At 44.4% G+C, this 122,065-nt stretch overlaps 1 long non-coding RNA gene across 1 annotated transcript; it reads right to left on the minus strand.

Annotated features, from left to right (window-relative positions):
* Nucleotides 1-58,651: 58,651 nt before the first annotated feature.
* On the minus strand, nt 58,652-120,829 carry LOC144792441 (uncharacterized). The gene is made up of 3 exons (XR_013602558.1): nt 120,514-120,829; nt 66,432-66,507; nt 58,652-59,047 (listed from the first exon to the last, which is right to left on the minus strand). It is a non-coding gene; the product is annotated as an uncharacterized LOC144792441 (long non-coding RNA).
* Nucleotides 120,830-122,065: the final 1,236 nt, after the last annotated feature.

The raw sequence follows: 122,065 nt of genomic DNA on the forward strand, positions 1-122,065 counted from the left end.
GAGGTACCTGGTGGGCTAGTTGGCCCCCAGGGACCCTCAGGATTCAAGGGAATTTATCCCCCAACTTAAAACCCGCCAGGGGGCGTGTTTGCATAGGGGTGAAGGGAAGGGGCGGGGCCTGATGTGACATGTGTGTACTTATGCAATCACCCCGCCAAAACCCAAGCACTTATAAATTCACCATGCACTCTCCTTGCAGCACTCTAATCATCCAGTCACTACCCATGCACTCATGCAATGACCCGGGCACCAACTCATGCACTGCTATATTACCCTGAGCAGTACCCATGCAGTCCAGCCAATGCCCTGTCACTCCCCATCCACTCCTCCAATCACTCAGCGAGCACCATGTACTTATCCAATCACTCTGCAAAAACCCAGACACTTATAAATTCACCATGCACTGTCCTTGCAGTACTCTAATCATCCAATCAGTACCCATGTGCTTATGCAATGACCCAGGCACTAACACATACACTGCTACAATCCTATGACCACTACCCATGCAGTCCAGCTATCGCCCTGTCAGTACCCATGCACTCTATCAATCATTCAGCCAGTACCATGTACTTATCTAATCACTCCACCAAAACCCAAGCACTTGTAAATTCACCATGCACTCTCCTTGAGGTACTCTAATCTTCCAGTCAGTACCCATGTACTCATGGACTGACTCAGGCACTAACACATGCACTGCTACAATCCCCTGTGCACTACCCCTGCAGACCTCTGACAACCTATACCAGGACTGATTCATTCCTCCCATTACCCAGGTTGTACCCATGCAGTCCAGAAATCCCTCTGTCACTACCCATGCACTCCTCAAATCACCCATCCAGCATCATGTACTTATCCAATCACTCCACCAAAACCTAAGCAGTTATAAAATCACCATGCACTGTCCTTGTAGCACTCTAATCATCCAGTCACCACCCATGTACTCATGCAATGACCCAGACACTAACACATGCACTGCTACAAACCCCTGAGCACTACTGGTGCAGTCCAGCCATCTCCTTGTCAAACCCATGCACTCCTCCAGTCGCCCAGCCAGCACCATGTACTTATCTAATCACTCCGCCAAACCCCAAGCACTCATAAATTCACCACCCACTCTGCTTGCAGTACTCTAATCATCCACTCAGTACCCATGTACTCATGCAATTGCCCAGGCACTAACTCATGGCAAATACTTAGGAGGTCATGCTAATCACAGGGGTACCCCAACACATAGTGTTCCCTTGTATATGTAGGTGTTTTCACTGTATTCTAAGTGTCTTTTAGCATAGCACTGGCTCTGGTTCTGGTTAGACAGAGTCAGTTACCACCAGTACCTGTCAGTAAAAAGTTAGGGGCACAGGAGGACTTTTTGCTCCTCTGTTGGTTCTTTCTGCACATCTCTTGCTTCTTCCTGCACTTTTGTTCGTCTTTGTGGACTTCTGTTGACTCTTTCAGCATTTGTGTTGCTTCTTTCTGCGCTTTTCTTCCTCTTTCTTCACATATCCTACCTTTGTAGGCATAGTTAGAAATTAGCATTCATAAAACCATTGAAATTCACCAGTTCTTGGCATAACTTACCGGGACGCCATCGGGCGGTGCCGTGACGGGGAACGGCGGCAGTAATCTTGATCCCAGGACCACACTTCCCAGCAGCCTGTGGGACAGCGCGCCTGTGACGCGCTAGGAGCGCCAGGAGGCGCTACAAAAACGCTGACCCCCACGAGGCCAGGGGGGACACCAGTTCTTGGCATAACTTACCGGGACGCCATCGGGCGGTGCCGTGAGGGGAACGGCGGCAGTAATCTTGATCCCAGGACCACACTTCCCAGCAGCCTGTGGGACAGCGTGCCTGTGACGCGCTAGGAGCGCCAGGAGGCGCTACAAAAACGCTGACCCCCACGAGGCCAGGGGGGACACCAGTTCTTGGCATAACTTACCGGGACGCCATCGGGCGGTGCCGTGAGGGGAACGGCGGCAGTAATCTTGATCCCAGGACCACACTTCCCAGCAGCCTGTGGGACAGCGCGCCTGTGACGTGCTAGGAGCGCCAGGAGGCGCTACAAAAACGCTGACCCCCACGAGGCCAGGGGGGACACCAGTTCTTGGCATAACTTACCGGGACGCCATCGGGCGGTGCCGTGAGGGGAACGGCGGCAGTAATCTTGATCCCAGGACCACACTTCCCAGCAGCCTGTGGGACAGCGCGCCTGTGACGCGCTAGGAGCGCCAGGAGGCGCTACAAAAACGCTGACACCCCTCTCGCCACGCGAGTCGCGCGCAGGAGAAGCCCGGGACAAGGGCGGGCCCTCTGTTGCCCTCTGAGGCCGGAGGAGGACGGGACGGGCGCAGCTCTCTAACATCCCAACCCAAAGGTATTGACAGTTCTGATTCTGACATCGAGTTTGGGTAGCTGCTCCGAGGATTGAGGTGTACCGTCCCATTCAATTAACATTTGGCCTGGGTGTATGAATATATTGACTACTAGCCATCTTTTGTGACTTGATATAGATTTTGGGTGGTTATTTATTATTATTATGATACTGTGCCCCAGGTATCTGGGTAACTGTATATTTGTATATTGCAGTCCTTCATAAGTCTCTAACTGTGATTACACTTCGCGATAGGTGCAGCATACTACCACCCACTGCTATTATGTCTCCAAGGGGGAGTCGTAGTAGAACAGCTGCTGCCGGAGGTAGCTCTAAAACTGGCCCTATCGATAACTTTATCATCAAGGCCAATGATGCCATAAACCAGGGTATATCTCTTCTTGAACGTAGGGTTTCGCAAGATCTTGCCAATGCTAAACGTTCGTCCCTGGGACTCATTGCCTCTGCTACCACACCTGCCCAGGTTTTGCCAGCCAACATCAGACCCTTATTACACACGTGCGTCGATATTCACACTATCCCCAATGTAGTAAATCTCTCCGCCTCTATCCCCGTGATAGATTCTGACACAGATACTGACACGGATTTAGAGAAGACCCCGGATTTATATATGACCCCTACTCCCAAAATTACATCAGCAGAAAACACGAGGGAATTAAGGGGCAGACGTGAGGGCGCCATTCAAAAACAACACGCACCTAAACCCCAACCCTCGAAGGTTAGTAAACACAACCAAATTGGGAGTAATGTCAACTCTAAATCCAACCCAAATACAAGCAGGGCAAAGGAAAATACTAAGGATGGTGAGGATGTAGAAAGAGATGAGGAGCAGCAGGGTGGGATAGAAGCGAATGATGGTACAATAAATGACAACACTGTAGCAGTAACCGACTTTATGTTGGCTAAACTGGGTGAACTTCTCAGCATTTATCTATCCCCTATTGAAAGCAGACTCACTCGGATAGAAAAGCAAATAGCTGAACTAATTATTCCTATTAAGAGTTTATCCACAACAAATACTGCAAATAATATAACAAAATCCATCTCCACCAAAACAGTGGGTCCCGTACTTAATACCCCTCAAGTATTAACTACAAACATAGTTATTACACCCAAACCTCCACCAGCACCTCCGAAGGGGATAAGTGTTAGCCAACCAACAGCTAACTGTAATAATGTAGCCCCAGTTACAAGGAAGGATCAGAACACCAAACAGACTAGTGTGAATATGGTGGGTCACCCTTCAAACCCTGTAAATGCCCCAACCTCGGTCCAACCGTTGCGAAAAACAACTAGTCAGGTTCCCTCCCGCATCAACCTTCCACCAGAGTGCGGGGCCTATGTCCTTGTTCTAGTTAACGTTTCCAAATTAAGGAAGGACCAAGAGGAAACTCCTACATCCCTTAAAAACAAAACCTTACATTGGTTAATTGCAAACTGCAATTTTCCCATTGAAGGTGCTAGGGAGATTATGAATACCCAGAGAGTGGGTTGGATAGGCCCACTAAGAAAAAAGTTTGAGGGTGATTGTGTTACAATTAATTTTAAGAACCCACAATGGGCAGAGAAAACTCTAGCAAATGACCCATTACCCTCAACACATGAATTCAACACCACACTCCTTCCACTAGGCTATTTTTACAGACACTTAATACCTCCAAAACAAGTTATGATGATGAACAACCCCATTACCACTCATCAAGATCTGAATTTTGGTGCGAGGATCAAATCACCGCTTTTCTTACAAAAACAGGACTCCGGTCATTTTAATGGCTTTAATGGCCACAATTGGCGGAATCAGATCCCAATGTCAGCACCTTTTTCCCATTCCCCGCATCATCATTTTCAATTCTCAAACATGCACCAATATAACTGTAGAGATATGTCTTATCCTGCTCCTGACCTCCATGACCTCCATCAGTTCCAGCCATTAACTGAAGTAAGGTCAATGTTCAACATTCCTACACACAATCGATTTGAATACTTTTCTAACCTGGATGAACAGGACTGACTGGTCATAATGCCCAACATGGATATTCCTAGCCAAGCCACAGTCAGTATACAAAAGGAATATCCAGCATTAGTCATAGACCACCAGGTTTTGGATGGCACATTGGAAATTATGGAGCCGGTGCCTGCCAATTGTAATTTCCCTGTTGCTGTTAACACGATTTTTGAGGAAGCAGGGAGTGCTGGGGTAAGGCCAGGCAAATGTTGTAATATCCATGGATTATCAATCCTAAATTGGAATGTTGCAGGATTAGAACCTAAGCTCTTGGATCCCGCATGGATGGAGATAATTAATGACGCGGATATTCTTATGTTTCAAGAAACATGGGCTGTTGGAGATTTATATATTGAGGGCTACCACTGTTTCAGCCTAACTTCACCTAAACCGAGTTTTGGCCGAGCAGTGGGTGGCCTATTTGTTGGAATCAAGATCCTTGCAGGTGGTACAATCAGAAACCTGCAGAATGATGGTCCTGTTAATCCCAATATCCAGTTTCTCGAATATAAGTTGAAGTCAAAGACCACAGTTTATTTAATTAATTTTTATAATAATGATTTTTATAATGTACCGAATAAGAACTTTATGGCATTATCTAAGGTTTTAAGTACATTGGAATGCTCCCTTTCAGTAGATAACAAATCAGGTATTTTAATAGGGGGCGATTTCAATGCAAAATTAGCAGTGAGTGTTGGATCAGAAAATCAGATCTCTTCTGATCCAGCGGAGCGCAGGGGTTCAGAATTGTCCAAATTACTCACTGAATTTGACTTGGCTGATGCCCTGAGAATAGGACATAACTCTGATTCCCCTTATGTTCCAACGTATATTGGTAGGGACAGTAGCTCCACTATTGATTATGTATTTACGACACCATTGTTGACTGATTGTATAGTGAAAACTTCTGTGATACACACATCTTTTAGCGACCATAATCCTCTGGTTGTAATTCTGGATCTTGCCCCAAGTCCGATTTTTGCGAATTTGAATGGTGCAAGGGACATTACCCCATCGATTGATGGCCTTCGTTTAAAATGGAGGGGGATAGATTGTGGGGCTATCTTAGATAGCATACAAACACTACACCCACATCTGATTGACTCCTGTTTGTTCCCAAGGGATAACTGTGACCAACTAATTGCTGATTTTGAAGTTTTGTGCTCAACAATTAAAAAATTTCTGTCAGTCCCATTACCTAAGGAAGGCACAGAGCCAAGGTGGTTTGATTCATCTTGCTCCTTGGCAAACAGAGAATTAAGAAAGGCCCTCCTTACAAAACCAAGGTGTAAAGCTACCGTTCAATTAGCTAGGAAAAACTACAAAGCCAAAATACTTGAACGGAAGTCGAATTTGCTTTCTGAACAATGGGACTCTTTGGTAATTAGCGCAAACTTGGGTGGCAGTGGCCCGTTTTGGTCCGCCGTTAGAAAAACGAGGGAAATGGGAAAGAAGCTCACCCAAATTAGCTGCAATATAACAAGTGCAGCTTGGGAGACCCATTTTTCTAGAATTTATGCTGCCCCCCCAGAGGAGTATTCTCCTCTTATTCCTGATCAATCAAGTGGGTTACAAATTTTGGAACATGAAGTTAAATTAGCTATAAAAGAGAGCCTGGGAAATAAGGCGCCCGGACCTGATGGCCTGCCCATTGATATTATTAAATATGATGCCGATTTATGGACACCCATATTTCTTAATATCTTCAATAGCCTTCCAAAAACAAGTATGCCGTCTACATGGGCAACCAGCATTATTGTGCCTATTTATAAAAAGGGAGATAGGTCTGACCCTGCAAATTATCACCCTATCTCCCTTTTGGACAACACGCTAAAAGTGTTGGGTCGCATAATATACCACAGAGTACTGGAATGGGCAATTGATACTGACTTTTTAGACCCTTGTCAGATGGGGTTCCGTAGTGGGGTAGGAACTGTGGAGCAATGCTTAAATCTAAAATTGATAATCGACAAATATAGTATTGCTCGCTCATGCCCCACCTATCTCGCGTTTATGGATCTCTCATCCGCCTTCGATCTTGTGAATAGATCGAAGCTTTGGTCTATCCTTTCAATCAATGGTCTTGACAATACCCTTGTAAATTTTTTAGCCTATCTCCATACCGACCTGAAAGCACGGGTACGTATTGGGATGGGTGGAGAGGTATCAGGAGCCATTGATATAGGAAGGGGGGTGAGACAGGGGTGCGTTTTAGCACCCCTGTTGTTCATTATTTATATTAATGGATTATCCACCTGTCTGAAAAAAGTCACTACAGACGTCCCAGTTATTTTAGGGAAACCACTTCCAGCGCTTCTATACGCAGACGATGCGGTGCTCATGGCCCGCACCCCTAATGCTCTTCGTCTGCTTGTAAATAGTTTTGTAAATTTTATGGAGGATTTAGACCTGAGGGTAAATTTAAAAAAATCTTTTATCATGTCCTGCGGACCAGGCAAAAGGAAACTCAATACTATTCAGATAGGCACAGATAAATTGGAATCTGTTCCTAGATTTCCTTACTTAGGGTTGGTTTTCGCTGCGAACGGCTCGTGGAGTGGGCATTTGGCCCACGCCACGAGCAAGTTCTCGAAAGCCAACAACTCTGTCTTGAGTCTCCCTCGCCCAAAGAGAATAGGTGCCACTAAGGCTATTTTAAAGATTTTTAAATTACAGTGCTCACCTGTTGCCACGTACGGAGCAGAGGTCTGGGGATCAGGAAACAGCCTCTGCATCCAAAGGGAGGAAAATCGCTTCTGTAGAAAAGTGTTGGGTGCACCGATCTCCTCATCCAATTTTATTTGTCATAATGAATTAAATTTATCACACATAAGTGATTTTATTAGAGCAAGACCGGCACTGTTCTGGATTAGAATCTGGAGGAATGATGCCGCTGCTCTTACACAAAACATTATAAAAGATTGCTTAAGTTGTGCACAAGGAATGAAGATCCCATGGTTCTTGGAAGTATCCAGATCACTCAATGAAGTTGACAGAGGTACTCTGTTCAACAATCCTATGACAATAGAACCAAAGGACAAAGATGAGGTTAAACATGCACTATATGCACTTTATAATAGCGAAAGGATAAGAAGCGAATCACAAAAATCAAGTGTCAGTAAATATTTAGGAAATGGACTGTGTAGTCAAACTCTGCCACCCTATCTCTCCCTGCCTATGACTGGGTGGGAGCGATCATTATTGTTCCGTTTAAGGGCAGGCACTGTAAAATTTATGCTGTCTTTTCCATTGGGATATCGCCATAGTGCTGACTCTACCCTATGTCCATGTGATGGTGTAAGCACACAGGATGATTTGCACTTTTTATTCTTTTGTAAATTTTATCTTAAATTTATCAAATGGTTTTTAACTCCGTATTTTAAAAAATTCAGACCACTGTCACTTAAAGATTCACATTGTATGTTAATTGCTCTGGACAGTGATGAATTAACTTTTCGTACGACTTCTTTTTTAAGATTGGCTATACAAGCACGTAAAATGATGGAAAACCCCTGAATTTAGTAACTAGTTTGATCTGTGTCGCAATGGGAACGTAGTTTAATGAATTGAGGTATACTGTATTGTCACTGTATGTAATCTAATGTCATATGTTATATTTATTATTTGTATGTATATATATTATTACTGTGTGTTGTAACTTTGATCGGTACTTTTATGAATTTTAATGAATTTGAATAAAGGTCTTTTGAACTTGAACACCATGCACTGTCCTTGTAGCACTCTAATCATCCAGTCACCACCCATGTACTCATGCAATGACCCAGACACTAACACATGCACTGCTACAAACCCCTGAGCACTACTGGTGCAGTCCAGCCATCTCCTTGTCAAACCCATGCACTCCTCCAGTCGCCCAGCCAGCACCATGTACTTATCTAATCACTCCGCCAAACCCCAAGCACTCATAAATTCACCACCCACTCTCCTTGCAGTACTCTAATCATCCACTCAGTACCCATGTACTCATGCAATTGCCCAGGCACAAACTCATGGCAAATACTTAGGAGGTCATGCTAATCACAGGGGTACCCCAACACATAGTGTTCCCTTGTATATGTAGGTGTTTTCACTGTATTCTAAGTGTCTTTTAGCATAGCACTGGCTCTGGTTCTGGTTAGACAGAGTCAGTTACCACCAGTACCTGTCAGTAAAAAGTTAGGGGCACAGGAGGACTTTTTGCTCCTCTGTTGGTTCTTTCTGCACATCTCTTGCTTCTTCCTGCACTTTTGTTCGTCTTTGTGGACTTCTGTTGACTCTTTCAGCATTTGTGTTGCTTCTTTCTGCGCTTTTCTTCCTCTTTCTTCACATATCCTACCTTTGTAGGCATAGTTAGAAATTAGCATTCATAAAACCATTGAAATTCACTGAAAAAAACCATAGGTTTTAGTCACGTTATAGTTAGAAATTAGCATTTAAAAAAACATTGAAATTCACTGAAAAAACCATAGGTTTCAGGTACGTTATAGTTAGAAATTAATATTTAAAAAAACCTTAGAAATTCACCGAAAATACCATAGGTTTCAGGGACGTTATAGTTAGTTGGACATTTCACTTGTACAAAACCATAGAAATTCCCCCATTATAGTTAGTTTGGCTAACTATAACGCGCGCCCCCGCAATGCAGTGCTGATGACTTCACATATTACATCATTCATGACATGGTCAGTGACATCACTGATGACATCTCAAATGACATCACTGAAAACATCACTGATGACATCATCCATGTGATAATCTGATGCACGTCCTCCCACCCTAATATAACCTTTGATACACCCACTCTAAAATACAGAATACCATTTTTGAAACCATAGACACACCAATACCACTTACTACATAACTACTCACTGGTTCTTAGGACTACACACACATCTACTCATTCACCCATACAATCACTCATACATGCAGTCAGTCATCAATACAACACTATCATGTACGCTCATACACCTACACAGACACTCACACACCAGCACTCATCCAGAGTTACTCACACACCTAGTCGGTCATGCAAAGAATCAATCACACTTCCATTTACTGACCTATAGAGTTATACACACAACAGATCACTTATTCAAACAGAAACAACACATAATTATTCTCTTATACAATCACTGATACAAGTACACACTCATCTATACAGCCACTCCCACAATCATTGACTCTCACATATACTCAAGTATTTACTCCAACTCTCACATATACTGCCTTTTACATATGTAGTTACTTGGACATGTACCACTGAGACATCCATTCACTCAGTAATACACCTAAACACACAGACCCACCCAAACAGCTTTTTCCACATGCACTATTGAACCCATACAGCCAGTGAATCAATCACTCAAACATGTATGCACAGAGTCACACACCTCCCACGCACCCACACTCACACTCAGGCACCCATACAAATACTCTGGCAACCAATCAATAACCCATATAGACACTCATGTAGCTACTAACCAACCCATGGAGCAGCTTATACAACAGCGGACAGACTGATGCAGACATTCACACAGTTTAGTCACTAACCCATGCATTCAATAAGACACATGACATACCTCACTTAAACAGTCAGTGATGCACCTACTAAATCTTCAATCCAGACAATTATACACCCACCCATTCTTCAATACACCTTGGCATATATATATAATACATATTTAAACGTTATAGAAACACACATTCACTGGATGATGTCATCAGTGATGTCATTTGAGATGTCATCAGTGACATCATCAGTGATGTCACTGACCATGTCATGATGTAATATGTGACGTCATCAGCAGTGCATTGCGGGGGCGTGAGTTATAGTTAGCCAAACTAACTATAACGGGGGAGTTTCTACGGTTTTGTACGAGTGAAATGTCCAACTAACTATAACGTTCCTGAAACCTATGTTTTTTTCAGTGAATATATATATATATATACTGCAGCACAAAGTGATCTTTAGACCCCGCGCGCTCTGCTACCGGTGCTCTGCGTAGGGGTCGGATCATGACCCAAAGCAACAATTTTCCACCAAAGACGCGGCACTCCAGGCTTGGATTAATCAACTTGATTTATTTCATTTTAATGCTCGGACTAATGCGTTTCAGCCACAACTTGGCTTTTTTCACGGTAAGTTAGCCATCATTTGTGTTTTTCTTCAATCCCATTTCTGCCTTAAAGTGGCATTCTGGGATATGTAGTCCACAATTACTATATACATATTTACAATTAATTTTAAGCGCCAGGCCATCAAAGTCAACTTTTTATACCATTTGATCAGTAATTTAAATTCATTTCCTTGATAACGAAAAGTACCTGGGCAGAAAATTACGTCCGCATTTTTGGTCAACTTGTTATCATACAACATTCGATCTAGGCTCTCTCCGCATATAGGTAGCAGTTACTCTTTTTCATATAACTGGTCTAAGTAATCTAATTGGAAGGATATAGTATCTATATTCTATTGTCTGATCAGAGTTGACATATCGATTATCAGAGCCTATACAATACTTAGGTTTCTTTAAAAGGTATAGTACCTAAAAAAACACACAACAGAGAAGTAAAGTTCAAAGTTATCAAGCATGGGAATCATCCATTTTCGTTTTTAGCTCTTTTCTGTTATTCTAAATGTACATAAAAATAAATATATATATATATATATATATATATATATATATATATATATATATATTCACTGAAAAAACCATAGGTTATAGACCATATATAGTTAGGAATTAGCATTTAGAAAACCTTATTTTACTCACACAAAACCATTGAAATTCCATATATAGTTAGTTGCACTAACTATATATCGCGCACCCGCAATCCACTGCTGATGATGTCACATATTACATCATTCATGACATGGTCAGTGACATCACTGATGACATCACTGATGACATCTCAAATGACATCACTGATGATATCTCATTTGACATCAATGGTCACATCAATGATGATATCATTAATGTGACAATACAATGCATCTCCTCACACTTTAATATAACCTCTGTTACACCCAGTGTTAAATACAGAGTATAATTTTTGAAACCATTGACACACCAATACTAGTTACTACATACGCACTCACTGATTCCTACGTCTACACACACATTCACTCATTCACCCATACAATCATTCATACATACAATCACTCATCTTTACAACACTATCATATGCACTCATACACCTATACAGACACTCACACTCTGCCACTCATCCATGGAGTTACTCACACACCTAGTCAGTCCTGTAAAGAATCAATCACACTTCCATTTTCTAATCTACACAGTTAAACATAGAGTACCTTACATTTTCAAACATATACTAACACATACTTACTCTCTTATAGAATCACTGATACAAGTACACATTGATCTGCACAGAGTCACACACCTCCCAGCCAGCCATACACACACTCAGTCTCCCATACAAATACTTGTGCAACCAATCAATAACCCATATAGCTACTTATATAGCTACTGATCAACACATGCAGCAGCTTGCACAACAACAGACATACTGATGCACACTTTCAGACAGTTTAGTCACTAACCCGTGCATTTAGTAAGACGCATTTAATCACTCACTCATACAGTCAATCACGCACCTACTAAGACCTTCATTCAGACACTTATACATCCACTCATTCTTCAATATGTAAAACATATTTAAACTTTACAGAAACACATAATCACTGGATGTTGTCATCAGTGATGTCATCAGTGATGTCACTGACCATGTCATGAATGATGTAATATGTGACATCATCAGCAGTGGATTGCGGGTGCGCGATATATAGTTAGTGCAACTAACTATATATGGAATTTCAATGGTTTTGTGTGAGTAAAATAAGGTTTTCTAAATGCTAATTCCTAACTATATATGGTCTATAACCTATGGTTTTTTCAGTGAATTTTCAAGGTTTTGTAAATGCTAATTCCTAACTATATATGGTCTATAACCTATGGTTTTTTCAGTGAATTTCATTGGTTTTTTAACAGCTAATATCTGTAGCTGTAAAATGTATTCTTCTTTAAATCCAAAAATATATTTTATATGTTTATTAATAATTTTTTTTTTAATATTTTTTTTTCTTCGTTCCCGCTTCGCGAATCGGGAAACTTCCCGTTAGCTGACCTTGATGTCGCGAAATAGACCGCGAGCCGGTAAACGTTTCTTTACCGCAACTGCCGCGTTAGAAAACAACATCGTGACGCCTCCCGTCCACATGACGTTTCGCGTTGTCGCGTGATACGTCATATGACGTGCTACGTTAGCGAACTGGTACGCGAAGCGAGGCGCAAAGCGGAGGTTTCTGGAAGCAAACCGGGAGGCCCTGCAAAGCGCGTAACGTAAACACAGCAGGTCATGTGACTTGGTAATAACACTTTTCATTGGTTCATTTCACTTTTGGTTTCCTAATGATGTAAGACTAGGTCATATAATCTAAAATGAACACTTTTCATTGGTTGAGAACTATTGTTTTTCCCAAATGATGAAAATCCCTCCTTCTTTCCTCACTCTGACTTTCATCATTGTGAGAGAAAGACCCTTTGTTACCAGTGAGCAATGGCTTCTTTAGTAGCTTCAGCTGGTGCTTCCCCACCACCTCCACCACATCCAAGGAAGAGTGGACCACCTGCTGAAGTTATAATTCAGCAAGAAGAGGAAGAAGAGGAACAGGACGAAGAGCACGAAGAGAGGCACTTTTTGCCTGAGGAGCCCAGGACGTCTCACCGGAAAGAAAACTTCATTTGGCAATTTTTTTAAATTCCCAAAGGTCAGAAAAAAGTAAATGCAAGATACGTAACTTGCCTTATCTGTCAAGATAGACTGTCCAGAGGGACCGACAAAAAATACAGTTTCGGAAACTACACAATGCATCGCCATATGACTAGGTGGCATCCTAACAACTACAGTGCTGCACAGTTTCGTAACGACCTAGATAATCTCCCTATTATGGCCAGAAGATCTGTTGTACCGGAAGTAACGGGACCAGAGGGCAGGGAGATGGTGCCAAATATACAAACGAGATTTCGTGAAGTAAAACAAGTCTGCGTACATTGCAGTGGATTCATTTGCTACGGAGAAAGGAGCATCACTCTGATCAACAGAGCTATTGACAATCATGCTCATGTTTGTCCGAAACGCCACAAACAATAAATTCTTTTTTTTTTTTTTGCTCCTGTTGAGCCCTTTACAATGAATCGTTTTCGTTGCCCCCTCCAAAAAAAAAACAAAAAAAATATAAAACTTCAGAAAAATTCAAAAAATGTAAAAAAATGTTCAGAAAAATAATAAAAAAAATATAAAACAACAAAAACAATAAAAAAAAAAGTTCTTTTCAGAACTACCTCCCCGGTATTAAAAAATTGGTACAATATTTGGAACTGTGCCAACCTCTATTTCTCTTAGTTCGCTTCCCAGTTCGCTCGCCGGTACGCGAACCGGAAGCGAACCAAAAACAGTAAGTATAAGGGAAGGAAACAGACAGTTATGTTAAAAGAAAGACAGCTATAGGGGAGTAAACTAGAGATACTATTACCCGTAATCCACTGCTGATGATGTCACATATTACATCATTCATGACATGCTCAGTATGTATGGAAAGGGGCAGATTTTTATTAACTAGCACATCCCCAGAGATGCACCAGTTAACGTGCACCGCTGCTCTGCCACCCACGGTCTACCGCATTTACAATCAGATAGGACAAAGCTGCATCAAAACCCTGCGCCTGCTTGAAGCAGGCATAGATCTTGACGCAGGTAGGCTGAAAGCTAAAGCAACAACTAAGTGTTGTGTGCAGAAGTTGCAAAAAAGGAAAAATGGCGTTTAAACCAGTAATGAGCCCATGCTAACTTAACACAGTGTAAAGATATCCAGGATCTACATCAGTTTGGGGTTCACGAACCTGGCAGGTACAAGGCACTGAGGCTTTGCACCGTGCATATCTCATCCCAAATCATATGTTGTTTGTGAATGAAACAATTTCCCAGACCAAATGCTTTGGATTGGCTACTTCTAAAAAATTAAACACCCCTACTATCCCGGAGTTAGAGGAATATGATGGTTGGAGTAATTTTACTTGGTTGTCCATTAAAGATTTACAGGCCCTACTCCATAATTCTTCCTTTAACATTTCCAGTATAAATCCAAAAGGTTGGCTGCTTTGTCAACGTGCCTTATCCACGGTTTAATAACGCTGCCTTTTGCTTTATATAAGTTTTCAAATTGTATGAAATATATACCAATAGGTCGTTATGCACCTTTAGGTAGTGGTTTTCTTCATGAGGTCTGGTCGCTTCCATACACATACAGATGTTTCAAAGATGATCAAGAAGTTTATCTGAATGGAGAGGAATGCACTGAGACGCCAGATCATTCACTAATGTGTAGGCACATACAGTTACACGGTTCATGCAACAAACACCGACCAAATATGGCTTGCGTGTTGCAAGGCACGCCAGTTCCTGCTATCATCCCCACGTTCAAGTTGTTGGAAAATGGTAGTTATTTGATGCTCAATAATGAAGATTGTTCTGGGTTAATTAAAAGTATTCCTTTTATCGTAACAGTAAGTGAACGGGTTATTTGCTGCAGAAATGTTCTATTTCCTCCCACACATGAACATAGGGAGTTTTCAATCTGGCCACAAATACCAACCTTGGGAGCAGATTTCAACGGCATGGCAAGAATAAGAGCTCTTTTGTCTCAGAGAGAGGTGGCCTTGAGTTCGGCCCGTGAAACTTTCGTGCTTCACATAGCGAACACCCGTACAGAGGTGCAGACCCTTTTAAATACAGATTTGCCTTTCCATTTCAGCAAGATGGTTCGGACTATCTTTAACGCGTCCTCCACAAAGGGCCTGGCGCACTTTTTTAAAGTTGTTACCAGTGGTCTCGTGACTTCATTTGAGAAAATCTTTGGAGTCATCCCTGCTTTCTTTCATTCTATTTTTTCCACTGTGCTTGGTGGATTCCCATTTTTACTTGCATTACCAGCGGACGCTCTTGTGCTTTTTTACATTTTTAAATATGGATGTCCCTCCTGTGCAAGCTCCCGCCCTGCAGCTGCTGACGCTGTTCCGCAATCGCATGCTTGAATATTATGGCACAATGCCGTTGGGGATATTAAGCACGGCATATGGATTATCTTTTCGATTCTCCTACTTCACCTGTGTCCAGCCTGTATTTCACTGCCTGACCTGTGATTCCGATTGGGCCATTGATTTGTGTCTCTGCGGACCGGTTTCTCCTGACGTCGACTTTAATCAGCTGATGACTCCTATCATTACTCACGAGTTGGTTTGTCCTGGCGAAAGGATTATGGCTGTGGCATTGATGCATGGACTAATTGGTCCCTGGAATTTACTGGCGGCAACACAATCTTTCTTGGAACAGAGCTTTCTTGAAAACCCACCGAGCTGTCCTCTGATGGTGATAGAGGATCCGGTGCTGGGAGAGCACGTATGTTCTTTTCCGCTTTTAAATTGGATGGCTGAACTCTTTTCGGATGAAGACGGTGACTTCCTATTGGAGGCTGTTGCAGCTTATTTTGCATACACAGTTATGTCATAGACCTTTTTCATGTTTGATATGCTGAGTACTAGCATTTCATTGACAATTCATTGACTTATTTGTCAAGTTTTTATTATTTAGCTTGCCTATTGGCTTAAGCCTCGATAAAGTAGTTGGCTGTTTTATTTTTCTTTAGCATTAAATTTTCCTAGTTTTTAATGTTTTACCTTGCGGACCGTCCACATATAAAGTTGCAATCTGCTCTCATGAGATGCCACTTCTATTATCTTATTCAGTTCGTTTCCGGATCATGGGGAGGTGTCATCTAGATCCTGGATATCTTTACACCGTGTTAAGTTAGCATGGGCTCATTACCGGTTTAAACGCCATTTTTCCTTTTTTGCAACTTCTGCACACGACACTTAGTTGTTGCTTTAGCTTTCAACCTAGTAGTTCATCGTGGTTTACATGAGAATAATATGTTATTGCTCTACTATCTGCTTTGCTTGTTAAACTATATCTGTACAGCGACTGCTGAAGTTTCAAGAACAACACGATACAGAATTGTTATGAGGTCTGATCTCCACGACATGAGGCGGGTTTTATATTGCTTTGCCGAACACACATACACAACACTTGATGCGGTTCACATGAAGAGAGAGCTGGTGTATGCTGATGTGATTCCTTCAAATCTAAGACACTAAAGTATGGGCACGCCCTAAACCAACACAAAGAGACCTTCTTAGCAAATAATATAATATGTGTATTAGGGAGGGTCAGATATAAGCAGCCGCGGGCCGTGGAGGGAGTTACGGTGGGGCAGGGAGGCGGGGAGGGGGAGGGGCAGGGTGGAGCCCTCTCCACCCTGCCCCTCCCCCTCCCCGCCTCCCTGCCCCACCGTAACTCCCTCCACGGCCCGCGGGTGCTTATAAGTGTTGCTAACTCTTATTCATTTACAGCATGTTAACATACTGTCACCATTCGCTTTTTATGTACTAGTAACTATGCTGGTAATTTTGCTACTGATAATATGTGTACTTGTATTATCTAAGATACTACGCCTGAGAAGACGGCATTAGTAAATAAACATTTCAAATACACATGTGTTCTTCTTAACTCCATGTTCTGGTTTCTAAGAAATATATAACGACCGACTGTTCATGAGTTCCACGTATCCTGAGGTACTATAAGTTCATATTCTGGATTGTCTAAACATTGAGAGTTTGTTATATCCAATGTGACACTGTACCTAGCTTGCTAAGGGGTTTTTGATTACTAAGGTGAGTTTTGGGGCACCCTAATTCGCCGAGGTTCCAATCCTCTGTCCACAGTTCTGTGTGAGAACAGAAACCCTGCGACAGGGGCACCCCTGAGCCTTGCTGGAGCTTCATCACACTTGCGATACAACTCCAGCAATGCGCCACCTTTACGGCACAGATACGTCACGCATCTGTGCTGTTTTTGCCCCATGATGCGCCGCATTGTAAATGCAGCACACCATAGGTGATGGAACAGTGGCACAGAATGACTAACACATCCCTGGTGATGCGCCAGTCATCATAAATCTATCCCTATGCTTCTTATCTTGTTAGAGATGAACCGCCATATGTATCATCAAAGTTTTTTGAATTTCCTAAATAGCGAACTTTAAGGAATAAATAGCGATTCTTTACCATTCCTAGTTTGCGATGAGCTATTTGCTAATTACAAATTACCCATTCATTTCCATGCAGCAGGAGGCCCATAGGAAGGAAGGTGCAATTTGCGATTAGCAATTACCTCATCGCAAATTACGAATTTTTCCGAGGGTGCAGGGGTGTCTCAAGAACACCCTGCTGCACCCCTGAAAAAGAAATTTGGGGGCATATGGCGCACATAAATTTTGAAAACATTCCTTTACCTCAAAAACGATTTTCAACTCATAATTTGAAAACACTGCACATGGGGAAATGACTTAAAATGTCCTTAAGACACATAAAAGCGTTTTTTGATTGCCTTTGCAGCATGTTTCAGTCACCTTTAACATGCCTATGTAACGCAAACATTCAAAATGTAAATTTGCCATGCACAGGTGGGAGCATATTTACAAGCAATTTGCTCCACAGACAAACTTCTTACATTGAAATGGGAAAAATAACATCAGAGACTCTCAATTACCTTATAAAGAAGCAGACACCATTATGTCCTTGTCATCAATATTAAAACCATTGCTTTTTCTCAAAAACGATTTACAAGTCATAATTTGAAAACACTCCACAGCTCCTATGCACATAAAAACCCTGTCAGTACTAATACTTCACATTTTCTCCAATTACAATTTCTCAAAGAAACAAAATCTATTTGTAAAACACTTGAGACAAAGCAACATTTGAAAAACACAACTTTCTTCATAATTTTCTCCTTAAAGCACACTATATTCTATCTAAATTAAAGAAATCTTTTCTCACCTTAGCAAATACTTTGAGTTTCAAAACAGTCTCAGAAACACACCAATTTGTCTTCAGCAGAGCAAAAGGTATGCACTCCAGAGTCTGCAGCTATCAAAAGCACAGAAATGCTGTAATTCTTCACACATATCTCTCATGTCACCCAATCAAAACTCTTCCCTCACTTTTTTTCAAATCAAAACCCTTCCCCCCTCTGCCCCCTCTCTGCTTTTTCTGCGTAGCAACCACCTCTTGCAAGACCTCTGGTGTTTCCAAGTTCACACAACAATGTTGCAATTGAACTCTGAACTCTCAGTGCACCTGCATATCCAGTGCAATCTTTCATTTAATGATTTTTTCTTCGCCACTCAAAATACATCTTTCAACGAACTCATCCATGCACCCTAACTTTCTGTTTTCAGCAATCAAAATCCACCAATCACTCTTACTGCTTCATTAACACAGAAACTCCTCAGTTTTTTTCATTTTACACTCTCATTTTTTCAACTGCCATTTCATTGCCACACTTCATCTGACTGCAGGAGAACCTTCTCTCGCCATGTTTTCTGTCTGGATTGTTGGACATAGTTACATCTATTGGGCTCAGAGGTACGCTGAAAACAGGAATTTACCTAACCTCAATTTACAAGATGTGGAAATTAAGTGGTTTGGCCACAGAGGATTAAAATGTCACCAATTGATACCATTGGTGAAAACCTTTATGCATTTGCCAAAACCTGACCTGTTAATTGTGCACTGTGGAGGTAATGATTTGGGCACTTTGACTGGGGTAGGTCTGGAAATGCTTTTAAAGGACACCCTTGAGCAATTGATGGCACTTTTTCCTCAGACTGCCTTGGTATATTCAAATATATGCCAAAGACAAAAATGGAGGTGGTCGAACCAATTTTGTCCACAAATTGAGAAATCGAGGAAGCATGTAAACAAATCTGTTTCAGCTTACATGAGAGACCATGGAATGGGCTCCCTGTACAACAATAACTTGCGTTACTACATGCAAGATATCTACAGAGGAGATGGAGTTCACTTCTCAGATGAGGGCAACAGAATTTTCACTCTGAATTTAAGACTGTGCATTGGTACCTACTTATAAGTACCTAAATGTACCATAAACCCAAAAGCTCTTCTCAGAGCTACCCTACATCTGATCACTCACAATTATTATTTTACTCTAACTTTTTTCACTAATTTTCAAGAAAGTACGCTCCCCAGAACGCTTCCCGGTTCGCGAACCGGGCGCACTCCACGCAAAAAAACTAAAAAAACTATATATTTTTTTTTTGCCCTGCAAGACCCTTTTAAAGCCTCCACATCAAACCTAGGGGGTCAGGGAGGATCTACTATGCCCCCTTATGGTCATTTGCCCCTTCGCTTTGGCCTCCTCTTGTCTCTCGATCCTACCGAGAGACAAGATGGCGGCCGCTACGGACTGTTTGGAATGTTTACAGACGCCGAAGAACCAATCAGCTTCGCAAAGCTCCGTAACGCGAAAAGTACGCAAAGCGGAGCGCTGTTACAGATATATATCTTTTTTTGAACGTTAATTTCTCAAAATCCACTGGAGCACATATATTGAGACCTAGCAAAGGCACATCGGGCTACCAGTCCCTACAATTTTGCCAAGTTTCGTGCAAATCCATTCAGCCGTTCTATTATTATTATTTTTTTTTTTTTGCCCCGCGGGGCCCTTTTAAAACCTCCACCTCAAACCTAGGGGGTCAGCGAGAATCTACTATGCCCCCTTATGGTCATTTGCCCCTTCGCTTTGGCCTCCTCTTGTCTCTCGATCCTACCGAGAGACAAGATGGCGGCCGCTACGGACTGTTTGGAATGTTTACAGACGCCAGAGAACCAATCAGCTTCGCTTCACAAAGCTCCGTTGCGCGAAAAGTACGCGAACTGGAGCGCTGCCCGGTCCGCTGTTACAGATATATATCTTTTTTTGAACGTTAATTTCTCAAAATCCACCGAAGCACATATATTGAGACCTACAAAAGGCACATCGGGCTACCAGTCCCTACAATTTTGCCAAGTTTCGTGCAAATCCATTCAGCCCTTCGGGCTAAAAGTGAGGCCAACCGCCCTATGGAAAACTCAATGTTAAAAACACGTTTTGGGACCCCCCTTTTTTCTTGGCCCCCCCTTGACGAACCCCCCCCAAATTTTCAAGGGCTGCTCAGAAACAAAATGTGCCATTTTCCTGAAAATTTCAGCCAATTCCGTCCACAAATGCCAAAGTTATTAGACATAGAATTTTCAAAAATCCCATAGGGAAAAAATCCTAACTATATATACCTACTGGCGACCGCCAGTAGGTAATATATATACATTCATTGCTCCCTGCTCTTTTCTACGTGCTGCCTTTGGGAAAGGGATTGTTTAACTAAACGTTTCAGGCATTGGACTGCTTTTATGTAGCTCACCAAGACTGCTCTCTGAGAATAAATTACCTGTGAAGGAGTGCATTTCGCTTGGCGGCAACTCTGTTGGTTTATTTAGTGACAGCTGGTCTAGCAGTGAAGTGCACGACCCCGGACACTTCCGGGTCACAGCAGCTTCATTGAGGGCAGTGCCAGGCGGATTCATGGGGTCTCACTTGTTTGGGGGCAAAGCTTGGTGTTGGCTGCATGTGCAGAAGGATTTTTCATTGGCATGCAATGGTGGCGAACCCACATGAGTGATACTTGGACTACCTTTCCCATGATGCACAGCACTGGCTGATACTCACCTGAGTGTAATATTGTAACAACTGGGAATAAATTGGTAAGAAGTGGTCGCTGCTCTTTTCATTGTGCTGCTTTTGAGAAAGGGATTGTATCCCAAAACGGATCTGGCATTGGACTGCATTTATGTAGCTCACTAAGCCTGCCCTCTGAGAATAAATTACCTGTGAAGCTGCGCACTTCGCTTGAGGGCAATTCTGTTTGTTTATAGCCGGGGTCTCCAACCGGTCGATCGCGAGCTACCGGTAGCTCGCGGAGACCCGGGAGTAGCTCGTGTAGCCCTTCAGTAATATTTGGTGGTAAATTGGGCTATTAGCCTTTCCGGCTCCATTTGCCGCCCTCACCCAAACTAGCCGCTCGGATTCGAGCTAAGCTGGGGTGGGGGTGGGCGAAGAGGATGACGCTCCTCTCCTGGGGCTGCAGACTCCTCTCGTGAGAGTCTGACTCTTGTGACGTCATTGTGTACTGAAAACGTGCGGCATCGCACTGTCTGCCATTGTGCGATGGGTGCCAGCGCGGAGCAGTAGGAGAATTGACTCCCACCGCCAGAAGCAGCCAGGAGACATGCCTTCCAACGCCAGAAGACGTGCCTTCTACCGCAGGTAAGCTCAATGGTGGAATTAAGGATCCCGTGGGAGGGATGGCTGACAAGGCGTCAGAGAGCACTGGTGGAACAGAGGGCAGAAAGGCACAAAAAACGCGTGGAACAGAGGGCAGAAGGGCACAAAAACGAGTGTAACAGAGGGCAGAAGGGCACAAAAAACGAAGCAAAAACGAGTGGAACAGAGGGCAGAAAGGCACAAAAAACAAGGGGAAAACGAGTGTAACAGAGGGCAGAAGGGCACAAAAAACGAAGCAAAAACAAGTGGAACAGAGGGCAGAAAGGCACAAAAAACGAGTGGAAAAACGAGTGGAACAGAGGGCAGAAGGGCACAAAAAACAAAGGAAAAATGAGTGGAACAGAGGGCAGAAAGGCACAGAAATGAGTGGAACAGAGGGCAGAAAGGCACAAAAAACGAGTGGAACAGAGGGCAGAAGGGCACAAAAAACAAGTGGAAAACGAGGGGAACAGAGGGAAGAAAGGCACAAGAAACAAAGGAAAAACGAGTGGAACAGAGGGCAGAAAGGCACAAAAAACGAGTGGAACAGAGGGCAGAAAGGTACAAAAAACGAGGGAAAAACGAGTGGAACAGAGGGCAGAAAGGCACAAAAACAAGTGGAAGAGAGGGCAGAAAGGCACAAAAAACTAGGGAAAAACGAGTGGAACAGAAGGCAAAAGGGGCACAAAAACAAGGGAAAAAAACGAGTGGCGTTTTGGTGTTATAAGGTACTCTTAAGTCAGGCCTGTCTTGGGTATTTTGTTCAAACCACAGTATGGCTCTGATGAAATTAGGCTTAAAGTCAATGAAACTGGGCGTGGGGGGTCTCTCGGAAAAATGCACGAGTTGCTTCGGGTTCAGTAGCTCATGACGATTTTCACTGGCCAGAAGTAGCTCGGACTACACAAAAGGTTGGAGACCCCTGGTTTATAGAGTACGGCCGGCCTGGCAGTGAAGTGCATCACCCCGAGAAACTTGCCGGATGCAGCAGCTTCATTGAGGGCAGTGCCAGGCAAATTCACAGAGTCTTACTTGTTTGGGGGCAATGCTTGGTGTTAGCTGCATGCGCAGAAGGATTTTTAATTGGCACGCAATCTGGTGGCGAACCCACATGGGCGATACTTGGACTACCTTTCCCTTGATGCACAGCAATGACTGATACTCACCTGAGTGTAAGGATGTAACAACTGGGGATATATTGGTATGAAGTGCTTGCTGGTCTTTTCTACGTGCTGCCTTTTAGAAAGGGATTGCATCCCGAAATGCACCAGGCATTGGACTGCTTTTATGTAGCTCACCAAGACGGCTCTCTGGGGATAAATTACCTGTGAAGGTGTGCACTTCGATTGGGGGCAACTCTGTTGGTTTATAGTGTGACGGCCCGCCCGGCTGTGAAGTTCACAACTGTGGAACCCTTGCGGTCCTCAGCAGCTTCATTTAGGCCAGCGCAGCTTGGTGTTGGCTGCATGCGCAGAAGGATTTTTAATTGGCACTCAATCTGGTGACGAACCCACATGGGTGATACTTGGACTACCTTTCCCATGATGCACAGCAATGGCTGATACTCACCTGAGTGTAAAGATGTAACAGCTGGGGATAAGTTGGTAATAAGTGCTCGCTGCTCTTTTCTATGTGCTGCCTTTCAGAAAGGGATTGTATCCCGAAACGTGTCAGGCATTGGACTGCTTTTATGTAGCTCACTAAGACTGCCCTCTGAGAATAAATTACCTGTGAAGGAGTGCACTTCGCTTGGAAGCAACTCTGTTGGTTTATAGTGTGACGGCCAGCCCGGACGTGAAGTACACCACCGCTGGACCCTTGCGGGCCACAGCAGCTTCATGGAGGGCAGCACCAGGCGGATTCACGGAGTCTTACTTGTTTGGGGGCAACGCTTGGGGTTGGCTGCATGCGTAGAAGGATTTTTAATTTGCATGCAATCTGGTGGCGAACCCACATGGGTGATACTTGGACTACATTTCCCATGATGCACAGCGCTGGCTGATACTCACATTAGTGGAATGATGTAATAACTGGGGATAAATTGTTAGAAAGTGCTAGCTGCTCTTTTCTATGTGGTGCCTTTGAGAAAGGAGTTGTACCCGAAATGGGTCAGCCATTGGAGTGCTTTTATGGAGCTCACCAAGACTGCCCTCTGAGAATAAGTTACCTGTGAAGGCGTGCACTTCGCTTGGATGCACCTCTGTTTATTTATTTTGGAGATTTATAGAGCGCATGGCTGCCCGGGAGCGTCCCAGCGCTAACAGAAATCCACTATGATCTCCAGAGGAGGGGGCCAGAGGGGAAGGAAGAGATCAAGGAAACAGCCATGTCTTCAGGGATTTGCGGAATGCTAGGAGATTAGGTTGGGCCCGGATGTCCGGAGGAAGAGTATTCCACATCTTGGACGCCTGAAATGAGAATTGTCGACCTCCAAAACGTGATTTTTTGATTTTGGGTATTTTGGTCAGGTGGGCATTGGTAGAGCGTAGGGTTCTGGTTGTCGTGTGGGGAGTTACGAGGTCTTTCAGAACCGAGGGGGCTTTTCCATGCAGGATTTTGTGGGTTAGGCACATGGCCTTGAAATGCACCCTTTGTTCCACAGGGAGCCAATGGAGTTCTCTGAGTGCAGGTTTGGCAGAGCAGCGTTTTTTGGTGCCAGTGAGGATTCTGGCGGCCGCATTTTGCACCACCTGAAGCCTAGAGATGACTTTCTTTGGGGATCCAAGATATAAGGCATTGCCGTAGTCCAGTCTGGACAGTATGAGGCCCTGAATGACCAATTTTCTTGACTGGAATGGTAAGAGTGGGAGAATTTTGCGGATGGAGCGGAGCAGGCCAAAGCATGTTCCTGCAGTTTTTTGGGCCTGAGTGTTGAGAGTGAGTTTATCATCCAGCCAAATCCCTAGACTTTTGATATCCGTTTTGGGGGTTGGTGGAGGGCCCATACTGGGAGGCCATAGAGACTCCGGGCGGAAGAGGGACTGGTTGCCTAGTACCATTAGCTCGGTTTTTTCCCCATTGAGCTTTAAATGGGAGTCGCTCATCCAGCTGACTATATTCTCCAGGCAGGAATATAGATCGATGGTGGGGGGTTCTGACTGGCTCAAGGAAACGACCAGCTGTGTGTCGTCCGCGTAGGTCAGGAGTTTAATGCCATAGGGGACGACGATTTGTTCAAGAGGTGCCATATATACGTTGAAGAGTGTAGGGCTCAAAGAGGAGCCCTGAGGCACTCCGCAACGTATCGGGGTTTCCCTAGAGATGCAGTCTCTATTGGTATATATATATATATATATAGTCGAGTGAACAAACGGCGTGAAGCTGCGAAACGCATCTTTGACTTTGGGGAAATAAAGAACTGAAGCACGGATATTGGGTCTGTGTCCTGTTTGCTGGCGGCGGCGCGTGATTTAAGACGTGGCAGCTATCCTGACAGGATTACGCTATATATATATATATTCACTGAAAAAACCATAGGTTATAGACCATATATAGTTAGGAATTAGCATTTAAAAAACCTTATTTTACTCACACAAAACCATTGAAATTCCATATATAGTTAGTTGCACTAACTATATATCGCGCACCCGCAATCCACTGCTGATGATGTCACATATTACATCATTCATGACATGGTCAGTGACATCACTGATGACATCACTGATGACATCTCAAATGACATCACTGATGACATCACTGATGACATCTCAAATGACATCACTGATGACAACATCCAGTGATTATGTGTTTCTGTAAAGTTTAAATATGTTTTACATATTGAAGAATGAGTGGATGTATAAGTGTCTGAATGAAGGTTTTAGTAGGTGCGTGATTGACTGTATGAGTGAGTGATTAAATGCGTCTTACTAAATGCACGGGTTAGTGACTAAACTGTCTGAAAGTGTGCATCAGCATGTCTGTTGTTGTGCAAGCTGCTGCATGTGTTGATCAGTAGCTATATAAGTAGCTATATGGGTTATTGATTGGTTGCACAAGTATTTGTATGGGAGACTGAGTGTGTGTATGGCTGGCTGGGAGGTGTGTGACTCTGTGCAGATCAATGTGTACTTGTATCAGTGATTCTATAAGAGAGTAAGTATGTGTTAGTATATGTTTTAAAATGTAAGGTACTCTATGTTTAACTGTGTAGATTAGAAAATGGAACTGTGATTGATTCTTTACAGGACTGACTAGGTGTGTGAGTAACTCCATGGATGAGTGGCAGAGTGTGAGTGTCTGTATAGGTGTATGAGTGCATATGATAGTGTTGTAAAGATGAGTGATTGTATGTATGAATGATTGTATGGGTGAATGAGTGAATGTGTGTGTAGACGTAGGAATCAGTGAGTGCGTATGTAGTAACTAGTATTGGTGTGTCAATGGTTTCAAAAATTATACTCTGTATTTAACACTGGGTGTAACAGAGGTTATATTAAAGTGTGAGGAGATGCATTGTATTGTCACATTAATGATATCATCATTGATGTGACCATTGATGTCAAATGAGATATCATCAGTGATGTCATTTGAGATGTCATCAGTGATGTCATCAGTGATGTCACTGACCATGTCATGAATGATGTAATATGTGACATCATCAGCAGTGGATTGCGGGTGCGCGATATATAGTTAGTGCAACTAACTATATATGGAATTTCAATGGTTTTGTGTGAGTAAAATAAGGTTTTTTAAATGCTAATTCCTAACTATATATGGTCTATAACCTATGGTTTTTTCAGTGAATTTTCAAGGTTTTGTAAATGCTAATTCCTAACTATATATGGTCTATAACCTATGGTTTTTTCAGTGAATTTCAATGGTTTTTTAATAGCAAATATCATAAGCTGTCGAATGTCAAGTACGTGGTAAGTAAAAACATTTTCGTGTTTATGCACACTGATCTGCTTTGAATGCTACCCCCCACCCCTCATTTCTATTAGGAGTACTCTCTCTTTGCAGATAGTGAAGGGTAGTTAACGCAGCCCTTTGCCCCCTTTGTAATCCGTCGTGCCTGCTTCTCTCTCCATTTGATTGATTGTTCTCTTTGGTTCATTCTCTATTTACAAACAAGCACAGAGTCAAAATACTCTGTTTAGTCTTTGCAGATAGCGAAAAACCGTGTAAAAAAACAAAAGGAATCGAGCAAAATCAGTAGGCCACTAATGGGATCTCTTTTTGACCTCGCTAAAATAGAAACATTAGGAACAACCTGTTGAAAATAGCAATGCGTATGTACATAAGCGGCGTTCATTTGTGTTCACAGTACCCCTTGTTGATTGTTTGAATCGAGCATTGAATTGTTCGAAGTTGGTTCTCTTAAGGATCTTCTCTGCCTGCAAACGAGGAAGAATAGGAATATTCTCTCTCCCTTTGCAGATAGTGAAGGGTAGGTAACGCAAGCCTTTAACACGTCGTACCTATTTCATTCCTCATTGATTGATTGATTGTCCGAACATTGACTGTTTGGGAATTAGTTCTTTTTGGAGGTATTCCCTGTTTGCAAATAAACGTAGGAAAATCTTTGCAAGTAGTGAAAGGGTACGTAATGCGGACCTTTCTCCCCCGTTGTAATCTGTCATGCCTATCTACTCCCCACTGATTGATGCACCTGTTTCACCCGGACCATTTACTAGACATACGTCATCTGGCCCGACCAGAGAGCACCCCTAGTGAAAAAGACATATGCAATAATAACGAAGTGATCACTGTATCCTGTTAACAGAAACTTTAGCATGAAACAACCTGGAAAGAAAAGAATAGGAAATCGAAAATCAGTAGGCCACTGATGAACATGAACTTTTATTAAACAACGAACAAAGAAACGATAACATAACGTAATGATAAAACCTATTAATGTCCTAGAAACAAGAAAACGTTAGAAATATGCCAGTGGTGAGAGACCAGAAAAACAGTAAGAGAAACCAAATCACCCCTCGCTGTCCCACCGCCTGCCACGCCCAAAAAATCGATAGACTAGGGAAAATGCAAGTCAGTAGAACATCCGCCCCCACTCTGGAAACTTCCAAGGTGGGGCAGGGTTCCGGCTACGCCCAGCCGGGAGCAGCCCATATAAAGCAGGTCCTGCTGCCACGCCTCGGCCAGGAGATCCTAACGTAGGGTGTAGCCGGAGGAGAGGCCGAGACCAGCGGGACCCGGCCAGGGGATTGCCTTTACAACGCTGAACAGTTGCAGGGGGGGGGAATGTCTCCTCGACCCTCCCCTCTCTCTCCCAGTCCGGCCGCGGTGGCCCTTGAGAGTTGCAGGTAGTCCCGCCACATGCTCTTCCGGTCCGGCCACCAACGGTCGGGGGGCCGAGGCCGACGGGATCCGGCTGCAGCCAATAAACCAAGAAACCCGTTAATGGGGCCAGAGCCAGGGGCGTCCGGCCGACATCTACCGGAAGCCCGGCCCGAAGACGGACGGGACACTTCTTCTTCCTTGAAAAATGGCTGCGACAACACTGGGGGGGGGATGTCTTGCACATGCCTCCGACCCCCCCCCCCCTCGTCCTCATCGCCTGGTCCGGCCATAACAAATCTCAAGCGAGACGCCGTGGGGTGCACTGGGAGGGAGAGACGGTGCGAACAGGCCTCTCCCGCCTCCCCAGGTGGAGGCTTCCCAGCTGCACCCTCAGCGCTCCAGGCGCCCGGAAAAGGGTTCTTCCACTGTGGCTATGCTGCAACGTCTCGCCCGGCAGGGTGGAGCCCGTCCGCTCATTTGACCCCGCGATCGCCAGTAGCTACCGAACTCTCAAAATGGCGGTCGACCTGGCAAGAGCGGGCCCAGCATAAAGAAATGGCCCGGTCACTGGTTGACTCCACCACCGTAGTCCTCCACGACCTTGAAGATTCTAGAGGAGCCGCGGGAGTCTCCGACCCCCGATGGGGAATGACTGCCATGATCACCCGTGGAGTGACGAAACTGTATCCGCGGGACGTCGGCGCCAGCCTCACTTTGAATTACTAGAATCCTGCAGACCTCACTTCCGGTGAAAGCACAGTGTGACCCGGTAGGAAAAATTGTTGCACCCCCTCCCCTTTTTGACTGATAGTTCAAACCACCGATCCTTTCCTTTGCCCTTTTAACGGAACTTTGGACTGCCTCCCCCTCTTTTACATTTTCTAGAGAAAACAAAACATTAACCACTACAATAGCATAGCAGTTGACACCAGAACTGTTTTCAAATTGAAAACCAACAACATCTTCAACAGAATCCTTTTTGTTTCTGCTGTGACCCTGCTACAGCACAGGCATTGTCCCCAGCAGTAATTCTGCAATGCCGCTAAGAATAGCTGTGGTGCCTACTGGACTCACTCACCCCCGCGGCGCCCCACGCCGTTATTTGCTGGGCGGCAACTTGCTAGACATCACTTTCGTGCCATCTAGATTTCAGCGCGTTCTGCTGCCTTGGAACTATTCGCACAACAGACCGCTACTGACAACAATATTTCATTATTGGTGCTGTCAATTTCAATAAATCTATTGGATAATTCAAAAGAAATTGCCACGGTCTCTTCGTTGTTTAAATGTTTTTACTGTTTTTGTTTTGTTGTATATATTTATATGTTATTAAAGTTTTATATTCCTACTACTTTGTTGGAGTGCTATATATTTTTAATGTGACACATAATTGTAAAAACTTTGATGTACAAAGAGTCATTCCTGGAATCTTCCGCTTCAGGCTCTGTCCCCTCCCCAATCACAATACAGGATAGTTTTCAGATAGTAGGAACACGTGTGGTGTGACGGATCTCATCGGGTGTGGGCCTTGATCTACTATAACTCCTTTGAAGAGGAGTGATTCTTTACAGCTGGGGCCATAAACTACATCTGCAGGGCTAGCTGATAGCCTGGACAATCGGACACAGAGGAAGAGGAGTGTCAGAGGGTGCGGTAGTGAATAGGGCGAAAGGGAGGTGTCGGGCGGGCACAGTGTGATTCTCAGGGAAGAGCAGCGCAGATGGGGGGAGGTTTATTGCCCATGCATAAGACAGAGAGCGGGGGTGACCAGTGCCTGGGGAAGATGCTTGCGAGGGTGAGGAGCCATGCTACGAATCGACAGCGTGCAGAGAGTGGGTCTGGTCAAGACATCTAAAATGGCTGCCGTGCACGACAAAAGTGTGGCATTTCAAAAAAGGCAAGATGGCGCAGACAATGTTTTTCAACACTTCCTCATTTCCTTCAAATCGAACGTTAACAGACGTTGGGGCATATTACCAAAGTTAAGCGATATTTATCGCTAACGATGCTTACCAACGAATTTTTTACCGCTAAGCATCATCAGAAATTATCGAAGATAAACCTTGCTATTATCAAGGTTTATCACAAATGCGATAATAAACGGCCGCAATGCATGAATATCGCTAAAAACTCAGCGATATTCATACATTACCGAGCTAATGCTCTTAGCCATGTTATCCACCTCCCATTGGATAACATGGCTAAGAACTGCTCAGGGCAGGTGTTACTTTTTGGAGATATTCGCGCTTAGCGCGAATATCTCCAAAAGTTGGTAATAGGAGATAGATATCTTGCATGTTGTAATGCAAGTTATTGTGGTATATGGAACTCATACCATAATCTCTCAGGAAAGCAGAAACTGATCCTTTTGGGACCGCCTAAAAAGGCCTAGGGGGTGAGGAGTACTCTACTTTGCCCCCTTTTCACGTTCCGAACTATTTTATTTTACTCTCTTCTGTAATTACACAAAATAGCAGCGATAAGATGCATCGGAGACACACAGTGAGAGAAAGGAGGCCGGAGATGAAGAAGAGATGTCAAATACACATTGGAGATAATATAGTGGCAGAAGGGAAGTAAATATGAGTAAACTTACCATGTAACATAAAAATGTTGCACTCTATACTATAAGTCTCATTTTATACTACAATCACTTCGCTACAACCTCATAAATTAAAAATAAAAATGAATAATGTCTCAAACAATTTTTGATTTCTAAATATACATTTATTCTTCAGAATTTTCTAAATTTGAAAGAACTAGTAACATGTCCTCATCAGCAATGTCCTCATGAAAAGTCTCCAATAATGATTCTTGGAACTCTATGGTCTCCAAACACTCGATAAATTCGCCATCAAGAGATTGATCAAAAAAATCATTCAAGTCATCTCCTCCTTCTGACAATATTTCATTATTGGTGCTGTCAATTTCAATCAATGTAGTGGAATCATTCAAGTCATCTCCTCGTGACAATATTTCATTATTGGTGCTCTCAATTTCAATCAATGTAGTGGAATCATTCAAGTCATCTCCTCCTTGTGACAATATTTCATTATTGGTGCTGTCCATTTCAATCAATCTAATGGAATCATACAAGTCATCTCCTCCTTGTGACAATATTTCATTATTGCTGCTCTCAATTTCAATCAACGTAGTGGAATCATTCAAGTCATCTCCTTGTGACAATATTTCATTCTTGGTGCTGTCCATTTCAATCAATCTAATGGAATCATACAAGTCATGTCCTCCTTGTGACAATATTTCATTATTGGTGCTCTCAATTTCAATCAATGTAGTGGACAATTCAAAAGAAATTGCCACGGTCTCTTCATTGTGAGCCATTTTATTTTGAAATTGCTTGCTGTAAATTGCAGAAAAAAATAATCACTTTCATTTATCGTTTTTAGTAATACATAATATAAAACTAACGTTATCAAGTATTTAGTATAACAGAAGGACTGCAAATAAATAACAGAAAACATTTTTCAAATTATCTTCAAGTGTACAACATAGTTCCCCTTACAAATTAACAACTCACCTTTTTAAAAGTAGGAAAAGTGTTAGTACTGTGTAAATCAAACACCAGAAATTCACCACCAAAAATTCCTCACAAATGTACCTCAGACAGTAGTATCACAAAATGGCTGTGGTTTCCTCTCATTTGACATATATACATAACCAATTAACTTTCATCACACACAAATACAAACCAAAGTAACATTTTAATTGGTTCTAAATTTCAACACTTTCAAATGTGTTTTCCCCATGCAATTTTCCATAGGACATTTACATACGTCTACAGCCTGAATGGCTGAACGGAATTACACCAAACTTGGCAAAATGGTACATCAAACCTAAGAGGTCAGGAAGGATCTACTATGCCCCCTTATGGTCATTTCCCCCTTCGCTTTGACCTCCTCTTGTCTCTCAATCCTACCGAGAGACAAGATGGCGGCCGCTACGGACTGTTTGGAATGTTGACAGACGCCGGAGAACCAATCAGCTTCGCAAAGCTCCGTAACGCGAAAAGTACGCGAAGCGGAGCGCTGTTACAGATATATATCTTTTTTTGAACGTTAATTTCTCAAAATCCACTGGAGCACATATATTGAGACCTAGCAAAGGCACATCGGGCTACCAGTCCCTAATATTTTACCAAGTTTCGTGCAAATCCATTCAGCCGTTCGATTATTATTATAATTTTTTTTTTTTGCCCCGCGGGGCCCTTTTAAAACCTCCACATCAAACCTAGGGGGTCAGCGAGGATCTACTATGCCCCCTTATGGTCATTTGCCCCTTCGCTTTGGCCTCCTCTTGTCTCTCGATCCTACCGAGAGACAAGATGGCGGCCGCTACGGACTGTTTGGAATGTTGACAGACGCCAAAGAACCAATCAGCTTCGCTTCACAAAGCTCCGTTGCGCGAAAAGTACGCGTCCTGGGCCGCTGCCCGGTCCGCTGTTACAGATATATATCTTTTTTTAAACGTTAATTTCTCAAAATCCACTGGAGCACATATATTGAAACCTACAAAAGGCACATCGGGCTACCAGTCCCTACAATTTTGCCAAGTTTCGTGCAAATCCATTCAGCCGTTCGGGCTAAAAGTGAGGCCAACCGCCCTATGGAAAACTCAATGTTAAAAACACGTTTTGGGACCCCCCTTTTTTCTCGGCCCCCCCTTGACGAACCCCCCCCAAATTTTCAAGGGCTGCTCAGAAACAAAATGTGCCATTTTCCTGAAAATTTCAGCCAATTCCGTCCACAAACGCCAAAGTTATTAGACATAGAATTTTCAAAAATCCCATAGAGAAAAAATCCTAACTATATATACCTACTGGCGACCGCCAGTAGGTAATATATATATATATGTATATATATTCCAGTTTGGCTCCCAGTTTTGCAAGACCCCTGGCGCTTCTCTCTCCGGTGCAGTACTCCTTAGCCGAGCCAAGCCTTCATTTATTCTGCACACCTCTTCCCATGAAAGAATTAAGTACGCACTCACAAAGTTCTTTCGCTTTTCCCAGGTTTTATTTTGTCATAGTTTCCAGCATATCAGCAAATAAAACTGACGCGTTTCGCTGCACACACACAGCTTGCTCACGGTTAATACTTAGATATTTTTGAGCCCCTCCTATTTCTACGAGGGAAGCGCCAAAACATTCTCTTCTCCATACATCACTTCCAAAATCGGAAGTAACCTGGGAAATGTAGTTTTGTCTTCATATTTTAACTACAAATTGGAAATTCATCACAAAAAATACATTTTTATGATATCATTTAACACTGTAATCTTGTCAATCATATTCTATATTGTCAACTAATTTATAGGGGAAATGAGTTATTAAACTCCAGTATCAATGCTTATTGTGCATTACGATAGATCGTCATATTGTAGTATGTGCATACTATTTTCAAAAAACATTTTTGCCCGCCAGTGGGCTAGCTATATGGTCTTTTCCTCGATAAATCATCAATTTCTTTTCATTATATTTTTTTATATGGTAAACAAATTGCTTTTCTCAATCTCATCATTTGTTATGTAACAAACACATGCCCTCTGGTGGGCTTTATATATATATCAAGGATTAACCACAGATCTTCCAGACGCTATCTACAATTATAACCATTCATTTTGTATATATTTACATTTTTCGATATCCCCTTCATGTGAATGACACTTAATTCTTTTTGTTTACTGTTGTATATGCGTGTTATAAGAAGTCTCTTTTCAATTTCCCTCCTTGTTTATATTTCATTCCTTTTTATTCCTGCTGCCTCCTCTGTCCAATCCAATATATCAAAAGATCACCTTTATACCATTAATTCACATCAAAATCACAGATGTACATATAATTCCTCACTTTGATTCAGACCCATCGGAGTCATTGTCCTGAAATTTAATATTTGACGTGATTCTCTGCATCTCAAAGTTTTTTCTCTGTGTCCACCCCTTTCATGTGGGTGGATTGTTTCTAAGGCATAAAATTTTAACAGTGTTCAATCCCCGTTATGTGAGGTCTCCATATGTTTTGCAACAGCATTGTTTCTGTCTTTGTTCACTGTTGCTCTTACATGTTCTAAAATTCTTTTTTTTAGTTCATTCTTGGTACTTCCGATGTATTTGAGTGCACATGGACATTCTATCACATATACTACATGGGTACTTAAACAATTGATCAATTCCTTGATTTTCCATGTTTTGTAATTCGGCATCAGTATTTCCTTTTTGTTCACTGCTATTTGACACACCTTACAGTGCTGGCATTTAATAAACCCTTTTGTTTTCATCGACTGTATTCCTTTCTGTTTTTTAGTGTGATCTTTATGATGACTTTGTACTAGTCTATCTTTGAGGTTTTTAGCCCGTCTGTATGTTATCTGGGAATGTTTGCCCATTATTTTGCTGGTAGTTGGATCCAGTTGAAGCAGTTTCCAATTTTTTCTTATGATGCCCACAATTTGCTTGGATTCTCTTGTGTAGTCCAGAATCAATCTTACTTTTCTGTCCTCTGATTTATTTGTGGTTTCTGTGATTTCTCGTTTAGAGGTTAGGGCCTCTTTTCTTTCTTTTGCATTTGCCCTCTTCCACCAGCAGTTTAGGATTTGGAAGTATGCCTCAAATTCTTGACTAATCCCTTCCCATACAATCAGTAGGTCATCGATGTATCTGACCCATTTTGCAATTTTATTCACATAGATGTCATTATCCGGGTGCCATGCAATTTGCTGTTCCAACCAACCCATGGTAAGGCATGCATATGCCGGGCTGAATGAAAAACCCATCGCACATCCTTTGATTAGTCAAGAATTTGAGGCATACTTCCAAATCCTAAACTCATCAAGTACTAATTTAAGATTCACATATAACATCAGTAAAACCAAAGCAATCTTCCTTGATACTGAAATATACATTCGAAATGATCGAGTTGAAACGACATTACATGGGAAGGAAACTGCTACGAATTCAACATGGCATGCCAGCAGTTTCTATAAATCTACTGTAAAGGAAAATATTCCGTATGGTGAATTTTTAAGACTGAAACGGATTTGTTCAGAGTAGAATGAATGGAAAAAGACTAGTCATGCTATGGCACAAAGATTCAAAAATCGGGGCTACACCAAGAAAGTTATTGAAAAAGGGTGGAAGAGGGCAAATGCAAAAGAAAGAAAAGAGGCCCTAACCTCTAAACGAGAAATCACAGAAACCACAAATAAATCAGAGGACAGAAAAGTAAGATTGATTCTGGACTACACAAGAGAATCCAAGCAAATTGTCGGCATCATAAGAAAAAATTGGAAACTGCTTCAACTGGATCCAACTACAAGCAAAATAATGGGCAAACATCCCCAGATAACATACAGACGGGCTAAAAACCTCAAAGATAGACTAGTACAAAGTCATCATAAAGATCACACTAAAAAACAGAAAGGAATACAGTGGATGAAAACAAAAGGGTTTATTAAATGCCAGCACTGTAAGGTGTGTCAAATAGCAGTGAACAAAAAGGAAGTACTGATGCCGAATAACAAAACATGGAAAATCAAGGAATTGATCAATTGTTTAAGTACCCATGTAGTATATGTGATAGAATGTCCATGTGCACTTAAATACATCGGAAGTACCAAGAATGAACTAAAAAAAAGAAATTTAGAACATGTAAGAGCAACAGTGAACAAAGACAGAAACAATGCTGTTGCAAAACATATGGAGACCTTACATAACGGGGATTGGACACTGGTAAAATGTTATGCCTTAGAAACAATCCTCCCACATGAAAGGGGTGGAGACAGAGAAAAAACTTTGAGATGCAGAGAATCACGTCAAATATTAAATTTCAGGACAATGACCCCGATGGGTCTGAATCAAAGTGAGGAATTATATGTACATCAGTGATTTTGATGTGAATTAATGGTATAAAGGTGATCTTTTGATATATTGGATTGGACAGAGGAGGCAGCAGGAATAAAAAGGAATGAAATATAAACAAGGAGGGAAATTGAAAAGAGACTTCTTATAACACGCATATACAACAGTAAACAAAAAGAATTAAGTGTCATTCACATGAAGGAGATATCGAAAAATTTAAATATATACAAAATGAATGGTTATAATTGTAGACAGCGTCTGGAAGATCTGTGGTTAATCCTTGATATATATATAAAGCCCACCAGAGGGAATGTGTTTGTTACATAACAAATGATGAGATTGAGAAAAGCAATTTGTGTACCATATAAAAAAATATAATTAAAGAAATTGATGATTTATCGAGGAAAAGACCATATAGCTAGCCCACTGGCGGGCAAAAATGTTTTTTGAACATAGTATGCACATACTACAATATGACGATCTATCGTAATGCACAATAAGCATTGATACTGGAGTTTAATAACTCGTTTCGTTTCAAAAACTTTATTCGATACATAAAATGAATCATAAAAGTATTGAACATACAATTCATCTCGCCTCATAATATTTAAAAGGAATACACAGTTAAAATCACGATTATACCAATGAGGACATGATGATACAATAAAAGAATTCAGAAAAAGGATTTACAATTAAGAGATTCCCATGCATGTGGTGCTACCCATAATTCTTCCTGATTTTTAGAGAGATTCTAATAAAATTTAACATTGCACAGCAGATTTCCACAGAGGATAGTGATAACAAATAATCGTACCCTTCCTTATAAGTACAGGGTTGCCTCCTCTTCAAGATTGGTTTAATAAACCGGAGTCTTGGCTCCCTATACAGAGAACAAAAAAGAACCAAGTGTAAAGTACTTTGCTTATCCATGTTATTACACGGACAAGGGTCCAGTCTCTCACACCAACCCCCTTGTTTCGGAAATGCAAGTAAAAAATGAAGGATCTCCAGTCTAAACCTTGTTAAGAGGAATCGCCATTGCACATTAAGCGTGAATGTTAAATAAAACTGTGGTCGGGGTTTACAAACACTAACAATACTGTAATCAGTAACATTATCCATAGAGACCTGGTTCAATGACTTCAGATATTTTACCTTTATGTCCACCTTATAATTCCCCTCAATTTTTTCAGGGTTGTCAAAATAGGAGCTAAGTCCAATTTTATTCAACGTCTTACCAACATAAGACAACCAGGGGATCTGTTTTGAATTTTCTAGGGCCATGCAATCAGTGATGATATCCTTGGTTAATTTAAGGTCTTCAGATTGCCAAATTTTACCCCATAACAGTAAAGGGGACATGCGAATTGTGTCAGAAACACTAGCCATACCAATTTCTCTATGGCAAAAACTATTTGAGGAACTTTTTGGAACTGATAGGACCCTTTTTATAAAGTTGTTTTCCACCACTTATATCACGGCAGGCGTTTCGGTACCCCACACCCCTGCCCCGTAAGTAGCTACAGATAAACATTTTGAGGCATAAAGATTTCTGAGATGCATAATATGTTTTTGCCCCAATTTACTACAGAAGCGGAAAATACCATCTATTGCCCTTGTCATGTTCTGGGCTCTGACCTTCATTACCGGTGTCCAACTTAGTTTGCTATCAAACAGATTACCAAGGTAATTGAAATTTCCCACTTTCCCAATTATGCGGTTATTTACCATGAACTTCCTAATGGATGACCCCTTTGGGCCACAGGACATTACAAAGGATTTTTCAAAATGTACCTTTAAATCAAGATCAAGCATGAATTTGTTAAAAGCATCTAAACACACTTGCATGCTGTTTCCTGTCAGTGTCATTAGGACAGTGTCATCCGCATACGAAAGCATGGGAACGCTTTTACCATTAATTTTTGGGAAATCGCAACCCTGATTTAATAAAAACTGTTCTAATCCATTGGTATAAACCAAGAACAAAAAAGGTGCCAAGATACATCCTTGGCGGACACCTTCAGTAGAAGGTATTAGTTTAGTTATTTCCCCTCCCGTTCCAAATCTGATGGAAACATTTGTTGCTTCGTGTAACCTACGGAGCAGAGTGACTAAAGGTTCCTCAAAACCCATATTACTCATCATCCTCCACAGTTTATGCCTACAAACAGTATCAAAAGCACTTGTCAAATCCATGAAGGCCAAATGTACCGAAGATTTTTTGGCCTTCATGTATTTGCCCATAATCAATGCTAAGTTAAGGCATTGCTCATTTGTCCCCTTTCCACGTCTAAAACCATACTGAGAGTCAATTATCAATCCAGTAGAATCTGCCCAACTTTCTAATCTTGCCAAGATTACCCTGCCCAAAATTTTACATGAGGCATCTATTAAAGAAATCGGGCGGTAACAACGTGGATCAGACCTATAACCTATGTTATATGACATTCCGCAAAGGTATTAAGACTTGGCTTTTTAACATGTAACTGCCATGCCCATGGTTTTCTTCACTGTTCCATCCTCCGTTTGCTACAGCGCCGGGAAACCTTCGGGTAGCTGCGCGCTCAATAAATGCAATTATAATATTAATAATAATAATACCTTTCTTAAAAATTGGCACTACAGTTGCCTCCTTCCAAGTGCCAGGAATACGGCCAATCACAACAGCTTTAAAAACATTCAATAAAATGGGTGCCCACAGCCTAACGTTGGACTTAAAAAGATCCAGAGGGACAGCGTCCGGGCCTGGAGCTTTTAATGATGCACCTTTACCTAGGGCTTCCTCAATCTCAATCAATGTAAATGAAGAGCTGAGGGTCAAGGCCGAGGGAGACGACATCCAGTCCCCTGTCCCTTCACTGCTTGTCATTATTTCATGGGAATTGGGATTAAAAATCATGCTAAAATGTTGAACCCATTGTTCAGCAGTAACCTGCATAACTATGGATTCCTTATCATCACTCTTAAAAAGTGGACGATTAATAACCTCCCAAAAAAGCCTGCTATCTTTTAATTCTGCTGCCTTTTCGAGGTCGTCCCACGCCATGCTTTTTAGATCCTGTTTTCTTTTTTTGATAGCGTCCTTATAAGCCTTCCTGCTATTTCTTACAAGCTCTTTGTTCCTTGGCTTTTGGCACAGAGCTAGTTTCAATGATCTGTGTGTGGCAGAACATACGGGATCGAACCATCTCAAAGCCTTTTGGCCACCCTTCCCTTTGGGTTTTTTCAGGCACTGTCCTACATGGCAGCACAACTTCTCAAAGCTTTCTATAACCTTATTAGGGTCAGGTCCTAGTGCTAAACATGATTCTATTTCGGATTTACAAGTTATCATAATGTCTTCCTCCAGTTTCGACGCATTAACCTGCCCCCATTTCAAAGTAACACCCTGATTTTTGTTATACTTAATCGGCTGTTCCCAGGTCCTTGGTGGAGATTTTGTTGGCACCCACAATGATAACATTAAAGGGTTATGATCACTAATGGGATTTGCCACCACCTCCAACTTCTCCACATACTTAAGGAAACTGCTCGATACTAAAACAAAATCAATCATACTCATTTCCCCCCTCAAACCCTGAAAAGTTGGAATATGCAGAGTATCTGGTGGAGACCAGGGGTCTACTAAACACAAATCATTTATGATAATAATATTGTTCAAGGCATCCCCTTGTGGTGTATGCCTGAAATGGTTTAGGGGCTGGGCGTTCAGATCCTCAAGACCACATACATTAGACCCTCCATAGCTGCACAATGTACAATTAAAATCACCGACCCAAATAAGAGGTGAAGAAGGGTGGCTGCTGCGAACTTCACCCAGGGAGACCTCTAAACCTTGAATTATTGAGGTATCATATCCATTAAAAATGTTATAATACCAATTAATTAATAACACTGGTTCAGGGAAGAGTTGTTCCAATAAAAGCACTTGATACCAATTAGTCTCGACCAATGTCTGCATTTTAAGTTCTTGTAGTTTTGTTGACAATGCTGTCATTATTCCACCCTTTGCCCTCCCCGATGTAGATGGAACAGCTAGGGCAGAAAATGTTTGAAAACCCTCAATGTCACAGGCGGTCCTGGACCATGTCTCTTGTAAGCACGGAATTCCATGGGCTTCCACGAAATCTAACCATATCTCATCTTCTAGTTTATTTGTAATTCCGGAAATATTCCAGGACAGTAGAGAGATCAAAGATGATGATGAAAGCCCTTGTTTCCCATGGTTACATCCCAAGGTATCTCTTACAAGAGTAATATTTTGTTCAGGCAATGGTGACCCATTCGTTTCCTGGCCCTCAATGATGTTGACTGTTGACATGACAGTAGTCCCCATGTGCAGGTGTCCAGCATTTACATTTTTGCAGTCAAGGTTTACCTGCGCTGGATCATCATCATAATTATCTATCACTTGTTCTTGAATCATTCCCCCATTTAAAGAAGTTGATACAGTGTCATCAATCCTGGATGATGGTCAATCTACCTCTTCCAAGTTCATTAGAGGGTCAAAGCGATTCCTTAGTGGGATGTTGTTGTTGTAATTATTATTATTATTTGGGAACCAGCCAGGATAGTCTGAGCCCCTAAATCTTGCTCTTCGTGGGTTGTAAGGGACTTGTGTAAAGTTACCCATGCTTGTTGGCCCCATAAATTGAACTGTCTCATGCCAGGGGGTATAGTGATAATGCGGGTCTTGGTTCATATTCAGGTTCTGTGACCAACTCGTTTGATATCTGCCATTTGTGCTGTGTCTATGACGGAAGGGATTTTGGTCAGGGATGGTCTGATAGAGGTTGGGATAGAAATACTCAAGCCCCACACACTGAATATCCCCCATCCTCCCAAACCTAGCCTTACTGCAAATAATGTCCTTGACCCAATTATCAAAATACAATCACCCTCCAGGTCTTTTTTACTAGGTCCAACCCAGGGGACCCTCCGTACACTTAATATTTCTGTAACAGTATCCTCAGTCAATGGCCTATTTTTATTTAACCAGAATTTTGTTTTGTTCAAGAGGTCCTCGTTTTTCTCGTATTTATTCTCAAGGAGTAGCGGGACACCTGTAAGGATAGCCATGAAAGGGGCAGACTCCGGGGGTATGTTTACATAAATCTGTCTGCCCTGCGGTGGAATTTTACTAGGGACCTGTGATTTGCTCGACGGAGTTTCTTTCACTTCAGTGCTAATCGGGGCAGGCACAGATGCGTTGGCTGGTGTAATTAACCCCATCGAAATACTTGGTTTCTGGCCCAATGTATTCACTTGCTGGATTTTTATTAGAGGTGCTGGAGCTGCACAGGAGGTGGAACCAACAGTGGTACCACTAGAGCCTACAAATTTTACCACTGGAGGTTGAATTATTGGGTTGATCTTTGGCCCCTTTTCCTCTAAATTGGTAATATTACTATTATTACTGGTCTTACCAAAGGTAGTAACTGGTTGTTTTTTATCTCCTACCAAACTCTCCAATAGAACAGTATTTTTAGATGTTAGAAACTCCAGTTGATCTAATTTTGAATTTATTATTTGAGTTTTCAACATCAGGGGATTTAGTAGATTTTTTATTAGTTTCTCTAATCCAGCCATTAGATCTTTATCTTCTTTGCCAGGGGGTTCTCCCCCTGGGTGCGAGAAGTTCTTTTCAATACTGGAGAGTTGGGATCCTATCTGTGCTAATCTGTCCTCAAAGGGATTTAAGAGCTTTTTTAGCGTCTCCCAAACTACAGTCAGGAATTCAACATCAACCCCATTTATAACACAAAGTGGCCCCTCATTTTTCCCCTTCTCTATTCTCAGTTTATCCTTATCTTGAGTTATCGCCAGCGAATATACATCCACCTCAGATATGGGGTCAGAAGGATGTGTATTAATCGCTGGGGGCGGGGATGGCAGCTTGGTAAATAAATGAGACTTTGCGAGTTTCACTTTTTTCCTAGCGTACGATGTTTGTTTATCACGCTTCCTTTTGGTGTATGGCCCTCGCTGTGTAGTTTTGGGAATTACTCCGGTCTGTTCTGTGGGAGTCAGATTTGGACCAAGCGCCCGGACACCTTTTTTACACTCATTTGTTTCCTCTATTAGCTCAGAGATAGATGTTTTTAAAGGATTTGGGGATAAGGATGATGATGGTAAAACCTCCTTAAGTATAGATCTAGTGGGAGTAGCTGGCTGATGGATATCTGCAGTTATTTCAAGCAATACCAATGGCTGGCCGGTGGTACGGTTAGGAGATTTTGCGAAAGCAATGGCACCTAAGGAAGATCTTTTGGCTGCAGCTAAATCCTGTGACAACCTCCTTGCAGCGTCTAGCTCAGATGAAACTCGGCGTTGCATTTTGGCAATCTCATTATCTATTGCCGAATGAGTTTTGGTAATGAAGTCATCTAGGGTACCATTTTTTAATTTGGATTTTGCAGCCCTCTCCTTATACTCCCGGGATGACATGATATCTATGGTTTACCAAAGAGCCCGTGTATTGGGAACTAGTGGTCTGGCCCAGACCAGTCTCTCCCAGCCTCGAACGGCCTCAAACGGCCCGCTCTTTGCCCGGTCTTCGCCCCGGCCTTAGCCCCGCGCGCGTCCCGCGTGCGCGTTGCTGCCTCAGTTTATCAACGAGAGGAGACAGAGAAGGGGGCGGGAAGAGGACCAGCTGCGGCCGATGAGCGCCGCTCAGGACGCTGGTCCTCGCAGTCCCGCCTCTCGCCTGGGCTGTGCAAACAGTAGTGACTCTCGCCGCGTTGGTGCTCCAATGCACTACGACGGGACAGCAAACAACAAAGTTCCCACCTGTGTCTTCTGCCTGCGAGCGGCTCCCGCGAAGCGGGGGCCGCGAGGCGTGGTGTGACGAAGGGTCAAGAGCAGGTGAGGTAGAACAAGGACACAGCTCCCAACAGGGTCAGCAGTCAAAAGAGAAACCCAGGGAAATTACTTCTCCACAACAATTTATCCAGCGGAGGGGGCGGGAAGAGGACCAGCTGCGGCCGATGAGCGCCGCTCAGGACGCTGGTCCTCGCAGTCCCGCCTCTCGCCTGGGCTGTGCAAACAGTAGTGACTCTCGCCGCGTTGGTGCTCCAATGCACTACGACGGGACAGCAAACAACAAAGTTCCCACCTGTGTCTTCTGCCTGCGAGCGGCACCCGCGAAGCGGGGGCCGCGAGGCGTGGTGTGACGAAGGGTCAAGAGCAGGTGAGGTAGAACAAGGACACAGCTCCCAACAGGGTCAGCAGTCAAAAGAGAAACTCATTTCCCCTATAAATTAGTTGACAATATAGAATATGATTGAAAAGATTACAGTGTTAAATGATATCATAAAAATGTATTTTTTGTGATGAATTTCCAATTTGTAGTTAAAATATGAAGACAAAACTACATTTCCCAGGTTACTTCCGATTTTGCGAAACAGGAAGTGATGTATGGAGAAGAGAATGTTTTGGCGCTTCCCTCGTAGAAATAGGAGGGGCTCGAAAATATCTAAGTATTAACCGTGAGCAAGCTGTGTGTGTGCAGCGAAACGCGTCGGTTTTATTTGCTGATATGCTGGAAACTATGACAAAATAAAACCTGGGAAAAGCGAAAGAACTTTGTGAGTGCGTACTTAATTCTTCCATGGGAAGAGGTGTGCAGAATATATATATATATATATATTACCTACTGGCGGTCGCCAGTAGGTATATATAGTTAGGATTTTTTCCCTATGGGATTTTTGAAAATTCTATGTCTAATAACTTTGGCGTTTGTGGACGGAATTGGCTGAAATTTTCAGGAAAATGGCACATTTTGTTTCTGAGCAGCCCCTGAAAATTTTGGGGGGGTTCGTCAAGGGGGGCCCGAGAAAAAAGGGGGGTCCCAAAACGCGTTTTTCCCATGTTAATTTCCATAGGGCGGTTGGCCTCACTTTTAGCCCGAACGGCTGAATGGATTTGCACGAAACTTGGCAAAATTGTAGGGACTGGTAGCCCGATGTGCCTTTTGTAGGTCTCAATATATGTGCTCCAGTGGATTTTGAGAAATTAACGTTTAAAAAAAGATATATATCTGTAACAGCGGACTGGGCAGCGGCCCAGGACGCGTACTTTTCGCGCAACGGAGCTTTGTGAAGCGAAGCTGATTGGTTCTCCGGCGTCTGTCAACATTCCAAACAGTCCGTAGCGGCCGCCATCTTGTCTCTCGGTAGGATCGAGAGACAAGAGGAGGTCAAAACAAAGGGGGAAATAACTATAAGGGGGCATAGTAGATCCTCGCTGACCCCCTAGGTTTGATGTGGAGGTTTTAAAAGGGCCCCGCGGGGCAAAAAAAAATAATAATAATAATAATCGAACGGCTGAATGGATTTGCACGAAACTTGGCAAAATATTAGGGACTGGTAGCCCGATGTGCCTTTGCTAGGTCTCAATATATGTGCTCCAGTGGATTTTGAGAAATTAACGTTCAAAAAAAGATATATATCTGTAACAGCGCTCCGCTTCGCGTAACGGAGGTTTGCGAAGCTGATTGGTCATTCTGTCACTGGGCTATAGTTGGGCTACATCTGGCTGATATTTGGGCTACATTTGTTTTTTTGTGTGTCTGGCGGCCATCTTTGGGCTACATTGGGCAACATTGGGCTACATTTGGGCTCCAACATATATATAGGCCAATGTAGCCCAATATATATTTTTCAAAGTTAATTTTCGTAAAAACCACTGGAGCATATATCTTGAGACATAGCAAAGGCACATCGGGCTACCAGTCCCTACAATTTTGCCAAGTTTCGTGGAAATCCATTCAGCCGTTCGAGCTAAAAGTGAGTCCAACCGCCCTATGGAAATGAAGGAAATGAATGGGCAATTTGTAATTAGCAAATAGCTCATCGCAAACTAGGAATGGTAAAGAATCGCTATTTATTCCTTAAAGTTCGCTATTTAGGAAATGCAAAAAACTTTGATGATACATATGGCGGTTCATCTCTAACAAGATAAGAAGCATAGGGATACATTTATGATGACTGGCGCATCACCAGGGATGTGTTAGTCATTCTGTGCCGCTGTTCCGTCACCTATGGTGTGCTGCATTTACAATGCGGCGCATCATGGGGCAAAAACAGCACAGATGCGTGATGTATCTGTGCCGTAAAGGTGGCGCATTGCTGGAGTTGTATCGCAAGTGTGATGAAGCTCCAGCAAGGGTCGGGGGTGCCCCTGTCGCAGGGTTTCTGTTCTCACACAGAACTGTGGACAGAGGATTGGAACCTCGGCGAATTAGGGTGTCCCAAAACTCACGTTAGTAATCAAAAACTCCTTAGCAAGCTAGGTACAGTGTCACATTGGATATAACAAACTCTCAATGTTTAGACAATCCAGAATATGAACTTATAGTACCTCAGGATACGTGGAACTCATGAACAGTCGGTCGTTATATATTTCTTAGAAACCAGAACATGGAGTTAAGAAGAACACATGTGTATTTGAAATGTTTATTTACTAATGCCGTCTTCACAGGCGTAGTATCTTAGATAATACAAGTACACATATTATCAGTAGCAAAATTACCAGCATAGTTACTAGTACATAAAAAGCGAATGGTGATAGTATGTTAACATGCTGTAAATGAATAAGAGTTAGCAACACTTATAAGCAGCCGCGGGCCGTGGAGGGAGTTACGGTGGGGCAGGGAGGCGGGGAGGGGGAGGGGCAAGGTAGAGAGGGCTCCACCCTGCTTCTCCCCCTCCCCGCCTCCCTGCCTCACCGTAACTCCCTCCACGGCCCGCGGCTGCTTATATCTCACCCTCCCTAATACACATATTATATTATTTGCTAAGAAGGTCTCTTTGTGTTGGTTTAGGGCGTGCCCATACTTTAGTGTCTTAGATTTGAAGGAATCACATCAGCATACACCAGCTCTCTCTTCATGTGAACCGCATCAACTGTTGTGTATGTGTGTTCGGCAAAGCAATATAAAACCCGCCTCATGCCCAGAATTGGCAGAAGTTGCACTTATGTTATGAGTATGAAGTCGTGGAGATCAGACCTCATAACAATTCTGTATCGTGTTGTTCTTGAAACTTTAGCACTCGCTGTACAGATATAGTTTAACAAGCAAAGCAGATAGTAGCGCAATAACATATTATTCTCATGTAAACCACGATGAACTACTAGGTGGAAAGCTAAAGCAACAACTAAGTGTCGTGTGCAGAAGTTGCAAAAAAGGAAAAATGGCGTTTAAACCGGTAATGAGCCCATGCTAACTTAACACGGTGTAAAGATATCCAGGACCTAGATGACACCTCCCCATGATCCGGAAACGAACTGAATAAGATAATAGAAGTGCCATCTCATGAGAGCAGATTGCAAGTTTATATGTGGACGGTCCGCAAGGTAAAGCATTAAAAACTAGGAAAATTTAATGCTAAAGAAAAATAAAACAGCCAAGTACTTTATCGAGTCTTAAGCCAATAGGCAAGGTAAATAATAAAAACTTGACAAATAAGTCAATGAATTGTCAATGAAATGCTAGTACTCAGCATATCAAACATGAAAAAGGTCTATGACATAACTGTGTATGCAAAATAAGCTGCAACAGCCTCCAATAGGAAGTCACCGTCTTCATCCGAAAACAGTTCAGCCATCCAATTTAAAAGCGGAAAAGAACATACGTGCTCTCCCAGCACCGGATCCTCTATCACCATCAGAGGACAGCTCGGTGGGTTTTCAAGAAAGCTCTGTTCCAAGAAAGACTGTGCTGCCGCCAGTAAATTTCAGGGACCAAGTAGTCCATGCATCAATGCCACAGCCATAATCCTTTCGCCAGGACAAACCAACTCGTGAGTAATGATAGGAGTCATCAGCTGATTAAAGTCGACGTCAGGAGAAACCGGTCCGCAGAGACACAAATCAATGGCCCAATCGAAATCACAGGTCAGGCAGTGAAATACAGGCTGGACACAGGTGAAGTAGGAGAATCGAAAAGATAATCCATATGCCGTGCTTAATATCGCCAACGGCATTGTGCCATAATATTCTAGCATGCGATTGCGGAACAGTGTCAGCAGCTGCAGGGTGGGAGGTTGCATAGGAGGGACATCCATATTTAAAAATGTAAAAAAGCACAAGAGCGTCCGCTGGTAATGCAAGTAAAAATGCCAATCCACGAACCAGAGTGGAGAAAATAGAATGAAAGGAAGCAGGGATGAGTCCAAAGATTTTCTCAAATGAAGTCACGAGACCATTGGTAACAACTTTAAAAAAGTGCGCCAGGGACTTTGCGGAGGATGCGTTAAAGATAGTCGGAACCATCTTGCTGAATTTGAAAGGCAACTCTGAATTGAAAAGTGTGTGCACCTCTGTACGGGTGTTCGCTATGTGAAGCACGAAAGTTTCACGGGCCGAACTCAAGGCCACCTCTCTCTGAGACAAAAGAGCTCTTATTCTTGCCATGCCGTTGAAATCTGTCCCAAGGTTGGTATTTGTGGCCAGATTGAAAACTCCCTATGTTCATGTGTGGGAGGAAATAGAACATTTCTGCAGCAAATAACCCGTTCACTTACTGTTACGATAAAAGGAATACTTTTAATTAACTCAGAACAATCTTCATTATTGAGCATCAAATAACTACCATTTTCCAACAACTTGAACGTGGGGATGATAGCAGGAACTGGCGTGCCTTGCAACACGCAAGCCATATTTGGTCGGTGTTTGTTGCATGAACCGTGTAACTGTATGTGCCTACACATTAGTGAATGATCTGGCGTCTCAGTGCATTCCTCTCCATTCAGATAAACTTCTTGATCATCTTTGAAACATCTGTATGTGTATGGAAGCGACCAGACCTCATGAAGAAAAGCACTACCTAAAGGTTCATAACGACCTATTGGTATATATTTCATACAATTTGAAAACTTATATAAAGCAAAAGGCAGCGTTATTAAACCGTGGATAAGGCACGTTGCCAAAAAACCCGCAATCCTCTGCTGATGATGTCACTGAGCATGTCATGAATGATGTAATATGTGACATCATCAGCAGTGGATTACGGGTAATAGTATCTCTAGTTTACTCCCCTATAGCTGTCTTTCTTTTAACATAAGTGTCTGTTTCCTTCCCTTATACTTACTGTTTTTGGTTCGCTTCCGGTTCGCGTACCGGGGAGCGAACTGGGAAGCGAACTAAGAGAAATAGAGGTTGGCACAGTTCCAAATATTGTACCAATTTTTTAATAACGGGGAGGTAGTTCTGAAAATAACTTTTTTTTTTTTTTCAGAACATTTTTTTACTTTTTTTGAATTTTTCTGAACAGTTTTATATTTTTTTGGGTTTTTCTTGGAGGGGGCAATGAAAACGATTCATTGTAAAGGGCTCAACAGGAGCAACAAAACAAAAAAAAGAAGTATTTATTATTTTGGGCGTTTCGTACAAACTTGCATATGATAGTCAATAGCTCTGTTGATCAGAGTGATGCTTTTTTCTCCGTAGGAAATGAATCCATCGCAAAATACGCAGATGTGTTTTACATCACCAAATCTCATTTGTATATTTGGCACCATCTCCCTGCCCTCTGGTCCCGTTACTTCCGGTACAACAGATCTTCTGGCCATAATAGGGAGATTATCTAGGTCGTTCCGAAACTGTGCAGCACTGTAGTTGTTAGGATGCCACCTAGTCATATGGCGATGCATTGTGTAGTTTCCGAAACTGTATTTTTTGTCGGTCCCTCTGGACAGTCTATCTTGACATATAAGGCAAGTTACGTATCTTGCATTTACTTTTTTCTGACCTTTGGGAATTTTAAAAAATTGCCAAATGAAGTTTTCTTTCCGGTGAGACGTCCTGGGATGCTCAGGCAAAAACTGCCTCTCTTCGTGCTCGTCCTCCTGTTCCTCTTCTTCCTCTTCTTGTTGAATTATAACTTGAGCAGGTGGTCCACTCTTCCTTGGATGTGGTGGAGGTGGTGGGGAAGCACCAGCTGAAGCTACTAAAGAAGCCATTGCTCAGTGATCACAAAGGGTCTTTCTCTCACAATGATGAAAGTCAGAGTGAGGAAAGAAGGAGGGATTTTCATCATTTGGGAAAAACAAGAGTTCTCAACCAATCAAAAGTGTTCATTTTAGATTATATGACCTAGTCTTACATCATTAGGAAACCAAAAGTGAAATGAACCAATGAAAAGTGTTATTACCAAGTCACATGACTTGCTGTGTTTACGTTAAGCGCTTTGCAGGGCCTCCCGGTTTGCTTCCAGAAACCTGCGCTTTGCGACTCGCTTCGCGTACCAGTTCGCTAACGTTGTACGTCATATGACGTATCACGCGACAACGTGAAACGTCATGCGGACGGGAGGCGTCACGATGTTGTTTTCTAACGCGGCACTTGCGGTAAAGAAACGTTTACCGGCTCGCGGTCTATTTCGCGGCATCAAGGTCAGCTAACGGGAAGCTTCCCGATTCGCGAAGCGGGAACGAAGAAAAAAAAATATTTTAAAAAAAAATTATTCATAAACATATAAAATATATTTTTGGATTTAAAGAAGAATACATTTTACAGCTACAGATATTAGCTGTTAAAAAACCAATGAAATTCACAGAAAAAACCATAGGTTATAGACCATATATAGTTAGGAATTAGCATTTACAAAACCTTGAAAATTCACTGAAAAAACCATAGGTTATAGACCATATATAGTTAGGAATTAGCATTTAGAAAACCTTATTTTACTCACACAAAACCATTGAAATTCCATATATAGTTAGTTGCACTAACTATATATCGCGCACCCGCAATCCACTGCTGATGATGTCACATATTACATCATTCATGACATGGTCAGTGACATCACTGATGACATCACTGATGACATCTCAAATGACATCACTGATGACATCACTGATGACATCTCAAATGACATCACTGATGACATCATGACACACCAATACCAGTTACTACATAAGCACTCACTGATTCCTACGTCTACACACACATTCACTCATTCACCCATACAATCACTCATACATACAGTCACTTATTATTACAACACTATCATATGCACTCATACACCTATGCAGACAGTCACACACTGCCACTCATCCATGGAGTTACTCACACACCAAGCCAGTCCTGTAAAGAATCAATCACACTTCCATTTCTTCATCTATACAGTTAAACACAGAACACCATACTTCAGTGACATCACTGATGACATCACTAATGACATCTGAAATGACATCACTGATGACATCTCAAATGACATCACTGATGACATCATGACACACCAATACCAGTTACTACATACACACTCACTGATTCGTACGTCTACACACACATTCACTCATTCACCCATACAATTACTCATACATACAGTCACTTATTATTAGAACACTATCATATGCACTCATACACCTAGTCAGTCCTGTGAAGAATCAATCACACTTCGATTTCCTCATCTATAGTTAAACACAGAACACCATACTTTTCACACATATACTAACACATACTTACTCTCTTATACAATCACTGATACAAGTACACATTGATATGCACAGAGTCACACACCTCCCAGCCAGCCACACACACACTCAGTCTTCCATACATCCAGTCATTCTTCAATATGTAAAACGTATTTAAACTTTACAAAAACACACAGACACTAGATGATGTCATCAGTGATGTCATTTGAGATGTCATCAGTGATGTCACCAGTGATGTCACTGACCATGTCATGAATGATGTAATATGTGACATCATCAGCAGTGGATTGCGGGTGCGCGATATATAGTTAGTGCAACTAACTATATATGGAATTTCAATGGTTTTGTGTGAGTAAAATAAGGTTTTCTAAATGCTAATTCCTAACTATATATGGTCTATAACCTATGGTTTTTTCAGTGAATTTTCAAGGTTTTGTAAATGCTAATTCCTAACTATATATGGTCTATAACCTATGGTTTTTTCTGTGAATATATATATATATATATATATATATATATATATATATATATATATTATGAAGTTGTTATAAATAAATCAGACAAGGGCGGCAACATCATGATATGGCCCAAAAAAGAATATCTCGAAGAAGCCCAGCGACAACTAAGCAATCAGCAATGCTATGAGAGAACGAGCATTATGGAATACTACAAAGCTAAAGATTTGCTTAAAAAAGATCTACAGCAATACAAAAGCTAGGGTTTAATATCATCTGAAGAATATACATTTTTACATAACGAATACACGGTCCTCCCAATAATATATTTTATTCCGAAAGTCCATAAAAGCAAAACACCTGTACTGGGCAGACCTATAATTTCTGCCATCAACAGCGTGGGTGAACACATAACAAAGTATGTGGATTTTTTCTAGCAGGACTTTGTCAAAAGGCTTCCAACCTACGTGAAAGACACCGGGGACTTCCTCGGAAAAGTGAGAGAAATTCAGTGGGCAGATAACCTAATGCTAATAACATTAGACATTGAGTCACTATATACTAGCATTGAACACCAAACAGGCCTCAATGCGGTCAAGCATTTTTTGGACACTTCACCTCTGAATTGCTATAACCACAATGAAATGTTGTTAGATCTCGTTTCATGGTGCTTACACAATAACTACTTCATGTTCGGTCAAGATTTGTACAAGCAGTTAAGGGGTGTTGTGATGGGAGCCTGTTTCTCCCCCAGCTATGCCTGTTTGCATGTGGGCTGGTGGAAGGAACAGGTTCTCAGGGCGGCAAACTCGGACATGTACTCTTTGCATGTAAAACATTACCTGCTCAGGGGACATTTTAAAACATTACATCAGCACCTTGCGAGCTCCAGCAACATCTTTGAAAGCGCTAATTAAAACAATCTTCCGAGAAGGTGAATCCCCATAGCAGGTGCAGTTGACAGCAGCCACTAAATTGTTAGAAATAGATGTGAAAAATTTGCACAACTTAAACATTCCAGTTGCTGCATGGAAAAGATCAGTGAATAGACAGGCCAAGAAAATATCCCATGAAAGAGATCTGGAAAGCTTACATCATCAATCCAATCTCTCATCATTGTACACTTCCTACATAGTGGGAAAACCACATCCTCATTTCTAGCAAGCACTGACAGTCCCGACCCGGAAAAAAATCACCTACATGAGACTTCTTGCATTGCCCATTGTGGACTTTAACCATGGCTAGGCCCGGCAGGACAATTTAGCCGCATGTCGACTTTGTAATTACCATCAGGAATCCTGGCTCCATCTGTTGTGCTGTTTCCCCAAGTTATAACAAAATCAAAGTGGGGAATTATCTCTTGTCCTGAGTAACCAGGGTTTTGTCGTACCAATAAAAAACCCTCACTCACGTACTAAGGCTCGAATGGCGGTATATCTTGATTCTCCGCCTTTCCTTTGTTTTTTAGCTACGTGACAGCATCATCATTGGGTTAATTTGTATGCTTCCTCCACCCGGAGGTGAACCACTGGTTAACACAGTAGTGATTAGTGATGAAAAAAATTGTGAGTGAGAAAAGTTCTTGATAAAAAAGCTTGGGTAACCAGATAGAACGAAATTTTATTAGGTCTGGTGTCAGGCTTGTTAAAAAGTTTTTTCGTGCGTAGGAAGGAAAGTTATGGGGCTTCCGCACTGGTTAGAGTCCATAAAAAGGTCGACATGTTTCAGCCTTGGTCTGCCCTGGGGTGGTCAAGTAGGCTTTCTTCAGGACCTAGAAACTGATAGCGATAATGAGAAAACACCTTTTCGTTTTGAGGGTGGGTCTAGGTATATTATCCTGGCCTGTATCAAGGTCTATGAGTACCTGTGAGTAGATGAGGAAACATAACAAACAAACAGACAAAGATAATGGCAGATTGTGCGTTATCTCATGATTGTTGCTGTTTTAGTACCACTGTATGGAAGAAAATCAAAGAACTAGAAAATGGCAATTCTCAATATGGCAAAATTCACCCATTCCTACTAGGCAAAGCATTTCTCATTCTCCACTCTTTGTATGTTATAAAGGAAAGCGATTTTTATGAGATCTCAGATAGCCCTGAAATCAGCACGAATAGTATGTGGCTCAAACCTAGGCAAGGTTTTTGCAACTGCTCTACATGTCGAGCATGTAAATTTGGAGTAAATACTACACACTACTCTACTCCATTTAGCCCAGGTGAGACTGCCATTAAAGGCAGCTTTAACTGTAGAACAGAATATGCGGTATATGTACTGACATGCACCTGTGGCTTAAAATATATAGGCAGCACCAGCCTACAGGTGCATGTCAGAATCTTGCAGCATCTGCGAGCGATAGTAAACAATGATACCACATACCCAGTCGGATGTCATTTTAAGAGTGAGCACAACAACGGCTTGAAGTGTCTTAAAAACTTTGTTGATGATGCGGCTCCCAGCCTACGTAGAGGAGGTAACAGGGAACGCTTGCTGCGACAACTGGAGTCACGTATGATTCTTGAGTTCGATTATAAATCACCAACAGGGCTCAATAATACAAAAGATCTCCACAACTTCCTCTAAGCTAAGAGAGGCAATTAAGATCTGGGCCTCCCAATGACAATGCATTCGTTCCATATGTACCTCTATTACTGTACCACATTAGAATCAGTAGCAGGTCTATATTATTGGATGAGATTTAGAATACAGCTACCAGACAAGAATACTTATGAATTTTAAATACTCCAGACAAAACAGTTATAAACATTTTGTTTATATATATATTTTTTTTAAATAGCACGAGCACTCTGTTTTAACTAATTTATACACTGTGAGGCACAAAGCACTTGTTGCCTGTAAGCACTTATTTCTGGAACTGCAGGGCATAAGAGCACTTTTTAGTAATCATTAGTTTTAGAGATTAACTCAGGAAAATAGGAAATGAAAAACAAGACAAAAAAGGCGCAACATCCCAACGGGCATGAAGATTGTAAATAGCGATTTTAAGGCAGTAGTGAAGTAATACCATTATAGCATTTATATAGTGATAATAAGATGTACTCCATGAGTTACGTTTAACTCCTGGGTATTTTTACATGGTTTTAATAATAATATTTGCTCCGCTGTGAGGTAGTATCCCGGCGAGGTAGCAACGTTGATGCCTGTCTGACTACAGGTGCTCCTTCCCTCCCATTCTACAGGCTCATGGGGTACTAGATGGGCTAATTAAAAACCCATACCAGCAACATACCTATTGGGGTACAGTATACAGCGCATGTAGATTGTAATATGCACCACATAGTGATTACCTTATAAAGAATTCACTTTTTATCTTTAGTATGTAGAGTGTAGAATGGATCTCACTAGGTCCTAATGAGAAGCCAGGGGAGGGCTTCGAACTATGTGAGCAAAGGAAGTACGGCCCATTAAAACATAGTACCTCTGTCTCTTTCCCCAATTATAATAATACCAGCTTACGGGAATATTAAAGTTTATTTTTCCGCTGAGCCAGGTATTTTTTTATTATTCATCACTTTCACTCACTTCTGACCCTTCCACTCACACTCCTGTACCACACATAGTATTGTAATCAGTGCTCTCGCGTAGTCGTAGGTCATAGCACGCCCCGTCCCTCAGCGGCGGGAAGACCCTGATGATGAAGCATGCCACCAAGGGTCCTTTTGGTGAGTGAGGGGTATTTTAACAAAGCTGGGTGCTTTCCCTGAACGTAAAAGGCACACAAATTCTGGAGGAACTCTTTTTTTCTATTTTTTTCAAGTTTATAAGGGTGGATCCCTTCGTTTAACACAAAGTCAATAGGTCTCACCCAAGGAACCTACTGGCTTTGCCAGTGGCTTTTGGCGATACTCTGCAGCAAGAGGCTTTTTCCCCAAGCATCGTAAAAAAAGTGAGACAAATCCACAACTGCTGGAAGTCATTCCACTAGTATGTGTGTTCATGATGACGGATGCACCTGCATGGTTTAGAACGCTTGTATGTCAGTGAAATGATTTCACTTTTTATTTACTGGTCCAAGATGGCGGATGCCAATTGTGCATAAATTAAAAAAGTACTTTTTTTGTGCAAAAATGTCAAATTAAACAAACATTGGCATAGCCAATAGGTCTCGCTTTTGGGACCTTATAAGTATTTAGTTATGCAGCACAATATCTTTGGTGCAACAACATCAACTGTTGCATGGCTAAACACTTATAAGGTCCCAAAAGCGAGATCTATTGGCTAAGCCAGTGCTTGTTCAGATTTGCCCAACAAATTGCTTAAGCTTGACCAGATAACATTTTCAAGGATAGTCAATACTATTTAGAATGGCCAGCACTAGTTCAAAGCACGTTTTTAAAGTTTTATCTGAAATATCTGCAAACTAGATGTGTGTCAAGACTTTACTGGCGGTTTCTTTAACTGGCTCGGTCTGTGACAATTTCACAGCCCCCCCCCCCCCCCCCGCCCCCCCCACAAAGGATTGATTTCTTCACAACTGGGGGCAACTTTAGTTTTGGAGGGGGCTTATTACTCATTTTGGCCTTCTTTGGGGGCGGTGAACTGGCGGCTTCAATCTGAGTATTCTGACTGTCGTTGGATTAAATCTCCAAGTCGCCATTGAAAACACATGAATTCACGATTTCCACAGAGTTCCTGTCATCACCAGCCAGACATGGAAGTTGTGGAACACTGGTGCCTCCTTCCAAAGAGCTGATTTGCAGAGCTTTCTTTGTGGCTCCAACCTCTCCATCACTCACTTAATTTCACTATTAATTGCCCCGATAGCAGTGGTAAAAAAACTGGTGATGGTTGCAGCCAAGGGGCGTCATTTATTGACCGTCATAACCGACTTCCTTTTCCCCATGCTCTTACCTCAATCAATGCTGTTGGGATTTTCACAGCAGAGTTATCACAAGGGCGCAATGTCCTGGGGCAAAGGGCCAAGAGGGGTGGCACAGCCCAGTCTGGCTGCGGATGTGCAAGCCTGTGCGCATCCGGCGCTGTAGGAGTCTGTTGCCACCTTTGTGCAACCAGGAGGGCTCCTCCCTCCTCTGCAGCTGTGGTGTTAAATGGGTGACTAAGTCACACCCCAGAACAGGGTGAAGAGTAAACAAACATGGGCCTCTGTGTGGCCGAAGGTAGGAAGTGTGTCAAAGAATGCCTCTAGGTCCATATGTAGAAATAGGGAGTTCAAGCAGAGCCACCAACAGGAATAGCGTAATAAAGCAGAGAGGTCAGTGCACACAAGATCGCAATTCCAACGGACCCTCACTGATCCAAGGACCTGCACTGTGGCTGCAGAGAAGGGCAGGATGAACCCCAGTGGGTAACAGGCCAAGCTTGTGACAAACAAAGAAGGGGAGGGGCTCACTGCATGCAAATGAACTGCTGCCGGAGCACAGCAGGAAGGGGCTATGCTAGGTAGCAAAGTATTTCAGCCAGCGGGGCATCTGTAATGTGAGAGGCAGAAAACAGTTCCAAGAGGACCTCACAGAACTTTCTGGAAGGGCAGCAGTCTTCCAGAACGGAGGGGGATGAGAGGAATGATCCAGTCCCTACGCCAGGAAAACAAATTCCAGCAAAGCCTAGCTGGCGGTCCCCCCACAGGACCATAGGACGCCAGCCATGGCTACAGCACCGGCTGTGGGCCCCGGCACAGGCAAAGTTCATCCGCAACGCAGCAAAGATCATCCGCAACGCTGCAATGTCGGCAGGGTGAGACAACGGTGTGTCCTAAGTAGTGTGAAGAAAAACAGAATAGTCCACATAGAAAAATATATCATTTTGGAGTCCCACTGTGATTTTTGCGTAAGATCCTAACCCTTAATGTACTCCTTCTATTATGAAGGTTAGCCCATACCTGCTCTGTAGAAACATAGGTAGATGTTTGTGAAAAGGTACTAAAATGCCATTAGATTTCCAGGCTCTCCTCTAAAACACTTGAAGCTGACTTTTGTTTTGCACCTTTGTTTGAAGTATCCCAAAATACTACATTAAAACAACTCTGATTAGTTAATAAGATACAACCTGTTATAGGGTGATAGATTATTTGAAAAGGAAAGCAGGAAGTAACGGAGAAAGAATTTTAAATACCAATATGAAGGATGCAATTGTGCTACTTTCTATTTTTAACAAGCATTGGCCGCGCGGCCGTGAAAGTAAAACGCCTGCGAAAGTGAAAGTGATCACGATTGCGATCAAAGACAGCTGGCGGCTCACACTCACGGGAACGCAAGAGCTAGGCCACCAAAAGCCTGTGGCAGCACTTTGAAATCCCACACACTAAATTTCTCGCAGAGCAGTGCATGCGCTGACTCAGCGAGACCTAAAAACGGAGTTTGGTTCAAAAGATGAGCAAATGGGAGCAGTGATTTGGGTAATGGGGAAAGAAGCACTTATGGAGAGAAGAACACAGATCGCAGTGGGTGGTGGAGAAAAGAACAAAGAGTGCAGGGGATGAAGGAAAATCAAGAAGCACACCAAAGACAGCAGCAAAGGTAGTGGGAGGGAAGCACTCAGGAACAAGAACAACATGAAGTGCAAAGGGGCGGGAAGAAGTACTGGAGAGAAACAATTATCGTGGGGGTGTGTATTGGGGGAGCACACGAACGGGAGAACAAGACAGAATGCGATGGGGCGGGAAGAAGTACACAGGACAGAAATATGTAGCGTGGAGTTGGTATTTTTGAAAGGAGCACACAAGGTACAGGACAAAACAGGAAAACAGCATAGCTCTCCTGGAGCAATTAACTAAAAAGACCAAAAAGTTCCCTAAAAGTGGGCAGTGGAAGGATAGAAGGCATTCAATCACAGAAATAGTAAATAGGCCATGCTCCAGTAGAGGGACAAACAAAATATGGACAAGCTGAGACAAGGAAAGCCATTGAATATGAAGCAAGCAAATTACAGTAACAATATAGCAAACCAATTGCAACCTATGCACTGGCTGTAAGCCCCTTGTAAATTCCATGTAATCCTACAATTGGTCTTTTTCAAACAGCTTGAGCAGTCTGGTGTGCTCAACCTACAAAATACACTTAAGCCAATATTTTTTATTTTATTTACCATTCTACGATGGGCATCGCACTGTTGGCACAATAAATACATTTTTACAAAATTGGCTGCCCATCATGGTCCATTGTGAAACATGGGAAGCATCCATATAGCATGGAGCATCAATGCTTATTCATCATCACGTTTTTTTGTTTTTTCTTGCTGATGCTGTTATGCTTTTCCAGTAACTTTTACTTTGCTCGTGCTGACCGACATTGGCAAACAAGCATTGACAACGACAGAAGGGCTGCAGCATAGATATAAGCGAGACCTAATGGCTTTGCCAATGCTGTTAAATTCTGCTAAATACAAAGATGACGTGATAGCAGAAAACTTTTTTGCAAATCTAAGTCTTATACGAGTGCCACAAAAAATATTTTCTCAATGACCATTGAGACTTTTCCCCATGCAATGGCAAGAAATTAACTACAATTCTTTGTATACCTAAACCCCACCTTGACTGCCCTTGCTACTGTCCCTTTCTTTGCTTCAGTTCCTAATAAATGCTCTCCCTTCTGCTCACCTCATCTTACATTGAGTCAAACTCCTATGCCCCTTCCCCAAGCCCGCAAGTACCTGTTGACCGGCCTTTGTGTGCGCAGGCTGCGCTTCCCAAATGTACTCCTTGTCTCTCTGTTATACTTCCATTCTTCCACTGGGTACACCTTACCTCCTGCCCTGTCCTGTGCCCATTCTTTCTTCTCCTTTTCAGTCAATTCCTTTCCTTGGGCATCTTCTTTTGTTCTGCCCAACCGATGTCGTTACATATAGGGTAAGCCCAATGGTACTGGGACCTGGGTATTCAGCAGTACAGAAACGTCGGTCCCAGTAAACAATGTTAAGAATCAAGGACGTTTACACAATTATTCACAATACATACAAAGAAATCTATACACTAAATGACTGAGAGATGTTGTTTAATCACACCCTCATCTTTGCAAATATATGAAACAATACTTTTAGGAATGCATTGGCATTGTGCCCAGAAAGAAGGAAGGGGGGTAATGGGGGAAAGTATGTGAATGTGGTGAAGGATGAAGTGATGTGGACAGATAAAAGGATTGGTGCAATCAAACAATTCACATTTGGCGTCCAATATGCTTGTTATTTAGCCACATAGGATGTTACAGTTGTAGTCCTAGCCCATATAATGAAACGCAGTGAAAAAATTGTCCATTGTTTGTGGGCTGGTTTAGCTAGGAATGTCGACGTTTCGACTCCCAGACAACGTAGGTTGATTTCCACCTTACAATGGGGTCTTCCTCAGGACTGTGAAGGGGGGGGGTTGTGGGGCACCTAGGGAAAAAGTGAAAGTGTATTAAAATGGGACAGTGTTAAAGGGAAAACATTAAAACATAGGCTGTGGGCCAAAGCTCCCAATAATTACAGAAGGGGGCCATACACGGAGGGCTGAGACAAGAGAAGATCGGGCACGTGGACTCCGAGGAGGAAAGAGCGCGCTACCTGCAACCGATGTGTCCCTTATTTTAATTTTCCTCATTTTTTTTTACCGTTATTGTCTGCCCCGCTACTCACTTTCTCCATATTTACTTCTATCTTTTCTCAATGCAACAACCTCATCCTGTCCCAATCTCTAATTCCACCCCTCTTCGTGCCATCTCAAGCCATCTCTACTTTACCTTAATTCCTTACGGCCCACCAGAGCTTTAAGTGGGATGAAAAAAAGTGGGGGGTCTCTCAAAGGGGCGTGACAGATATAATTCAGGGCGTGGCTTAAAACAATTATGCTAAAAATATGTGCTCAGTATAATGTACCGCCCGACTGGCATTTCGCTGCTTCTGTTACTGCCTCCGCATTTATAATACAACAAGTAACATTATACCTACAACAAGCCAGGACTATTGGTTTTGTCAAAGGTTGTTAGTTGGATAAGATAAATACACTACACGCATACATACAACTATAGGTTCGTTGTATATAATATTGAAAATGCTTTAGTTCATGGGCAAGGTGTGGCGTAATGACTAGAGATGCTAACTTTGGAGCTGAGGAAGCAGGTTTGAGTCTCAGCGTTGGCTCAATATCCTGGGTTTCTCGGTAAATCACTTAATCGCCCGTGTCTACCAAAAAATAAATGAATATGTCCTTGTTGATGCTCATGCAAAGCACTTTGAGTTTTGCAATAGTGAACCACAACATTTTTTAAGTTACATCAAAAACAGTGAACTGCTGCAAATGTAAGATTTTTTTCAGATTTTGAGAGTGAGGACGAAAATGGAGAGCCCGAGAGAGACCCTTTTAAGAACTACCGGTGCTGAGCTCCGGCAGGACCCGGCTCACTTGAAGCACTGCGGCCCACACTCCCCCTTTCACAGCTTACTTTACTTCCATGATTCTCCCGCTGCTCTCTTCTCCCCCTAACTTATTCCCCAACTGATGAGTCCAGTACTCGGGTCTCCGTCTCCCCATCATTACTTGATTACTCCCAACGTGGTCCACCATTCCGACGACACTGTCCCCTCTGCCCCTCACTTCTTCACGTTTCACATCACTCTGAAGTGAACAAAACAAGCGCCGTCTTGGAGTCTACCGAGCAATGAGAAGGCATGAAAGGGCCTTCATTTCCATATTCCCGCCCCGCAATCATCCAGCCATCTTCTGGGGCGCGTCAGGTGCTGTGAAGTTGTCGTGAGACAATCCATAGACAAAATATAAACATCTAACTGCTTCTCCGAAATATGGAATCACGAAGAAATGGAGTCCAGTTTTCTTTAAATATGACCATAAGGGGACCCGTTAGTTCGATGGTAAAATAACTGAAAGGGTTGAGTTTGGACATGATCCGGTCATAACAATTACTCTGAGGGCTGTCAGCAGCTTTTTTTTCTCCTTCTTTCGCTCTGCAGTCTCCATCCATATCACCCCGCTCCAGCCCCCCCCCCCCCCCCCCACACACACACACACTCACACAGACACACAAAGGGCACCCCTCCTTCCAGGGGCATCTATGGCAGCAGATGGTTGGAAAGGAGACAGCCTATTCCCAGGTGACTGAAAATGCCAGTTCAATGCATATCTCCGGGTTTCTATGGAGACACCTGGCAGCCCCCGCCTCTACACCCCCCATTCTTTACTCCCCCAACACCTGCTCACTCCTCTAACAGAAATTACAGCTCTTTCTGTGTCCCTATTTTCACTCCTTAATACCCAGCTTCTGAACTTTACCTGAACCCAAGCAGGCCTCAAAGTGTAATAAATTGAAAAAGCTAGTTCGGCCAGACCGAACCTGTGCGCGATACTGGCTGCTCGCAAACGCACGTAGCTATCAGTGATGCTGCACGTTTAGTGATCCTGGGGTCAGGAGTTTGTGGGGCCCACTGGGTATTGTAGTTTACCGCGCAACACGCGGCCCGTTTCCATTTTCCTTTCTTTCATCACAGGGCCCATGGCGCCGCGGCTGTGCAGTGTGCGATGTTTTTTACGGGTTCGGTATGGGTAGAGTCGTTGCAGTATAAGCTTCCCACACACAGCGAGGATGTACAGCGTAGGCAGCAGAGGTGCAATTTGGTTACCCGCACACGGAAACGTTTGGATTTACCTAGGTTTTGCGCCAGCACAAAGCAACGCAAAGTCTCCCATGGCAGTTACACTGCCGCACACAGAGGCGCAACTAGAGACACATTTCGGCAGGGGGTGGCAAGCCTGGTTAGCAAGTAAATGGTCTTTTGAAGACCTGTGAAGTACTCGAGTGCGGCTGTGGGTGCCCGGAAAGCTGTCTCATCCCGGGCTGACACACACAAGGGGGGTGGGTCTAGCCCATTGAGCCCAATGGGCGTTGCGCGCCTGTTCGCGCAAAAGGTGCTTTGCGCTGATGCGTGCCCTTTTCTCAGGCAAACAAAAAAGCACTGTGCTGCCTTGCTTCTCTTAGTATCAAGGGGCGTTCAGATGAAACACTCAGCTTTCGATGCATAGCCTGGTCTGTGTATAGAGCAGGCTTTGTGTCATGTGCTGATTTCTCAATAAATAAATACAGCATTGCATTTGTGCTGCAGTGCAATACACACACCCAGTGCCTAGGATCCCTCTGAATTTGTCTTTACATGCGAATGTGTACTGGAAGGGTAACAACACACACTTATCTCTGTGCCATGTTGCTAGTCTGTGAATGACACACAGCAGCCATCGCAGGGGGTGACAGCTGCAGCAGGCCAATCGTAGTAAATATGGCTCTGTTGTGTCTCCCAGCTTGTGCAATGCAGGACATCAACCTTGGTTGCTGTGCTGTGTTGCATGACAAATTAGTAAATCTGGGCACAGAGTACACAAGAATAACGTTGCAACGGCAAAACATGCTCAATAACGGTAGTGTCAGAGCATGCTTCCTTCCTCAGCAGTTTGCATAGAGCAAGGGCAACAGTAGCAATCTATCCTGGTGAGAGCGATTGTTATGCGCCTGTTCTGCCTGTGTGATCTGCTCTAGGTGCTGATGTTCACGTGACAGAGTGCCATGTATGCTTTTCCGTTCACCCCTACTTGGTAATTACAAACCAGCATCTGAACTAACTTCGTTCTATGACCCCACCATCTAATTCGATGCTTTAACTGTGTACGACATTTGACCAACGGCTCTAATTGTCTCGCGGTAAGTCCTGCACATATCTACCGATGTAAACGTCCAAGTTAATGGATCAGGCTATAACACATGCATCCTACTACTGTTTTGAATCTCTCTGATGCCTTTGGGCCAAGTCTTCGTAATTTAAAATTGCAAAAATACAAAATAAAATAATAAACAGAATGCCAAATAGCATAAAGCCTTTTTTCAAGCAGGAATACCACTGTGACAACAAAAAGAGCGCAGTTTTTTTACCACACTTCTGAAAATTGATACTCTTTGCCTCCTGAACCTGTTTTCTGGATATTTTATGACTGAGCTTATTTCTCATCTCGCAAGGCTCGAGCAGCTGGTATGCTTGTGAATACAGGACACGTCTGTGCATATTGATGTACAGCCCACAGGCTCTGTTGTCTGGGTTACAAAGAGGAGGGCATCCCAGAATGGTATGCACGAACCGGCCTAGCCTGTCTCAATAACTGTTTATTATAACTCCGCTCTCCGGCGTCCCAGATCCTGAAGTTTTAAGAGCCATCTGGCAGCATGAAAGGTCAAACTGCACATGCTCCATATCGGGCGAAATGGTGAAGTAAAACCGGGCCAGGTGAGAGTAAAAGGCCGCTTTATCAAGACAGGTATGCAGTTCTGAAACTCATTAAAACATTTACAATTTACAATTCATCACCTCACTTATACAAGAAACACATTTGAACACTCCAACCCTTACACCTCCCCCAACAATAACATTCCCAACCCCAATTCTTACAACTTTCAATCTTCATCCCCTTTCTTTCATTCACTGACATTCACACGTGACCCAACCATTGCTCCCCTGTGTATCCTCTGCCAAAGCTTACTCTGCAATGCCCAAAACCCCTTCCGGCCTTTCGTGACAACCTAAAGCACCAGAACTGCAGATCCCCCAAAAGCAAAAATTGGAAATACCAAAATTGGGAGAGAGGGAGAGACAAAATAAACAAGCATTTGCAATGCAATAGGTCTCGCAGCATTAAAGTTTGAGTTACTGGCATTGTAAATGACAATGCTTTGCATTAATTTTTTTTAAATTTGCAATTGGTATATAAACATTGTTTGTGAGTGGTTAGCTGTTGCTAACAGACACCCTCACAGACATAGAGCACTGCACAGCTCATATAATCGAATATGCACTGAAATCGTAACGCTGCAATGCTGATTGAATGCATAGGGCCCAGGGCCCATGCACACCTGATGTGCAGCTGAGGCCTACCTTACAGAGGGCCCCACAGAAATTAATCAGTGATGCCACAGGCCATGGTGCCAAGTAACCCGAGAGCAAACAATGTGTCACGTGAGTGGATGCTTGTCATCAGCTGTGGCCCAGCACCACACTGGCACGAAATACAGCTCGCAGGCCTAGAATTCGGCATGGCCTCTTTTGAGAATCACTATGCATCCAATCAGCGGTGCTAAGAGGTACCTATGATTAAAGTCACAGGAAAGCAGCTTTGGCATGCCGGGGAACAGCCCTATGAAGTTAAACTCACACTTTGTTTTGCTTTTTGCAGTTTTATATAGCACAAACTCGACCTGAAGGTGTTTGTAGGCACCGGGAGATTAAGTGACTTGCTCAGAACCACAGGATGTGGAGTCCAAGACGAGGCTCGAACCCGGTAACCCAGCTCCAAGGTCGACAGCTCCAGCCGTTATGCCACATCCTGTTTTTACTGCAGCGTCCACGCACACATACAAGAAGCAACTAACTTCATGTACAAAACGCACATTGTATTTGGGAACGTGTGGGCTGGCGCCTTCGGCATTTTCAATGGCACATAGCCACATCTCCATGGTCTACTCTGCTCATTTGTTAAGTATCCGTGGCTCTGCTAAGCAACTTCAAGCACACAAATCCCCCGCCCACCAGCTGGGTAAATGTGGCACATTCTATCCCAGAGTCAGTGTGGGAGATATTTTGGCACGGAAATGCCTGACGGGGAGGGGTCCTTCATCATTAGCTAGGTCTGAGGCGAAGGAAACCCCTCTAAGCCACTTTTCCTTTGCCTCAGTGTTGTTCTTGCCAGCCGCCTGTCCTCTTTCTATCTCATCTATCTTTCCAGGCAGGGTGAGGAGGCTCGCGCAGTCCCCAGAGAGCAATTAAACCCGCCTCCCGGGGACTCCTCTTCAGAGCGGGGTGGGAAGGCGCACGAGGGCTGGGGAAGGTAGTGAGGGGACATTAGTCATTCTGGCATTCAGGAATGCACGCCTCCTGCCCTTCTCGAGCACTCACTCCGGTCAATCGCATTATCTTGCCAAGAAACCGAAACCTTGTGGTAGCTCCCGGCAACTTCATTCCCTGGGACTCAATTAACATGTGGAAATACCTCAGGCATATGTGCACTAACCCTCAAAGGCTCTGACCACAAGTTCACCATAAACTAAGTGCCGGCGCTGGATTGAATGATTGCCACTGGCCTGGTAGCTCCCGATGAGGTTATGACATACACGAGTCTCATTGTGGAATAACCACACAGATCCAGTGCTACTGGTATAAAAAAAACAAAAGCCTTACCCAACTCCATGGACAATTTTGCTGACATCTATTACTTGCCGAGTGCAGCTGATAACTCTGAGAGGTGGGGGGCGCAGTGCGTTGCTTAGGAGGACGGTGGGATGAGGAGTGTGTCGGTGGCAGGACAGGCTCAGGAACATATTGCATGCATGCTATAAAGGGGGGTGGGGGCGGCTCACCGCACACGCACGAGTGAAAATGAGAAACCGAAACCTAAAACCGAAACCTACAAGGCGCGCAGCATTCAGAAGCATGGCAGCGTCGGATTCCGCCGCGCGCCTTGGGATTGGGTCGCGCACATGAGCTGTCTACGTTACAAGCTCACGCGCTCGACCCAATCCGAAGGCGCGCGTCGGAATCCGACGCTGCCATAGACAATGCTGCGCGCGTGGCCAGCTCTTGTCTCCCCTCGTTGTCGGCTGAGCCAACAGCTATAGTTCTCTGGCGAGAACGAGCTTCGCGCGCTTCTAGCCGAGACCTAAAAAGCACCCCTACTCTGCAGGACCACAGCGTTGGAATGACGCAATGAAGCCAGAGTGCCCAAACGGCCAATTTAACCCCATCCCCCATGCAAAATAGACCAATGAAAGGTCCTCTATGGCCTGGACCTCACAATTTGCCAAGAGCTACCCAGGGGTGCTTATGTAAAGGATGCCACCCCAGGGGCCCCCATCGGGCAAAATGGTGAAGTAAGACCAGGCGCGCAACACCCATTGGGCTCACAGGGCTTCAGCCCCCCCGTCGTGCGTGTCAGCCCGGGCTGACACAGCTTCGCGGGCTGGCGAGCATGTAATTGCAGCCGCACCCGAGTACTTAACAGGTCTTTAAAAGACCATTTAGTTGTAAATGAGGCTTTTGTTGTGTGGTCACCCCTTCTCACAGCCACTTTGTCCTTGGTTGGAAGAATTAGCCCCCCCCCAAAATATTTTCAGCCCCCACCGAAATTTGGCTCTAGTAGCCCGTCTGAGTAAGACCAGGCCAAGTAAGAGTAAAAGGCTGCTTCATTAGGACAGGTATGCAGTTCTGAAACTCATTAAAACATTTTACAATTTAGAATGTATCACTTTACTAATGCAATAAACAAATCCTAACAAACATACCTTTAAAACTCCCCCAACAATAAAATCCCTAAACCATTCTTACAACTTTCAATCTTCACCATCCCCTTTCTTTCATTCACATGACTCAATCATCACTTCCATGTGTTCCCTTCACTAAAGCCTACTTTGCAATGCCCCCAATCCTTCTAGCCTGTAGCTAGCTCCTAAATTTCAGCAACCAGGAAAAACCCTGCCATGGTGTTTTCATGTCCCCCCAAAATTTGCACAACAAGGAATAATACCCTCATCTCTTGAAAAAAAGATCTCACCAACTGCACCAGATCATTCTCACCTAAATGTAAAAGTAAGACCTCAGGGGACGTTTGAACTGAAATCAGATTATATAAGCAAGGAAAAAGTTGACCCCATTTCATGGTCCCCTCACCCACCAATCAATCTTGATTTAATCACTTCAAAAACCCAGATTCCTTCCAAAAGGACGGTTCTTGACTTACTTCGCGGCCCATTTAATGAAAGAGTGTCCAACTATCCAAATGGAAAAGAAAGCGACAACCGGTCCTCCCACTCAACCTGAAATGAGAAAGAAGAGTTAAAAACCACTTACAGGCCTCCTCAATCTCCATATTGTACTGCAGACAACAATCAGATGACCAACATCCCAATATTTTTACCTCATCGAGAGATAACCCCAACTTGGCTGCTGCAGAAGCAGCGCCAATTCTAAAAGAATGAGTGCCAAAACAGAAGGGGTCCTCACCAACATTACATAACACCTTTCCCATTATCCCAAAACCTGTGTTGCACATTGTAGCTAACCGTCTTGGTGAGCAACAACTATACCTGATTTAGCCCCCCTGCAGCTTTGGAATCTTGCCAAGTAAGCACTGGACACACCAACCTGCCTATCTTGTTCAGTAACACCTTTGCCCCTTTCCCATTGGACAGTTTTGGATCTTTCAAGAAAGATCTGTAATGCTTCCCCTGTCACAAAAATATTTTTTACTCTCATACCTCCCAAATGACCTCTCCCTAAGAGCTCAGGTATCCTAAATGCTCCAAAGAACAACCGAGACATGCATAACCTGAATAGGGACGCGCTGAATCACAGAGACATAGCCGTGAGGGGAACGGCCAACGCTCGAACTAACCTGCTGCCCGTCACTTGCTCATTTCCCTTTGTGCCGCTGCTGTGAGGTGAATGACCTACCAGTATTCCCGCCCGCAGCCCCCGTGCGTACAACTCCCAGGGGGCTGCGCGAGGTGCATTTGTCACGCGTCAGAGGAGGGCGCCGGAGGCCTTCAAAGCTGGCCCGGCCCTCCCGCAGGGCGGGACTCATTGAATCATGGAGACATAGCCGTGAAGGGGAACGGCCAACGCTCGAACGTACCAGCTGCCTGCCACTTGCCCATTTTCCTTGGTGCCGCTGCCGTGAGGTGAACGACCTATGAGTATCCGCGCCCGCAGCCCCCGTGCCTACAACTCCCAAGGGCCTGCGCTAGGTGCATTTGTCACGCGTCAGAGGAGGGCGCCGGAGGCCTTCAAAGCCGGCCCGGGCCTCCCGCAGCGCGGGACGCGCTGAATCACGGAGACATAGCCGTGAGGGGAACGGCCAACGCTCAAACTTACCTGCTGCCTGCCACTTGCTCATTTTCCTTGGTGCCTCTGCCGTGAGGTGAACGGCCTACGAGTATCCGCGCCCGCAGCCCCGTGCCTACAACTCCCAGGGGGCTGCGCGAGGCGCATTTGTCACGCGTCAGAGGAGGGCGCCAGAGGCCTTCAAACCCGGCCCGGCCCTCCCGCGGGACATGCGCGGGCGTGCCCGGGCGAAGCCCAGGCAAAGGGCGGGCCCCTCCGCGCCCGTCGTAGCCAGGAGGAGGATGGGCTGGGCCACCCCCTGAACATTTCTAGTACTGTAAGGAAATGTAAATTTCTATTTGTGGATTGTGGTTTTGATATTGATTCGTAACTCACTGTTGGTGCACGCTAACCGGTACGTATCTTAATAATGGCAGCACGTGCAATGAAGGGGAGGAGGGCAGTGGTAGTGGGGGGGGGGACTGTAAGCGGGACACTTGATCAATTTATTACCAGGGCAACATTGGTACTTGAACACGAAATAGCCCTGACAGAGCGTCGCCTGTCTCTCGAACCAATGTATGTAAGGCGATCCTCATTAGGACCTATAATGCTGGCTGCCTCCCCAAATCAAGTAGAAGGGCAAACCATTAATAATAGACAGATTAGCGAGGGAGACATTATTGATGATGTGGAGGAAAGTATATTGGATAGACCCGTGTTAAATGGGACGTCCCCCTATGTTTACCAAGCGTCCTAGTCAGGGAGGATGCTCCTACTACTGCTGTACCACACCCCCCAACAAGGTCCTGTGTGAAAAGCAGCACAAAATCTCAAATGCTAAAACAAATGCCAGGACCAAACAACACTACTGCCAAAAGAAAACGGGAAGGGGGCGCCCATAAGGGGAGAAGTTCAAAGATAATAAAAACCTCCAAATTACCCAACATCACTATAGAAGAGGCTGTGACCACTCGACCTATTGCAATGCCTACACAAGCATTGCCATTTACCCCTCTGCTAACATCCTCTATCACTAAGGTGGTTGAACTAACTCCCCCTACGCTGCAACCACCTGAAGGCTTCATGCCTCAAGTGGAACAACTGATGAAGTCACTTATCTTCCCCTTGCTGGAAAGGATGAAGGTAATTAATGAAAGGTTGGAGAGATTCAAGCAGACCACTGCAGAGAATCTTGATAAGATAAAGAATCTGGTTGAGTGTATACCGAGAGTTACCACAGGTGAAGTAAATATGTCGAAGGCATCGGTAGCTGTAGTTTCCTCATTACCCTCCCTGATTGGAGATAATAGAACCCCAGGGATACTCACTAGAACTAATCAAGGGGCGACACCCGTTGACATTGGGGCAAGTGATTTAGTGAGAAGCAGTAGGGTGGGGAGGGAGGAGAGGCAGACTGATGTGAACAGTACTGTAAGGCAGGTCAAGGATAATCTAGCAGCAGCTAAGGAAACCGCCAATACTCCAAAGAACAAATCGACTTTAAATTGCATTGACCTGCCTCCGGAGTCCTGCCCATACGTTGTCGTACTTGAGGGGTTCCTGAACTGAAGGATGGCAAAACAAAAACCTATTTAGAGCTGAAAAGTAAGGTCACCTTTTGGCTAAATAAGAATAGACCCCTTCCTAGTAATATCGATGGGACAATCCTGTATGTACGGAGAGTAAGCAGGGTTGGGCAAAGAGCTAAGTACATAGAGGGGGATTCTGTTATTGTGAACTTCAGGGATAGGCGGGTAGTTGGTTGTATTTGTGCTCATTTTTACCCAAGTGATGGGAGTGGTATTCATACTTACGATCTAAGCTACTTCTACCGCCCAAGCCCTACGTTACTATCTAACCGTAACCCCTTTGGAATACAACGTGGAGGGACAATGGGTAGATTAAAAAATTATTTCCCAATCCCTACATTCAGTCGCTTTGAGGAGCTATGTGGACTCGAAGGGGTAGACTGACTGATAGACCAAGGTCTGAGTAAATCAGCAGTCTTGGATAGAAAATTAGTGGGTGTTGTTAACAAAATGAGCATTGAAGAATACCCCAGGAAGCAAGCAAGGTCAATTTTTATTATGTCAGACCATAGCCTGCGACTAAAAAGTATGGGAGAGGGCTTAGACCAGGGCATTAATGTTAACAACGAGGACACGACCATTGAAACGATTAATGAAATACCTTGTGGAAGTAGCCATAACGGTATAATAACACAAGTATGTGCACATGACCCCCATTTGGTACATAAGATCCAGGGCGACATGACTGAAGGTACCCCTCTAATCAGGAGTGCCCAAAATGCTAACACTGAGATGCAATTAGCGGAAGCTAATAACATATGCCCGAATGGTAATCCACCTGATATAGATATTGAAACTAGTGTCATATTGAGGTTTTGGAACATAGCAGGCATTAAAAACAGGCATTTGCAATGCAATAGGTCTCACATTAGGAAAGTTTGAGCTATTGGTATTATAAATGACCAATTTTTTATTTATGTGTTGGTTTTGAAAATAGCTAAATTAATAGCTTTGTCATTTACAATGCCAATAGTTTTAACTTTCGCAAATGAGACACCTCTAGCATTTGTAATGCAATATGTGTTGTATTTACATGACTTAGATGTATTGATATTACAAATAACAATGGCTTGTAATTTTTTTTTATTAATTAATACGTAAAAAAAGGTTATTGTAAATTATAATGGCAATAGCTTAAACTTTTGCAAATAACCTTTGTGAAGATTATGTTCATTGTATTTTATTATGATGAAAATGCAAGAACAGAAGTGAAATATTAACATCTTTTTGTGACATTTGTAATAAAGCTTGAAACATTGGGAGAACATATTTGAACCAGTTGTTGTTGAATGGTTGCACAGATTGATGCGGTGGTGGCGCTGAGTGATGTTGTGGTGGCGACGAGTGATGCTCTGGCATTCAGTGATGCTGTGGTACCGCATAGTGATGTTGTGGTGTCCCTGAGTGATGCTGTGGTGATGCTGAGTGATGCTGTGGCGATGTGATAAATAGATAGAGTGAGTGCGATAGATAGATAGAGGGAGGGCGATAGATAGAGTGAGGGCGATACATAGATAGATAGAGTGAGGGCGATACATAGATAGATAGAGTGAGGGCGATAGATATATAGAGTGAGGACGATAGACAGAGTGAGGCAGATAGAGAGATAGAGTGAGGGCGATAGATAGAGTCAGGGTGATAGATAGATAGATAGATAGATAGATAGATAGATAGATAGATAGATAGATAGAGTGGTATTGTGTGGAGTGTGTGTTGCATTCAGTAGAGTGTAATTATGTGGTGTGTAATTATGTGGCACTGAGTGGTATTTGGAGTGTATGTTGCTTTGAGTGCAGTGTAATCATGTTGCATATAACTATGTGGCACTGAGTGGTATTTGGAGTGTATGTTGCATTGAGTGCTGTGTAATTATGTGGCACTGAGTGGGATTTGGAGTGTATGTTGCATTGAGTGCAGTGTAATTATGTAGTGTGTAATTATGTGGCACTGTGTGGTATTTCGAGTGTATGTTGCATTGAGTGCAGTGTAATCATGTGGCGTGTAATTATGTGGCACTGTTGATATTTGGAGTGAATGTTGCATTGAGTGCAGTGTAATTATGTGGCGTGTATTTATGTGGCACTGAGATGTATTTGGAGTGTATGTTCCATTGAGTGCAGTGTAATTATGTGGCGTGTAATTATGTGGCACTGTTGGTATTTGGAGTGTATGTTGCATTGAGTGCAGTGTAATTATGTGGCATGTATTTATGTGGCACTGAGAGGTATTTGGAGTGTATGTTCCATTGAGTGCGGTGTAATTATGTGGCGTGTAATTATGTAGCACAGAGTGGTATTTGGAGTGTATGTTGCATTGAGTGCTGTGTAATTATGTGATGTGTAATTATGTGGCACTGAGTGGGATTTGGAGTGTATGTTGCATTGAGTGCTGTGTAATTATGTGGCGTGTAATTATGTGGCACTGAGTGTGATTTGGAGTGTATGTTGCATTGAGTGCTGTGTAGTTATGTGGCACTGAGTGTTATTTGGAGTGTATGTTGCATTGAGTGCTGTGTAATTATGTGATGTGTAATTATGTGGCACTGAGTGGGATTTGGAGTGTATGTTGCATTGAGTGCTGTGTAATTATGTGGCGTGTTATTATGTGGCACTGAGTGGGATTTGGAGTGTATGTTGCATTGAGTGCAGTGTAATTATGTGGCGTGTACTTATGTGGCACTGAGTGGGATTTGGAGTTTATGTTGCATTGAGTGCAGTGTAACTATGTGGTGTGTAATTATGTGGCACTGAGTGGTACATGGAGTGTATGTTGCATTGAGTGCTGTGTAATTATGTGGCATGTATATATGTGGCACTGAGTGGGATTTGGAGTGTATGTTGCATTGAGTGCTGTGTGATTATGTAGAGTGTAATTATGTGGCACTGAGTGGTATTTGGAGTGTATGTTGCATTGAGTGCTGTGTAATTATGTGGCGTGCAATTATGTGGCACTGAGTGGGATTTGGAGTGTATGTTGCATTGAGTGCAGTGTAATTATGTGGCGGGTAATTATGTGGCACTGAGTGGTATTTGGAGTGTATGTTGCATTGAGTGCTGTGTAATTATGTGGCATGTAATTATGTGGCACTGAGTGTGATTTGGAGTGTATGTTGCATTGAGTGCTGTGTAATTATGTTGCACTGAGTGTTATTTGGAGTGTATGTTGCATTGAGTGCTGTGTAATTATGTGGCGTGTTATTATGTGGCACTGAGTGGGATTTGGAGTGTATGTTGCATTGAGTGCAGTGTAATTATGTGGCGTGTACTTATGTGGCACTGAGTGGGATTTGGAGTGTATGTTCCATTGAGTGCAGTGTAATTATGTGGCGTTTAATTATGTGGCACTGTGTGGTATTTCGAGTGTATGTTGCATTGAGTGCAGCATAATTATGTGGCATGTAATTATGTGGCACTTTTGGTATTTGGAGTGTATGTTGCATTGAGTGCAATGTAATAATGTGGCGTGTAATTATGTGGCACTGAGTGGTATTTGGAGTGTATGTTCCATTGAGTGCAGTGTAATTATGTGGCGTGTAATTATGTGGCACTGAGTGGTATTTGGAGTGTATGTTGCATTGAGTGCTGTGTAATTATGTGGCGTGTAATTATGTGGCACAGAGTGGGATTTGGAGTGTATGTTGCATTGAGTGCAGTGTAATTATGTGGCGTGTAATTATGTGGCACTGAGTGGTATTTTGAGTGTCTCTGTGTAATTATGTGGCGTGTAATTATGTGGCACTGAGCGTGATTTGGAGTGTATGTTGCATTGAGTGCTGTGTAATTATGAGGCGTGTTATTATGTGGCACTGAGTGGGATTTGGAGTGTATGTTGCATTGAGTGAAGTGTAATTATGTGGAGTGTACTTATGTGGCACTGAGTGGGATTTGGAGTGTATGTTGCATTGAGTGCAGTGTAATAATGTGGCGTGTAATTATGTGGCACTGAGTGGTATTTGGAGTGTATGTTGCATTGAGTGCTGTGTAATTTTGTGGCGTGTAATTATGTGGCACTGAGTGGGATTTGGAGTGTATGTTGCATTGAGTGCAGTGTAATTATGTGGCGTGTAATTATGTGGCACTGAGTGGTATTTGGAGTGTATTTTGCATTGAGTGCTGTGTAATTATGTGGCACTGAGTGTGATTTGGAGTGTATGTTGCATTGAGTGCTGTGTAATTATGTGGCACTGAGTGTTATTTGGAGTGTATGTTGCATTGAGTGCTGTGTAATTATGTGGCGTGTTATTATGTGGCACTGAGTGGGATTTGGAGTGTATGTTGCATTGAGTGCAGTGTAATTATGTGGCGTTTACTTATGTGGCACTGAGTGGGATTTGGAGTTTATGTTGCATTGAGTGCAGTGTATTTATGTGGCATGTAATTATGTGGCACTGAGTGGTACATGGAGTGTATGTTGCATTGAGTACTGTGTAATTATGTGGTGTGTAATTATGTGGCACTGAGTGGGATTTGGAGTGTATGTTGCATTGAGTGCTGTGTGATTATGTGGAGTGTAATTATGTGGCACTGAGTGGGATTTGGAGTGTATGTTGCATTGAGTGCAGTGTAATAATGTGGTGTGTAATTATGTGGGACTGAGTGGTATTTGGAGTGTATGTTGCATTGAGTGCTGTGTAATTTTGTGGCGTGTAATTATGTGGCACTGAGTGGGATTTGGAGTGTATGTTGCATTGAGTGCAGTGTAATTATGTGGCGTGTACTTATGTGGCACTGAGTGGGATTTGGAGTGTATGTTCCATTGAGTGCAGTGTAATTATGTGGCGTGTAATTATGTGGCACTGTGTGGTATTTCGAGTGTATGTTGCATTGAGTGCAGCATAATTATGTGGCATGTAATTATGTGGCACTTTTGGTATTTGGAGTGTATGTTGCATTGAGTGCAATGTAATTATGTGGCGTGTAATTATGTGGCACTGAGTGGTATTTGGAGTGTATGTTCCATTGAGTGCAGTGTAATTATGTGGCGTGTAATTATGTGGCACTGAGTGGTATTTGGAGTGTATGTTGCATTGAGTGCTGTGTAATTATGTGGCGTGTAATTATGTGGCACAGAGTGGGATTTGGAGTGTATGTTGCATTGAGTGCAGTGTAATTATGTGGCGTGTAATTATGTGGCACTGAGTGGTATTTTGAGTGTCTCTGTGTAATTATGTGGCGTGTAATTATGTGGCACTGAGCGTGATTTGGAGTGAATGTTGCATTGAGTGCTATATAATTATGTGGCACTGAGTGTTATTTGGAGTGTATGTTGCATTGAGTGCTGTGTAATTATGAGGCGTGTTATTATGTGGCACTGAGTGGGATTTGGAGTGTATGTTGCATTGAGTGAAGTGTAATTATGTGGCGTGTACGTATGTGGCACTGAGTGGGATTTGGAGTGTATGTTGCATTGAGTGCAGTGTAATAATGTGGCGTGTAATTATGTGGCACTGAGTGGGATTTGGAGTGTATGTTGCATTGAGTGCAGTGTAATTATCTGGCGTGTAATTATGTGGCACTGAGTGGTATTTGGAGTGTATTTTGCATTGAGTGCTGTGTAATTATGTGGCTTGTAATTATGTGGCACTGAGTGTGATTTGGAGTGTATGTTGCATTGAGTGCTGTGTAATTATGTGGCACTGAGTGTTATTTGGAGTGTATGTTGCATTGAGTGCTGTGTAATTATGTGGCGTGTTATTATGTGGCACTGAGTGGGATTTGGAGTGTATGTTGCATTGAGTGCAGTGTAATTATGTGGCGTTTACTTATGTGGCACTGAGTGGGATTTGGAGTTTATGTTGCAATGAGTGCAGTGTATTTATGTGGCATGTAATTATGTGGCACTGAGTGGTACATGGAGTGTATGTTGCATTGAGTACTGTGTAATTATGTGGTGTGTAATTATGTGGCACTGAGTGGGATTTGGAGTGTATGTTGCATTGAGTGCTGTGTGATTATGTGGAGTGTAATTATGTGGCACTGAGTGGGATTTGGAGTGTATGTTGCATTGAGTGCAGTGTAATAATGTGGTGTGTAATTATGTGGCACTGAGTGGTATTTGGAGTGTATGTTGCATTGAGTGCTGTGTAATTTTGTGGCGTGTAATTATGTGGCACTGAGTGGGATTTGGAGTGTATGTTGCATTGAGTGCATGTAATTATGTGGCATGTAATTATGTGGCACTGAGTGGTATTTGGAGTGTATTTTGCATTGAGTGCTGTGTAATTATGTGGCTTGTAATTATGTGGCACTGAGTGTGATTTGGAGTGTATGTTGCATTGAGTGCTGTGTAATTATGTGGCACTGAGTGTTATTTGGAGTGTATGTTGCATTGAGTGCTGTGTAATTATGTGGCGTGTTATTATGTGGCACTGAGTGGGATTTGGAGTGTATGTTGCATTGAGTGCAGTGTAATTATGTGGCGTGTACTTATGTGGCACTGAGTGGGATTTGGAGTTTATGTTGCATTGAGTGCAGTGTATTTATGTGGCATGTAATTATGTGGCACTGAGTGGTACATGGAGTGTATGTTGCATTGAGTACTGTGTAATTATGTGGTGTGTAATTATGTGGCACTGAGTGGGATTTGGAGTGTATGTTGCATTGAGTGCTGTGTGATTATGTGGAGTGTAATTATGTGGCACTGAGTGGGATTTGGAGTGTATGTTGCATTGAGTGCAGTGTAATAATGTGGTGTGTAATTATGTGGCACTGAGTGGTATTTGGAGTGTATGTTGCATTGAGTGCTGTGTAATTTTGTGGCGTGTAATTATGTGGCACTGAGTGGGATTTGGAGTGTATGTTGCATTGAGTGCATGTAATTATGTGGCGTGTAATTATGTGGCACTGAGTGGTATTTGGAGTGTATTTTGCATTGAGTGCTGTGTAATTATGTGGCTTGTAATTATGTGGCACTGAGTGTGATTTGGAGTGTATGTTGCATTGAGTGCTGTGTAATTATGTGGCACTGAGTGTTATTTGGAGTGTATGTTGCATTGAGTGCTGTGTAATTATGTGGCGTGTTATTATGTGGCACTGAGTGGGATTTGGAGTGTATGTTGCATTGAGTGCAGTGTAATTATGTGGCGTGTACTTATGTGGCACTGAGTGGGATTTGGAGTTTATGTTGCATTGAGTGCAGTGTATTTATGTGGCATGTAATTATGTGGCACTGAGTGGTACATGGAGTGTATGTTGCATTGAGTACTGTGTAATTATGTGGTGTGTAATTATGTGGCACTGAGTGGGATTTGGAGTGTATGTTGCATTGAGTGCTGTGTGATTATGTGGAGTATAATTATGTGGCACTGAGTGGTATTTGGAGTGTATGTTGCTTTGAGTGCTGTGTAATTATGTGGCGTGTAATTATGTGGCACTGTGTGGTATTTGGAGTGTATGTTGCATTGAGTGCAGTGTAATTATGTGGCAAGGAGTGGTATTTGGAGTGTATGTTCCATTGAGTGCAGTGTAATTATGTGGCGTGTAATTATGTGGCACTGAGTGGTATTTGGAGTGTATGTTGCATTGAGTGCTGTGTAATTATGTGGCGTGTAATTATGTGGCACTGAGTGGGATTTGGAGTGTACATGTATATTTTATTTTCATCATTACCATATGCACTCGAGAGTATTAAAACACTGTATCAACCTTGTCAGTAGAGATGGGCGCACAAATCATTGCAGTTGTTGTAGTTAGCCACTCAACGCAATTATTTTCTTCAGCACTTTCTTGTTGCTCTGACCAACAATGAGTTATGTTATACAGGGGCCGACAATGTCGCAGACCATCGCGATGGTCGAGTTAGCGCTATATAAAACTGAAAAAAATAAATCGAATATCAAAAGGTTTAAAATAACAAGAGACACGGACTTAGGACTACAAAATGGCAGCATTACCATAGCACATTGAAGTATTAGCACAGCGCTAAAGTAATAACACTCACCAACGTAGGACAGATGTAACAGCCACTCAACACACTTATTTTCTTCAGCTCTTTCTTGCTGCTCTGACCAACAATGAGTTATGTTATACAGGGGTCGACAATGTAGCAGACCATCGCGATGAAACAATAACAATGAAAATAAATATTGCCAAAAAATACTCTATATGTGCTTTTATCCGAATTGCATCAGAGATAGGTTTCATGTGCACATGGAACAGAGAGGTTGGATCAAGAAATGCACGTGCAGGTGGCTTAATGGCGAGAGCGGTGGACTTTGAAGCTGGCTCACCGGGTTCGAGTCTGGTGGGAGGCTCAAGCATCCTCTAATACTGGGCAAATCTCCCCATGCATAAAAATTAATATGTCCGTTTGTAACGTAACTGGTGCTCAAGTAAAGCGCTCTGATACAAAGTTCAAAGTTCAAAACAAGCTTTATTCGATTTTGAATTAAAATCATAAAAGCATTTATACATCCATGTATACATTAAAAAAACATTTAAAATATCGTAAAATTAATCAGTACAGTGCAAGAATAGCTTGTTTGATCATAAAAAATCTTTACATAAAGATTCGTTAAAAGTAGCTAAAAAACAGGCATTTCATTGAGAATCGTCATCAATCCAGAAAAGGAAAAAGAAAGGCTTAATACATAGATTTTCTCCAATTTACAACAGCTTTTAGAAAGGATGAAACAGCGAAAACTACATGATTGTCTTGTAGCTGTAGCATTTTCACATATGCAAATCTGCATTTACGGATCCCCCAACGTTTAAGGAAGGGTATCAAGAATTGTTTCCTGGGACTTGAATAAAACTTGCAAAAGAACATAATATGAATGTTAGATTGAAATGAGGTACTATCACAAGGACATATAAGTTTGGAGGTAGACCAGTCATTACAAGTGGGTAAAGTAACCATGCGAAAAAAGGACCCCAAACGTAAACGGGTCAGCAGCATTCTGGGGTAGGGGATCTGTACCAGGACTAGGTAGGGTTGAAGACCCTCCTTCGGTGTAATTTCCTGGTAATTGAGCACTGTGCTTTTAGATTTTTCACTATTCCATCTGATGGTATCTAAGTGGATGGTCATCATCTTTTTCAGTGCTATTCTAGATATCCCTTCTAGAGTACTAGGGTTATCAAAGAACTCAGGATGACCCAATTTAGTAAATAGAGTTCTCACATAGGATAACCATTTGATGTTACCTACCCCATCAAGTGCTAGGCAGTCTTTAATAAGGTCTCTGTTCAGGTTAGCTTCCTGCGTAGCCCAGACCTTATGCCAGAGCAGGATAGGGGACATCTTGATAATGTCACTAATATAGGTGACTCCTAGCTCAATATGTGACATATATGTAGATGTTGTTTTTGACATTCCCAGTAGGTGGCAAAGGAATTGATTTTCACAACTCTGTAGGGAATGATCTTTCTCAATGCCCCATAACCCTGCGCCGTAAGTGGCTGTGGATACCATTTTGCTCTGTAAACCTGAATTAATTCTTTAACTGGTTTACCACCTATTTTGTCAGAAAAGGAGCGCAAGGCACCTATGGTTCGACTAAAGGCCAGTTTCCGGGCTGCTATAGCAGCCTGCCAGCGGCCCCGCCTGTCAAACAGAATTCCCAGGTAGCAGAATCTATCTGTTGTTGCTATTCTTTGATTGTCCAGGAATATAGTGCAGGGGGCTCTATTAATCTTTGGTGCACAGGGCATAGTATACGTTTTTGAGATGTTAACTCTAAGGTCTCTATCCCTCATGTAACTAGTGAACTTATCTACGGCACGCTGTAGACCAACTCTAGTCCTGGACATTATAGCCGCGTCGTCGGCATATAATAAAATGGGGACAGGGGAGCCATTAACAGTAGGATAATCACTAGGTAAGTTTGACAAGTGCTGGCCAATAGAGTTAATATATAAAGTAAATAATAATGGTGCCAATATACAGCCTTGTCTGACCCCTCTAAAGATAGAAAATTTGTCTGAACATTCCCCCTGTTGACCGTACCTCACTCTCGCCCCTGCTTCTTTATAAAGTTCTTTAATAAAAGTGATAATACGGGCGTCAATACCAATATCCCACAGTGTAGACCATAGAAAACCATGATCAACACAATCAAACGCGGAACTAAGATCGATGAAAGTTATGAAAAGTGTTCCGTGTTTGGCCTGGGTATATTTAGAGACAAGAAGGGACAAGTTTAGGCATTGTTCTATCGTCCCTATTCCCTTTCTAAACCCATATTGTAGTTTTGATACCACTTGCTGGTTTTCCTCCCAAAGTTGGATTCTTTTTAAAATTATCCTTCCAGCCACCTTCATCAGGCCATCTAAGAGAGATATTGGCCTATAACAGGTTGGATCATCTCTGTTACCTTTTTTAAAAATAGGCACCACAATGGCATCTGGCCAGGTAGAGATGAACCCACACTGATTTCCCTTATTTAAAACATTTGTGAGCATCGGGGCCCAAAAATCAGGCTCTGCCCTGTAGACGTCCACCGGGGTACAGTCCGGTCCTGGTGCTTTTCCAGGTGCACTTTCCCTGATGGCATCGTATACTTCCTGATGGGTAAATAAGATATCTATGGGGAATGGGTTGGTGTAAGAAAGAGAACCGGGATTATTAACAGTTGCCCATGATGAAGATGGACATGAACACACACCTGTAATAGATGTGCCTGCATCAGGGATAGAATGATTATACAATTGTTTGAAATGGTTTACCCAAGTGTCACCAGCGATGGCTACATCCATGGTATTCTCATTATTATTCGATGTATACGAAGATTTAACCACCTTCCAGAAGGCAGAGCTATTTTTCTGTTTGGATGCCTCCATTAGGGATTCCCAAGCCTCACTTTTCAGTTTTATTTTCCTATCTTTGATTGCTAATTTATATATCCTCCTGGCCTGGCGAATAAGGTCTGAGTTTTTAGGTATTAGGTGTAGGGCCCTTTTTAGCTCTTTCAGAGCAACAGTACATTTACTGTCAAACCACCCTGGGGATTTTTTAATGTTACCCTTGGGTACTCGGACCAAAAGGTTTTTAATTGTGTGTTGAATATTGGAAAAGGCAGCCATTACCTCCTTTGGATTATTATTTTCTTCAAGACACACTGAAATGTCGGCTGCACATGAAGAAACTAAATTTTGAAGAAATCCTAGGGGTTGTATTGATAGAGCGCGCGAGGCCACCCGGCCAATAGTTTTCGCCGTTTCCGGCTTCAGGGCCCATATACTTTTCAAATCACCATATACATCGATCGGGTGACTTCACGAGCTCTATCAAGTTGGTGTGTGTGTGTTCCCTGCTACCAATTTTCAGTGCACCCGACTTACCATCCACCGATGCAGGTGCCTAATGACCACAATGAATCAGGGAGCTAGCTGTAAAGGAAAGGCAGCAAAATACAAACCCAAACAATAACATTCAAATACTGTTTAAATGACCACGGACAACTGGAAGTTTTAAAATGTTTATCTAAATTCAATGTTTTCTTGCATGAGGTACAGTAAAATAAGGCAATTAATAACCAAGATAACGTAAATCACATAGGCAGAAAGAAATAATGACAGAGTAATCATCAAATGTACTAATAAATTGTAACAAGAAAAATACTATATAAGTCAGTATTATCTAGACAGGGATAGACTAAGTGTGTGTGACTATAGAAGAGCTTATAATGAATAACACGCTTCACTTAAGGTGAAGGGGCCTTTGAACAATCTAGGCAACGAAGTTCTAGACCATATCAGAAAATGACACACTGCTATGCAAAATATAATTTCTAACAAATGAGAAGACATAGGAATAACTTTGCAAAATTATAAATGATAGTTCAATAGTTGCAGAAAGGCATGGAAATATAACATATGCAATGTTTAACTTTATTAAAGCAAAAGTTAGAAATTCAGAAGGTGCAAGAATTTCAAGAGGTTCAGAGTAATATTTACCTAGAAAAGGTGTGGAAACCAAACCCTGGCCACGGGTCAGTTAAGGACAGGAAACCCTCAAGGAAGGATACCCCTCAAAGGACAGCAGGTGCAGAATGGACACCCAGGACAGGACAGGATACCCTCGGAAAAGGAATCAGGACAGGACCCTCAGGACAGGACAGCAAACCCTCAGGACAGGACCCTCTTCAGGACAGGACCGGAACCCACAGTTCGGAAGCAACGCCTGCGCTCCACCCGCTCTGCAGCTATCGATCAAGACCCCGATTGGGTCAGCGAACTCCCAGCTAAGTGCCTTGCCAGCACTTTAAGGTTCAGTAGAACCTTAGTCTATGGTCAAATTCGGACAGAGTGCTCCGCAGCGCTCTGTATCTTCAGTCACCTATTGAGTGCGTTGGGTCAGTGACAGGTCAGCTAAACCAGACAAGTCGGACGGTTCACTAGGTGAACCCAGGGTAGATATACAGTTTGGGGACAGTGTACCACCCCCCAATGTTGCAAAGTGTCAGAATCCCTCAATTTCAATTGGTCCTAAGGTAGGGTTTGGGTAACACACCAATCACAATACGCGAATTGTAGCCTTCATTAACATATTTGGGTACCGCCTAGCAGGTTTGGGGTTCCCATGAGCTAACAGTAGCGCAACATTACATTGTATCACATAAGGAGCCACATTCGCTGTTCTCGCAGGGCAGAGGTGACTTTCTCAGGAGCATCTCGCCCATCACTGCCAGCTGGCTATGTTCCATCAGCCAAGGTCCCTCGTGCTGCCGAATGTCGCACAGGCGCAGAAGGGACCTCCAATATGGCTCTCCTCTCACTCAGACCCCCATTTCCCGCGGTACATGAAAAGTAAGCGAAAACAAATTAATACATAATAATGTCATTAGGAAAACACATCACAGGGTTTGTACTTTTAACTCATCATCAAGAAATAAACTTATGCAATTAAATGTTAGCTACATTGAGACGGACACAAGAGCAGTGGCACGAGCTGTACCACATGATAAGCACAGCTATGAATTACGCATGCGCATAACTTTCCCTCCACTTCTGCAGACGCGTCAGGACACGTGAGTGTGGCTGACGCATGCGCAGTAACTAAAATACAAGCAGCGGCCATTTTAGGGGACACGAGTAATTATTTTAGTAAAACACATGTGCAAGCTTCACGGTCTTTCTCCAAACTAAATAAAAATGTTAGTAAAACATACACGGGTTACCTTGTTACACATAAACGAGGTTCTTGATTTCGGCAAGCCGCAAAATATGCGAAGCTTTGCTTCATCAATCCCCTCTTTGATGATATCTACTATCATCACAAATTATAATGGAACCAGATGCCAACTTTCTTTCACACTTTATAAAGTTCTATTTCTTCCAGCAACCGTTCTAGCTTTTCTCTTTCAGTTTTAGCAGGGTGAGAAGTCTTCACCTTTTTGTATATCTGATCATTCACTTCCTCTAATTCAATCTCATCCACACTTCGTTTCACTCCTCTTGCATTAACCTCGTGCTTTTTGGTGCGCTTGCGGTATTTACAGCATAAGAAAATGGAAAGTATAATAAGACCTATAATACCAATTGGCATCAGAATTTTGAATAATAAGCTTTTACCTATGCTAGCAAGCCAATGACCTACATTTGAGAGACCATCTACCAGTCTCTTCCAGGCACTATCAACCTCGAGTGGTTTGAGTTCCTTTGCCAAATTAGTAATGTTTTTCACATATCTTTTGATCTGTACACTTTTATCCGGAATATAAGTGCAACAATGTTGCGCCTTCAACATCCGGCAGACTCCGCCCTCTTTCGCTAATAAGGTGTCAAGAGCAAGTCGATTTTGTAAAACCATTGATCTGATCGCAACCATTTCGGTATTGACCAGCAGAAATCCATGAGCTGTTTCAGTAGACAGCACATCTACTATAGTAGACAATTTGCAAATTCTGTCAGTGTTCAGAACCACTCCCACTCCAGGTATCAGTGCACTGAAAATACTACCCATAATTTCACCTATACTTTCTCTTTTACTACGCACTAAGCCATTAGTATCTTCATTGCTTCCAGCTTTTCCATTCACATGGTATATTTTCGGGAAAACAATGCCAAAGTAGCAGCTCCCATACCAGTGATCCGGCAATTTGAAATAAGCCTTGTCCCCACAAATATAATAAATTCCAGGAAACACAGGCTCTGACCCATTTTTGAAACCCCAACCTCCAATTACCTTGTAATTATGTTCGCATTCACTGGAACCAATGAAAACATTATTATAATAGCTAGTCTTCTCGCGGTGAAGACATAGCTTGCCTTTCTTTTCAAAATCCAGCAACAGAGCAGGACCCGCTCCACCAGATGAGGTGCCTTCCATGTTTTCTGCCCACTTTGGCTTTTTCTGACTTTCGTCATTAGCCTTCTTCTGAATTTTAATTCTCCTTTTCTCTGCCATGTTCAGGAACATCTTTTCCTGCTCACGCAAAGAACAAGTCAAGTTATCTCTGTGTGCGTCTGCTATGTCAATGTTCCCTATAGTCAGGAAGTAGTCTCCCATATATCTTATGGTGTCAGTTTTGGTATGTACAGGATTCAAGTTCCCACGTATAGGAAGTTCAGAAAAGATCACGTCATTGTTAGAGTAATAATACTGTAACGGTCCCCTTTTGTAAAATAAACTAGCTAAAATGCTACAGGAAATTCCATATGTCAATGGCAGATGATGGTATGTCACGCCTTCAGCCACCGAAGTAGGTAGCTTCATGCAGACATAGCAATCTTCAATTTCCATAGTCTCTACATAGTGTATTAACAAGTTTGCGAAAACATTCAAATGTGTCCTGTTCTTCATTCCATGATAATGTAGTCCTCTCTCATCTGATGCTTCTAAGTCTCGTTTAGTTTGTCTCAATGCTCTCTCATGTCTTTCTACACTCTGTGTTGTCAGCTCCTCATTGTCAGTATTTACAACTTCAGTAGGGACAATGTTAGTATCTTTACTTACAGCAAAGGGAATGAAAATTGTTAATCCTATCCAGATAACTATCAGTACTACTATACTACATATACACACCTTGCAACACGTCTTAAAACGGCTGCAACTAGGTCTACCATTCACTGTTGAATCAGACATTTTGGCTCAGAAGGAGTCTCTTGAACCCCTCTTTTTGGCTTTACACAATTAGCTTACTTTGTGCAAATTCACGGTGGCTCGTCTTCCTCTTCAGCTGAGTACTCTGGGACAGGTTCTCCGTCGCTCACGTCAGTTATATCAAGATCTTCAAGTTCTTCCAAAACCAGTGTCCATTCAGGAGACTTGTACTTTTTGTTTTGTCTTTTTATTCGCTCACTCCTTCTTTTGGAAGAGTCTTCTTCTTGTTCTGCTATTCGAGCACTTCTTCTTGCTTCTGCACGTTTTTCTTCCACTGTCTTTATCCTTAGTCTCAGTCTTTTTACAAACCTAGGCTCAAGGTTGTTTCTTTTCTTTAGTCTCTTAGTCGGTACTTGGACTTCACTTTCTTTTCTTCTTCTCTTGTTCTCTTTATCTTGTGGTAATTCTTCTCCACTTTCTTCTCCTATTTCCTTTATCTGACTAGTTCCAGGGCTAACATCAAATTCTTCTGCCTGGTTACTAATCTGGCCTTGTTCAGGAATATTTTGTTTTTGGCTTTCAATTGTCTCTGTTTCTGTTTCTGTTTCTGTTTCCTGAACCCGTTTTTCTAACCCTATCTGATCCTGTTCAAGCACTTCGATCTCTTGATTTTCTTCTGCTCGAACTATTACTCTATGTCTAGTCTGTCCCTTATCCACATCAGGAGTTAGTGGAGGAGTATCAAACACTTGCTCTGTATCCTGCACTTGTTCAGTATCGGGTACTTGTTCAGTCTTATTCACTTGATCTGTATCAATCACGTGCTCTGTCCCTGTCTGACCTTCTCCTTCCTCAGTTTTGATTTGAATCTCAAGTGGCTGAGGTTCTTCGCCTGTGCCTTGCTGTTCCTGACTAGTCCACTCTCTACCTTCACTAAGTCGTTCTCTTGTTCTGATAGGATCTTCGGTCAGATCAATCATCGGTATCCATTCTTCTGGCCATATGCTTGGCAGCTCGTCTTCAGCTACTCCTGGCTCAGTTTCCTGGACCTCTTCAGCAGGCTGGTTTCTTGGCAGTTCGCAGTCAACTACTCCTGGGCCAACGTCTGCTGTTCCTGCAACCTGACTGGTGCTGGGCTGCTCGTTGTCAGTTGCTACTGGTCTGACTTCTTCAGGGTCCTCTGCTGGTTGCCCTGGTTCTTCAAATCCTTTGTCTGGCAATACCTTCTGGGTGTGTCCGGCGTGGATCCACTGGGGAACACCTGCGACTTTCACTGCAGTGGTTGTCACCAGGATTACTTGGCGTTTCTTTCCCCACCTTGGTGCCAGACAGCTTGATCGAGTGTGCTTCTTTATTTTGACCCAGTCTCCTGGAACCAAGTTGTGGAGAGGAGTCGTTGGATTAAGGATGCCGTCGTCTCCAATCTGGCGAGAGATAGAACGCACTTGGTCACCCAATCTTCTGCAGTATTCAAGCACCAAATCATCAGTAATGCTCAACAATTTGCTTCCTGGCACCCATGCTTGTCTCATCACTCTTCCCATAATGATTTCATGGGGACTTAGGCCTGTCTTGCGGTCTGGAACACTTCTCAGTCCCATCAGGACCAGGGGCAGGGCCTTCACCCAGTTCATGCCAGTAGCATCTGTCAGCTTTGCTAGTCTGTTTTTGATAGTTCCATTTACTTGTTCCACTATTCCAGAAGCCTCTGGGTGGTATGCACAATGGAGTTTCTGCCTTATTCCAAAGGCCTTACAGAGTTCAGCCAGTATGTCATTCTGGAAATGTCCACCCTTATCTGATTCAATAATGCATGGTATTCCGAACCTAGGTATCAGTTCTTTTAGTAAACACTTCGCTACTGTCAGTGCGTCACTTTTGGGAGTAGGGTAAGCTTCTACCCATTTCGAAAATACGCACACAATGACAAGGACATATCGCTTTCCTTCACAATGGGGCATGGTGATGAAATCAATCTGTATTTTTATAAAGGGACCCCCTGATCTCCCAATCTTGCTCAGTTCAACCATTGTCCTCTTGCCTGGGTTCATCTGTTGACATGACAGGCACCTCTGGCAGAGGGACTCTGCTACCTTCCTGAACTTTTTATTGTACCAAGTCTGTTGAAATACCAGAATCATGGCATCCCTACCAATGTGTGATCCTTCATGTATTAATCTTGCCATTGTGCCAAGCAAGTGTCGGGGTAACACAGGCATACCAGTTGGACCTATGATGACACCATCCACACGTCTCGGTCTACATCCATCCTCCTTCCATTTCTCTCTTTCTTGCCAAGGAGCCGACTCCTGCCACTCTCTCACCTCATCCCATGTAGGCACTTCCTCAAACACCTGAAGCTGGCAGCTGGTTCCTGGCCCCCCTCGTTTTGGATTTACAATATACCGATCTTTGGCACACCATTGAGCCACTCGATCAGCATAATCGTTTCCCATTGATATCCTGTCCATGCTCCTTCGATGAGCAGTACATTTTACCACTGCCAGTTCTTTGGGCAACTGAATGGCCTCTAAAAGGTCATGAACAACTTTTGCATTCCGAATGGGAGTACCTGAGGAAGTCATGAATTCCCTCTGCAGCCATAATTGGCCAAAGTCATGCACAACGCCATAACAGTACTGACTGTCAGTATACACTGTTATGCGTAAGTCCTTCCCAATTTTGCAAGCCATTATCATGGCTATCAATTCGGCTACTTGTGCAGACTTGATGTTATATAGGTAACCTGCTTGTTCAATTTTTGTGAAAGACACTACTGCATAAGCAGCACTCAAGCCTCCTAATTCATGTCTTAGACAGGAACCATCCACAAATAGTTCTTTATCATGCTCAGGCAATGGCACTTCTTTTATGTCTGGGCGTGGCTTGGTACTGAACTCTGTCAGATCAATACAATCATGTTCATCATCATCCCCACCTTCCATTTCCAAGGGGTCGGGGAGTAAGGTGGCAGGGTTCAGAATACCGCACCTAACAATGCTTACATTTGCTGCACCCACAAGAATCCTCTCGTATTTAGTCAGCCGACTAGGGGTGAGATACTGTGTTTTAGTTCTGGTCAATAGAATTACCACTCCATGTGAAACATACACAGTCACAGGATGTCCCATGACAATGGACTCACTCTGTTCCAAACTTGCACAGGTAGCAGCTACTGCTTTTAGACAGCCTGGTAACCCAGCAGCTACTGGGTCCAGTGTGGCAGAGAAATAAGCCACAGGCCTTCTGGTCGTGCCATGTTCTTGAGTCAGGACAGACAATGCGCAATTATCGCGAGTGTCACAGAAAAGGGCAAACTCTTTGGAATAATCTGGCATTCCCAACGCAGGGGCTGTACACAGACAGTTTTTCAATCTTGTGAAAGCCATTAGACTTTCATCGTCCCACTGTACAACATCTGGCATTCCTCTCGTGGTCATTTTTATCAAGGGCCTGGCTAAGGCTGCAAATCCCAGAATCCACTGCCTGCAGTACCCTAATACACCCAGGAACATTCTGACATCTTTTTGAGTACGGGGCAACTGCATTTTTTGAATTATTCTCACTCTTTCTGAAGTGACTTTTCTGACACCCTTTTCTATCTGGTGTCCTAGATATTTCACTGATTTTGCACAGAACTGTAGTTTGTCAGGGGCCACTTTATGCCCTTTCTCACACAGGTGATTTAGGAGGGCAATGGTGTCAACTACACAGTCCCGGTGACTTTTAGACGCCAGTAGAAGGTCGTCTATGTACTGGACTAACACAGAGTTCCCAGGTAAGATCAAAGTCTCTAGACATTTTTTCAAGATCTGATTAAAGATAGAGGGGCTCTCTGTATACCCCTGAGGGACCCTGTTCCAACAATACACGTGACCCTCGAAAGCAAATGAGAAAAGAAATTTGCTGTCGGGGTGCAGGGGTATCGAAAAGAATGCATGACACAAATCAATCACAGTGAACCACTCAGCATCCCAAGGAATTTGGTACAGAATTACTGCAGGGTTCGGGACAATAGGGCAGCAAGGAACTACAATTTTGTTAACCTTTCTCAGGTCCTGCACTACCCTATACTTGCCACTAGGCTTTTTAATGCCCATAATCGGTGAGTTGCATGGGCTGCTCATCACTTCCTGTATGATGTTTCCTTCCAATAGTTTTTGTATTTCCAGAGTGACACCTGCTTTCACTTCAGCATTCATTCGGTAGGGCCTAGTGTTAGGATATACTGCATTGTCCTTGATGGCTATTTGTATGGGGTCCACATCTTTCATCAAACCCACATCTTTTCCAGTGAAATCCCACACCTCTGGCTTTACGGCTTCCTGTAGTTCTTGGGGCAAGTCCTGCAGGGTCAATCTTTTAATTTCTGAGTCAGGTCTAAGCAATAATAATTTATAAATGCCGTCTTCATCTGGGGTCTGTATTTCAACACCGTTTGGTGTGCAAAAGATGGTACAGTTCATTTTGCACAGCAAATCACGTCCCAGTAAATTTACTGGACTGGTGTCACAGACGACAAATCTATGCATCTGTTTAAAATTTCCGATTGAAATCTCCATTGGTTCGGTAACAGGAGTACTAATCAATTGATTAGATACACCTACTACTTGGATATTTTCTCCCGAGAGGGGTAGGTTTGGAACGTCCACTGTTCTTACAGTAGAACGGGTAGCGCCAGTGTCCAACAGAAAGGTGACATCATTTCCGTCAACCTTTCCTTCAATATATGGTCCAGACTGGTCTACCGGCAAGGAAGCGCCAAGTACACACTCCTCGTCCTCCCCTCTCAGGCCCCGTCAGTCCTGATCATTACAAAGGAAGGTATCATTCAGCAGATACTGCGAAGTTGCTGTATTTCTGTTCTCCCCGCTTTCCCAAACCTCTATCTCTTCGTTTTCTGCCTGTCTTCCCCTGTATACCTGCTTGGGTGCTCGAGGCACCTGAACTGTTTTTACCTGGGGTTGAGTCTTTCTTGGTCTTTCTTTCTGCGTCTGTGGAATTAAATCAGGAGTTTTCTCATTAACATCGACTAATTGGGGACACTCGTTTCGCCAGTGTCCAATTTCGCCGCACTGATGGCAGGGAAATTTTTTCATAGCCTCTTCCCTGCTAAATTTGGGCCGGGGCTTTCCTCCACCCCCTCCCCCAGGACCTTTGTTCTCAGCATTTTTAACCATGTTACTCAATTGTTTTTCCTGTTGTTCTGCGAGCTTCACCTGAGCCCACATAACCTTCTCTTTAAGGGCTTTTTTCTTTTCGGCCATCTCGTCCTCGCAGTACTTAGCGTACCGCAGGACCTCATCCATTTTCTTAGTATGCCAACAGATTTTATTGTCTTTTATCCACTGACAAATTTCAGGTCTTAAACCATTTACAAACCTGTAAATAAAGTGCGTCATATCCTTCAGGTCGATGTTGTCAATACCACTGTATGTTTTAAATACCTGCAATAACCTCTCATAGAAGGAGTGCACTGTTTCGTCCCTTTCCTGTGTTGTTCTATCTATTTTTGTCCAATCAGTTTCCTTGGCGGGCACCTTTTCTTTCAAGTGCTGAATTACCTGCTCATATTTTCGCATGACTTCCTTTGATGGCTCCCCTGTTTCCTTGTTTCTGGGATACTCTTCACTGGGCCAATTTATGTTTATTTTACACTGGGTCCATAAATCTACTGGAACCACAATGTCGAAAAACCCATCCAGGTCTTTCCACAGACATTTCTGTACCTTCACGAACCTCTCCACCTGCCGGTACCAGTCAACTGGTTTCTCTCGTAATTTTGGAAAATCGTTCGTGAAGGACACAATATCCTGCCTAGACCAGGGGACATGCACATATTTCCCCCCTGGAACTTCGCGCATGGGGCATAACTGCTCAGGTTTTTCTACCTCTCTTAAAGCAAACTCGGGAGTCACTTGTCGGGAGCGAACCTCTTCCCTCTTTTTCGCCCACCTGCTTCTCCATTTTTCCACATCTCCCCATTTCTGCAGTACCCCCATTAATTCTTTAATCTGCAACTTCTTCCCTGCCACATTCAGGTGTTCTATATCTTTGTCTGAGAAGTCTGCTCTGTACGGTTTCTGTAAGGGCTTGGATTTTGAGATATCTACCCCCATACTAACTGCTGTTTCGGTCAGTTTTTCATGGAGCACTCTGGTGTTCCTTGTAAAGCTTTTACATATGAACGACAATTCTTCCTCAGAGTAGGTATTTAATCGATCCAACCCCACATTTCCTGCCATTAATTCTTCTATTTCGACCCTCAGCTTGTAGAGGTCTAAAGGTTTTGTTTGCGGAGTCTGCTTCTCTAATTCACGACTCCAACTCTCAATTTCATCCGGAGTTACCAGAGAGACATTCCTAGTACCTGTTGCTGTCTCTAATTTAATTTCTTTTGTATTAAAAGGGTTATACCTCTGCTGTATTCCCTTTCCAGTCTGTTTGTTTGGCAATTCCAAGAATGCAACTTCAGACTCACACTCACTGGACTGATCATCTATGATGATTGGTTCCTGTCTCGGGGTTGCTATGACTGGGGTCATGACTGGAGTAATCGGATTTCCCTGACCATTTCCGTATAACGGGACCACCGGTCCAATAGTTACTGGAATAGTCAATGCCTCAGGACTGGTATTTATCTGAGAAATTTTCTGAATTATTTCTGTTCTTTGTCTAGCTAGAGCCTCTTGCTCCTTTTCCACTAGTACCCTTCTTAGAGTTGTGTCATGTAATATCTGTGGGGTCAATGGAGGAGTAAAACTCGGGGCAGTAGGATGCGTTTCACTTGGTCCTCCCCCATAATTTGGTTTCGGGAATAAAGTTCCAGTATTAAAGGACCTGCGCTCTTCCCCATATGGAGGTTGAACAAAAGGCAGTCCTGAATTCGATGGTTTCTCTTCGCTTTCATACAAGGGTCTGGGAAAAAAGGTTTTCGTACGTGGATATTTTTCTTCCTGACTTGCGGGCACTTTGGGATATATGTCCCTTGTTTCCGTCAGTTCGGGTTTTTCAGGATAGGGCAATACTTGACCACCCCCTCCCAGTCCCAGGGACCTGTCTTCTTCCTTTGGGAAGTGGCGTCGGGGAATATCTCCTACACTGGAAGGTCGGGTTCCCTCATTGTAAGGTGGCGGACTTCTGGTACAGATGTCATCTATTAGTTCATCATCTGAATCCCCCAGGGCCCCCCAATGCTTACATTTTTCAGTACTTTTCTCACCCGCTCCAACGTTATGACATGCCGGCATCATGGGAAACAGACCCTCAACAATCATGCTCTGCCTCCACTGTTTCATCCTTTTATCCCTGGATTCCTGTTTCTGCCTGGGGTACCACTTGGTCAAACCCTTGTCCATTCGGGGTCTCTCTCTTTCAAAAGCCTCAATTTCCCATTCCTCTAATGCCTCATACTGCGTTAGTCTCGGTCTGGGATGCAGTTCATTCATTCGGGTTCTTAAATTAAATAAGATCCTACCATTGAAAGTACCATCTAACGGAAAAGCCAATACTCCGTCATCTTTTGTGTACTTCACCCAATTCTCCAACCACACACAGGTATTGTACCCTCGGTCAAACATCATGAATGAGGCGGGAGTATTGGGTGCTGGGACAAGAACACCTTCCCTAGATTTAATCGGTTTGTCCGTTTTAAAATAATTTTTCACCTTATTTACAAGGGACATTTTTCTCTTGGTTCCGTACATAATATCGTATCTATTAGCCTTCCACTGATCCCTTTCAAACCCTAGATGCCTTGGATCAGGTCGAGTCTCTGTAGTCCGCGAGTGCCACATACGACTTCTGCGCTAACTTTGTTTACAAACTACCTCCAATCAGAACGCGCTTCAGAAAATTCGTGCAACCAATGGGTGCGCGACACAAAATAAGCTCCGCCAATGGGTGCGCGGCCCCTTCGTGAGACAGTTCCCACGCTCCGGCGCTCACCCCTCCTTTACAATTTCAGCTCCGCTACCCGCCCGCTGCTTCTACCAATCCCAGCGCGGCACAGAGTGACGTCAGAGGTGCTTCGCGACTGACTCCCTCCCTTCACAAGGTAACGGAAACTTTCTTTCTTTTAAAGTGCTCAGTGCTTGGTTATTTTACAACAAATACACATTCGCCACAGTGCTCAAGTGTCTAGACAGAGAAAGAATTCTTTTACAGCAAGTAAACTACTTCCATTTACTTTTCACTCGCTGCGGGCAGATCTCTTCCGCCTACCCTTCACTCTAGCATCGGTGAACCTGTTATTCCCCTAAACTCATCCACTTCTTTCCGGGATATATTCCGAGTTTAAGGTTTCTCAGCGGACCCCTCTGCTTTCACGCTAGCTCCGAGGAACCTGCTACTTTTCCGATGTGACCCTTACTAGGTTACGCCACTATGGGAATTTTGCCAATGAACCCCGTTACTGTCATTTATTCACACATGTATTCAGAAAACCCTAGTTAGTGCTTCCCGGTTATCCTAACCTGCACCTAACTTTCCTCGAACCTGTGACCTCAGGACAATGGATTCTATTCACCACTTGCCCTTTCAATTCCCCGGGGAGTTCGGACAACAAGAAACAAGACGGTTGACAATTGCATGGATTAGTACATATAACAATATAAGAACAAGAATAATAACAATACAGTAATTCATGAATTATTTTTACAAGATATTATTCGTGCGTATTCACAAGAGATTGATCAGATCTCTTAGAACAGCCGCTCTTATAGCAGCATTAATATAATAGCAGCTTCCGACTTAACTAGTCCAACTAATCCTGCCTAACCTTTAGCTAGTCCCTAACCATCCTCTAGCTACCAGAAAACTGATAGAGCGCGCGAGGCCACCCGGCCAATAGTTTTCGCCGTTTCCGGCTTCAGGGCCCATATACTTTTCAAATCACCATATACATCGATCGGGTGACTTCACGAGCTCTATCAAGTTGGTGTGTGTGTGTTCCCTGCTACCAATTTTCAGTGCACCCGACTTACCATCCACCGATGCAGGTGCCTAATGACCACAATGAATCAGGGAGCTAGCTGTAAAGGAAAGGCAGCAAAATACAAACCCAACCAATAACATTCAAATACTGTTTAAATGACCACGGACAACTGGAAGTTTTAAAATGTTTATCTAAATTCAATGTTTTCTTGCATGAGGTACAGTAAAATAAGGCAATTAATAACCAAGATAACGTAAATCACATAGGCAGAAAGAAATAATGACAGAGTAATCATCAAATGTACTAATAAATTGTAACAAGAAAAATACTATATAAGTCAGTATTATCTAGACAGGGATAGACTAAGTGTGTGTGACTATAGAAGAGCTTATAATGAATAACACGCTTCACTTAAGGTGAAGGGGCCTTTGAACAATCTAGGCAACGAAGTTCTAGACCATATCAGAAAATGACACACTGCTATGCAAAATATAATTTCTAACAAATGAGAAGACATAGGAATAACTTTGCAAAATTATAAATGATAGTTCAATAGTTGCAGAAAGGCATGGAAATATAACATATGCAATGTTTAACTTTATTAAAGCAAAAGTTAGAAATTCAGAAGGTGCAAGAATTTCAAGAGGTTCAGAGTAATATTTACCTAGAAAAGGTGTGGAAACCAAACCCTGGCCACGGGTCAGTTAAGGACAGGAAACCCTCAAGGAAGGATACCCCTCAAAGGACAGCAGGTGCAGAATGGACACCCAGGACAGGACAGGATACCCTCGGAAAAGGAATCAGGACAGGACCCTCAGGACAGGACAGCAAACCCTCAGGACAGGACCCTCTTCAGGACAGGACCGGAACCCACAGTTCGGAAGCAACGCCTGCGCTCCACCCGCTCTGCAGCTATCGATCAAGACCCCGATTGGGTCAGCGAACTCCCAGCTAAGTGCCTTGCCAGCACTTTAAGGTTCAGTAGAACCTTAGTCTATGGTCAAATTCGGACAGAGTGCTCCGCAGCGCTCTGTATCTTCAGTCACCTATTGAGTGCGTTGGGTCAGTGACAGGTCAGCTAAACCAGACAAGTCGGACGGTTCACTAGGTGAACCCAGGGTAGATATACAGTTTGGGGACAGTGTACCACCCCCCAATGTTGCAAAGTGTCAGAATCCCTCAATTTCAATTGGTCCTAAGGTAGGGTTTGGGTAACACACCAATCACAATACGCGAATTGTAGCCTTCATTAACATATTTGGGTACCGCCTAGCAGGTTTGGGGTTCCCATGAGCTAACAGTAGCGCAACATTACATTGTATCACATAAGGAGCCACATTCGCTGTTCTCGCAGGGCAGAGGTGACTTTCTCAGGAGCATCTCGCCCATCACTGCCAGCTGGCTATGTTCCATCAGCCAAGGTCCCTCGTGCTGCCGAATGTCGCACAGGCGCAGAAGGGACCTCCAATATGGCTCTCCTCTCACTCAGACCCCCATTTCCCGCGGTACATGAAAAGTAAGCGAAAACAAATTAATACATAATAATGTCATTAGGAAAACACATCACAGGGTTTGTACTTTTAACTCATCATCAAGAAATAAACTTATGCAATTAAATGTTAGCTACATTGAGACGGACACAAGAGCAGTGGCACGAGCTGTACCACATGATAGGCACAGCTATGAATTACGCATGCGCATAACTTTCCCTCCACTTCTGCAGACGCGTCAGGACACGTGAGTGTGGCTGACGCATGCGCAGTAACTAAAATACAAGCAGCGGCCATTTTAGGGGACACGAGTAATTATTTTAGTAAAACACATGTGCAAGCTTCACGGTCTTTCTCCAAACTAAATAAAAATGTTAGTAAAACATACACGGGTTACCTTGTTACACATAAACGAGGTTCTTGATTTCGGCAAGCCGCAAAATATGCGAAGCTTTGCTTCATCAGTATCTTTTCCCATTTGATAACATAACCATTTTCTTTAGTCAGGTTAATCTTAGGCGGATAAACACATGTAGTAGATTTTTTACTTTGATGCCCCACAACTTTTACATTAAAGATTAACGGGTAATGGTCACTCAACGGGACTTTCCCCGTTTCCCAGTGGGTTATGAGCCCAGGTGTAATAGGGGAGATTAGGGCAAAATCTATAGTAGAATTGCAGTCACGACCGTTAAAGGTTGGCTCAAAGGGAGCTGGTGGTAAGCATACCTGGTTGATAAATGACAGTTCAAAGTAAAAGATGATGTCATTTAGGAGGCTCCCCATCTTGGTGTGGGTGAAATGTATGGGACCATCCTCCCCGTAGTCTGCCAGGCCGCACAAACCTAGTTCATGGTACGGGCAGGTGGTACAATTAAAGTCCCCCACCCAAATGATCAATTTTTCCCCCACAACTTCTTCTCTTATCTTTTTGATGGAACTCAGAATTTTTGCCATGGTGGGCTCCATCTCAGTGCTCGGTATATTATTATAAAAGTTCACTAAGATGATATTATGCAGAAGCCCCCATTTAAAGGTTAGGATTTGATAGTACAGCTTGACTGAAATGTATGCACTTTAACATCCCCCGTTGTTGATACATATATGCAAAGGCCCCCCTTATGGCGGCCCTGGGTCGAGGGGGTGGCTGGGGAATGGAAAGTTTGATAACCTAATATGTGGGCTTCATCCATGAGCCAGGTCTCTTGTAAGCAGAGAATACTATGCTTTCGGATGATGTCCAGCCATGTGTTAAGGGCGATTTTACTTGCCAAGCCCGCTACATTCCAGGAATGCAATGTATGTAGATGATTACTGGGTCTATCACCGATGGGTCCAGAATTCCCACTGGTGTTTAGAATAGACGAAGGTAGAATATGCTGCGAATTCTGTGTAAGAAGGGAAGGTGAATATAATTCTTCTGGATGTGGCAATATGTGACATTGATCTAAGTCCATCAGCTCCTTACAGTATCTAGCTGGTTGTAACTCTGTCACTCCAGATGTCTTTAATACAATTCCTGGTGACCCAAGGGTAACATTATTATTCGTTACTAACTGTTCTGGATGCGTGTTATGGTGGATTATTGGCCTCATCTTAGTTGAAGGGAGTGACTCCTCCTGCTCAAAGTTACTTGCCTGTCAGTCTAGATCTTCAGGACCTGACAGGACATTGTATCTATTAACCAGAGGGATTTGCCATTGTGGCACGTATGATGGACGTGGAGCAAAATCCATGTGGCCCCCCCATGCACTGGGATATCTGTTAGGAGATCTCAATCTTGAGTTGTCCCTCGGGTATTGCCACAGAGGTCTCCTAGGCCCTACGTTTATGTTCAGTAAAGAGGGAACGTAAGAGTGTTCTGAGGAGTTGTAAAAGAGGTTTTCCTCGTGCAGTGGTGCCACTAATGACCGGGGATAAAAGTAGCCTAGGTCCCTTGTAGCAATACCATTTGCTGCACGAGGATCGTACCAATCAGTGATATGAGTAACCACCCTGTGATCCCTGAAATTGATGGCAATCACATCCCCTGATAAATCTTTGGGCCTTTGTCCTACCCACCCTAGCCTCCTCACGTTCGTTATCTCTCCATTAAGGTGAGGGGGCAGTGGTCTATTATTTATAAGCCAGTGGGTTACCTTGTTTTTTAAATCAGAGTAGCCTTCCTGCCTACCTTCTGGGAGCTCAGGAACCCCTGTAAGTATAATTATGAAGGGGGCCGAGTCAGGTGGGAGATTTATATGATGCTGAACATTATGTTTTTTTCTCTGGGGACGTCCAGCATTATTGAAATCTCTTGTAGGTTCAGATCTTGAGGGGGCAGTATTTTTGTGAGCAGTATTAAGGGTACCCTTATCTTTTTTCCCATTTGTGTTCAACCCCCCAGCCCCTTTCGGAGTGGAAATTTTTGCCTCTAGTACTGTTTTCGGTGGATCTATCTTGGCTTGTTTAGATGGAACAACAACTTCCTTAGCCCTCTTAATAGAAGGATTTTCTTTTACATTATGGTGTGATGCAGAATGTGTCTTATCAGGGCATGTTGATGGGGCCGTGATATGCGACTTCTGGCCTTCTATAGTCGCAGGTTGTGTAGTGCGATCTGATTTTATATAAAGTGCCAGATCTTTCAGGAGTTTAGTATTTTCATTTGCTACTTCTGTTAGATTGGACAAATCATTACCCAGTTTTTTTCACCCTCTCTAATAAAGGCATGATTAATGATTTCATGAGGTGCTCTATGTTTCATGCTGATTCATGGAAGTATGTCTCGGGGTCTTGGAGAAATATTAACCAAAACCATTACGCCACATAAACAAGGCCAGCGAAATCTAGCCAAGGGAGATATATGGTACGATAAGGGCTGCCGTAACGCTAAAAAGGAACTTATAGCGGCTGCAAAAAGTAATAATGTGTCAATATTAAGGGAGAAAAGGAGATGTTATAAGGGGACAATTGCTAAGGATAAGAAACATTGGGATTGAAAAATTTGGTCTGATCTGTTGGAAGCCTGCAATGCAAATGACCAGACACTGTTGTGGGGTCTGATTGCAATGGGCTCTAGAGGTGGAACCACTAGTAGGGATAAGTTTTTGGAAGCCAACATGTGGGTTAAGCATTTTTCTGAACTATACGCCCCTACCAATACTGAGCCTACTAACGCCAACGATGACCCAGAATTTAATCCGAGTGTGATATCCTTGTTCTTTAGTATGGCAGAAACTATTGCTGCCATCAAAGCAATAAAACCAGGCAAGGCCCCTGGTCCGGACAGGATAATCGGGGATCTATGGAAGCATGAAAACATGATATGGGCTCCATATATAAATTATCTTTGCAATAATATTGCTAAGGGTGCCCCTATTCCTGACACATGGTGGGGTGCTGAGATAGTAACTGTTTTTAAAAGGGGGGATCCTATGAAGCCGGCCCATTATAGACCTATTAGTCTAATTGATGTCTTACAGAAGGTATACGCGAGACAAGTTTTAAGTAAGATGAGTGCTTGGATTGGGGAAACTAGTACACTATCCAAGTACCAGGCGGGTTTTAGAGAAAAAATCAGCACAATTGATCAGGTGTTTAGATTTTTATGTATCATCTGGAAATATATTAAAATAAAGCGGGCACACTTATACGTGGATTTTGGTGACCTCAGGGCAGCTTTTGACCTTGTCCCTAGAACCTCATTATGGTTAAGACTGAGGGACCAGGGTGTTCCTGGGGAAATCTTCGAACAGATTGTCAGGCTACATGAGGATAACTACACCAGGGTGAGATGGGGACCAAATGGAGAACTGTCTGATCCTATCAATGTAAAGCGAGGTGTTAGGCAAGGATGTGTTCTGGCACCTACATTGTTCTCCTTGTACGTTAATGATATACCGGACACCCTCTTGGGCTGCGAGCATGTCTCTCCCAAGCTGTGTGGCGACCACGTGCCCGCATTGTTATTCGCAGATGACACTATTTTAATGTCACAGATACCAAAAGGACTACAACATTTATTAGATACCTTTCAGGTTTACTGTGATAATAAAGGTTTAGAGATTAATTCGTCCAAGACTAAGTACATGGCAATTAATCCCCATAGAGGTTTTAGAAAAATACTGACTGTTAATAATGAAATGATAGAACATGTGCAAAATTTTTATTATTTGGGTATTACTTTTGACACTAAAATGGATTGGAAAACTCAAATAGATAAAAGTAAAACGACCCTCACCCAGAATCTAATTCCAATAGCGAGAGCGCCATAAGAGTAGCTATATTAGAGCTGTCTCCCCAGCATTAGAGTTATATAAATACAAAGCCCAATCAGCCTCACTTTATTGTGCCGAACTATGGGGCTATGCTGTTAAACGTGCATTTATCACACTAGAGAATGCATTTCGTAGGAAAATATTAGTAATTCCAAGGTGCACCCCCTTACTTCCACTTATAATGGATTTGGATATACATCGCACTGATGACCATGCGGCTTTATGACCTTTGTTGTATTGGATTCGCGTGTGGTCAACAGATGAACTAGTAGACTATTGAGAAGCCCTAAAAGAAATTATTAAAATAAAAAATGGAACACGGTTGGTATGGTTGAACCATATCGAGGATTGGTTTGCAAAGTTGGGGCTAAGTCACTACTGGGCAGACCCTCAGTCTCTTACTTTGAGTTGTAAAAAGTGGTTAAAAGAAAGATACTGGGAATTTGTCCTAAACTCAAAATTGCATAATCCGGAATTGGGGACTTTAACTCTCAGATATCTTGGCATGAAGACAGTGAGCAGATTCGAATCTTTTATGGATGAGATCTTACCAACTCTAACTGAAACATTGTATTTAAAATTTCGTTATGGCATACTACAAATCAAAGTAAATACTGCGAAATGGGTGTGCAATGATGATAATGAAGGAAAGGATGATCTGGTTAAATGTGAATTGTGCAGTATCGGCGCCAAAGAAGATGAGGCGCATTTATTATTTTTCTGTTCTGCTTACAGACATCTTAGGAAAAAGTGGATAAAACCTATTTGCCGCCTCTTGGGCTTTAGACGGTTCAGTGAGGCGGACAGAATTTTAAGAACTGAAACAACCCAATCCATTGTTTTCAGTGTAAGCAGATATCTCTTTTCTGTGGAGATAGTGAGAAGAAGAGGGGGTCTTAAGCTTTAATGATATATGGCTAGATTTTTATTTGATTCAATAAAACAGCTGGCGATGGGACGGGGAACCTTGAGCCCGTGTCAGTACTGCCCAAAACTTTTAATTAGTACGTTTCCTTTTTACTACCTAGGAAAAAGTAGCAATACCACTGATATTAAATTCTGTTTAACGAAATATCAATTGTAATGCATTGGTTGCACATTTCTCAATGAGTGGTACATGTTTTTATATTTGACATTGTATTTATTGTTTTAAAATCGCAAATGCCCCTGATTGATTTTCAATTGGCAATATTGAACTGTGGATAATATGGGTACGGAAATGGAAATTGATTCATGCGACTTCATTGTTTTTTTAAATTGTATGTATATCTTTTATGGTTCCTGTTTTAACCGAAATAAAGATATTTTGAACATTGAATAACAATTGCTCAAATTAAGAAAAGCATATGGAAGAAAGTCCCCTTACCATTCGTAACAACAATTTCATGTGAATGGGATCACTGATAAGACAAACTCTCTGGTGTTCATTTGCCCAGCCTTGCAACATTCTCCTACCCATCTCACCAGCTGAAGGTTTAGAGCCCCAGAAAAACTTGCCATAAAAACTCAAACCAGCTAACTTCCTAGCAATTGTTGTCACTGAAACTTTCATATCAATATTACTCATGCAAAAGCCTAAGACATCATTTATGCACAGTAAGCAACCTTGCTCATCTTGACTCTTATGAGATGCCCCATCCTCAAAAATTCTTCCCAAGCTCTCCTATAAGATGTTCTAGTACTTACTGTCAGACATTTTTCAACCAGTTCAAGAATTCTCAGTCTGCTAGCTTCCATACCTCCTACGGCACCGGTGTTGCCTGCAAATCTGCACCGAGTGCCAAACCACGGAATCTCTGCCAGTGTGAATGAAACAATGCATCTGCAATATTATTGTCCACATCTGCCACATACTTCGCTCTAAAAAGAATATTCAACATCAAACAACCTAGCATGCATCTTTGCAGTAGCTTTAAAATATGCTTGTCCTTAACTTTCTGACCATTTACCAAATCCACAACTGTTTTGTTGTCTACATCTTTCACCACTCTGACAAAGCCACCAACAAAGGAAAGAACTCAAGAATGGCAATGCTCCTCTTCTCTTCAACCCACTTCAATGGCCCCTTCTCGGCACACCATCTACCTTCCCAGAGAAAACAAAAAAAGCTGAAGCCAGCAGCATCTGAGAATATCTGAACCATCCAAATGAAATCTAAGTGCAAGAACCACATGGTGATGCCATTAAAGCCTCTCGAGAACATTAAACAAACTCCGAAGGCCGCCGGCATCGCCGAAGAGATCCTGCTCCTGTGATGTGGTAACTTGGCTCCTGATGTAGCAAAACCTAGTTGGCAACAAAAAGCCCTACCTCCTCTTAGAACACGACATGAAAAGTTGAGAAGACATAACAACTGTTGAATTTGCTTCAGTTGTAGCTTGTGTGATGTCATAGCTTCTTCAAGTGAGGCAACAATCTCTTTAACCTTCAATTCAGGCAACCTCACCTCAATTTTAACTGTATCGGATTCATTCCCATGAAAACGAGTAAGATCCTTCTTTTTTTTGGGAGCCAATGTGACACTCAATTCTTCTGCCATATCCGGTGTGCCTCCCGCACCTATAAACAAAATCTTCCAGATAACGGGTAATCAATTCCTAGCCTGTTCTGTATAGTAAAGCACCACTGCAAAAAGGTATTAAATGACTGTGGGAGCGCTGGTCGGATAAACAGGCGTGGAGGCTCAAGATAGGTGCGAACAGGTTGTTTATTAATAATTGGTTTAAGTTCAGGGGAAACAAAGGTCTGTGAGTCACTGTATTCTTCTTCCGGCGTTTCTTCCTCTTGAAGCAGGGCTGTTAGGGCTGTTGTTCCAGGCTCCTCCTCATCGGAGTCCACAGGGTTTACCAGGAGGCTCATAAAAGAGGCAAAAAGAAAGGGGCCGTCAGAACACTAGTTCCTACGTGACTTAGGATTATAAACCGTCACCACACCACACAGTGTTCGTTTCTGGGTCTTTCTCGGGTCAAGTGAATTAAAAGGGGGATAGTGCTAAAGAACATAGGATGTCGGAAACTAACGGACATCGATCAACACATCCTATTTGGATGAGTGACTGACTATTCAGAACCCAACCAGAAACTATATACCAGACGTTAGGGTAAGAACAGGAACGCTAGACGGTTGTTCAGGCAGGTTTTAGGTACAAAGTAGGTACGAATAAGGTGCATCAAAGTCAGGATATGAATTACGGCCAAAAACTATAAAGCAGGCTTTCTGTGCTATGAGCATTCACCTTCACGTGCCCCTCCTATTACCACCCTCCCTCTCTTCCCGAATTCCACCCTCCGACTCCCATAACACCCCACTCACCGGCCCTGCCGTAAATTCTCCAGAGTCACGGCCGCTCTCCAGCATCCTCCGGGGGACTCCACCAGTCCTCACACCACGGCTCGTCCGGCTCCTCTTCCACGCCGTCTTCTTTCCGGGGTTCCTTCACACCGGTCTGGTCACGCTGAGATTTATCCGCTTCTCCTTCTGGCATCCTCTCATCTGACTCCGCTCTCCAGAACTGCCCACCCTCCTCTTCACGATACCCGCCTTTCATTGGTGGGTCAAAGCTACTTCCTGGGTTGATCCTAACCCCTTCCGGGTCTTGACTGCCGGCTCTCTGCAGAGACACGGAAAGACGGCATGGAGGTTCAAAATCAGGATCGGGACTCCTGAGGTCGACCCGACACCCTGGATCCTTCGGCGGACAACGGGAAGAGCCTGTCCATGGGGCTACCTCGGTGAGTCCCTCCTCACATCCCCTCTCCCTTGCTGTCCTACTACTTGGGGTCGGATCCTGAGGAAATCGAGAGATATAGTCCACGTTGCCTTGGTCGCTTCCCTTCCTGTGCTTGGTGTGGAATCAATAGGGATGTAAGGAAAGAAACCACCTGAGTACTCTCTCATTATGACCCTTATTCCTGGCTAACCACTCCAATGGAGCATGATCAGTATACAGGGTGAAATCCCTGCCCTCCAGATAGTACCTCAAGGATTCTATATCCCACTTGATGGCCAAGGCTTCCTTCTCTATGGTGGCATAATTTTTTTCTCTTGGAAACAGCTTGCGGCTAATATACAAGATAGGTTTTTCTCCTTGTGGCGTTTCCTGTGAAAGGACTGCCCCGATACCCAGGTCCGAAGCGTCTGTTTGTAGGATAAAGGGTAGGGAATAGTCTGGACTGGTTAACACTGAATCAGACGTTAGAGCCTTTTTAAGGGACTCAAAAGCTTGTACTACCTCTAAGGGTGGATGTTTGAGAATCTCTTCGATCTTACAGTTTTTCTGCAATAGGTTGGTTAGAGGGGCCGCCTTCTGTGAAAACTGAGGGATAAACCTTCGGTAATGCCCAAGTAATCCCAGGAACGCTCTTAAGTCTTTTTTTGGACTGAGGCAAAGGGATTTGTGTTATCGCTGTTAGTTTGGAGGCCTGTGGCCTAATCACTCCTTCTCCTAACAAGTAACCCAAATACCTGAGGGTTTGGGCTGCTAGATGGCTTTTGGCAGGATTTATCCGTAAAGCATAATTCCCTAGAGCCTGTATCACATTGGAGAGATGGCCTAAGTGCTGTTCACAAGTTTCGCTATAGATGATGAAATCATCAATGTAGGCGCCAGCATACTGCTCGTGTGGTCGTAAGATTACATTCTGTTGAAAGCTGGACTGAGACCGTCAACATTATCGGCGCCCTCTTGCTCTCCTTAACCTTTTTGTGCGCGTAAAACAGCCGCCATTTTGAACACCATGGCTTCCCTGCTCCCGCCGAGAGCCAGCGCGCCTCTCTCCCCCTCCTAGCTTCGCCGGCATCCCCCGCATACTGACAGCCCCCCTGCCTGCACCTGCCGCGAATCATAAAACCCCTCTTCAGCGCTGCTCTGCCCCAGGCCCTCGTCCTGTTCCCAGCGCGACACCTCCCTTCTTCCCATTTATGATCCCCGGCCCTTTGATGCAAACCCCCTTTTCCCCGTGTGCCCGTTCGTCTTCCTCGTTCCCAGGCCGACACCCAGCTCTGCCGATACTGTTCCTTGCCCCTCCCCGTACAATAGAAAGTTTCCCCCCAGCAAGGGATCCCCGGGTTGATCAAAGCCCCCCGCCCTACGAGATCCGATCGAACCCCACACACTCCGTGAATCGGCGGAATCTCCAGCTGCGCGATGATCATCACCTGTTGTGAACGGGGCGGGGACTTCCACTGTAACTTTGCGTGGGAACGGGCTGGGAAGGGGGGATTCTGAGGATGTCTTTCCGTACATCAAAGTATCGACGAGAATGTGTTACATGCAATAAAGAGATAAACTTGTGTATAAGAGGCCAGGCCTCAGGGATGCAGTTAGAGCACCTCAGAACGATACCTTCTGCCCGTTTTGTTGTGTTCTCCTCCGGAGAGAATAAAAAAACCTTGTTTCCTGCCTTCCAGTCTCCAGCGCCTGCCTCTTCAATAGTTTAACTTCTTTGTGGGTTCAAGAGGCGACACCGCCGGGCAATACTTAAGGATCTTATATTCTGGTTGGTAGTGCCACCCTTTTTTTTCCACAATTGGCGTCCCAAGCGTGGGGCCCATCAGCGACCCATGGATCCAGTGGGAGAGGTCCTGACGACAAAGTGAACGACTGCAACGATCGGGAACGCGTCTGTCCGATAGACCCTCGTCTGACAGCCGATCATCCGAACTTCACTGGTTCCGAACAGACCTCTCTCGAGTGATCTACGGTCCTGACTGGGAACCATCAGGAGTGCCGCGAGGATAACGGAGAAGAGAGGACGATCGGGCGCTGGATTCGGAAGACAAGAAACTGTCCATGCGGTCCGGGTAAGGTCGTGTAATCATGACAAGTTGCGAAATAATTGCTTGATTGCTTGTTTGTTTAAAAATACTAGTATTGCTCTTTTTTATTTATTTGGAGATTCACTGTCTGCAAACGGAGAAACAACGGGCTCTCTCTTTGCAAGCAGTGGAGGATAGGTAGGGTAGCAGCCGTGCTTATTTTTTCTCCCCCACTCAATAATCACTTGAAACTGAACTGTTGTTCGCAAAACTATTGTTTCCTGGAGATTCCCTGTCTGCAAACAGGGAAGAGACCACCCTTTTTGCAGACAGTGAAAAGGGTAGGTAACGCAGATCTTTGCGGACCTACTCATTCTCCCCATTGTTATTTATTGGTCTTTTGTTATTTTGATCCATGAGGTATTCACTGCCTGCAAACAACGTAGAATAGAAATATTCTGTCCAGTCTTTGCACCTAGTGATAAGATAGGCAGTGCTGACTTTTTAGTCCCTCGTTACGAGCCGTCATGTCTGTCTTCTCCCCACTGATTAGTAGCCTGTTTAGCCCGGACCGCCTATTAGAGATGGACCATCCAGCCCCACTGGAAGGCACCCCTAATAAGGACATGTTCATGAAGCATGGATTGACCGCTATAGCCTATAGTAAACTATGGCATAAATATACAAAAAAGGGTCAAGAAAGTCAGTGGCCACTGATAGGATCCTTCGATGATGATAAAATAAAAACGCTAGAAACTGCCCTGGGTAAAAACAAGACAACGCCTACTATGCTTGACAGCTTCGGCATGTGGCGAAAAGAAACTGAACAACGTAAAAAGAAAACTGAGAGTAGGTTGGAAAAAGAGCTGCGAAAAGCAGCCCACCTAGCTGCCCAGAAACTAGAAAAAGAGATAAAGGAAAGAGAGAAAGCTAAACAGAAACTAGAAATGGAAACGCCAAGCCAGTGTCCGGTTAGAACCCCCTCCATGCTCTACCCTGATTTACCCTCGAAACAACGAGCCAATGAGGACCTGCTGTTAGGTCCTCCTATCATCTACATGCCCCCTCCATATGCCCCTTCTCAACCCTTGGCGCAGCACGCGCCACCCCCAGGTACAAACGAAGGTACCGCCACAGCGTCGGCCCCAATGGCCTCTGTGCCAGCCGAACCCCTTGTATTAAAACCCGCATCCACAACAACGATAGACGACCATGAGACTCGAGGGGCTGGCCCTGCAAGAACAAACAGACTAGACAAAGATGAGCGAGCGGGGATCGACAAAATAGCAAGGACACTGGTAGAAAGGAAGGAGGATGAAGAGTACATCACGGATGTGTTCAGCTCGTATACAGGGAGTCACAGACGACATTTTACCGTACGACTGTGTTATCATGTCTTGAATGCATACGAGGACCGATATCGAGACAAAGGTCCCGAGAGCCTAAGGACTCTGTACCGGAAGGTCGATATCGGGGATGAGGGCGAGTGTGATGTGTCGGACCTCCTTACGCGTACGCTTGAGGTTTTCCGCCACCTCACTGAACGAAAGCCGGGAGCTAAATCCGCAGCCTCTGTAGTGACCGAACCACCAACCGAGCAATCTAACACCATGATGCCGATACGAGAGGCTGCCCCTTACTGGGTTCCTCCTCGGGGTACAGGGACTCACGATGATGCAAACAACCAAGATGCGAAGGGAAGGGTAGTGTACAACTGGGTCTACCAGCCATGGGACCGGCAAGAGATACTGACATTCCGGAAATCTCTACCCGACCTACGTAAAAACCCCACTGCCTTCTATACTGAATTGGGTACAGCCCTGGGCTCAACGATTATGACCCTGGCTGACATCGACTTGTTCTTCGGGTTATGTCTACCAGCTGATGTGTGGAAGCAAATCCGGAAAGTCGACCACCTTGAGCTGTTTGGACATACCTGGTCACAACTCGATGACCTGGACAAACAACGGGGACCAGGACAAAAGCCGTTGAAATCCATTCTAGACCTCCCAGATAAAATCGTAGAGAAATTAAAAACCCTAATCCCAGAAAAGAAAGTGGACTGGTCGATAGTAACAGCCTGTCGCCAAAAACCCCAGGAGGATGTATCGGAATACTTCTCCCGGTTTGAAACGGTGTTCTCCGATTACAGCGGCCAGGACATGACCACTGCAACCGGACACCATCTGTTTGTCCAGAATTATGTTAAGGGCCTATCATCGGAAATCTCCCAGAAACTACAGGCCAGCGAGAGTAGTTGGGCAGCCTCCAAACCTACAGCGATTCTCCAAATGGCCCAATATTATGAGCATCAGAAAAATGAAAACGATAGGGCGACAGAGAAAAAGAAGAAGGACTTAAAAGAGAGGGTGATGATTGCCAAACTGCAAGGGGTGACTATAGGACGAGACCAATACCGGGGAAACTACCAGACAAACGTCCCTAAGACTACATTTCCCCAGGACCGCACTCTGACTTCCTACAGTGGACGCACAGACCTTAGAGAAGACCAGTGCGCTTTCTGCAAAGGGACTGGCCATTGGAAATCCCAGTGCCCAGTTCTTCTGGAAATGATCAGAAACAAAGACCCCAGGGATGTAGCAAACGGACCGAGACCTAAGGGACAACAACGAGGGCCCCCAAATGACGCGACTAATGACAGATCAAGCAGACCAAATACGTTCGATCGACCCAGGCAGAACCAATATCAACAATCTGACTATGACGACACTCACACCTTCGCATAGGACAGCCAAGGGCGAGGGAGGGATCCAGTCGAGCTCTATGTTGACCAGCAGGGCCCTTATGTCACTGCTAAGGTCCTGGGTACCAAGTCTCCATTTCTGGTAGACACTGGCGCAACACGTAGTGCGTTATCTAAACGACTGATTCCAAGGGCACCCTTGTCTGGCTCACTCATAACATCGACAGGTTTCGATGGAACGCCCTCCACCAACCCTTTGTCTGCCCCGATTCTCTTTGACGTAGAAAACAACACCACCGACACCACGTTCTTGCTTTCCTCCAATAGCCCTGACGCCATTATGGGACTTGACTTACTGAAACACTTCCGAGCGACGATCAGGTGTTCTCAAGATGGAGTTCGAGTGTTTCTTTACGACAACCCCGTTCTGCTTAGACATTGCTCTCCCCGACACATGTTTTCCATCACCGACGTTGACGCGTCCCTGCTTGACACTCTACCTCCATATCTGTGGGCCACAGCGGATTCGGACGTAGGGCGTATGTTAATTGACCCAGTGCACATTACTGTCCGACCAGACGCAACACTCCCAAAACTCCCACAATATCGGATATCGCCAGAGGGCGAGAAGGCATTGGTAATGATTATCCAGTCACTGATAGACGCAGGAGTGGTAGAGGAAGTTTGCAACAGCCCTATCTTGCCCATTATCAAGAAGCAGGGAGAGGGAGATGAGAAAGCATACCGTTTTATCATCGACCTCCGAGAGATCAACAAAGTGGTGGTACCCCAGTACCCTGTGGTCTCAGACATCACCACCATCCTGACTTTGATTCCATCCACTGCCACCACCTTCTCCGTCATCGACCTCAAGAACGCATTCTTCTCCATCCCCATCCACCCAGACAGCCGATATCTCTTCGGCTTTACCCTAAAAGCCCGCTCATATAGGTTTTGCCGAGCGCCTCAAGGCTACACGGAAAGCCCTAGCATTTACAGCCAGGCCCTCAAAAGACAACTAGACCAAATCCAGTTACCCGACGGAGTGGTGTTGGTACAATATGTCGATGACATCCTTTTGGCAGCCGACACCACCCCTCTAGCGGTTACCGCCACCATTCAACTCTTGCACTTCCTTGCGGAAAATGGCCACAAGGTCTCCAAGAAGAAGTTGCAATACTGCCTACCCCAGGTCACTTACCTAGGCCACCTTTTGTCCAAAGATGGAAGAAAACTCACCCCTGATCGAATCCAAACCATTCTAGATACCCCTGTCCCTAAGACCCAGAAGCAGGTTCGCTCCCTATTAGGCCTCACCTCCTTCTGCCGACAATGGTTACCAAACTTCAGCCTCGTTGTAAAACCACTGCTTTCTCTGCTAAACAAAGACGTCCCTTTCCCACTCCCTTGGACCCCTGAGTGTCAAACTTCCTTCACAGAACTGCGAGATGCCCTTTGCTCAGCCCCTGTCCTAGGTACCCCTGATTACAAAAAGCCCTTCTCCCTTTACACTCACGAAAGGGAGGGGTGCGCTTTATCTGTCCTGACCCAGGCCATCGGTCCTAAGCAACGACCGTGCGCTTACTTCTCTGCCACTCTTGACCCTGTCGCCAGAGCCTTGCCTGCCTGCCTTCGAGCTGTAGCTGCTGCTGCAATCTCTATCCGACAGAGTGAGGGGATTGTACTCTCGAATTCCCTCACGGTACTGGTACCCCATGCAGTCGACACCCTCCTGAACCAAACCAAGACGCAACATCTGACGAGTGCACGACTGACTGGATACGAACTGACCTTGCTTGCCCCCCATATCACCCTGAAAAGATGCACCACACTGAACCCAGCAACTCTGTTACCCTTGCCAGAGAACGATCCCAATGTGCACCCCGTACATGACTGCGTGACTCTCACGGACGAACAGACCAGGAGTAGGGTCGATCTCAGAGACACGGCTTTCCCTGACCCCGACGGGGAGCTGTGGGTGGACGGTTCTTGCATCAAACTCCCCGATGGTACCACTTCCGCTGCCTATGCAGTCACCACGGCTCGAACTGTAGTAGAAACAGCCCGCATCGCCCAGCGATCTGCCCAGGCAGCGGAACTGATTGCTTTGACACGAGCCTGCATCCTGGCAACAGGAACCACAGCGAACATTTACACCGACAGCCAGTATGCCTTCGGGGTGGTTCACCATTTTGGGCTCCTCTGGAGGGAGAGAGGATTCTTGACCTCACACGGCACACCCATTTTGCACGGGGATCTAGTCTCCGCCTTAATCGAAGCTGTCCTCCTCCCCAACAAACTTGCCGTTATCAAATGCCAGGCACACAAGAAAGTGACAGACATTATTGGACAGGGAAATGCACTAGCCGACATCACCGCCCGAACGACAGCTGAAAACAGAACGACAACACGTATGTACGTGACCAGGTCACAAGCAGAAAACTGGACTGACGCCAAGGACACAATTAGAGACATACAAACGGCTAGCACACAACACGAATTGACCGAATGGACACGGGTGGGATTGAAAGACGATGAAGGCTGCTGGCGGACAAAAGACACGAACAGATGGTTGCTACCTGATTCGTACTTGATTCCCATATTGACCATGGCACACTCCCCTGCCCACATAGGATCAGCCCCCATGATCGAACTTGTCTCCAGGGTTTGGCACAATGACAAGATCCCAGATTCCGCCAAACGCCTGGTCCAACAATGCTTAATATGCCTGCAACACAACCCCGGGAAAGGAACTGTAGTACCCCGGGGGGGATTTGGGGTCCCAAACCACCCATTTGAAGTCCTGCAGATGGACTACATCCAGCTAGACAGATGCCAAGGCCTGAAATATGTACTCGTCGTGGTGTGCGCATTTAGCAAGTGGGTGGAAGCATATCCAACCCGTGACAACACCGCTATGGCCACTGCAAAGGTTCTGTTAAAGGAGTTTTTCCCCCGTTATGGCCTCTGTCGTGTTTTATGGAGTGATAATGGCCCCCACTTTGTAGCCAAAGTTATCCAGCTCATCCTAAATGGGCTGGGTATTAAACAGAAATTCCACGCAGTCTTCCACCCTCAATCTGCTGGGCTTGTCGAACGACACAATGCCACGCTAAAGCTTAAACTGGCCAAAATAGTGGCTACCACGGGCCTGAAATGGCCAGACGCCCTCCCATTGGCATTGCTATCGATGCGCTCTACCCCCACCCGACATCACTTAACCCCTTATGAAGTTGTCTTCGGTCGACCCATGAGCGTCTGGTCTGCCCCGAAACCAACTTCCATTCATGACGTTCCGGACGTCCTAATGTCTGATTATCTGTACAAATTGACTGAAACTTTGTCTGTCCTTCATCAGCAGGTGCAGCAGGCCATCCCCGATGCTTCCAGGGGTCCGGGTCACGCCATCCAGCCGGGGGACTTCGTGCTGATCCGAAATTTTCAGCGATCAAAGAGTTTGGAACCCCGGTGGACGGGCCCCTGGCAAGTGCTGATCACCACTCGGACCGCACTTCGAGTGGAGGGGAAGAAACACTGGCTGCACGCTCATCACTGCAAAAAGGTCTCTCCAGCCCTGGCCACGACAGACACCGTCAACACCCAGGAAGAGCTCCTGAACCAGGACCGACCATCGTTGAACTGATATCCTGATACTGAGACACTTGAACTTTCAAAACATCCTGACCCCACTGTGCCATCTCAAGAAGGGTATTTCCTGCGTCGAAAGGAGGGAGCTTCGGCTAAGTAGGCCACGGACTAGGTTAAAGGATCTCAGAACGGTGACCCAAACTACCAAGGGTTACCTGGAGAGAAGCTAAAACTAAGTCTGTGGTCCTGCCCACTACCGAGCACCTTGAAAACGAAGATGATGGAAGCGCCAGATAAGAAGATGATGGAAGCGCCAAACAAGAAGCCGACGGGGACAGCAGGAAATACCCACTACAGAAATCCGAGAACAGACAGACTCCATAGCTCAAAGACAATTGTACTCTTCATCACAATCCTCTTCTGTTTTCTCCTCATGACCACGCTCTGGATTTTGGAAGAACATGCACCTGCTCACGAAACATTCCTAACCACTGCTCAGCCTACCACCATGAAGGAACATTATCTAATCCCGCTCTCTCCTCAACTAAGAGAGAGGCGAAAGGAGTTTTGGAACAACTCTTTCGTGCAGCTACTTCACCAGCACAATCTTGCCACCAATACCACCAACTGCTGGATCTGTGGGTTGCTACCCCATGCCACTGGACATTCAATACCATTCATCCCTTCACCCTTCTCTGTCCACGGCTCCTGCCTCGCTTGGCTGATCCTCCTGCAAGAGAGCTATACGGGCAATGCCACCTCCAGCAGAACTGCAGCACATTCTTCTCACGGGGCCGGGCGAAACAAGACAAAGACACACTTCTGCCCGCTGACCCCCAGCGACTCGATCCAAATGGACATCCCGGCTAAAGAACGAATCGAAATGCAGGTGTTCAACAATCCAACCAGACCCACCTTCTCCTATCTGCGGAAACGAACGGCTGCCACTCTGACTGTGGCCCTGTCGGTCATCAACGTCACAGGCCACATGTGTGTAGAAGGACTTGGGACACAGCTGGTGGGTCGCAGCGCTTGCCGCTTTACCAGAACTTTGGATTCCACGGATCCACCTTCCTTTGTGTCATCCCCAAACATGTATTTCATCTGCGGCACGAAGGCCTACACCTGGCTCCCCAAAGGCTGGGGGGGTACTTGCTACATCTCCTTCGTCCTTCCTCCGACTTATGTAGCCCCAGCGAACCACCACAGGCAAAAACGAGCCAAAGACATTGAACAAGCCGACTCGACAGGGGCGCAGTTCCTCGATGCTATGAAAGGACTCGTCCCCCTCTGGGGCCCGATGGCAAACAGCCGTGCCATCCGACATTTGACTCAGGCAGTCGAGACGACCATGAACATCACAGCGGGCATCTTTGCCAACAACACTGCCGAGCTCCAAGCGGTCCGTTTGGTGGCTCTTCAGAACCGCCTCGTTCTAGATGTGGTTCTGGCGGACCGTGGAGGAGCATGCCGCATTATTGGGTCCAGCTGTTGCACATACATACCGGACAACTCACCCTCAGTGTACAAAGCCATCGAACATCTTCACAGACTCTCTTCGGAAGTTCACCAAGAGCAAGAAGAATGGTCGCTTGGTGGTTGGTTCTGGGACACCGTCAAAAGCTGGGGCTGGAGACTGCTCACCATTATCATGATTCCCGTAGTTGTAATATGTGGCCTATGCTTAGGAATTCAATGTCTGCCACCTATGTGTTCTCTATGTGCGAGTTGCATTTTTCCCAAAACTGTGGACATTGGAAGCGAACATATGAGAGCATTGTATGATACCGAAGTTAGAAATTTGATGAAAATTGACATTGAGTAAAGCAAGGTGGCTAGATATGTTGAAAAGGGGGGACTGTTGAAAGCTGGACTGAGACCGTCAACATTATCGGCGCCCTCTTGCTCTCCTTAACCTTTTTGTGCGCGTAAAACAGCCGCCATTTTGAACACCATGGCTTCCCTGCTCCCGCCGAGAGCCAGCGCGCCTCTCTCCCCCTCCTAGCTTCGCCGGCATCCCCCGCATACTGACAGCCCCCCTGCCTGCACCTGCCGCGAATCATAAAACCCCTCTTCAGCGCTGCTCTGCCCCAGGCCCTCGTCCTGTTCCCAGCGCGACACCTCCCTTCTTCCCATTTATGATCCCCGGCCCTTTGATGCAAACCCCCTTTTCCCCGTGTGCCCGTTCGTCTTCCTCGTTCCCAGGCCGACACCCAGCTCTGCCGATACTGTTCCTTGCCCCTCCCCGTACAATAGAAAGTTTCCCCCCAGCAAGGGATCCCCGGGTTGATCAAAGCCCCCCGCCCTACGAGATCCGGTCGAACCCCACACACTCCGTGAATCGGCGGAATCTCCAGCTGCGCGATGATCATCACCTGTTGTGAACGGGGCGGGGACTTCCACTGTAACTTTGCGTGGGAACGGGCTGGGAAGGGGGGATTCTGAGGATGTCTTTCCGTACATCAAAGTATCGACGAGAATGTGTTACATGCAATAAAGAGATAAACTTGTGTATAAGAGGCCAGGCCTCAGGGATGCAGTTAGAGCACCTCAGAACGATACCTTCTGCCCGTTTTGTTGTGTTCTCCTCCGGAGAGAATAAAAAAACCTTGTTTCCTGCCTTCCAGTCTCCAGCGCCTGCCTCTTCAATAGTTTAACTTCTTTGTGGGTTCAAGAGGCGACACCGCCGGGCAATACTTAAGGATCTTATATTCTGGTTGGTAGTGCCACCCTTTTTTTTCCACAATTCATTGCTCTTTGAAAAGTAGCCGGGGCTCCATGTAACCCAAAGGGTAGGACCTTAAACTGGTATAACCCATCGGGTGTAGAGAACGCTGTTTTTTCTCGGTCTTCTTTGCAAATGGGAATTTGCCAATACCCCTTACAAAGATCAAGCGTACTGATGTATTTAGCTCGCCCAATTCTTTCCACCATCTCATCAACCCTGGGAAGGGGATATGTATCAAACTCTGATATTTTATTTACTTCTCTGAAGTCGATACAAAAACGTACCGATCCATCGGGTTTGGGTACTAGAACGATCGGGGAGTTCCATTCACTCATAGAAGGTTCAGTGATATCCATTTGTAACATTTTCTGTATCTCTTCACGTATGGTTTGTCTACGAGCTTTGGGAATGAGATATGGTCTTTGACGCACTCGTTTCCCTGGGGTTGTTCTTATTGAGTGTTCAATAAAGGAGGTCCTGCCTGGAGAAGTGGAAAACGTTCCCTGTAAAGGTTGTAAAACCTGTGATAGATTCTCTCGTAGGGACCCAGGCAAATCCGTATCTATACATTGGTCAAATCAGATAGCCGTTACCCCTGCCATGTTCACGGTGGTCCGGACAGGACCCTCCCATTTCTTTAAAAGATTAACATGATATACCTGGGATACATGTCTGATAGGGTCCAATTCAATGGGGTATGTCACTGGAGTGACTTTGTCTATTATAATGTATGGGCTCTGCCACTGTCCTAACAACTTATCAATCAATCATAAAAATTTGTATAGCGCGCTACTCACCCGTAAGGGTCTCAAGGCGCTGGGGGGGGGGGGGGTCGCTACTGCTCGAACAGCCAGACCTTGAGTAATTTCCTGAAGGAGAGGTGATCCTGGGTCAGCCGTAGGTGAGTGGGGAGGGAGTTCCATGTCTTGGCTGCCAGGTAGGAGAAGGATCTTCCTCCGACGGTAGATTTCTGAATTCTTGGGACAGAGGCGAGAGCGAGGCTGGCGGATCGGAGCTGGCGGGTGGGTGTGAAGAAAGTGAGGCGGCTGTTGAGGTACTTCGGGCCCAAGTCGTGGAGAGCCTTGTGTGCGTGGGTGAGGAGTCTGAACGTGATCCTCTTGTTGACGGGGAGCCAGTGCAGGTCTTTCAGGTGGGCGGAGATGTGGCTGCGGCGCGGGATGTCCAGGATGAGTTGAGCTGAGGAGTTCTGGATGCGCTGGAGTCTTTTCTGGAGTTTGGCTGTGGTTCCAGCGTAGAGGGTGTTTCCATAGTCCAGACGGCTGGTGACGAGGGCCTGGGTGACCGTCTTCCTGGTCTCGGTGGGGATCCATCGGAAGATCTTACGGAGCATGCGCAGGGTGTTGAAGCAGGATGATGAGATTGCGTTCACTTGCTTGGTCATCGTGAGGGAGGAGTCCAGGATGACGCTCAGGTTACGTGCGTGGTCCGTTGGTTTGGGTGCGCTGCCCAGGGCAGGGGGCCACCAGGAGTCGTCCCAGGCGGAGGGCGATGATCCCAGGATGAGGACTTCCGTCTTGTCTGAGTTCAGTTTCAGGCGGCTGTTCTTCATCCACTCGGCGACGTCTTTCATCCCTTCATGCAGGCTGGTTCTGGCGGTGGCGGGGTCGTTGGTGAGGGAGAGGATCAGCTGGGTGTCGTCGGCGTAGGAGATGATGTTGATTTGAGGTTGTGTTTTTTGCGATGGCTGCGAGAGGGCTTATGTAGACGTTGAAGAGGGTTGGGCTGAGTGATGATCCTTGTGGTACGCCGCAGATGACTTCAGTGGCCTCGGATCTGAACGGGGGGAGGCGGACTCTCTGGGTTCTTCCGGCGAGGAACAAGATGATCGACTCCAGTGCCTTCTCTTGGACTCCGATGTTGCTGAGGCGCTGCACTAGGGTGCGGTGGCAGACAGTGTCGAACGCTGCAGAGAGGTCCAGGAGGATGAGGGCCGCTGTTTCCCCGTTGTCGAGCAGGGATCTGATGTCGTCAGTGGCTGCGATGAGGGCAGTCTCGGTGCTGTGGTTGGCTCAGAAACCAGACTGCGAGGGGTCGAGGGATCCGTTCGTCTCGAGGAAGGCGGCAAGCTGTCTGTTGACGGTCTTCTCGATGACTTTGGCAGGAAAAGGGAGGAGCGAGATGGGGCGGTAGTTCTTGAGGTCGGTGGGGTCTGCTGTTGGTTTCTTCAGGAGGGCGCTGAGCTCGGCGTGCTTCCAGATCTCCGGGAAGGTGGCGGTGTTGAAGGAGGTGTTGATGATGTCAAGGAGTTGGGGTGCGATGATGGAGTCGGCCTTGTTGAAGACGTGGTGGGGGCAGGGGTCGGTTGGTGATCCGGAGTGGATGGTGTTAATCGTGAGGGTGGTGTCTTCGGTGCTGATCGGGGTCCAGGCGCAGAGGGTGGTGATGGGGGGCGTTGGTTCGGTGGTTGGGTGCGTGGTAGGTGCGCCGAAGCTGTTGTGTATATCGGCGATCTTGCGGTGGAAGAACGAGGCGAGTGAGTCGCAGAGGTCTTGCGAGGGGGTGATGTCGTTGTTACCGGAGCTGGGGTTGGAGAGCTCTTTGACGATGCTGAAGAGTTCCTTGCTGTTGTGGGCGTTGTTGTCCAGTCGTTCTGTGAATGCTGTCTTCTTGGTGGTGCGGATCAGCTGGTGGTGTTTGCGGGTGGCGTGCTTGAGGGCAGTATTGTTGTCTGTGGTCTGGTCATGACGCCAGGCTTTCTCGAGGGTGCGGCAGTTCTTCTTGGAGTTCTTGAGTTCGTCGGTGAACCAGGAGGCTTTCTTGCTGCCGGGTCTGCTGGGAGGGTTCTTCAGTGGTGCGAGGTCATTTGCGCAGTTGGTGAGCCACTGTGTGAGGTTGCTGGCTGCTTCGTTGGGGTCTGTTGTGCTGGCGGGAGGGTTCTGGCGGAGGGAGGTGGTGAGCTGCTCGGTGATGATCTTGCTCCAGCTCCTGCGAGGAATCTGTTGCGGGTGGTGGTGGATCGTTGTTCTTCTGAAGCTGAAGTGGATGCAGCTGTGGTCAGTCCAGTGGAGTCCGGTGGAATGGCTGAAGGAGATGTGCTTGCTGGAGGAGAAGACGGGGTCAAGCGTGTGGCCGGCGTAGTGGGTGGGGGTGTTCACCAGTTGCTTGAGTCTGAGGTTGGCGAGGTTGTCCAGCAGGTGGTGGTGTTGCTGTCCTTGTTGTTCTCCAGGTGGAAGTTGAGGTCCCCTAGGAGGATGTAGTCAGCGGAGGGGAGGGCGTACGGGCTGATGAAGTCTGCAATGTCTTCGCTGAATTGTGTGCGTGGTCCCGGGGGTCTGTAGATGAGGGTGCCTCTGAGGGTGGTCTTGGGATCGGTGTGTATCTGGAAGTGGAGTTGTTCGGCGGCGGTGAAGGTGTCGTCGGGGTTGGTCGTGATGTGGATGGTGTTCTTGTGTACGATGGCGATGCCTCCTCCATTCTGGTTTACGCAGTCCTTCCGGGTGATCTTGTATCTGTTCGGGATGGCTATGGCGATGTCAGGCGCTGAGGAGGCGTTCATCAAGGTTTCTGTAAGGAAGGCGACGTCCGGTGATGTTGGGTCGAGCAGGTTCCAGAGTTCGACGGCGGGCCGGTGGATGGAGCGGGTGTTGAGCAGGATGCACTTGAGGTGGTTGTTGCTGGTGCTCGGCTTGTCGGGTGCGGTGCAGGTCCGGAGGCAGGTGAATTTGCAGGCTTGGCAGGTGAAAGGTCCATGGGTGTGTTTCGGGGTGGCTCGGTAGCAGGCGGGGGTTCGGTCGGCGTTGAGTGCGTTGAGGGTGGCGGCGTCGTAGGTCCGTCGTGAGGTCTGGCGACGTATGGTCAGAGGAGACCATCATCAGCAACACTGGGTCTCCTATTTGGAATGTTCTTTCTTTATTCCCTTTATCGTATTGTTTCTTCTGGGCTATTTGGGCTTCCTCTAGGTTGTTTCTAACAATCGCCCTTATCTGTCCCAAATGGGTTCGTAGGTTGGACACATACTCTGTGATAGGTTTGGTATTATGGGGCTCCGTTTCCCACCTTTCTTGAGCCATTTCTAACAAGGTACGTGGTTTATGACCATACAATAATTCAAAAGGGGAGTATGCTGTACTTTTCTGCTCTTTGCACCTGATAGCTAACAGGGCCAAAGGTAGCATGTCTTCCCATTTCCTGGATTCTAAAGCCAGGAGTTTCTTTAAGGTGATCTTTATGGTAGCGTTAAATATTTCGACTAATCCATCCATCTGAGGATGATAAGCCGATGTGCGTATCTGTTTAATTCCTAACTGGGAACACACCTGTTTCATTAACCGGGACACAAAAGGTGTCCCCTGGTCGGTTATGACCTCTTTTGGGAATCCTACTCTTGAAAAAACAGTAATCATGGCTTTGGCAATATTGGTTGTGTACGGTCTACGTAGTGGTAGGGCTTCTGGAAACTGAGTGGCATAATCCACGATAACAAGAACATATCTACATCCACTACGCGAGGGTAACAAGGGTCCTATTATATCCATACCTATTCTGCTGAAAGGTTCACCTATAATAGGGAGTGGTTGTAGGGGAGCTCTGGGTGCGTGGAATCTACTATTACGCTGTCATATGGGACACTCCCGACAGTATCGTTTCACTTGTTGGTAGATCCCTGGCCAATCGAAGAGCTCTAAGATTTGTGTTTCTGTCTTATCGGCTCCAAAATGTCCCCCAAGCAAGTGGCTATGAGCAAGATATAACACCTTCTCCCTAAAAGGACCAGGAATCAACAGTTGGGCCTTTTGTGTCGGACTTCCTTTTCTATATAACAAGCCATTCTTCTTAAAGAAATAAGGACCTACATGATGAGGATTCTTCTTGTTGGGCTGCATGAAAGCTTCTACCCGTTTCCCTGGGGTTTTCGTCTGGAATCACTGGTAATACAACAGGGTTGTTATTTTTCTCCGCTCTTCTTTGTCGTTTACTTTTCCGTATTTTGGCCACTGGCCACTCTTTTCCTTCCTCTTGTGCAAATGGGGCAGAAGACCACCAGTCATCCTCCTGAGGTGGTTTCTCATGTAGCAGCTGTCCCAACTTTGGGTAGTCGTTTCCCTAGATAGCTTGTTCGGGCAGTTGAGGTATTAACCCAACGGTCAAAGTGGTTCCCTCATCTCTAGGATGTTGTATTCTTACTTGTGCTGTCGGGTACGGTTTTGTGTCTCCGTGTACACATCGTATAGCGACCGCTCCATCAATAGGACCAATGTGAGGACCCAAGTCTTGGGGTCGTACCACACTATGCAGGCATCCGGTATCTGCTAGGGCGGTTACTTGTTGACCGTTTACAGAAACTGTGCAATGATACGGTGGTTGTTTTCTGTCTGATGAGGAATAATAATAATTACCAACCACTCCGATCTCCATGGGTTCCTCTTTCTCTTTCTGTGGGCAAAATCGAGCAATATGTCCCATACCTCCACATTGATAGCACTGGGGTCCCATTGGAGCTCTAAACATTGGAGTTCCGGGCACAATGGTCAAAGGTTCTCGTTTCTTATTTGTAGGTGGACGAGGTGGACGATGCAGTACTGGCCCACCTGGTTTTCCTGAGAAATCATCTCGTCCTTTCTGCAGGTCCTGGGCCCTACTATAGGCACTGGCGATTTCTACTGCCGTCTCAAGAGTGAGATTAGCTTGTTGGCGTACCCATTTCTGTATAGGGGGATGAAGAGAGGACAAGTATTGTTCCAAATATATTTTGGCCATGATGCCATCCTTGTCAGTGGTAGCCGGTTTCAACCAGCGATCTGCCATGTTCTTTACTCTAAAGTACAAAGCTCGGGCGTCTCTTGAGGTCCTTCTTTCATTTGGCGAAATGTCTGTCTATAGGAGTCATCATCAATCCCTAGCAGTTCCATGATGCATTTCTTTATATCTGCATAGGTGATACCTCCTTGCACTGTTGCCGCTTGATAGGCAGCTTGTAGATCGCCCGATAATAGGGGTCCTAAGTACTGTCCCAATTTCTCCATAGGCCATGACGCTGCAGTCGCCATTCTCTCTAAATTGTTGAAGAAGAAATCTGGATCTTCTCCGCTTACATATCTTTGTAACACCACTGAGGGTAGGGTGGTAGGACCTCTCTGCTGTCCTAAGGCCTCTGTCAGTTTACCCATTGCTGCCTCATGGGTTTGGCCTTGTCCTACTAGGACTTGCTGTATTTTTCCCCGGTCTGACTCGACCACGGTCAGGAAACGCTCCATCACCTTCCCCAGGTGTTCTTGATTTTCTGCCATTTCGGCAAGTGCGGCCTCCATTTCGCCTTTCAATCCCACTTCTGAAACCACTTGTGGGAGCGCAGGTCAGATAAACAGGCGTGGAGGCTGAAGATAGGTGCGAACAGGTTGTTTATTAATAATTGGTTTAAGTTCAGGGGAAACAAAGGTCCGTGAGTCACTGTATTCTTCTTCCGGCGTTTCTTCCTCTTGAAGCAGGGTTGTTAGGGCTGTTGTTCCAGGCTCTTCCTCATCGGAGTCCACAGGGTTTACCCGGAGGCTCATAAAAGAGGTAAAAAGAAAGGGGACGTCAGAACACTAGTTCCTACGTGACTTAGGATTATAAACCGTCACCACACCACACAGTGTTCGTTTCTGGGTCTTTCTCGGGTCAAGTGAATTAAAAGGGGGATAGTGTTAAAGAACATAGGATGTCGGAAACTAAAGGACATCGATCAACACATCTTATTTGGATGAGTAACCGACTATTCAAAACCCAACCAGAAACCATATACCAGACGTTAGGGTAAGAACAGGAACGCTAGACGGTTGTTCAGGCAGGTTTTAGGTACAAAGTAGGTATGAATAAGGTGCATCAAAGTCAGGATATGAATTACGGCCAAGAACTATAAAGCAGGCTTTCTGTGCTATGAGCTTTCACCTTCCCGTGCCCCTCCTGTTACCACCTTCCCTCTCTTCCCGAATTCCACCCTCCGACTCCCGTAACACCCCACTCACCGGCCCTGTCGTAACTCTCCAGAGTCACGGCCGCTCTCCAGCATCCTCCGGGGGACTCCACCAGTCCTCACACCACGGCTCATCCGGCTCCTCTTCCGCGCCGTCTTCTTTCCGGGGTTCCTTCACGCCGTTCCGGTCATGCTGAGAGTTATCCGCTTCTCCTTCTGGCGTCCTCTCATCTGACTCCGCTCTCCAGAACTGCCCACCCTCCTCTTCACGATCCCCGCCTTTCATTGGTGGGTCAAAGCTGCTTCCTGGGTTGATCCTAACCCCTTTCGGTCTTGACTGCCGGCTCTCTGCAGAGACACGGAAAGACGGCATGGAGGTTCAAAATTAGGATCGGGACTCCTGAGGTCGACCCGACACCCTCGATCCTGCGGCGGACAACGGGAAGAGCCTGCCCATGGGGCTACCTCGGTGAGTCCCTCCTCACAATGACTCAAACAAACTGCAAGAGATGGCACACCCCATCAGTAACACTGTGTTAACATATAATTGATTTTCAAATTGAATACCCAACAAAGAAAAGTCCCTAGGATGAACTGGGAGTAGACGAAATGCTGACTTAATGTCGCATTTTGCTAGCTTGGTTCCAGGGCCCACTGATCTAAGCAGGTCTATAGCTACATTCACTGAAGCAAACTGTACCGCAGTGTCCTTGGATTGTATCTCTCTATGTAGTAGTTTGTATACATCAACAAATTCACCCCTCCAAATCTTCTCTTTCCTCTGATTATTCAAATGCGCGCCCCAAAGTCATAGATATCCCCATGTAAGGCAGATGTTTCAAACCTTCCGTTTTACTCTTTACCCCATCTCCTTTTGATTACTCTTCTTTGTTCTGCACTGACTTAGAGGCATCATCAGTGTTACCCCTTACCTTGGTATCCTATCCTGCGCCAGCCCCTGTATCTTTTTTATCTGCTATTACTGCATCCTCAGCAGTAGAGTCTGTACCTACACCCTTATCTACTACTATTGGCCCTGTATCCCTTTGATCTTTTTTGTGCTGCTCCTTCATGTTACTCCCCTCCCAGCTACACCACCATTGAGTCTTATCTGTTCTTAGTCTGCTCACTGATTCTGGGGATGCTTGCCTGCATCTGCCTTTTTCATGCAATCTCTTAAAATCCTCGTCTTCTATCCAGAGACTTCAATTACGAATACCCTGCCTGCAAGATATGACTTTGGGGAAAAAATTGAACCCACCTTTTTATGTCCCTTCCGCTTTATTGATCTCTTTATGTTCTTGCCAGCATGGCATTTCCCTCTCCTCCAATTCATCCTCATAATCCAATTCACACACCATTTTCTCCTCCACATATGCAGAACTCATACCAAGACATTCCTCATCCTCCACACCCCCAAACAAATGTTTCCAATCCACTTTATTGGAGTCTTGAGGCGGTGCAGATTAAGTCTTCTTCGCCTGTGCTGTGAGGATGGTTGTGTCACACCTCTCCATCTCTTCAGTCCAAATCTCCCAGGTAGTTTAAAACCCAGCAGGTGGACCTCACTGCGTCTGTTGGTGCCATGCAGCATTCTCCCTCTG

Source organism: Lissotriton helveticus, chromosome 11 (assembly GCF_964261635.1).
Source record: "Lissotriton helveticus chromosome 11, aLisHel1.1, whole genome shotgun sequence".
Taxonomy (NCBI): domain Eukaryota; kingdom Metazoa; phylum Chordata; class Amphibia; order Caudata; family Salamandridae; genus Lissotriton; species Lissotriton helveticus.